Source organism: Protobothrops mucrosquamatus, unplaced genomic scaffold, assembly GCF_001527695.2.
Source record: "Protobothrops mucrosquamatus isolate PMUCROS unplaced genomic scaffold, P.Mucros_1.0 scaffold1114, whole genome shotgun sequence".
Taxonomy (NCBI): Eukaryota; Metazoa; Chordata; class Lepidosauria; order Squamata; family Viperidae; genus Protobothrops; species Protobothrops mucrosquamatus.
The window spans coordinates 53,990-175,127 of NW_015387333.1; the positions used below are offsets into that span (position 1 = coordinate 53,990).

A 121,138-nucleotide genomic window follows, 5' to 3' on the forward strand; every position below is an offset into this window, starting at 1 on the left:
TTCCTTCCTTCCTTCCTTCCTTCCTTCCTTCCTTCCTTCCTTCCTTCCTTCCTTCCTTCCTTCCTTCTTTCTTTCTTTCTTCTTTCTTTCTTTCTTTCTTTTCTTTCTTTCTTCTTATAAAAATTCTTACTAAACAAAGCTTTTCAGTCATTGCAACCAGGTACCTGGGCTGCAAAATCCAGAAGCATCTCAAGTGCCACAGAATATAATAGGAAAACCTGCCTGGTGGCCGCCATCTAGTGGCTCTCTGCTCATTTGCCACCTGGCCTGGCCAGTCTATTTCTGGTGCAACTTGGGAAAACATACTTGTGTCGTGGCTGACCTAAGCCAGTCCCAGGTTTCACAACCCTAAACACCTTGAGGCTTGTGTGCCTCAAAATACTACAAGAATTATTTGGGTCAGAGGCTCTGATGGATGTTTTTAATATATCTCCCTTGGCAAGGTTCATCCAAGCTCAGGTTTTGCAACACTTAGCATTAATCCTTGGTGGCACAGGGACAGAATGTTAATTTCAGCCCCCACCCCACTGCACCCTTTCTTTCTTACACTACCTGGTGTGTTTTTTGGGGGGAGGGTTTCTTTTTCCATTTTGGGTCAGCTGAATGACAACGCACCAATAAGTAGGAAAAAGCAAAGCAGATAAAAAGTTTGGGAGTACATTTGCATTGATACAGTTTCCTGCTTTGAATGTTACCTTGCCATCCATTGGATCATTTATCACGCTCAATTATACTCTGAATGGGATCCTTGGGCTTTGATATGGGGGTCTGGATAGAGGGGCTATCCACACACACACCCCAGGTCCCCCCGTTGAGGTCCTTTTCCTGTGGCTTTTTTTTTTTAAAAAAAAAAGTCTTGATCAGTGTTTTAACATTTAACAATGCTTGAAATTTGATGTCTGCGCTTTAAGGATTAGCGCACCCTGTTCTGGAGAACTTTCACAATGTAAAAGATTTGCAAAGCCTTATTATAAACATTCTGCTGGCTTCTTGCATTTTTATCAGCAGATGACACGCAGAGTTCTTCGTGCCTCCACAGGATATGATTTGGTGTTGGAACCTCAGAGTTAGTTTTGCTTCGACATTACTATGCAATGTATTCAATAAACAGTAAGATTTTCAGAAATGGAATGAACCTGGAGTTTTATTTCGATTCCCGAGCTGGATATTGAACAGAACAGAACAGAACAGAATAGAATAGAATAGAACAGAACAGAACAGAACAGAACAGAACAGAATAGAATAGAATAGAATAGAATAGAATAGAATAGAATAGAACTGGAAGGGACCTTGGAGATCTTCTAGTCCAACCTCTATGCAATCTATACCAACCTATAACATCTCAGACAAGTGACTGTCTAGTCTCTTCTTAAAAACCTCCAGTGATTTCTGGAGGCAAGCTGTTCCACTGGTTAATTGTCCTCACTGTTAGGAAGTTTCTCCTTAATTCCAGGTTGCTTTTCTCTTTGGTCAGTTTCCATCCATTGTTTCTCATCCTGCCCTCTGATTCTTTGGAGAATAACGTGACCCCCTGTTCTTTGTGGCAGCCCTTCAGATACTGAAACACTGCTATCATGTCACCTCTATTTTTTCTTTTCTTTAGACTAGCCAAACCCAAGTCCTGCAGCCGTTCTTCGTATATTTTAGCCTTGGATCATCTTAGTTGCTCTTCTCTGAACTTTTTCCAAGGTCTCAACGTCTTTTTTGTAGCATGGTGGCCAAAATTGGCTGCAGTATTCCAGGTGTGGTCTTACTCGGGTTTTATAAAGCGCCTTACTAGGGTTTTATAAAGTTTTATAAAGTTTTTTGTATTGACAGTGGGTAGTCCTCAACTTACAGCCATTGGTTTAGCAACTTTTCAAAAGTTATAACGGTACTGAAAAAAGTGTCCTTCAACCAGTCCCCGCATTTATGCCTATTACAACCTCCCCATAGTCATGATCAAAATTCAGGCGCAACCAGCAACCAGCATATTTTTACGACGGTTGCAGCAACCTGGAATCACATCGTTGCCATTTGTGACCTTCCCAACTGCCTCTGACGAGCAAAGTCAGCTGGGAAAGCTGGATCCACCTAACGCAGTGGTGGCGAACCTATGGCACGCGGGCCAGAGGCGGCACTCAGAGCCCTCTCTGTGGGCACGCGTGCCATGCCCCAGAGATGGCAACTGTCCCTCTTCAACCACCCACCCACTAACTTGCTGAGGTTCCATGTGGCCGGGTGTGTCCCAGCACAGCTGGTTTCCCTCCCTCCCCCCCCATCCCATCCCTCCTGGCCTCGCATGCTCTCCTTTTCCCGGGCACGACCCACTGCATTGCCTCCTCAGGTGTCGGCCGTCCGTCCAGCTCAGAGGCGGCTTCTCTGAACTTCTGGCAGCAGGCTGCGGAGCCCCAGAGTGTGCGTCCGAGGGGCCGGCAGGCTGTGGCTGCTGATGGACACTGTCATACCCCATGTGCTCGCTGGCCTCTGTGTGCGGGGGCCGATGGTGTCAGGCAGCAGCCGCCCCGGCCCCTGCCTCGCCTTGCCCTGCGACAATGGCACCCCTGCCTCGCCTTGCCTCATCTCACCTCACTACGCAGGACGAGCCTCCTGCCCACCGCCCCACCTGCCAGAGACCCCCTGGATCTCCCCCAACCCTGCCCGGCCCTCACAGGTGTCCCTCCCCACGAACAACATCAAGGTGACCATGCCCACCTTGGCCATGCCCACCCGGTCTGCCATGCCAACCTTGGCCATGCCCACCCAATGGGTTACGCCCATCTGGCACCTGGCGATAAATAAGTGGGTTTTGGGTTGCAGTTTGGGCACTCGGTCTCTAAAAGGTTCGCCATCACTGACCTAATGGCTGCAGTAATTCACTCAACAACCACCAAAAAAAAAAAAGTGAAATCGGGTGTGATTCTCTTAACATCTACCTTGCTCAGTCATGGAAATCCTGGTGCCAATTATTGTTGTAAGTTACGGATTACAGGTAGTCCTCGATTTACAACTGTTCATTTAGTGACTGTTCAAAGTTACAACCGCACTGGAAAAAGCGACTGATGACCGTTTTTCACACTTAACGACTGTCGCAGCATCCCCAGGGTCACACAATCCAAATTCCGACGCTTGGCAACTGACTCACATTTATGACAGTCGCAGTGTCCCGTGGTCCAGTGATCCCCTTTTGCGACCTTCTGACAAGCAAAGTCAATGGAGAATCCAGGTTTACTCAACCACCGTGTTACCAAGTTAACAACTCCAAAGATTCACTTAACAACTGTGGCAAGAAAGGTCGTAAAATGGAGCAAAATCCATTTAAGAAACATCTCGCTTAAGAATATAGGTTTTGGGCTCGATTTTGGTCGTAAGTCGAGGACTACCTATATATATATAGGTACTATGTACTAGAAAGAGTATAGAGAAGAGCAGCAAAGATGATCAGGGGCCTGGAGGCTAAAACATATAAGGAACGGCTGCTGGAATTGGGTATGTCTAGTTTAACGAAGAGAAGGACGAGGGGGGACATGATAGCTGCCTTCCAGTATCTCAGGGGCTGCCCCAAAGAAGAGGGAGTCAAGCTATTCTCCAAAGCGCCTGAAGAAGGCAGGACAGGAAGCAACAGATGGAAACTCATCAAGGAGAGAAGCAACCTAGAACTAAGGAGAAACTTCCTGACAGTCAGAACAATTAACCTGCCTCCAGAAGCTGTGAATTCTCCAACACTGGAAGTTTTTAAGAAGAGACTAGATGGCCATTTGTCTGAAATGGGATAGGGTTTCCTTCCTGAGCAGGGGGTTGGACCAGATGATCTCCAAGGTCCCTTCCAACTTTATTATTATTATTATTACTATTATTACTATTATTACTATTATTAGTGTTGTTGTTGTTGTTATTATTATTATTATTATTATTATTATTATTATTATTATTATTATTATTATTATTATTATTATTATTACGAAATGGGGAGAAGAAGCCTGCATCTGGAGAAGGTTGCACCAGGAGAACTTCTGCCTTCCACCCCACCTGACTCTCTGCAAGCCGGCTCTCCTGCAACTGGTCCAGACTTGTCTCTCTGAATGCCTTTGTGCTCTGGCTGATGAAAGAGGTTCCCATGGCGGAGATCTTAACTGCAAAAGCCCAAACGAAGCATCAATGGCGTATCATTTTCTTTGAGTAGCCCCTACTGGGAAAGACTTGATGAGGCAAGAAAGCTGGGTTGCTGAGTGCAGGAGAAGCAGCTTAAAAGTCATCTCCTGCTGGCCCTGCCAGATCTGCAAGGAGGAGAGGCACCCTGGAGTCATTCTGGGTCCCAGCAAACTCTCACAAATGGTTTGAAGAACCAGAGTGAGAACAGGCTCCTGCAGTCTTTCTCAATCTTGGTAATAGCACTTAGCAATAGCACTTAGACTTATGTACCGCTTCACGGTGCTTTTAACAGCCCTCTCCAAGCGGTTTTACAGAGTCAGCCTCTTGCCCCCAACAATCTGGGTCCTCGTTTTACCCACCTCGGAAGGATGGAAGGCTGAGTCAACCTTGAGCAGGTGAGACTCGCACTGCCTAACTGCAGGCAGCTGGCAGTCAGCAGAAATAGTCTTATAATAATAATAATAATAATAATAATAATAATAATAATAATAATAATAATAACAACAACAACAACAACAACAACAATATTAATAATAATAATAATAATAATAATAATAATAATAATAATAATAATAATAATAATAATAATAATAATAATAATAATAATAATAATAATAATGTTGGAAGGGACCTTGAAGGTCATCTAGTCCAACCCCCTGCTCAGGCAGGAAACCCTATAACACTTCCAGTGTTGGAGCATTCACCGCTTCTGGAGGCAGGTTGTTCCACTGGTTAATTGTTCTAACTGTCAGGAAGTTTCTCCTTAGTTCTAGGTTGCTTCTCTCCTTGATTAGTTTCCATCCATTGCTTCTTGTCCTGCCCTCAGGCATTTTGGAGAATAGCTTGACTCCCTCTTTTTTGTGGCAACCCTTGAGATATTGGAACACTGCTATCATGTCCCCCCTCGTCCTTCTCTTCATTAAACTAGACATACCCAATTCCAGCAACCGTTCCTTATATGTTTTAGTCTCCAGTCCCCTGATAATCTTTGTTGCTCTTCTCTGTACTCTTTCTAGAGGCTCAACATCTTTTTTACATCGTGGTGACCAAAACTGGATGCCGTATTCCAAGTGTGGCCTTACCAAGGCATTGTAAAGTGGTATTAACACTTCACGTGATCTTGATTCTATCCCTCTGTTAATGCAGCCTAGCACTGTGTTGGCCTTTTTGGCAGCTGCAGCACACAGCTGGCTCATATCTAAGGGATTGTCCACTTGGACTCCGAGATCCCTCTCACAGTTACTACTATTGAGCAAGGTACCCCCTATACTATACCTGTACCTTTGGTTTTTCTTGCTTAAATGTAGAACTTTACTTTTTTCACCGCTGAATTTCATTTTGTTCGATAGCGCCCAGTGTTCCAGTTTGTACAGTGCAGTACTGCATTCTAACCACTGTGCATTCTAACCACCGACTAACAGAATGCTCCAGCCAGCTTGCTGACTGGAGAATTCTGGGAGTTCTAAGTCCACACATCTTCAAGTTGCCAAGATTGAGAAACATTGGGCAAGTGTGTAAGAGCAGCCTTGCCAGGACGGGCAACCTGGACTTTCAGGGCTGGGGAAGCTTGGCTCTTTTATGACTTGAAGTCCACAAGTCTTAAAGTTGCCAAGGTTGGAGACCCCTGGCCTAGAGCACAAATTGGAAATGTTGCCCCCCATCCCTGTTTCAGGATGCCCATGAATGCATTTTATCTTATATTTATTTGTTCCACATGGGCTACAGAGGACCTGGCAGGTTCCGAAGCATTCTTGTCAGTAAACATGACAAAGAAAGTCTCTGTCAGACGGATACTCTTTTGCTAGTCTGATACAAGTAGTCCTCAACTTACAACGGTTCACTTAGTGACCATTCGAAGTTACGACGGCACTGACAAAAGTGACTTATGACTGCTTTTCACCCTTACAACTGTTGCAGCATCCCCATGGCCATGTGATCAAAATTCAGAGGCCTGACAACTGACTCATATTTATGACGGTGGCAGTGATAAGCTTTTGCGAATATCTGACAAGCCAAATTAATGGGGAAGCCAGATTCATTTAACAACTGTGTTACTACGAAACTGCTATAGTAATAAGGTTAGGTTTTAACACTCCTGTACTATGTTTGAAAACTGCCTGGAGTTGTATACAATCATTTCAGGGTTGTATACAGTCATTTCAATTGCAAATAAATATTTTAGAAGAGGAACAGAAAAGAAGAAACCGGTTGCGGTTCTTTGATCCAATAGTCTGCTTCTATTGTATCTCCATATAAGGTAATAGGTTTTGCATCATTTCTCTAGAATAGAAACTGGAGCCCTGTAGTCTGAGCAGAGAATGTAAAATTAACGTAAAATGTAAAAATAGGTCTGATTCCTTGTATGAATTTTAAGTGGTCATCTGTGAATTCACTTGCAGAGAGGCCCATTTGGAACTCTGTAGGGCAGCGTTTCTCATTTCTTAGCAAATGTAAAATGATTGATGATTGTATCTTATGGTTTTCAATTTATGATTTATTGCTTTGTTGCTTGTATGTGTACTGAGAGCTTATGCACCAGAGACAAATTCCTTGTGTGTCCAATCACACTTAGCCAATAAAGAATAGAATAGAATAGAATAGAATAGAATAGAATAGAATAGAATATAGACTAAACTATAGAATAGAATAGAATAGAATAGAATAGAATAGAATAGAATAGAATAGAATAGAATAGAATAGAATATAGAATATAGAATAGAATATAGAATAGAATATAGAATAGAATAGAATATAGACTAAACTAGAGAATAGGAACAAAACAGAACAGAGCAGAATAGAGACTAGACTAGACTAGACTAGACTAGAATAGAATAGAAATTCTAGAATGTATTCTATTCTAGAAATCCAGTCTAAATAATTGAATGAATATAGACTAGTCATCCCACATGCCATTATTGGTGCTAGTGAGGACTGGACTTTGGCCAGCTCATAGTGAAGCTTGCTACTATTCACTTGGACAGACACTAGGAGATGGCTTCTTTGTAATGTCAGAATGGTCAGACTAAACTGTTCCTACCACCCTCCCTTGTTCCTAGAGAACCTTTCTCAATCCCCACTTTTGTAGAAGGAGAGGAACACTGTGATGTGACCTAGGGGATACCCAGTGATTTGGTGTGGGTAAGCGAGAATGATGGTAACCCTATAAAACAATCAATAGACTCGCCGTAAGAAACTCATGTGCTTCAAGATGCAGCTTCAAGAATGGTGCTGATGGCTCTGTTATGCTGGCTGTGTAACAGTACGTTCTTTCTGTTTCTATCTGAAACACTGGCAGCCTTTGATCAAGATCTGAGTGGCACCACTATTGTACACACTATTGTATGAAGCTTTGAACCCCATCCAGGACGTCATCAATTTTATTCAACCATATTGATGGAAAAGTCCTCAGTTCTAGCCTTCCCCTCCAGGGCCTGTCTAATGGAGCCAAGCCAGGCGTGGTGATAAAAAGCAGTAGAAGGCAAAGTCACATTGACGTTAACTTAAGCATATGATGAGACCTAATTGTTGCTTGCCTGGGAAAATCTGCTGCTTCCTTTTGAAAAAAAAGATCTGCCTTTTATAATGATAGGAATTATGATATCTTCTCCTGCAAAAAAATAAAAATAAATCATGGTGTTTTGCCATGGGGCTAACACAGTGTTCTATCCCAGCCTATTGCCGTCCTTGTTAGAGGCACAAGGACCAAACCCCTGCTGATACAATAGGCTGGAGACTTTAAAACAAAACAAAATCCCTTTTATTTGGGTGACAATCCTGTCAATAAGTCCAAAACATAAACAGCAAAACTCAAGTCCAAAGGAAGGAAATAGTCCACAGGAACACATTGCAAACAAGACGAACAGACCAGGATTCCAAGAAGCACTTTGCAAACGGCTGCCTTCAGCAACCAGCAACCCCCACACCTCCCCTTTTTATACAGCAGTCCCAGGGCGTTGCCTCTCATTGCCTTTTCCTTTTACTTTGGAGTAGTCGCATAGACTGTTGTTGTTTTTCTCTTGCTAATTGACGATGCCTGTGAGCATCAATTAGCACATCCAGGTGTGAGCCTTCCGAATCTGACTCCTGCTCCTCACACAGCTGAGCTTCATCAGAAACACGACTGGAGGGGCCAGGCTCTTCATCAAGCCGTGAGTCCTGTAATTCATCAGAGCCTCCCTCTGACCCTGACGGCCCCTCAAAGGCCTCCTCCACCTCCTCCTCAGATTCCTCAGACTCAGCTGTTGGGAACACAGGCTGGCACGGAATCACAACACACAGAGGAAGAGAACTCCTGACACTTGCAGCTTCTTAACAGGATCAGAAACCAGCTGATGAGGTTAGGGCCCCAGGAGCAAACGTTAATCTGAGTAGACAATAAAAGGTTGGACTGAAATAGCACTGGGAGATGCCAAGATTTGAATCTGAGTCTTCTGCAAGTAGAAGAAGGAAAGCAAATGCCTACGAAACCTAGAATTTAGGAGTCCCTGTGGATTTTACTCCGCTAGTCCTTGCTGACTATACAGGGTGGTGCTCTGCTTCAAGGCCATTGAGCCAGCGCTGTCTGAAGACATTTCCATGGTCATTTGGCCAACATGATGTCAGGTGTTAGCTTCCCACCCAAGTGGTACCTATTTATCTCACTAGTGAGACCTGGACAGTGTACAGGAGGCACGTCAGGCAACTGAATTACTTCCACATGACTTACCTTCGCAGAATTCTGATGATCCAGTGGCAGGATAAGATACCAGATACAGATGTCCTCTCCAGAGCAGGCCTATCATCAGTTTACACTCTGTTGATGAAAGCCCAGATGCGCTGGGCAGGCCACGTTGTAAGGATGCCAGACCATCGCATCCCTAAACAGCTCTTCTATGGTGAGCTGTCTCAAGGAAAGCGATCGCACGGGGGACAAAAGAAGCGANACATATGAACACAGAAGGACAATCTTGGCACAAGAGAAGCGAGCACTCCGTAAAGCCAGAGCTGCAAATGCTGAAGCAATAGTGTCCACATTTCTCTGTTCAGTATGTGGCAGAACATTCTGTGCTAACATCGGTCTCATCAGCCATCTACGGACACACCGCTGATGGCCCACAATCCACAAGATGTTATTCGATGGACGAATAACAACCTATTTATCTACTCGCATTTGCATGCTTTTGAATTGATGGGTTGGCAGGAGCTGGGGCGAGGACGGGCGCTCATCCCGTCACGTGGTACTCGGGTCTGGAACCCGGGCCCCTGGCTTTCCTGCCAACAAGCCCAGCATCTTAACAGCTGAGCCACTGCACCGCCCTCCAGGATCAGTAGGTGAAATAAACTAAGTAAATAATAATAGTTTGGGGAATTTATTACTTAGTTTTGTTATATGCTGCCCGGAATAGCTTATTAGGTGACATGGATGGTTACATAAATTGGGAGAAGTAAACCAACTTTTGCTGCCCCGATTAACATCCTCAGCAGTCCACACAGAAAGCATCCTTTGCTGCTGATCCTGATCTGTTTTATTCCCAAACTATGATTCAACCTCTTCTTTGGCTAAATTAGATCGCTACTAAATCTAGCTTAATCTTAAGTAGACCAGCCTTTCTAATCCTGAGTGCTCTCCTAGTGTGAGGTCTCTACGCCTGAACATCACCACCCAGCCAGCATGGCCATTGCTAAGAATTCTGGGAGTTGAAGTCCACATATCTGGGAACTTTCCTGAGCTGAGAAACATTGAGCTGACTTGAGCAGCAGAGGTTGTTGTTCCAACTTATGCCTTATTTAATGTATGCATACAATTTTATACAGGCACTCATAGAATCAACGTATATCAGCTCAGATTATTCCACCCCAAATAATGCACACGCCAGAAATATACAAAATAGGCAACTGAAATACTAATACTAAAAACAATAAGACAATGCTCAAGGTTTAAAGAAGGCGCTGTAACACTGAGCTGTATCCTCTTCACAACTGTTGTTGTTAGTTGCGAAGTCGTGTCCGACCCATCGTGACCCCATGGACAACGTTCCTCCAGGTAGGCCTTCCTGTCCTCTACCATCTTCTGGAGTCCATTGAAGCTCCCGCCTCCTGCTTCAGTGACTCCATCCAGCCACCTCCTTCTCTGTCGTCCCCTTCTTCTCTTGCCCTCCATCTTTCCCAGCATCAAGCTCTTCTCCAGCGAGTCCTTCCTTCTCATTAGGTGGCCAGAGTACTTGAGTTTCAACTTCAGGATCTGGCCTTCTAAAGGGCAGTCGGGGTTGATCTCCTCTAGGACTGACCAGTTTGATTGCCTTGCAGTCCAGGGGACTCACAGGAGTCTTCACAACTGTAGCATCCACATTAAGGAAGACAGTGAGGACTGACACCTACAGGACAAAAGCTTTAATGTTTTAACACCCATCGCATTGTCTGGTCCCTTAGATGCTCCATTGACATTTAAGAAAAATCTCCATGTTTTACAAGTAATTATTAGTCACTGCACACACACACAAACAAACATGTTGGAAACCGTATTCATTCTCACAAATCTAAGCATCTCTCAAGAAAACAGCCAAGAGCATCATTAAGTGAAAAATATATTTTATTTTTTTAAAACAATAGCTGCCAGCAGTTTGCCAGTATATCTTTAAAAGGATATTCCAGAAAAAGTGAAAAGAAGCATCTTACAATATGTCATATGGATTACCAGGTCTCTCTCAAAAGCCAAATAAATATCTTGCCCATTCCGTGAAGTTTAAAATGTGGAATCCCCCCCCCAATATACTTTCTTAATTTGGATACTAATCTTTTCAGATATAGTCAAAAGATAAGAAATTTGGCTTTAACTAGGAAACTGGCTTCCTAAGAGATAAATCTTCCTCCTTTAATCACAGTTCAAAGAAACAAGATATTAGTGTTCAGCGTTAACAGTTGATTTAGCACTGCAAACAAAATATATATATATATTTAAACGGAAGCCAGATTTTAAGAGAAAGGCAGAATGTCTGTGTACAAAGCTAATTTTAACTACTACATGGCCCCCAGTACATATATAACCGTATACATGTGGCATCAAGGCATAAAGCATTGGTTTTTAAAAAGGAATAGCAACAGCTCAATTCCTTTGGTGACCTATTTGCAATATTCCGTATTTCCTTCCATGCAAACCACCTATTTATTTTTTTTCAATGTCTTCCACATAACCAGAACACACATAAACAAACCGCACTCCACTCCAATTTAAGCTCTCACAGAAACGGCGAGATTAAGGGGTGTGTCTGGAGGACATACTGGTTTCTTTTCTAAATAAAAAAAATGAAATATTGCAAGGGCTTCACAACTTTGGCAAGGAAATTCAACACGTCCCTGTTATATAAAATGCTACTTGCTGAACTGACAATATATTTTTTTTTTAGAAAGCACACAACTTAGGCATGTTGAAAGTTTTTGCTGCAACTTTAGTGACGTTTGAGTAGATCAGCAATACTTTCTCAGCCAGCAGAATGTCGCTGTCACGTTCAAGACAACAGTTCCCAGTAGTAGCTCAGGGACAACTTTAGGTGAGGGTCCTACGTGCAACTGTTGTGAGGATAAAGAGGGGGGGGACCCCTTAAAAATGGCTAAAATATTGCAAGATTGGCCTTCTTGCTCGAAATCCTGTAAGTCTTAAGGTGAATTACACAACATCCCACAAAACGTTTAGGCAGGAACAACTAAATCGTGTGAAATTTGGCAGCTAGTAACATTTCAGCCTTTTGAATTCCAGAGTCCTACTGACAGCTTAGGGCAGGGGTAGGCAACCTTGGCTCTTTTATGACTCGTGGACTTCAACTCCCAGAATTCCTGAGCCAGCTGGCTCAGGAATTCTGGGAGTTGAAGTCCACGAGTCATAAAAGAGCCAAGGTTGCCTATCCCTGGCCTAGGGGAGTTGGAGAGCCTTGGTACCCATAGACGCCATATTGCTAACTCTTGACGTACGTGGTTCATCTTCAAGAAAAGAGTGATGGTGTCGCTCTTTCCTTGCACACTGGAAATCTTCGCTGCAACCCCTAGAGTGACTTCTGGGTAAACCATCTTTTCAGGAGTTGGAAGCACACAGGATTGTATGGGGAAATTCCCAAAGCATTGTGCCTCATTGGCTACAGCCAGGAGCTGCCATTACCAGTCTTTTTATGGTACCCAAATGTGTACCAGCTTCATCTACTTTCTGTTGGGTGTTTTTACCTTTAATCCACATTCGTGCACTGAGCTCTATAAAATGCACATTTGCAGGCTTCAGAATGAAGTGTAAAGGCTGGTCCAAAAACATGCTTGGGGCACCTTCTTTGGGCCTTAGATGAAGTAGAGATGGTCACATCAAGCAAAGCGGAAAACGGATACAGGTTTACATATGGACTGTAGTAACGGCTCCTCCCTACCCCTCTAGGTACGAAGCTGCTCCAATCCACCAGGGGCTGTTCTAGCTTTCATTGTTTAATTTTGTGCAGAATGTCAATAGGTTTCTCTTCCATGGTGCCTGGGAGTGGAAGTCCAGGCATCTTCAAGCTGCCAAGGCTGAGAAACACCGACCGAGTACCTGAAAACTACAGGTAGTCCCTCGACTTACAACAGTTCATTTAGTGACCATTCAGTGTCGCAACGGCACTGAAAAATGTGACTTATGGCCTTTTTTCACAGTTATGACCTCTGCAGCATCCCCACGACCACGTGATCAAAATTCAGACGCTTGGCAACTGGTTCCTATTTATGACCGTTGCTGTGTCCCCTTTTGCGACCTTCTGACAAGCAAAGTCAACGGGGGGGAGGGAGATTTACTTTACAACCGGGTTACTAACTTATCATCTGCAGTGATTCACTTAATAAGTGTGGCAAGGAAGGTTGTAAAATGAGGCAAAACTCAACAAATGCCTCACTCAACGACAGAAATGTTTAGCTCAGTTGTGGTCATATGGCAAGGACTACCTGTATTCCAGAATTAAAGGCAATTGGGCAATTCTATGAATTCCTACAGCCTCACCTCACCTAAAACAGGCCCAAGGGAAATGCTCTTTAACAGATTCATCGCAACATCACTTGGAGTAACAGTCAGGTCAACCCCAGGGTCTTCTTACCTCGTCTCAGATTAAGGCTGCTTATCTGGAAAAACTATGCCAGTCCATTTCTGCTATTGTATTTAAATGGAGCTCCTTTCTCTGGTCTATTTTCTACTCCACTCTACCCCATGCCATTCTCAATTTATTTAGGGAAAAAATTGCTCTGCTCCACGGGGGCCCTCACCCAAAACATCACACGTGCGCCCTGATCTGTGGGGGCCACAGACCTATCTACACACAGCAGATGCATCACTGTTTGTGGGAATTGCTTTGTTCTGGTTTACCAAATCAGGCCAAGGACAGACTCTGGCTTGCACCAACAGCTTGGGAAAGGGTCCCATGAATGCCTCAGTTCAGGCTGAGGAAAACATTCCTGTTCAGGGGTAGCAAAGAATGAGGAGAAAAGGGGCTACTGGTCCCACTGTGCAACCTCTTCAAAATACAAGCAGGATTCTCTTCCGGTGTACAGGTGCATTGAAATACATTCGGTCTCAAGAGATTCTTCTATGCCAGTGAATTTTCAATTCACCAAGGAAGAGAAACAGGGGCAAGTATTGTTCCTTCTGCATTGGCCGCCGTGACCACTTAAGAATCCAGGCCAGACTATATGATGCAGTCCTATACTTTTTTGCTCTCTTTTTATGGAATGTGAAGAAGGCCGTAGAAGTCAACTGAATCCAAGGCCAGTGTCTTTGCCTTAGCCAGTGTCCCTGAAATTTAAGTGGGAAAGTTAAAAATGATAACTCTTTTCCTTTAGGATTTCTGCCACACTGCACAATTATTTGTGGGGGGGACACATTCTGTGAGCTTGTTAGCTCCAAACAGGTTTCGGCAATACTGGACATTTTAGGACAGGGGTCTTCAAACTTGGCCCTTTTATGACTTGTGGACTTCAACTCCCAGAATTCCTCAGCCAGGCACACGTGCCTGGCTGAGGAATTCTGGGAGTTGAAGTCCACAAGTCATAAAAGGGCCAGGTTTGAAGACTCCTGTTTTAGGAGGTGTCAGAAGACCCAGCAATATAGAAAACATATGACGCATATAAAGCTATTCATGACTAAATCGTTTCATTAATATAAAAAATGCCAGGTGACATAAGACTTGCTGCCTAGGGAACAAACAATCTTTGAAAAATCTCTTATGGTCAAGTGCCTTACACAAGAGGTGCTCTGTTTCTCTTCTATGTGCCCAAGTTACACAAAATAAATTAAAATGTTTTCCTATATTTCTGTGCAAGGTTCCTCAAAGGTAAATCATAATAAATTCAGTGGGGCTTGTGCTCTGCAAATTGGTCAGAAAACGCTTAAAATGCACACAATAAGATAATTTGCATTTCAAGGAAAAAGATACACACATCAATGTAAAAAATTACCATTTTTTAAAAAAAATGAATCCCACATAAGCAAGACTGTTTTGGAGCGTCTTATTCATGGCATTTAAAGAAAACGGAAAAGTCATTCCGTGCCTCAAGCACTGGCCTTTTACGTGGAAGAAAATCAAATTTATTGGGCTTTTTTGGTCTTTTGAAATTAAATTACAGCATGATTCCTTGATGCTGATATAAGTGAAAAATACACAACTGACCTTTTTATATATTGTGATTGCAGCACGAAAAATTATGGATCAGGTAAAGAGGTAAGGAGTTGCTCTCTTCTCTTTTTTTTCTCTTATTTTCCTAACTTTTTTTCCCTATATTTTTTAATCTTATAACGAAACTTAATAGCATTTATGAAAAAAAAATATACAGAGGTAGGAGACAGATAAATCCCAATGCTTAATAAAAGGGCGGGAAAAGGCACTTGGCTTGCTTCACAGGAAGAATCACAGTGAGGGAGCTACGCAGGCAAATAAACTGATTTTTTAAAGAACACTTGCCTGAAAATTAAAAACAGTAGAACTTAGCAAGATTCTGACCTTCGCAAAGCATGAAGGATGCACCTCAGCCATTAAGCTACTGTATTTTTGTGGAGATCTGCCCAAGGGAATCTGTTCAAGGGAATCAAGATAGCTACCACAATCAAACAATCAAAGCCTTACCCTTTGTTAATCTGCATCAGAATACATTTATAAAAGGGAGTGGTTTGAATCAGGTTTGTGGCCGCCACCTTGATTTTTATGATCACCCTTCCTATGGACACCCCTATGTACTTCTAGTCAGCCTAGCTTTGACTGTTACTTAAGAAATGAAGTCTGCATTCTGGCAAGTTCCTAGTCGCCCTAAAAAGAAATCACTTGCTATTAAAGCTTGGGAATTTGTTTCATTATTCATAGGGATACCAAGCTTCTAAAGAAGACTACCAGATTCTAAGCTGATCATCCAGAGCAGAGTTTTTCAAACTTGGCAACTTTTAAGACAGGTAGACTTCAACTCCCAGAATGCTGGGAGTTGAAGTCCACCCATCTTAAAAGTTGCCATGTTTGAGAAACAACTCATCCGGAATCAAAACAAAACACTGGCCTTCTGTGAGAATGTCTACGGTGAACATGCATTTCCCATTCACCTTCCTCTTCCTCACCAGATCCACTTTGAGTAGGCATCAGCCCTGGTGTTCGACCTTGTTCCAAAATGTTGTCAAGCTGATGGACAAATGTACTAACCCTAATCTTAACCCCAAACCTGCCCAAGAGTTCTGCAAGCAACTTTGGAAGAGCTTTTGGTGCAGGCAGACCAACAGTATAGCTTTAAAAAAAAAAGAAAATTAAGCTTCTTTTCCAAATACAACAAGATGCCCATCTCCTTAAACCAACTTAAGAAACCCAGGTTCAATCTGAGATCCAAAGGAGAGTTTATGAAGATAATATGATCAAGGCATCAAGCCTTCCCTAGACAGGATCGCCATAGCTATGGGTGGGGAGTTGTAAGTCCCTGCACATAAAATGCTACTTTAGAAAAGGGCAGATAGGGCCAGCTTCCCCATTAAGACGGTGTGCGTACGTGTGTGGGTTTAACGTGGAAATAGTGTTCAATTATGTATACACCCCTGTTGGGGGAACTCCAGGACAAAACTTGATTACCTCGTTCTTCTGTCCATATGAACCGGCTCTGGTCCTAACCTGAATCCAGAACCTATTTAATAAGATAAAAAATCCTGGACCACTTAACTTTGGGAAGAAGAGGGGGGCAGATTCCAGAATGGCTATACACAGTCCTATTAATAGCTGCAGTTGCCCTTTTACAGGAGGCAAAACGAATAAGCCGTGTAATATAAATTTGCATTTAACAAAAGAGAGAAAGACAAATGAGACAGTACCTGGTTTGCCCAGTGTAGCACTTGAATTAACTGCAAGATACATGCAAAGTAAATGGCTATCTTAAAAGACCAAAAAAAAAAAAAGAGAGAGAGAGAGAGAGAGCAGTCTGTTAAAAAAAGCTTTTTCTTATACACGTGAAACAACGCTTTTTTTTTGTTTGTTTAAGTGAGTCTTTTAGCTACGTCGCTGTAGGCGATTTCAATCTCTTTGTCTCCAGGACAGGTGTTGGTGAATTCATCGCGGCTGTAGGCGTTCTTCAGGTATCTCCAGATGCCCGTCATAGACTTGGGAATATCAAAGTTGCGATACTTTTTGGCCACAATCTAGGAGCAAAGAAAGAACTGGGTTTCAGAAGAGTATTTTGGAGAAACTTGAAGCCTGAGAAAGAACTGTCTAAATCAGGGGTAGTCAACCTTGGCTCTTTTATGACTCGTGGACTTCAATTCCCAGAATTCCTGAGCCAGGAATTCTGGGAGTTGAAGTCCACGAGTCATAAAAGAGCCAAGGTTGACTACCCCTGGTCTAAATGGAGCTTCTCCGAAACCAACTGACACAGCATTTAATTCACCAGATTTCCTTCAGAAAGCCTCCCAAAAACATACCGATGCGCACCTTAGCAACTTTAAGATGGATGGACTTCAACTCCCAGAATTCTCCAGCCAGGGAAAAATTCTGGGAGTTGAAGTCCTCATATACCTAAAGTTACCAAGTTTGAAAAATGCCGATTTAAACAAATACGATGCTATCAGGAACCTCTTTTAACTTCCACCCGATTCAGTATTCATCCTGCAAATTCTAAATTAGCCCACAACACAAAGGTTTCAGAAAACAGGGACAGTTTAAACTGGTTTTCAGCTTCATACATTTAGCTGAAAGTCCAGCATTAAATCCCAAAGGTGCTTTTCAAAGGGCCACTGTGTAGAGATAGGGGCCAGGTAGAGGTCGGGAGCAGCAAACTGCCCCCCTCCAAAGCCTGCATGCCTCTTCTCTCTACATCAGTGGTTCTCAACCTTTTTAATGCTGCGACCCCCAACCGGTCGTAAGTCGAGGACTAAACCAGTCCTAAGTCGAGGATTAAACCGGTCGTAAGTCGAGGACTACCCAACCAGTCGTAAGTCGAGGACTTTCCCTGCCCGGGAGCGCCACGTATGCGTGGTTCCGCCCCCTGCGCCGGCCGAGGCGTAGCTGGCAAGCGGCAGAGACGGAGCAGGCCGACCACCAGCTGGCCCAGCCCAAGGGAGGTAAGGCACCCGCCGGAAAAGGGAAAAAAAATGGCGGACAGCCTTGCTTGGCGACCCCCATGAAATGGTCGATCGACCCCAAATGGGGTCGCGACCCATAGGTTGAGAACCGCTGCTCTACATGATCTCATCCCTTCACATCACCATGGCAATGTGGGAAACTACCCCAGGCTGGTACAATGACCTCACCTGCCTGATATCAGCTAGGTTACACCAACAGGATGTAGCAGCAAACTGCTCCCTGTTTGGGGCCTCCTGGCTGATATCTTCTTAAGGATTGGTAAGGAGTTTAACCAATAAAATGCTATTGCTACGCTATTGCCATGTTAAACTTTTGCTGCTTGGAAAACTGTATAAAAGAATAAACTGTATAAAAGAATAAACACTGCGAAGGTGGTCAGCCATATTTGCACCCTGCAATGACTGAGCACTGATTACTACACCACTGGGCTTCCTTGCTTATTTTCCATGAAAACATTTCGCTTCTCATCCAAGAAGCTTCTTCAGTTCCGAACTGAGCTTTTGAATGTTGCTTCGGTTTTGAACATTTTCAAGGAAAATTACCAAGAAGGTCCAGCTGCCTTTTGAAAAGCACCGTTGGGACAACCATGACTTGGATAATTGGGAATCTCCATGGATATTTAGTCGAGCATTAAATCTGTAGGTAGGCTTGTTTCAGTTCTTGGGTCAAAATTCCACCTACTTTGACAATATGTAGCTTGGGTAACAGGTTGCAGTCTGCCAGCGTCATCTCGTTCCCATCCAGGAATTTGCGCGTAGAGGCAGGGATGTCTTCCATGCTGTTCTCGTCAATCTCATCGGGGAGGGGACTAAGTAAGTACTCATCCAGCTTCTGCAGAGTCTTCAAAAGACCCCTCTCTAAGACTGTAGGGTAAAAAGCAGCAGGGGAAGGGGAAAACAAGAGTGCAGAATTAGATCATCCCTCTGACTTCTCTCTAGAGCAGTGTTTTTCAGCCTTGGCAGCTTTAAGATGTGTGGACTTCAACTCCCAGAATTCCCCAGCCAGCATGGTAGCCAACAGATGGAGAAAGAGCCTCTTGGGAAGAGTTCAAAGTTCACTTTAATGACTTCTACTGCCTTCTATCCTGCTCTATGGAGTAGAGAGTCGGTCTCTGATAGAAGGCCACCTGAAGAGACTAGAAGCATTTGAAATGTGGATTTACAGGCGGCCGTTACGTATAAGCTGGGTTGACAAGATCAGAAATGAGGAGGGGATAAGCCGCCTGGGAAAGCCAAGGGAAATCATCAAAACAATTAAAAAATGAAAATTAGAATATTTTGGACATGTGATGCGACACCCAGAAAAGTACGGCATACTCCATTTAATCCTCCAGGGAAAGGTTGAAGGCAAACAAGGTCCAGGCAGAAGAAGAACATCGTGGCTTCAAAATCTAAGGGACTGGTTTGGACAAAACTCAGCAGCACTTTTTCGTGCAGCTGCTAAAAACAGGATCGCCAACATGATCACCAACATCCAATAACGGATATGACACAAGAAGAAGACTGCCTTTTACCACTGCTGTTTACTGGGTTGTTTCTTCTGACATTTATTTTAATTATTTCTTTTGGTGTTTTTGTTTATTTGTATTCATTTATTGTATTTCCATGCTGCTCATCTAATAGAGGTAGTTCTCGGCTTCCAACAGTTCCTTTAGTGACGATTCGAAGTTACAACAGCACTGAAAAAAAGTACTTTGTGACAGTTTTTCACACTTCTGACCCTGTAGACCAAAATCAATGGGGAAAGACAGGTTCACTTTACAACTGTGTCACTAACTTAACAACTGCAGTGATTCACTTGACAACTGTGGCAAGAAAGGTCATAAAATGGGGCAAAACTCACTTAACAAATGTCTCACTTAGCAGCAGAAATTCTACTCAGCGAATCTGAGCAGCTTACAATATAATAAAAAGTTAAAAAGGGCAAAAAAACCCCAATTAAAATAGAGTAAAAGGTTAAAGATTAAAATTAAAAACCAAGATGATGGGCAGCCCAGGGAGCGAATCTTCTCTATCCCATCAGCCACTCCAAAAGTAGCAGGCTCCTGCTAGACCAGGGGTAGGCAACCTTGGCTCTTTTATGACTGGTGGACTTCAACTCCCAGAATTCCTCAGCCAGCATGGGGGAACTATGGCCCCTTCATGACTGGTGGACTTCAACTCCCAGAATTCCTCAGCCAGCATGGGGGAACTATGGCCCCTTCATGAGTTGTGGACTTCAACTCCCAGAATTCCTCAGCCAGCATGGCTCAGCTTGGAAACCTCTCCCTTTCCCCTCAGCATGGCTGGCTCAGGAATTCTGGGAGTTGAAGTCCACCAGTCATAAAAGAGTCCAAGGTTGCCTACCCTTGTGCTAGATCATAGGTATGAAATTGATCGTGTCACATAACATATTGTGACGTATCACACCGTTTTTTGCCTTTGCAGAGACAGGGTGGGTGTGGCCTGCGTGTGATGTGTCCGGCCCGCGGGCCGCCAGTTTGACACCCCTGTGCTAGATGGTCTACGTAGGAGATGGCCAGGCTGAGCCCGAGGGCAGGGTCAAATACACCATTAGTATGGAATCCTTATGTCCTCATAACAGACCTAAATCCAGCCCCCTTTGAAGTCCATTGACTCTTATCGCCAACTCGCCTTGACCATTAGCTCAGATTCTTTTGTACAGATAGCATGAGACAAACTTGTAGTACTTTTGAACTCTGTCCTGGCTCCTGATTTCTTGCACCGGACAGTCAAGCTCCCTTTACAAGGCATTTCAGCCTTGAACAAAATAAAGGTGAGATATTAATCGAATAATAAATATATTTCAAAAGCTTAAAACATAATCAGAAGCTCTCTTCATCTGTAAACTGTACTAAGTTTTGGAAGGAACAAGGTCTCTTCAGAGTAAGAATTAGGCTATTAAGTCTCTTGGCTTGTGGGGTTTGTTTTTTTTTTTTTGCCAAAATCTCCACCACAGCTCTGGATGGGTTCTTCCCGCAGAACACCACCAGGGGGCGCTCTTCTTCAACCCAACTTGTCTTCTTGCAGAAACCTGGGCTAAAAACAGAGGTTCCTTCTCCCATTTCAGATAGTGCTGATAGATCCGGAAGCAAAGTGCCTCTAGGAATTCCCAACTGCCGCACTTGGTTTCAGTTTTCTGCTTATTGTTTGGTTTGGTTTTGGGGAGCAGAACCAATTGATTCAGTAGGGCAAATAAATGTGCTCTCTCTAATTTAAGAATTTATGTCCTTCATCCCTACAGAACCTACAATTGTTTACAAGAGGTTCAAAAGACGGCCACAAAGAGTTATTTGCATGGCAAGCAGCAGATACATAATACAGAATAAAAGAGTTGAAAGGGACCTTGGAGGTCTTCTAGTGCAACCCCCTGCTCAAGCAGGAGACCCTATGTCATTCCAGACAAATGGCTGTCCAATCTCTGCAGTGTTGGAGCGCCCACAACTTTTGGAGGGAAGTCTTTGATTAATTGTTTTGTCAGGAAAGTTCTTCTTAATTCTAGGCGGGCTCGGTCTTTGATAAGCTTCCATCTGTTACTTCTTGTCCTGCCTTCAGATGCTTTGGAGAATAGGTTGACCCCTCTTCTTTGTGACAGCCTCTCAAATATTGGAAGACTGCTATCATATGACCCTAGCCCAGGGGTAGGCAACCTTGGCTCTTTGATGACTCGTGGACTTCAACTCCCAGAATTCCTCAGCCAGCCATGCTGAGGGGAAAGGGAGAGGTTTCCAAGCTGAGCCATGCTGGCTCAGGAATTCTGGGAGTTGAAGTCCACGAGTCATAAAAGAGCCAAGGTTGCCTACTCTTGTTCTAGGTCAGGGATCTTCAAACTTGGCAACTTTAAGACTCGTGGACTTCAACTCCCAGAATTCCTCAGCCAGCCACGCTGAGGGGAAAGGGAAAGGTTTCCAAGCTGAGCCATGCTGGCTCAAGAATTCTGGGAGTTGAAGTCCACAAGTCATGAAGGGGCAAAAGTTTCCCTCATGCTGGCTCAGGAATTCTGGGAGTTGAAGTCCACGAGTCATAAAAGAGCCAAGGTTGCCTACCCCTGCCCTAGCCCTTCTCCTTGAAAGACTAGGCATATCCAGGTCCCATAACTGTTCGTTGTATTCTCCTCCAGACCCCTAATCTACCACCTCCTAATAATATCTCCAAGAAAACAATCCCAACAGCTGGCTTCCCATTAATCCTGATGCAAAATTGCTCCTAGTGTTACAGGCCACGTGAAACAATATCTTCCTTTTCCTGGATGTGAAGTATGAGCGATTCTGTACAGAAATTATGTTCAGAGTTCCCCCATCTTATTTGCATGCTGCTTTGCTTACTGCAGCCTTGTTTCGTTTGAGGCAACACCGAAAGGAACTGATGGCAATTCAGAAGTTCCACATGCTTACAGCAGTGGTGGTGAACCTATGGCACGTGTACCAGAGGGGGGGGAACTCGGAGCCCTCTCTGTGGGCACGTGTGCCTCACTCTTTGGCTACGTTTTCGCAGGAAAAAGCCATTTCTCAAGCCCCTTCCTAGCCAAAACAAGCCTCCGGATGGAGCACGCTGTTTTCAGCTTTGAATTATATCCAATCTGACACCAGAAACAGACTAACAGATGACCTGAGTGCTGCATGTGTTGCTCTCAAACTTACAAAGTATAAGCCAAGGTTAGACAAATTATCAGCATGCATACAACAGCAAAAATCACATTAATTGTTCAAAAGCAGGCCAAATGCAAACTTTTACCTTTCAGTAAAAAGTTGTTGGTATCATTGAAAGCTTTGTTATTGTGTTTTTCTTTTTAGACAAAAGATGTTAATGTATGAGTTATTTTTTCTAAACTAAAACCTCAGTATTCAGATTAAATTTCCGTGTTGGCACTTTGCGATAAATAAGTGGGTTTTGGGTTGCAGTTTGGGCACTCGGTCTCTAAAAGGTTCGCCATCACTGGCCAAGAGGTTGCATTTGCCACCAACACACCGTGCATGACTGCTGGTTTGTGGAATGTTCAATAAAGGACTTTGTCTGTGTGCCGGAAAAAGTATTCTCTTCCCAGCTCTTGGCAATTCAGAAGAAAAGCATTAGGGCTTTACAGCACGGTGGAGGGAAAAAATATATTATAATACTAATGTATACAATACGATAGGGGACTGGAGGCTAAAACATATAAGGAACGGCTGCTGGAATTGGGTATGTCTAGTTTAACGAAGAGAAGGACGAGGGGGGACAGGATAGCAGTCTTCCAATATCTCAGGGGCTGCCACAAAGAAGAGGGAGTCAAACTATTCTCCAAAGCGCCTGAAGGCAAGACAAGAAGCATCGGATGGAAACTAATCAAGGAGAGAAGCAACCTAGAACTAAGGAGAAACTTCCTGACGGTTAGAACAATTAACCAGTGGAACAACCTGCCTCCAGAAGCGGTGAATGCACCAACACTGGAAGTTTTTAAGAAGGAACTTGACAGCCATTTGTCCAAAATGGTATAGGGTTTCCTGCCTGAGCAGGGGTTTGGACTAGATGACCTCCAAGGTCCCTTCCAACTTTATCATCATTATTACTACTACTACTACTACTACTACTACTACTATTATTATTATTATTATTATTATTATTATTATTATTATTATTATTATTATTATTATTATTATTATTATTATTATTATTATAGTATTATAATACAATACTAATCAAGGAGAGAACCAACCTGGAACTAAGGAGAAATTTCCTGACAGTTAGAGCAATTAATCAGTGGAACGACTTGCCTCCAGAAGTTGTGGGTGCTCCAACATTGGAGATTTTTAAGAAGAGATGTTATCAGGTTTCTTGCTTGAGCAAGAGGTTGGACTAGGAGACCTCCAAGGTCCCTTCCAACTCTATTGTGTTAAAAAGTTGCGCAATACCCAAATATTGGCAGGATCTTGAAATGTCATCTTCATTGCCATTGCCATTTTAGGAGAGGCGCAATTAAAGTAGAAATTAGAAGGGCAAAGCTTGTTTCTGGCCCCTGCTTACTCTCTGCTAACGGATGCACCCAATTCCAGGTATGTTCTTCTTGTACTGTTGCAAAGATGTATCTGGAAGGCCTTGAGAAGCAGCAGACTGGCAGTCAGAACAGGAAATAATTCATCACTTTTCTGCTCCTGAAAACAGCCGCAACAGAGGCCAGCAGAGTTCATCACAAGCTTGTGTGTAACATGTAGCTTGCCCAGCGCTGGCGAGGGGAGTCGAAATCTCATATATCTGAATATCGCTCATTTGGGGAAAACTCTTTTAAAAAACCTGCTTGCTTGGGACAGGGGAAGAAGTAGACTACAGGTATCCTCGACTTATGACTACAATTGAGCCCAAAATGTCTGTTACTGAGATAGTTGTTAAGTGAGGTTTGCCCCATGTTTTATGACCTTTCTTGCCACAGTTTTTAAGTGAATCACTGCAGTTGATAAATTAGTGACAATGGCCTTCCCCATTGACTTTGCTTGTCAGAAAGTCGCAAAAAGGGATCACGTGACCCTGGGACACTGCAACTGTCGTAAGTACGAGCCAGTTGCCAAGCATCTGAATTTTGATCACGTGACCATGGGGATGCTGTAATGGTCTTTTGTGTGAAAAACAGCCATGTTGCTTTTTTCAATGCCGTTTTAACTGTCATGGTTCCGACAGAGGAAACTCTTCAAAGAACCTTGAGGCATTGTTTACCTTAAAGAATCTTTATTCAGGCAGCATAGCTTCGGCACGTACATGGTCGAAGCCAAAAACAGGATTCCCCTCCCCTGAACACATAGTATCAAAGCACAATTCCCTCCTCTAATTTACAGTCATAAATCACATTCTCCAATTAGTTTGAAATGCAGGCTTTCCCTCCATTACTCCATCCCGCCATTTCTTATGATCTCTTATTTCAAAAGTCCTGAGTTCACACACTATTACAATATTGTTATGTCGAACTAACTCCCCTCACATTCCTCCTCCTCCCCCCAGTATCATCTAATTCTAAGAGTGAAGCATAAGAAAGAAGAAGGCTGCATCTCCAGATGTTGTCAAAGCAAGAACATCCGATGTTAGCAGCGTTGACAGTAACTTTGAACGGTCACTAAATGAACTGTTGAAAGTCGAGGACTACCTACCTGTATGTTTATAAAGAAAAAGCTTCCTTCATCACTGCAGACTAATTAGAGCAGACAGGTCAAACACAAGGCCCAGGGGCCGGATGCGGCCCGCGAAGTGGTTTCATGTGGCCCGCGAAGCCATCCTGGAAACAGTGAGGGAACGGCCCCCGCTGCCTTGGCCCTGGCCCAGGCCGGCCGGGAGCCAAGGTACAATTTTGTGGTGGCCATCTATGCTGAAACACATTCAGTCTTAGCTCCACAAGGCCGTCTGGAAACAGCGAGGAACCAGCCCCTGCCACGTCGGCCCCGTCCCCTGGGTTCATGCTGGGGAGGTGTCACCCTTTGTGAGGAATGAAGAAATGGACCATCACCTGGAAGTGGCCAGCAAATGGCCCTCGCCTGCTTCACATATGGGCTTTGCCCTGGTCCCACCCCCTTCTGCCAGAGACCCTCGGATCTGTCCCACTCCTGCCCAGGCCCCCACAGGCACCCTTGACGCGAATGATGTAGAGCTGGCCACACCCACCCAGTAGGCCACACCCATTCCATCCACGCCCACCCAGTAGGCCATACCCACCCTGGCCACACCTACCTGCCCCCCCAAGGGCAACCGCAATGCTGATGCGGCCCTCAATGAAATTGAATTTGACACCTCTGAATTAGAGGAAGCAGCCCGAATGCTACACAGCACTCCAAGAACACAGCATGGACTTCCTACCTTCATTGGCTTCAGGTCTGGAATTCTTGATGAATGCTGAAAATTTAGCAAAGATGTCCATCCCAGCAGTGTTGGATTCTGGGTGTTTTACTGAAAGCTTTACATACCTGAAAGAGATTAAGTGACAGACAGCATGAGCTGGGACACAGGATTAGACTTCTCGGCTTATTCCTTGTAGCCCTCATTGTTAGTAACATCCCTTTCAATACGGATTTGTGACATTCCGACACTTGAATTTTGATTTTCGTCCAATATCCCCTTAAGAAGTCCATAAAGTGATGCTTCAGGTTGAAATATCCAGTAAGTCCTCAACTTGCAACCATTTGTTTAGTGACCGTTTGAAGTTACAATGGCACTGAAAAAAAATAACTTATGATCATTTTTCAAACTTACGACTGCTGCAGCCTCCCTGTAGTCACGTGATCAAAATTCGGGAGCTTGGCAACTGGCATGTACTTTTGACAGTTGCAGTCTCCTGGGGTCACGTGATCCCCTTTTGCAACCTTCTGACAAGCAAAGTCCATGGGGAAGCCAGATTCACAACAACCGCGTTACTAACTTAGCAACTGCAGTGATTCACTCAACAACTGTGGCAAGAAAAGTCGTTAAATGGGGCAGAACTCACTTAGCAACTGTCTCGCTTAGCAACAGAAATGGGCTCAATTGTGATCGTAAGTCGAGGACCACCTGTACTCCAATTCTGTATCAATCGGTCACTTGAATTTTAACTGCTCTTTGCAGACTCCGCTCAAATCTGGCCAGGGCCTAAAAGTATGAAAGGCGGGGACACGACTTCGCAACTAACAACAATGAAAAGATTGTGAAATGAGCTTATTCAAGACTGAAACTGGGGGCAGGGGAGGAAGAGAGGGCTCTTCGTGCAAATGTTTCGGTCCCAGAGGTCCTAAAATAAATCCCAACAGCAGCTCACAGGTGCCACGCTAGCCTGCAAGCCATTGTTCTGCTTGCTTTGTTCCACAGTTTTTACCGACAGGAAATTCTTCCTGATATTGTCTGAATCTCCTTTCTTTTAATTTGAAGTTGCCGGTCTTTGTCGGATTCTGAATTTCAATGAAGAATAGAGCTACAGCAACCTCTTGCAAGCGACAACTTTTTAGACCAGTGGTTCTCAACCTGTGGGTCGGGACCCCATTTGGGGTCGATCGACCATTTCATGGGGGTCGCCAAGCAAGGCTGTCCGCCATTTTTTTTGTCCATTTTTTTTGTCCGCCATTTTTTCCCCCTTTTCTGGCGGGTGCCTTACCTCCCTTGGGCTGGGCCAGCTGGTGGTCGGCCTGCTCCGTCTCTGCCGCTTGCCAGCTACGCCTCGGCCGGCGCAGGGGGCGGAACCACGCATGCGCGGCGCTCCCGGGCAGGGAAAGTCCTCGACTTATGACCGGTTGGGTAGTCCTTGACTTACAACTGGTTTAGTCCTCAACTTACGACCGGTTTAGTCCTTGACTTACAACCGGTTTAGTCCTCGACTTACGACCGGTTGAGGTCGCGGCATTAAAAAGGTTGAGAACCACTGTTTTAGACGGTGCTAGAACACTACTTCTTTTTCTTTTTTAACCCACCTTTTTTTTTTAAATAAGGTGGACAGCGTAGCCTCTACTCCTTCCTCCTCCTCTTTCCCCGCCCCTGCTCAAAAAACTCTGGGAAGTGAGGTGAAGTGGGCTGAGAAAGAGTGACTGGCCCAAAGTCACTCAGTCAGCTTTCATGCTTAAGATAGGACTAGAACTCACCAACTCCTGGTGTCTTCAACCACTACACCAAACTGGTTCTCTATGAGATCAGCTTCAGATCTTTTAATGATTCCTTGGTGTGTTTGGTGTTCAGTAACCCTTGTGTCTCCTAGAGGAGATCAACCCTGACTGCTCTTTAGAAGGCCAGATCCTGAAGTTGAAACTCAAGTACTTTGGCCACCTAATGAGAAGGAAGGACTCACTGGAGAAGAGCCTAATGCTGGGAAAGATGGAGGGCAATAGAAGAAGGGGACGACAGAGAAGGAGGTGGCTGGATGGAGTCACTGAAGCAGGAGGCGTGAGCTTCAATGGACTCCAGAAGATGGCAGAGGACAGGAAGGCCTGGAGGAACGTTGTCCATGGGGTCGCGATGGGTCGGACACGACTTCGCAACTAACAACAACAATCCCTTGTGTCTCTTCTCTGGGCCTGTCCTAATTTATCCATATCCCTTTCAAACCGGATTGTCCAGAATTGAACATAATATTCCAAATCTAACCACGACAAAGTATAACAGTTGTTAAGTGCGAGGACCAGTTGTAAGTCACTTTCCATAAATATCAGCCGCCTGCCAAAATTTTGATCATGCAACCGTGGGGATACTGCAACAGTCGTTAAGTGTGAGGACCAGAGTTGTAAGTCATCTTTTTCACTGCAGCTGTTGTGATTCCTCACCAGCCCAGGGGATCCAGCAGCTGAGTCTCAGATGAGGAGGAGGGGCCTGGAGTGACATTGGAGTCACTTTGAGGAGCACCAAGACTCACAGTCAGACGAGGAGGCCGGCCCTTCTACTCACGATCCGGCAGAAACACAGCTGTTTTGGGAGCCTGAGTTGGGTGACGAAGAGGAACAGCTGGGGACAATCCCGGATGCGCGGATGCGCAGAGCAGAGAGACGAGCAAGACAGAGGAAGGCAGTGGGGCAGCTCAAGAGGCAAAGGAAAAGCCATTAAGAAGCCATGCCCCGGCTGGATTATAAAGGGGGAAGGTGTGGGAGGTGCTGGTTGCCAAACGGAACCATTCGAGCTGAGGATTGGGTTTTTGTGGATTGTGTTGCTTGCCTCTGAAGTGTTGGACATTGAGTCGGGTGTGTAAAAATAAAAGGGGTGTCAGAATCCAGTTATATTTCCTTTTATCTATCTTCTCTGATCTAAAACCAATTCTTACCCTTCCCTGGATCCTGCCATACTCCCAAGGGGGAGGGGGGGATATGCATGCAGGTTTATTACTTTCACTTCCTCTATTCACTACAAAGTAACCTTTTGTTTATTCGCTTTCGTGTTTGCTAACCATTACAATGTAACAATTTGCTTCTTATCCTATGCCCCCTCTCAACTTCTCCTCCTTACCAGGCAGGTAGGAAAAGGGGGGCGAAAAAATACAGACCTCCGGGATCTGGTTTATTTCTCCGTCATCAAAATAAGGTGTGAAGAGCTGCTGAATGATCATGCACAAGGAAGCCGGATTGATGTTATCTTTCCTGGATTTAACACCTAGAAATTTGCCGGTCTGAATCGCCTGGAAGAACTGTGGGGTGGGTGTTGCTTAGGGACACTTTAAAACATCGATCTGTAAGGGAATCCCTCAGATCCTGTGTATTATGCCTGCTATCAATTACTCTTAATAAAAGTTCCTGTTGGAAGAGATTGTTTCCAAGAGTTCTGCTTTCTTAAGATGTGGACTGAAGTGGTTCCTTACAAGGGGTTTGTTTTTTCTTGTGGGTCCTGCCTGGTTCCATGAAGAGGGGTTTCTTCTCGTGAGTAAAGCAGTTGAGCAAGTACTCGTGTAGGCTGGGACAGAACAGGAACTTCAAAAGATCGCTGAAGAAATAGATGCAAGTTGCAGAATACTTGTACTAGATCAGGGGTGCCAAACTGCCAGCCCGCAGGCCAGATGCGTCATAGTGAAACGGGCACCCACCCCTTTGCCGGCAATGAGAAAAAAGTCATGACACGCCACATGAGGTTGCGAGTTTGACACCCCTGGTCTAGATTGTGCAGTCCAAACAGCTTTGGATTCAGTGAGCTAAGCACACTTTGAGAACCAACGAGGGCAACGATGGAAAATAACTACAGGAATCTCGCCCTTCCCTTCTATCCGACCATCCCAGTGACACCTACTTGGGTGGGCAGAGAACTTCTTCAAGGAACTCTTCAATCTTGTTCACATCAGTTTTCACTTCGTTATTATAGGTGATGAAAGGCGGGTGTGTTCCGGGAGCCAAATTCTGAAGGTCTGCAGGCTTCCTGAGGGAGAGAGAGATGTGATATTGCACACATTACAAACAGTTCAAGGAATGCTCCCAATCCTAGCGCACATCATCATTTGCAACATAACATGCCCGTAGTTAGGACCCTGGGAATCATTATACATTAGAGGACTGAGACAGGAGCAAAAAGGGACCCCAACCCAGCAGCATATCCTGATTTCTAAAAATTTGACAAACTGGACTAAGAAATCAAAAATGTGATAACCAAGGCAGTGCTGTTTTGCTTCCAGGACTGAGAATAAAAATGAGTTTATTCTATACAAGCTCTGTGTGCTTATATTTTTATGGATTATTCAAATTGCATTCATACATTCTCTTTACATTATGTCCAACACCCACCCCTTCTCAATCCCCAACAAATGCCACATTTATTTCGTTTTGGGGAGGCAGCTTCATCTGACCAGGCCTTTGCCCCAGCCACCCACAACATAAACTCCAGTAACACTGAGTTCTCCATCCAACGAGGGGATATGAAGACCCCTTTTTGACTTGCAGAAACAGTCACCATTTTGATAAAGGAGAATATTTGTAGCTCAGGGCTGAAATGATGCTCTACTCAGCTTGGTGATTTTCTTGCGGACGTTTCATTATCCAAACTAGGTAACATCATCACTTACCCTTAGTTTGGGTAATGAAACGTCTGCAAGAAAATCACCAAGCTCAGACAGCATCAAGGATCCCTCATTCACCCTTCCTTCCTCACCCGTTTTGCACGCATTGGGAGAAAAGCTCAGGGGTGAAATACTTCCAAACAGATTCAGTATTTTTTTTTTTAAAAAAAAAAGGTGGGAAAAACATACTATCTCATCAAAGCTGGAAATTAGAGATACCCTTTAACCTTCTTTGATAAAATCAAAAAAAGGAAATAGCATGCTTCAGCATTTACTCTCATTTTAATAGAAATAGGTGGAGCACTTTGTGTCTCCAAATAATATTTCCAAATAAGGCAAGGGTGGATGGGTAGGCTATAAATCTCTTTGGGGAAAAAAAAACCCGATAGCAGTAGATCTGCAGGGAAAAGCATGGAAATTCCCCCCCGAGTGCTATAGATGCCTGCCTGTCTTCAAGTCTGCTTCCTCTTAGAACAGGGCTGGCTTCACAAGTTCATCACAAGACATTACCTAAAACCTGCTTCTCCAACCCCACCCGTTTCGGAGATTCTTAACAGAGAAAAGTATGTCTGTTTGTTAGCCTTCTTTTCTTGGAGGAGGATGACAAACAGATCAGCTATTTTGAGAGAATGCATCTGTTTACAGGAAATTGAGGATGAAGCATTATTGTTTGTTTGTTTGTTTTAAAAAAATGAGAATGATAACGATGGGCTCTCATTACTAAGAACAAGGTGGTTTCTCTTAGATGTCAGGAAGTGGAAGCAGGTATTTTTTTAAAAAAATGGGTCCAGATTTTGAGTATCGTCCTTGAATTAATTTCTAGATGTTGCTTTAAGCAAGGAAGGCACAGATTTGACCGGGGCAGAAACAGAGGAAGTTACTTTGAGCCACCAAGAAATAGGACAGATTATGTAGTTTTAGTTGATGTTCTGCACCTTTGCTTTTGAAGCACGACTAAAAAAATAGCTTGGCTTTTCCGAGATCTTTTTCATATTTACTAATGGATGTAATAACTGCCCCTCTGCCAGCTATTTCCCCTAGCAGTAATGTGGGAGAGATGTAGGTGTCTGCATATTTTGCGATGCTTGTGCATATAATCTGGAGAAACTCAAGCAACCTCAGTTTTCAAGTTCCACATTGGCAAAGTGGCTTCGCCCTGCAGTTTGTTTGGGTGCCACTGCAGTGTGCTGCCGATACCGACCTACCGATGCAAATGGAGCTACTACTTCGGCCGACTGGTTTCCAGTCACTCCAGATTGCAAATGTGCAGTGAGCAGTGGGGCTGGAATGGGGAGGTGAAGGGAATACAGGTTTCCAGGGATTCTACTCTCGCCTTCAGTTTCGGATTCAGTAAGTAAATTATTGCATGCCTGTCCTGTCAAATATGTTGCTTGTCATTTAGACAAGAGACACTGAATGATACCAATCAGGGCGTGGGGCTGGTGACATCAGTACATTGCTGACACCGAGCTCTAGGGTTTTTTTTCCCCGTTAAAATCAGGTAAGGTCTTGTCAAACCAGGAGTAGGCAACCTTGGCTCTTTTATGACTGGTGGACTTCAACTCCCAGAATTCCTGAGCCAGCCGTGCTGAGGGGAAAGGGAGAGGTTTCCAAGCTGAGCCATGCTGGCTCAGGAATTCTGGGAGCTGAAGACCACGGGTCATGAAGGGGCCAAAGTTTCCCTCATGCTGGCTCAGGAATTCTGGGAGCTGAAGTCCACAAGTCATGAAGGGGCCATAGTTCCCCCATGCTGGCTCAGGAATTCTGGGAGTTGAAATCCACAAGTCATGAAGGGGCCATAGTTCCCCCATGCTGGCTCAGGAATTCTGGGAGTTGAAGTCCACCAGTCATAAAGGGGCCATAGTTCCCCCATGCTGGCTGAGGAATTCTGGGAGTTGAAGTCCACAAGTCATGAAGGGGCCAAAGTTTCCCTCATGCTGGCTCAGGAATTCTGGGAGCTGAAGTCCACAAGTCATAAACGGGCCAAGGTTGCCTACCCCTGGTCTAGACAATGTAGCAGAGTGGATGTGGGGCAATAAAATGAAATTAAATCCTGACAAAGAAGAGCCACTGGACTGGCAACTCACAGGTCTGGGAAGGAGGTATGCCTCTCTCTTCAGAGGAAGCTGCACTTCCCTTAAAAGATGCAAATTCCAGATTTAGCATGTTCCTGGATTCTGCTACCACTCAAGGCACAGGTTGTATTAGTGACCTTACTGTGCTCAGCTCTAAACATCAAAATGCACACGTGGAGATTATTATTATTTGCATAAATACAAAAAAAATACCTATATCTAACCATTTACATATTGAAAACATTAAGAATTATATTTTGTTTAAGGTTGAAGGAGAATATAAATGGGAGAAGGGAAGATCAAAGAAATCTGTCATTAATTAATATACTAATTATGGAATTGTCAAACTTAAAACATTATTGATTGTTAATTGATTATCGTCTTTTTTTTTCCTTGTTAAAATATAAACCAAGACAACACGCTGTACACCAGGCACTGGGGATCGTTATAGTTAAAAACCAATAAAATATTTATATATTAAAAAAAGCACACGTGAACAACCTGGAGAGGGTAAAAGACTTCATAGGTGTATGTCATCTAAGGGAGGTGACTCATATTCCACCTCGTCCCAAAGCCAATATTTCCTGCCTCAGCGCTTCCAGATCCCTCTCCCTCGTTCAACCCCAACACAATAGCCGGCTTTGTAAACCTGTTGCAAACTCTGTAGGTGGTTTGAATGTCCCAGTGGGTCCTTTTCCAGAAGACGCCGAGGAACGTGAGTCAGTTTCATGCCTGAAGCAGCTGAAGCTTCAATTACAACATTGCTGTGTACACCCATCGTAATTACAGGAAATCACTGGAGTGGCTTTCCCCCCCTGGCTGGAAGAAGAATCCTTTTAAGAGAGTGGCGAGATGGACGACTTTAATCCAAAATGGTAAGGTGTACTTAAATGGATGGCGTACGCTGCATTTTGTTCTTGGAGTAGGCGAGACCAACTCTAACTTGCTGGCAAAAAAAAAAGTCATTTTGAAAGCAGGTAAAGGGAGAAAAGGGGGCACGATGGCCCAGTAGTGAAAACCCTGGGCTTGTCAACTGAAAAGTCAGCGCTTTGAGACCCAAGAACCACATGACGGGCTGAGCACCTCTTCCTGCCGCAGCTCCGCCAACCTAGCAGTTCGAAAGCATGCAAATGGAAGTAGATAAACGGGTACCACTTTGGTAGAAAAGTAACGGCACTCGGCGTATAGTGCTCCTGGCCACATGACCATGGAAGCGGCTAGGAAACAGAGATGAGCCCCCAAGAGTTGGACCTGACTGGTCAGAAAAACCTTTCCCTTCCTAAAGAGAGAAAAAAGGAATTCTGGCATCGTTTTCCTTGGAATTTAAATCCAGTTGAGAAGAGAAGAGAAGAGAAGAGAAGAGAAGAGAAGAGAAGAGAAGAGAAGAGAAGAGAAGAGAAGAGAAGAGAAGAGAAGAGAAGAGAAGAGAAGAGAAGAGAAGAGAAGATGATAAGTTGATGAGATGAGATGAGATGAGAAGAGATGAGAAGATGATAAGATGAGATGAGAAGAGAAGAGAAGAGAAGATGGTAAGTTAAGATAAGATAAGATGAGATGAGATGAGATGAGATGAGAAGAGATGATAAGATGAGAAGAGAAGAGAAGAGAAGAGAAGAGAAGAGAAGAGAAGAGAAGAGAAGAGAAGAGAAGAGAAGAGAAGAGAAGATGGTAAGATAAGATAAGATAAGATAAGATAAGATAAGATAAGATAAGATAAGATAAGATAAGGTGAGATGAAATGAGATGAGATGAGATGAGATGAGATGAGATGAGAAGATGATGAGATGAGATGAGATGAGATGAGATGAGGTGATGTGATGAGATAACCTTTGTCATTTTTTTTTACTGTGGGCACAACGGCACACATCGAAAATGAAATTTAGTTGCCCGCTAAGTGTCCCTTTATCCATATCAAACATTACTGGGTTCTGTGTAAACTTCCTTTTTCTCCTGACGTCTTGCTAGTTACTCTCAAGCTAGTTACATATTTCTACTAATCCAAACACAGGAAATGAAATTCTAGACGAGTGTCTTCTCTAGAGTTCTCTAGAAATCTGATGTTCTCCAGATATGCTGAACTGTGACTTCTCAACCAGCACAGTTAAATTATGGAAGTTGAGTTCAAGTGGAAGAGCCAAGGTCTGGGAAAGCTACACCAGAGTAGAGGAAGCCAACAAGCTATGTTCCAGTTGTTCTGAACGACAGCATCCTTAGGCAGCAGAGCCCGTGACGGGGGATGCTGGGAGCTGAAATCCAGCATTATTGGTACTGCCACTGGTTGCCTCTCCCTGTTCTAGAGGAATCAAGTTAAAGCTTACTGAGACCAAACTAAAGGAAATACAGCACTTGTTCGCTGATAGATTTTTTTTAAAAAAAATAGTTCCTTATTTTAAAGGAACAAATGGTATCCAACAATAAAAAGGGGAAAGCAAGGATCACTTTTCCAATTAAATCTTGGCTTGTTGGATTAAAATTGAACTGAGCCAGATAGCAAACGGGCCAGTTACAGATTCCAAGGTGCAAAGTCATCATTGGTTTCCAACTTCATACAAGAAGTTCAGACTATGCGTAATTCTCAACTTTTACCAATTATGTACAAGCACAGCAAGGCCCCTCCCACAAAACTCAGAGCCTGGCCCTTTAGTAGTGACAGCAAACACTTAGGAGAAGAAATGGTAAACACACTGATAACAGTTCCCTTCCTCACTCAAGATAATGCAAGGAAAGGATCCGAGAGCTTTCCAAAAACAGGAAATAATCTCTGCGCTTGGGAATACAGCCCAAACTAGTTGACATTTGTACCAGCCTGCCTAAAAATGCTAATGTGTTATTTTGGCAGAGACTTGGAGAGCCAAGCTCCACTCAATTACTAGGCAATTTTTTTATTTTTTTTAAAATCACCCTTCCCTGCCTGGAAGGGAGTCTTACTCACATTAGCAAGTGCTACGGAATCCTTTCCATAGATCTCCCCATGCTCACCCACCCACTCAAAGGTGCAGCTGAAATGAGGAACGCAGGCAGAAACAGGGAGTGGATTCCTGTGTGGAAGGATTATTACAGAACAGTGATGGCGAACCTTTTAGAGACCGAGTGCCCAAACCACAAACCAAAACCCACTTATTTATTGCAAAGTGCCAGGGACGCATCAGCATTGTGGTGCCCTGGGGGGGCAGGGAGGCACCTCTGACACGCAAAAACTGGGGGCACAAAAATGGGCCACCGTGCTGCAAGGTGCAAAAACGGCCACCGCCACGCCGTGGGGTGCACATACAAGGCGCTGCACCACGAAAGAACAGGGCAGGGCTAGTGAGTATCACACAGGCACTAGCTCCGCCCCATTTGCAGCAGGTGCTTGCTCGCAGCCCCGTGCGCACATGCACGCATGTAAAATGCTTCCCCCTCCCTTTTCTTCCAGTCCACCAATCGACAATGGTTGGTGACCTCTGCTCTACCACCTCTACTCGAGCTTGCTAGTCGGCCACTTCGCCTCCTTTGTGCTGGGCGGGGCTTCTGCTCCGGGTGGCGGTGGCGGCCTGATGGACCTGCTGCTGGTGGCGGTGGCGCGCGTGCCAACAGAGAGGGCTCTGAGTGCCGCCTCTGGCACGCGTGCCATAGGTTCGCCACCACTGTTATAGAAGCACAGTCCCGTTCTAGTCGTTGGGTCAAATATTCAGCATTTCTGAACCCCACTGCCTGTCTTCTAGACAAGTCTTCCTTCAAAAGAAAACAGCATTTTTGTGAGGGGCGTGCAAACGTCTGCAATGGAAATGGCCACTCCACATGCTCCAAACTTAGAACAAAACAACACCCTTTATTCTTCTATCCCAAGCTTGAAATGAAATGGGTGTGGGGTTTTTTTTTCCACGGTGTTTGGAGCTTTTCAACACCACCCCGTTGGTTTAAAAAAAAAAACAAAACCTTCCAAACCACAGAGACACACGGAACTCAATAACCGAAAAAAGCAGTTTTTATCCGTGCCGCCACGGGCTGTGGCCAAACGGAGGAGGGAGGATCAGCGCAGAGAATATTTTCAACCCCTGCTTCTTGTTAAGAAAGCCAGAAACATCAACAAAGCACGACATCTTCATATCCTCTTGCGGCTTCTGAACTCCCGACCGTTTTTGAGGCGTAAAATGGAAAAGAATTTATGGCATATGGGGGGGGGGGGCAGAGGCGCACGAACCGGCACATCCTCCCAAGCAGCTCAAAGCAGCATCTGTTAATCCTATTTATATTCCAAGAGTCTAGCGAAAGAAATTCAACCAAGAGAGACCAACTTAGAATCATAGGGCTGGAAGGGACCTTGGGAGGTTTTCTAGTCCAGGGGTCTGCAACCTTGACAACTTTTAAGACTTGTGGACTTCAGCTCCCAGCTATGCTGGCTGAGGAATTAAAGTTTGTCAAGGTTGCAGACGCCTGTTCTAGTCCAACACCCTACCCAAGACAGGAGTCCCTATATCATCCTGGAGAATCTTTTCTTAAAAACCTCCAGCAATGGAGCATTTACAACTCTGGAAGGTAGTCTACTCCACTGATTAATCGTTCTCAATGTCAGGAAATTCCTCCTTAATTCCAGTTTGGATTTCCCTCTGACCAGGTTCCATCTCTTACTTCTTGTCCTGTCTTCAGGTGTGGCGGAGAGTAGGTCAACCACCTTTTCTCCGTGATGGCCCCTTAAATCTCCAAAGACTGCTATCAGGTCTCCCCTAAGCCTTTGTTAGGGAAACATAGTGAATGCTCTTCCTAAGGCCTCAGCATCTTTTTTTTATCTTGGTAGTATGTAGCGTGGTGGCCAGCTGTGGAGCCCCAAGCAACCAGATCCCCAAACATGGAATCCACAGCGTCTATCAGGTCACTCAAGCTCTCCTGGGATTCTTCCCAGCTCTCAGAAAGCTCTAAATGTACACATAGTCCAAGGAAGACCTGCTTGGGGCAGGGGTGGCTTGGCCCTAAATAACTTTAGCAGCGACCCCGGCTATGAAGGCTAGATTAAAAAGAAAAGTATGTTCTAGTTTCCAATCTGACAAAGAGCTGGTAGTGCAAGATATGGGTCATTTTAGCATGTGCTATTTAACTACGGGTAGTCCTCGACTTACAATAAAGACCAAAGTTACAACAGCATTGAAAAAAGTGACTTAGGACCATTTTTTTAAAAATTTTTACCACTGTTGCAGCATCCCCAGGGTCACGTGATCCAAATTCTGACACTTGGCAAGCTGACTCATATTTACGACTGTCACCGCGTCCTGGGATCACGTGATCCCAGATTCACTTAACGACTGTGTGACTAACTTAACAACTGCAGTGATTCACTTAACAAACTGGGGCAAGGAAGGTCGTAAAGCGGAGCAAAACTGACTTGACAAAGGTCTCGCTTAGTAACGTAAATTTTGGACTCAATCAGGGGTCGTAACGTTGAGGACTGCCTGTATATCTTTTTTCCCCATTAAAGGTTTGTGTGAATGGATACCAAGACAAACAACTGGCTAGAACAGGGGTGGGCAACCTTGGCCCTTTTATGACTTGTGGACTTCAACTCCCAGAATTCCTGAGCCAGCATGGCTCAGCTTGGAAACCTCTCCCTTTCCCCTCAGCATGGCTGGCTCAGGAATTCTGGGAGTTGAAGTCCACGAGTCATAAAAGAGCCAAGGTTCCCCACCCCGGGCTAGAAGGTTGAATGGCATTCCGGGTGTGTCTGTCTGCTGGCTGGGGAATTCTGGAAATTGAAGTCCACCCATCTTAAAAGTTGCCAAGATTGAGAAACACTGGTCTACACATTTTGTCCTCTGGAAAATCCTGTTATGTTTGCCGCAGAACGCTACCGCCTTAGAGAAAGAAATGATAGGGCTCAGCCAAGATTTATTTATTTATAGTTTATTGCGCATACACACACACCCCATATTACCATATGGTAACTCTGGGCAGCTTACAGACATAAAAACAATATATCTACGTTAAAGCATGAATAAAATTAAAGCCAAAGATTAAAATCAAGGATACGTGGGGAGGGCGGGGGCGGAATGTGTTGAGGTGGGATCTGTGGTTACTTGATCAACCACCTCCACTGTGCTGTTCCCTATTGGGTCCTCAAACCTTTACCATCTTTAGGCCCTTATGAAAGGATAGAAGGGTTGAGGCCAAGCTCACATGGTGGGGAGGGGGGGAGAAGATGTTCCAGAGGCCAGAAGCAAAGATGGAGGCATCGCTCAGCCCACTGATCTTCATTTCTGCTCTCCATAAACTACCTGGAGCCTAATGCACAGTCTGCAATCTAGCACAGCTTCGTCAAAAAGCAGCCTCTAGTATTAGCTCTCTTCCCCCCCCTCCTAATGAGCCATTCTTTGAAGCTTTTAAGAACCTCCTTCTTCTTCTTGTGCCATATCCGTTATCAGACGTTGGCGATCATGTTGGCGATCCTGTTTTTATCAGCAGCCGCACGAAAAACTGCTGCTGAATTTTGTCCAAACCAGTCCCTTAGATTTTGAAGCCATGATGTTCTTCTTCTGCCTGGACCTCGTTTGCCTTCCATCTTTCCCTGGAGGGTTAAATGGAGTATGCCGTATTTTTCTGGGTGTTGCATCACATGTCCGAAATATTCTAATTTTCGTTTTTTAATTGTTTTGATGATTTCTCTTGGCTTTCCCAGGCGGCTTATCCCCTCCTCATTTCTGATTTTGTCAACCCAGCTTATACGTAACAGCCGCCTGTAAATCCACATTTCAAATGCTTCTAGTCTCTTCAGGTGGCCTTCTGTCAGAGACCGACTCTCTACTCCATAGAGCAGGATAGGAAAAAATATAGCATCTGACAAGCCTGATTTTCAGTCTTAGGCTTATGTCGTGACTGCAGAAGACCTTTTTCATTTTGAAGAATGCTGTTCGGGCTTTTTCTATCCTTGTCTTTACTCCAGACTTCTCAAAAAGAACGTCTGAAAACCACTGGCTCAGTTCCTCCATCCGCCTTTTAGCCAAGAATCCTTCCGAGTCCAAAAATCGGGCTTTATATTCCCAAACATGCTAGATGCTGCAGCCTTACTCGGTCCAATAAAGGCCGTCCAATTCCCGCATATAGACTCAAGCTGCATTCCTGAAGATGGAAAAAGAATGAAACCTCTGTCTTTAGCAGTTGCGGAAAAAATATGAGCCCTTGGCAAAGGGCTCGTACGTCCCCATTTAGCCTGCATGCAGTTTTGCTTGTGTCCTTAACAGAGCTGCAAGCATCCTCTTGTTAGCCCAGAATAATATATAAAAAGAGGGTAACGCAGGAAAATGGAGGTCGCGGAAGAGTATGTAAATTGATAACATTTTTCCTGTGTTTCACAATTCCTTAGCTGTGAACTTTTCAACTGGTAGGAGCTGTGTATATGCTACAGTAATTCACCCGGGTCTCTGCAAATATGTAATAGAGGAACTTGCATATTATTGCCATGTTCTATGGCGACATGGGTGAGGAAGATGCACTGCTGACCTATAGTGGCTATGTTAAAACTCCACTTTTATGCCCTAACAGAAGGGGGGAAATCAATTTTCCCTTTTAAGGAAATGGGAATAATTATTATACCGACTAAGATCCAAGTGGTGGTGGTGGTGGTGGTGATGATGATGATGATGATGATGATGATGATGATGATGATGATGGAAGGGACCCTGGAAGTCATCTAGTCCAACCCCCTGCTCAGGCAGGAAACCCAATATGATTTCAGACAAAATGACTGTCCAATCTCTTCTTAAAAATTTCCAGGGTTGGAGAATTCACAGCTTCTGGAGGCAGGTCGTTCCACTGGTTAATTGTTCTCACTGTCAAAAAATTTCTCCTTAGTTCCAGGTTGCTTCTCTCCTTGATTAGTTTCCATCCGTTGCTTCTTGTCCTGCCTTCAGGCACCTTGGAGAATAGCTTGACTCCCTCTTCTTTGGGGCAGCCCCTGAGATATTGGAAGACTGCTATCATGTCCCCCCTCATCCTTCTCTTCATTAAACTAGACATACCCAATTCCAGCAGCCGTTCCTTATATGTTTTAGCCTCCAGTCCCCTAATCATCTTTGTTGCTCTTCTCTGTACTCTTTCTAGAGTCTCAACATCTTTTTTACATTGTGGTGACCATTAAACTAGACATACCCAATTCCAGCAACCATTCCTTATATGTTTTAGCTCCATCATCAGCCCCAAAGAAGGATGAAAGAAAAACCTGTATCTCCTCCACCTCTTTTCTCATTCCATGAAAAGGGAGAGAAACAGCACTGCGGATATGCTGGGTTCATGTCCATTTAGTGGGTGGCATTTTTTAAATCTTTTTGATGGAGTTCATGGTATCAGCAGTGCAGTAATTGGACAGACCGCCTCCATCGATTAAGAGTCTTTCCCTTTACTCTCGGCTTCCTGGGAAAATTCTATGTGGCATAAACGGACCTGCTATCAAAAGAGTAATGGCCCCACGGATGGAACCATTGTCCAACACTACATTTATTAATCTGCTCCTTTCATGCTTCAGTGTGCGAGATGAATTAGCGAACCCCAGTATCCGTTCGGCAGGGGAGAAGAGGAAGAACTGGCTTGCTTTTGGGACAATCTGCTTTGAAAGTGACCTGGTAGAAGAAAAAGAAGAGACGAAGGCTGCCCAAACTCCTTTTGGATACCACAGTAGGTACTGCATAGATTGGGGAGGCTCGGGGAGGGAACGGGAATCCTGCCAAGCTGCAAACTTCAAAATAAGCAACACAGCAGACAACGTGAGAGTGGCGTCTACTGAAACCACTTACACCCTGCTAAGAAACTACTGAGGTAGAGCTTGGGAGTGACATTAACCTGGAGTAGTTAATTGAGGTGCCATTAAGATTGCCCTAGCCCAGGGGTCTTCAAACTTGGCCCTTTTATGACTTGTGGACTTCAACTCCCAGAATTCCTCAGCCAGGCACGCGTGCCTGGCTGAGGAATTCTGGGAGTTGAAGTCTACAAGTCATAAAAGGGCCAGGTTTGAAGACCCCTGCCCTAGCCTATAAGCCTCAGTGGGATCCACTGGTGATTGCTATGCCCTTTGTAAAAAAAGAGTGCCTCTTTTTTTTATATAATATTTTATTGGTTTTCCAGTTTTGCATTTGAGTATTTGGAAGGCAACGTGGTGATTAGGTTAATCAATAGTTCAATAACAAAATCTTTAGTACATATCTCAGGTTACATCATCAAATGTTTCTTCTCTGTTTCCCTTAACATTTGCTACATCGTATTTAAGCTAGTAAATTTCTAATTGTATCAAACTCAGTGAAAACTTCATTATCACCTTTATCAATACATTTTTGCTTATATATATATTAATAGATCTTCATAAACAATCCATATCCTGTTATTAAGTTTTACCTAATTTTTAGTTTTTGATTACAGTACTCCAATTTAACCTTTAATATCCATAGTATTTGACTTTCGGGTAACCCAAATTTCCTTTGTCTCACTTCATAAAAATTATAATGTCTAAAATGGGCATATGACTTACTTAAATATATTCTTATTCTATTTCGTAAACGTTTTCTATTTCTCACCCTAGTACAGTGATGGCGAACCTTTTAGAGACCGAGTGCCCAAACTGCAACCCAAAACCCACTTATGTATCGTCGGGTGCCGGGTGGGCGTGGCCATTGGGTGGGTGTGGCCAGTTGGATGGGCATGGCCCATTGGGTGGGCGTGGCTGTGGTGGTAATGGCAAACTGGGTGGGACTAAAAAGTTCAATCAATCAATTCCAACTTTGCAAAATCTTTTTTTCCCCGCGAGAAGTTGAAATTGATTGAACCTTTTTTTTTTTTTTGCACACGGCGGCAGACCCCTAAAGTGAAAAGGTTTTATAAAACCCAGATGAAGGCCTAGGACTGGGGCGACGGTGCCCATGCCCATAGAGAGGGCTCTGCGTGCCACAGGTTCGCCACCACGGCCCTTGTGCATCACCACCTTAATAATAGAGTATCCTTTGTTAGCTCAAGTCCATCATCTCTATTATCTGGGCTAATCAATAGTGCCTCTTAATGGGGAACTGCACTTAGGTCTTTCAGCAAGCAGGCAGCGTTGGTGACGGTTTGCAGCATCCCGCAATCATGTCACCACATATTACAACTCAAGGAAATACTTAAAACTGTCACAGGCCACCAGACACAACCTTGACTTACAACCATTCATTTAGTGATGGTTCAAAATTACAATGGCACTGAAAAAAGGGACTTACGACTGCTTTTCATACTTGCAACTGTTGTAGCATCCCCATGGTCACGTGATCAAAATTTGGATGCTTGGAAACCGGTTCATATTTATGACGGTTGCCGTGCCCTGGGGTCACGTGATCCCCTTTTGCGACCTTCGGACAAGCAAAGTCAACGGGGAAGCCAGGTTCATTCAACAACCGTGTTACTAAACTTAACTGCAGTGGTTCACTTGACAACTGTGGCAAGAAAAAAAATATGGGGCAAAACCCGCCGAACAACTGTTAGCAACAGACATTTTGGGCTCAACTGTGGTCATAATCAAGGACTACCTGCATAGTAAGAGGTTCCTAAGAAGAGCAAGTTCCTTACCTTTTCAAGTCAACCGTTGTGACGCTGAATACTACTCCTTTGAGCCAGAGTATCATGAAGAGCCTCTGAGAGAAGGGGCAGTTGCCTATGCTTTCGCCGTCACTGCCAGCCTGTGGAAAAAGGGGAAAAAGACATTAGTAAAAAATGGACAAGCCATGCCAAACTGTTCCCTTTCATTGGACTAGATCAGGGCTTTTCAACCTTTTCACCCATTGTGCCACTTTCAGGTTATGGCAATATCCGGGTACCACCAGTTGCCTAGCAAGGTGTCAAAAACTTGATGACCCCCCCCCCAAAAAAGGAAAAAAGTGATAAAATACAGGTAATCCTCGACTTACAACAGTTCACTTAATGACTGTTTGAAGTTACAATGGCACTGAAAAAAGTGCCCCCCAAGCCACAGCCGAGCAAGACACCTGCCTGCCCGCCCGGCCGCACTCTTTCTCCTATCCGAGGTTTTCATTGTTGTGAGCATTTCTGTTGAGGATTGGCAGTGGGGGGTGGAGTGGGGTGTGTGTTTGGTTTCTATTCCCCCCGTTCTGCTGGGTGGTTGAAGCAGGTTTTGTTCACTTCATATGACCCTGGGACACTGTGACCGTCATAAATATGAATCAGTTGCCAAGCATCTGAATGTAAATCACAAGACCCTGGAGATGCTGCAACATTCCAGCTGATCGGCGCTTCTTCAGGGCTCAGCAGAAGCACCAGGATCAGTGCTGAGCTCCAGCTGAAGCCTGGCGCTGATCCTGGCGCTTCCACTGAGCCCTGACAGCCCCGAAGAAGCGCTGAATCTGGCGTTTCCGCTGAGCCCTGACAGCCCTGCAGCTCCAGCCATCTCTCGCTCAGGCTTGTGCGGTGCTGCCACCGGTTCAGCTCATTCCCCTCCCCTGCTATCACTTTTCTAGGATGGTCACATACCAGGTGCCAATGTACCACAGGTGGTTGAAAAGCCCTGGACTAGACAGCCAGCTGAACAAGAAGCAGAGCCCTCTCACTTTTGCCTCAAGCATCACAAAATGAGAAGGACCCGGTGCCCATGTGTAGGAGAAGAGGAAGAGCATGGGGGCAGAGTCAAAACAGGAATCAGCCTAGAACTTCTACATAGCCACAAATGAACTAAGTTCAATCTTTCTTGAATTCTGTTGATTCTCAGCCAAGATAGCACTAACCATTAATAGATTGTGGTGCACTGGCATGATTAGTTTAATTGGAATTTAATATGTGGTCCTGATGTTCACTCCTGGCACCGTGCGTGATACAATATTAGTTTGCGAGATCGACTTTTTGGCTGGTCACCGACACCAGGGATCTCTGGTCCCGGTGATCGACCCATAATTTGATCTCGCATCATTATTCTGGGACACATATATTTGCCTTCATTCGTAACACTAGTTTGATTTATGTACAGTTTTTCCATCAAGAACTTGAGGTAGCACACACCTCATGTTCCCTCTTCTAATCATCCCCCAAATAACCAAACGGGATAAGTTAAGCTGAGAAAGGTAACAGCTTGGGACTACCCATAAAAGAATAAGTAGCTGAGCTTGAGGAAAATGTAAGAAACACAAAATAACTTCACCTTAAGGGAAAAGCAGAAGTAACCTGGCCTGGCTTTTGAAACTGATTCCAGGAATGCTGCTTTATTGTTCTGAACAGATTCTTGAAAGGCTATCAGAAATTCTTTCCGCCCCATCATTGACCAAACAAAATCAAAACAGGGCTATTTTAAGTCCTTCCTCATGCTCCTTTCACTCTCTGTCCAGCGTTACTCAACCTTGGCAACTTTAAGACCTGTGGACTTCAACTCCCAGAAATCCCCAGCCAGCATGCTGACTGGGGAATTCTGGGAGTTGAAGTCCAGACATCTTAAAAGTTTCCTAAGGTTGAGAAACACTGCTATAATATTTCCACTGTTTCCCTTCCTCATTGGTGTGTGGCTTGACTTCTTTCTTTGACACTTCTAAACTAGCGTACAGAATTTGTCAAGCAAACACATCTAACTGCTTCATTTTTCCTGTAAACGGTCACTTTAGAGCAGGGGTCTTCAAACTTGGCCCTTTTAGGACTGGTGGACTTCAACTCCCAGAATTCCTCAGCCAGCGTGCCAAGACCAGTTCTACAATCCTTTACAGCACCTGACAAGTTATAAATACACAGTAAAGAGTCTTGAGTTTGGTAGAAATTCTTTACCCTGTTACACAATGGCAGCAACCGCTACCACAAATTTCCCATAAAAGTGTTTACAAACATGCTGCAATGTCTGAGCATCCCATGGTACAGGCATATGCTTCTGAAACAAGAGTTTTTAAACAATGGCTCTGACATTATATGGCTATATATTTGAATGGGAGACACTTATTGCTTTAATCAGGCAAACCAGATTCCCCCTCTTATGTTCACATAGGAAATGATCAAAAACTTCAGGCACAGCTTTCCACCTTACAATGACATAGCAGTTTGTTGTACAAAATATATAAAACTCTAAAGCAGGGCTCTTCAAACTTGGCCCTTTTAGGACTTGTGGACTTCAACTCCCAGAATTCCTCAGCCAGGCACACTGGCTGAGGAATTCTGGGAGTTGAAGTCCACAAGTCCTAAAAGGGCCAAGTTTGAAGACCCCTGTCTTAAATCTAACAAACAAAATGGAGGCTGGCTGAGGAATTCTGGGAGTTGAAGTCCACCAGTCCCAAAAGGGCCAAGTTTGAAGACCCCTGCTCTAAAGTGACCGTTTACAGGAAAAATGAAGCAGTTAGATGTGTTTGCTTGACAAATTCTGTACGATTGTTTAGAAGTGTCAAAGAAAGAAGTCAAGCCACACACCAATGAGGAAGGGAAACAGTGGAAATATTATAGGTGACCTAGTCGGAAGACTACAGTACACTACTCTTTTCCCTGAAATAATACATTGTTGATTAAATAATTATTAAACCACATAAACAAATTTTAGTGCTAGCTCAGCTGCTGGTAGAAAGACTATTATCCAGGACTTAACCCTCTATAAAAGCATTGACTTGGCACGTATCACAGAGATTTGAATAACAGGAGAGTCAATTTTTCTGTACGCCAGTTCAGAAACCACAAGCTCCATCCAATAGTCTGCCAATATTTAGTGTCTGCTTCTGTATTTATATGGCTGGGATAATAAAAGGATAATATTAGTGTACCATCACGCTACAGTCTCTCTTCCTGCGCTAGCCAGGGTAATTTCTGATGGACTATTTTAAAATCTATATGCTTGATACTCTCCTCTTCGCTACTCAACCTTTATGCAAGATCTACATTAAGATAAGCTGGGTAGAAACAGGATGAGCATGGTTTTAAAACTGGAGGCAGAAACATCAATAACCTGTATTATGTGGATGACGCTAATGGAAAGGATCTGCAAGCTCTAGCAATAAATTCAATCAAGCAGCTTAGTGAAAATATGGGACTAACAGTAAATATATTATAAATTGATTTATATGTTATAAATGTAAAGAAGACCAAATTCATGACAACAGGTAGAACAACAGCCTTAGACCTGACAATGAAGAAGCTGAAGTGGTGGATAGCTTCTGCCTTTTAGGATCAACCATCAACAGTAAAGGAACAAGCAATCAAGAAAAACACCACTGCCTAGCAATTTGTAGAACAATCAAGCAAGGCCTTGGAAAAAAACATTCAGGTGCTGTCTGAATGTGGATATTGTGCTGGTCAGAGTACATAGCTAGCTTAGGAATTAAGAACTGTCCCCTTAAGGGATAGCCTTCTGGGTAATGTAGTTTGTTACCTGGTTATATCTGTGTTAGGATTGGCCACTGGGAGGGTCTTGTGTTTTTATTACAGGATATCCTGTTTACGTGCCAATCTACAATCTCTCCATGAATCCTAGCCACGAGGGTTGGGAGCTCTGTTAGAATGGAGAAATCTATGGGTCCAGATTACAATCTGCATTTCAGAAGAACCTCTACAATAACTGTGAGTTAATATCTTGAGCAGACATGTCAAACACAAGGCCCGGGGGCCGGATGCGGCCCGCGAAGTGGTTTCATGCGGCCCGCGAAGCCATCCTGGAAACAATGAGGGAACAGCCCCACTGCCTTGGCCCTGGTCCAGGCTGGCCGGGAGCCAATGTACAATTTTGTGGTGGCCATCTATGCTGAAACATATTCAGTCTTAGCTCTACAAGGCCGTCTGGAAACAGCGAGGAACCAGCCCCTCCTGTGTCAGCCCCGCCGCCTGGGTGCATGCTGGGGAGGTGTCACCCTTTGTGAGGAATGAAGAAATGGACCATCGCCTGGAAGTGGCCACCAAATGGCCTTTGCCTGCTTCACATATCCAGCTTGATGGGCTGCGGTGGAGGGGTTCAGCAGGCAGTGAGGCTCCTCCAGTGGACCATGTCATGGCACTTGCCCCGGTCCCACCCCCTTCTGCCAGAGACCTTTAAATCTGTCCCACTCCTGCCCAGGCCCCCACAGGCATCCTTGATGCGAACGATGTAGAACTGGCCATGCCCACCCAATAGGCCACAACCACTCCGTCCACATCCACCCAGTAGGCCACACCCACCCGGCCCCCCAAGGGCAACCACAATGCTGATGCGGCCCTCAATGAAATTGAGTTTGACACCCCTGATCTTGAGGATACCTGATAATAAAGTAATTTTGCATGATTCGTCTGTGGAGTTAATTCTGCCAGTGACAAGTAGATATGGCTGTGTCCATACCTACAAAGATCGGAAAAAACAAGCTATGGTATTCCCTGTGATACTTTATGGAAGTAAAAGTTGGATTTTGGGGGGGGGAGGGAAAGAATATTGACATTTTTGAACTATGGTGTTGAAGAAGACTCCTGACTCATAACAAATGGGTCACGAACAAATCACCACACAGACTTACAACTCGGAGTTCTCACTTGAGGCACAAATAACGAGGCTCAAATGATCCAGATACATTATACAAAGACCTAGCTCTCTGGAAAAAGCTCTAGTGCTGGGAAAGAAGGAAGAGAGAAGGGTGTCCAACAGCAAGGTGGATGAAATCCATCACAGCAGTTTATGGGTGCGCCACTGGAAGACCGAAAGGCTCTGATTAGTAAGAGATCATCATGAAAAAAAAATCTACAGTAGTGGCCATAATTGTGGAAACCTTTTGGGAAAAGTGTATTTTTGAGGTTTGATGGCTAATAACACCACTTTTTGGGGGGGAGTAGTACCATAAAATTATATATCAATGGAAAGATAATTTAATCAAGAATGTAATGCAACATAGTTTGTTCAATTATCTGTACTGTATTCTATGAAAAGTTATAGCCAAATAACCAGAAAAAGGAAGCACAACTTGCTTAGGTTGATATCAGGTAGCTTTCCTTCATCTGATTGTAGCCCATGAGCATGAGTGTTTAGAGAGCCAATCAGGTGTCATCTTGTTTTGGCCATGAGCCAATCAGATCACAGTAGGATTCAGTGATTGATGTCATGTATTGAAGCTGAGAGGAGGACATTTGTCAGTGTGTTATGTGATCGCTATCAAGTTGGTTGGGGGTTTTTTTTGTGTTCTTTCACTTAGTGAGCTTGTAAAACGTAATAAAATTAAAGCAATGGTGCAAAGAGTTGACTGGTTGCCCAGAAAGCGATGCAAAATAGTATTATTAAGTGAACAAGGCTACAGTTATAAAGAAATTAGAAGAAAAATTGGTGGAAAGTTAACCAAAGGTGGCATTTCTAATGTACACTTTCCCCAAAAGATTTCCACAATTTTGCCCACTACTGTAGATGGTCACATATAATCAACTCTAAACAACTTGCTTGTGAGATGGGCAGTTATATAATAATAATAATAATAATAATAATAATAATAATAATAATAATAATAATAATAATAATAATAATAATAATAATAATAATAATAATAATATAAACTGCATAGAGACAGACAGACATAGACAAACTTTCAATGTTCAGGCTGACATGTCCAGTAGGAATAAGAGAATAACCATGTAACAGAATAACAAAATAACAGACTAACAGAATAACTGCCTCCGAATTTCATATCCAGCCATGACAATGAACTAGTCCCAAAGAGTAACTGATCCCAGTTACATGCAACACAAAAATGCATTGCAAGTCGTATTTTGTTTGGCTGGAATTACTGATCTGAAAGTAAAGGTGCTTTTTGTAAGTCAATTTTGTGAGCAGATCGCACTCTGATAGGTTTTAGATTAGCAGAGGCTATAAACTTCTAGAGGGGTAAGGACTGATTAAAATAATTTGGCCTAAATGCCTGATGCATCCCATCTTTGATGCTGTCAAAGCCTTGGCTATTGTGAGGTTGATTGTACTGAGATACAGGTCCAAAAACATTTAAGGCAGGGGTCCCCAACCTTAGCAACTTTAAGACCTGTGGACTTCAACTCCCAGAATTCCCCAGCCAGCATAGCTGGCTGAGGAATTCTGGGAGTTGAAGCCCACAAGTCTTAAAGTTGCCAAAGTTGGGGACCCCTGATCTAAGGAGTTGCTCAGCCGAGAGGAGACTTAAATGTGAATATCCTAGTTCTCATGTCATACGTTATTACACAACACTGGCCTTTCCGCACTGACTTTTGAAAACCAGGATTACACATAATGGGCAGAAGTGATTAACACCAATGTAAAACGTTCTGAAGAATCCAAAACGTGTGGGAAGCAAACACAAATTAAGGAGCGAATTTTCTAAGTAGTTTTGAAGCAATGCAAACACCGACCGAGAAACATACCCTCCGCTCTGCTTCCAGTCTGACGTAAGCAGAACCACCAAGAGAAGTTTGTAGGCAGCACAACATTTCAGCCACACAGCTTCAAAACGAAAATAGGCTGTTCCACCCCACCCTGAGAATTAAGAAAAAACATGAACGCTCAAAGAAGCAGGGGTGGCTGAAACTCCATAATGAAATGAGTCATCCAATGGTGGTTTTTGCTCATTAACCAAGGACTTTTCTTACCGATAGATCTAGTTCAAGACAGGGCAACAGCTGGTATCCAAGCACACAGGATAGAGAGGAGAGTCAGAAGGAGAAGAAAATGACAACAACAGAGGAGATTTATAGAGTTGGGGCAAGTAATATCCCTCCATAGTAAGCAATCAATGTAGCACAATGGATAAGAACTAAAAATGGAGAGACCCGAATTTCAGTCTCAACTTGACTACAAAGCTCACTGGGGGACTAAACTAAGGCCTGAACAGACTTGAACAATGGGCGCTATCTAACAAAATGAAATTCAATGGTGGAAAAAAGTAAGGTTCTACATTTAGGCAAGAAAAACCAAATGTACAGGTATAGTATAGAGGGTACCTTGCTCAATAGTAGTAACTGTGAGAGGGACCTCGGAGTCCTAGTGGACAATCCCTTAGAAATGAGCCAGCCGTGTGCTGCAGCTGCCAAAAAAGCCAACACAGTGCTAGGCTGCATTAACAGAGGGATAGAATCAAGATCACGTGAAGTATTAATACCACTTTACAATGCCTTGCTAAGGCCACACTTGGAATACAGCATCCAGTTTTGGTCACCACGATGTAAAAAAGATGTTGAGACTCTAGAAAGAGTGCAGAGAAGAGCAAAAAAGATGATCAGGGGACTGGAGACTAAAACATATAAGGAATGGTTTCTGGAATTGGGTATGTCTAGTTTAATGAAGAGAAGGACGAGGGGGGACATGATAGCAGTCTTCCAGTATCTCAGGGGCTGCCCCAAAGAAGAGGGAGTCAAGCTGTTCTCCAAAGCGCCTGAAGGCAGGACAAGAAGCAACGGATGGAAACTAACCAAGGAGAGAAGCAACCTAGAACTAAGGAGAAACTTCCTGACAGTGAGAACAATTAACCAGTGGAACAACCTGCCTCCAGAAGCGGTGAAGGCTCCAACACTGGAAGTTTTTAAGAAGAGACTGNTTATTATTATTATTATTATTATTATTATTATTATTATTATTATTATTATTATTATTATTATTATTATTATTATTATTATTATTACGACGACAGAGTACAGAATAGAACATTGAACAGAATATTCTTTATTGGCCAAGTGTGACTGGATACACAAGGAATTTGTCTCCAGTGCATAAACTCTCCTAAAATCTCTCACTCCAACCTAGGGATTTTGGTGGGGGGGGTCATGGGGGGAGGGAAGGGGTGGTAAAATGAAGGGAGATACCTGTGCACTCTTAAGCTCTCAGAGAAAAGAGGACACAAAATGCAGTATCTATTTAGGATTAATCCTCTAAGGAAGAAAAGCAGAGTTTAGTGCTGTAATTGGACTGGCCTACGTTGTTTATACTCCATACTCTCGCACTAAAAACAGTTTTCAAGAACAAAAATAAATCAACGCAGGCATCTGCTTTTTATTTAACTTACAAGGCAATGTTTCAGAAGGAAGTGGAAATGCCACTTTACCAAAACAATTGCCTGAATCCAAAATACAACCCAATCTAATTCCGGATACGATGTCTCCAGGAAGCCACTGTAGTGCTATACACAATGTCTGAAAAACCCATTTTTCCCTAATTTGTATTCTTTGCTTTAAACTGGTCTTTTACGTTATTCTGAGCGGACCCTGCGTGAAGGAGGCTACAAGAATGACAACAAAAATTAGCTTCAATGCTCAAAAAAGGACTCAGCCCTGCAACTTCTTGACTTCAATTTGTAAAGCTAATTATCTTTTTCCTTAGTACGATTCGATTCGATTTGATTAAACAAAACCATGCCACCGTCTTAGGCAGCCTGAGAAGTATTGAAGGCAGTTACTGAAAGATCTTAAAGAGGACTGACTGGATTTTGTAAGAGAAAAGAAACACTGGATGCAAATACAACAAAAATTAGGGCGCAAGTATAAAGAGTGAATGAAAACTCTAAGTTGTTTATACAACACTGGGCAAATCTGCAGTTGCCAATTAAATAGGACAGGGGTAGGCAACCTTGGCTCTTTTATGACTCGTGGACTTCAACTCCCAGAATTCCTCAGCCAGCATGGGGGAACTATGGCCCCTTCATGACTGGTGGACTTCAACTCCCAGAATTCCTGAGCCAGCACAGCTAGCTCAGGAATTCTGGGAGTTGAAGTCCACGAGTCATAAAAGAGCCAAGGTTGCCTACCCCTGAAATAGGAGAACTCAAATCATGTCTGAAGAGCTCTCTTTTGCATAATCCAGCTCAACAAAGATTTATTTTTTTTTAATGCGAGGCTTAAATTCAGCATGAATAAACCAGGGTGTGTTCCAAGGCATTTGATAAGAGGGTGGAAAGTATTTCTCAAGAGCTGAGTATCATCCCTGCTGAAGCATAGAAATTCTTGCAGATTTAATTAACACTTGTCATTGCATCGTTGACCGATTTGACCTTAAAGCAAGTTAAGTTAGAAGTAGGATTTGGTTAAGAACATTTTTTAAATACACACTCTACACAAATATGTGTTGTGATATCAGATTATAATACTGACGGGAGATAGGCAGACAGAACATGTTAAAATGCCAAAACATTAAACCAATACAGGTAGTTCTTGCCTTACAACCACAATTGAGCCCCAAGTTTCTGTCGCAAGGTGAGACATTTGTTAAGTGAGTTTTGCCCCATTTTATGACCTTGCTTGCCACAGTTGTTAAGTGAATCTCTGCAATTGTTAAGCTAGTAAAATGGTTGTTAAGTGAATCTGGCTTCCCCATTGACTTTGCTTGTCAGAAGGCCGCACAAGGTGATCGCATGACCCTGGGACGTTGTGTGACTGTCAAAAATGGGAGCCAGTTGCCCACTGTCTCAATTTCTATCATGGGTATGTCGCAACGGTCGTAAGTGTGAAAAATGGTCATAAGTCACTTTTTTCAGTGCTGTTGTAACTTTGAACAGTCACTAAATGAACTGTTGTAAATCGAGGACTACCTGTATTGCAAATCAAACTAGCACTTCAGATGGGCAAATCTACAAATCTCTGTAGCCAAAAGGGCTATTCAAGAGCCTAAAATTTCTAACCAGTGAGATTATTATCAAAATTCTTTCTCTACCAGCAGAACCACCACTCACATAACTTGTGAACTCTTAGTCCTCACCTGGTCCACATTGACTCCAGATTCTATTTAACCCTTCAGGTTCCTCACCTGAATTAACTAACAAGAGGAATAAAGACCTAAATATCATCATCAATAGCGATCAGTACTTGTCTAAATTACCTTCCTAAGCACCTTTACTGTACATAAAAGTTCACTGGAGAAGAGCCTGATGCTGGGAAAGATGGAGGGCAAGAGAAGAAGGGGACGACAGAGGATGAGGTGGCTGGATGGAGTCACTGAAGCAGCAGGCGTGATCTTAAAGATGGTAGAGGACAGGAAGGCCTGGAGGAACGTTGTCCATCGGGTTGCGACAGGTTGGACACGACTTCGCAACTAACAACAACAACAACTTGTCTAAATTATCTTCCTAAGCAGCTTTACTGTACATAAAAATAAATACCATCAGAAATAGTATCAACTACCTCCGAATCTTAACAGAAATAATTCCACACCTTCATACCACTGTACTTTGCAAAGGACCAATTCTACAGAGTAATGGGTTTTTCCTCTGTCTGGGTCCTGTAGCCAGAAAAGAGACAAGGGCAGTGAAATTTTATTGCATCAGATCAAAGCATCTTTTATTGTAATCGATTGTAATCCAAAGCCGGTGGCTCTTTTAGAAATATAATTATAGGCACCAACTCAGACTACAGACTTGGATTTCAAACAAATCTGACTCTGCCAATTTAAACTTTTTATTTCTACAGCCAGTTCTTTGAAAATGCTGCTCTTTCCTTTGCTTCTTCCAATGAAGTCAGTAGATCTTTTAAAGGACAAAAGTAGAAATCCTTGGTGGATTAGGTCAATGCTGTTGAATCTCAAAGAAGTTTGTTGCAAAACTGTAGGATGGAAGAAGGTGGAGTAAGAGTGAGTCAGTCCTTGGAGAGAAACAGTTGGCCAGACCCAGGGAGACTTACAAATGTTAGAAAAAAATGCTTGCCAAGTTTCAGCTTTCTGAAAATCTGATTTACCGTAGGGTTCTTATTCATTCCTCTTAGTTTCCAAAGTTGAAGTTAATACTTAATGCAGTCAGAAAAACAGCTTTTATGTTCAAGATACTGTTTAACCACATATTAGGGCCTAAATGGAGCTTGCATGCCAGCAGACACAATGCCACAAAGGCAGCTGTTTTGAAAAAGGAAATTTAACTACTGGGATTTGAAATTGTAAGATCGCAAAAAGCCATTCAAGGGGGTGGGTAAGCTAAAAGTGATCTGGAACAAAGTAAAACAAAAAAATCAAGTAAAGGGTGAATTCACATACATCAATCACATCTGGAGGAGGAGGAGGAGGAGGAGGAGGCAAACACCTCAAATTTAATCCAAGCAATGTGGAAATATTCTTGTGGCACCTCAATGACCAGATTGTGGATCTTTGCTATTATATACAGGCTGTTTTCCCCTTAAAAAGCAACTTGCCTGCATCTTGGGAGGTACTGCTGAAAAAGCATTTTTACAGTTCTTTGGAAACAGTGACCACTAATGTCTTCCATGAACTTTTTCTGGGAAAGCCAAGCATGCTCAAGTTGCATTCAAATTAGACTACCGCTGGTCTTTGTGACTTACAACAGTTTGTTTTAGTTACCGTTCGCAGTTACAACAGCATTGAAAAAACTGGCTCATAATTGTTTTTCACACTTACGACCATTGCAGCACTCCAGGATCAAAATCCAGAGGCTTGGCTACTGACTCATATTCATGACCGTTGCAGTGTCCTCGGGTCATGTGATCCCCTTTTGTGACTTTCTGACAAGCATAGACAATGCGAGAGCCAGATTCACTTAACAACGGTGTTACTAACTTAACAACCGCAGCGATTCACTTAACAACCGCGACAGGAAAGGTCGTAAAATGGGGCAAAATTCACTTAGCAATTGTCTCGCTTAGCAATGGATATTTTGGGCTCAATTTTGGTTGTAAGTCGAGGGGTACCTGTTGTTATTGTTAGTTGCGAAGTCGTGTCCGACCCATTGCGGCCCCATGGACCCCAATGTTTCTCCAGGCCTTCCTGTCCTCTACCATCTTCTGGAGTCCATTTAAGCTCACACCTCCTGCTTCAGTGACTCCATCCAGCCACCTCCTTCTCTGTCGTCCCCTTCTTCTCTTGCCCTCCATCTTTCCCAGCATCAGGCTCTTCTCCAGTGAGTCCTCCCTTCTCATTAGGTGGCCAAAGTACTTGAGTTTCAGCGTCAGGATCTGGCCTTCTAAAGAGCAGGCGGGGTTGATCTCCTCTAGGACTGACCGGTTGGATCGCCTTGCAGTCCAGGGGAGTACCTGTATGATACTGCATTTTATGCAGGTCTCTTTGTGAAACCAACTGAAACACTTACATGAGCGTAGAACCCGGGTCTTCAAACTTGGCCCTTTTAGGACTTGTGGACTTCAACTCCCAGGGTTCCTCAGCCAGCGTGCCTGGCTGAGGAATTCTGGGAGTTGAAGTCCACAAGTCATAAAAGGGCCATGTTTGAAGAGCCCTGGTGTAGACTAATCTTTAACCATTTTTTTATCTTTGATATTGATTTTACTATCAGATGGGACCTTTTTTGTCACTGAAAATAAGTTGCCTTTAATATATTTTTACACTGACAGGGTAAGATGTACATCAGCGAAAGCAAATTGTCTGAGATGTAGGGGCTACATCTAATCAAAGGTGAATGGTAGTCCTCAAATTATGATGGCAACGGGGACCAGAAGTTCCATTGCTAAACCATGTAGTCATAAAGTACATCACGTGATTGCATCGCATAGTGACAGCAATCATGCCAATCCCAGTTGCTGTCATAATTTCAGGGCTGTGTGGATCATAAAGCAAGGAGAGGCCACAAGCAATTACTTGGGAATGTGGGCATGTGTGGGATGCAGTGGGGCTCCTGAGGGAAAAAAGTGACAGGAGCTGCTTGTGATATTCCCTGTCGGCTTAATAAGAATAAGAATAAGAATAATGTTGGAAGGGACCTTGGAGGTCATCTAGTCCAACCCCCTGCTCAGGCAGGAAACCCTATACCATTTCGGACAAATGGCTGTCCAGTCTCTTCTTAAAAACTTCCAGTGTTGGAGCATTCACCACTTCTGGAGGCAGGTTGTTCTACTGGTTAATTGTTCTAACTGTCAGGAAGTTTCTCCTTAGTTCTAGGTTGCTTCTCTCCTTGATTAGTTTCCATCTGTTGCTTCTTGTCCTGCCTTCAGGCGCCTTGGAAAATAGCTTGACTCCCTCTTCTTTGGGGCAGCCCCTGAGATATTGGAATACTGCAGCAGCCGTTCCTTATATGTTTTAGCCTCCAGTCTCCTAATCATTTTTGTTGCTCTTCTCTGTACTCTTTCTAGGGTCTCAACATCTTTTTTACATCGTGGTGACCAAAACTGGATGCAGTATTCCAAGTGTGGCCTTACCAAGGCGTTGTAAAGCGGTATTAATACTTCACATGGCGATCACATGATCACAGGGTGCTCAACAACCCACCCTAAATGTGAAGCGATTGCCAGGCACCCCAATCACAATCACATGACCAAGGGGGTGCTGGGACAGTGAGAACGTCAAGGGCTGGTTGTAACTTCAAACAGTTGCTGAACGTTAAGTCATAAGTCAAGGAATACCTGTACAACCACATTGGATGGCTGTGAGGAAACTCTCCCATAAGCCTAATTTACTTCGAGGCTTACCTGCATCAGGAAACTAACCAATGCTCGCCACTGCTGCAGAGTCCATCAGCACCCAACATACAATGCAACAATTGGGCCAGACTCCTTTGGTGCTACTGGACTCACAATGAAACTCTCCAGGGCTGAAGTAAAATGGATTCTAAAACTGCAAAACTGCTTGCCTGCCGTCAAGTTTGCTTTAAAAACAGCTTTGGAGTCGATATTACACATTAGCAAGGGCCCTGAAGAGCTCTTGTTCAAGAACTTTGCTCTCCTACGCTGGTACAGCATGTGCCTTGGCAGTGACACAAAATGCCCTTTCCACCCCAAGTTTCCATATGGCTTCACTGCAAAGAGAGCAGAAGCTTGCAAACTGCTGTTAGAAAGGGATTCTCCCATTCTAACCCAGCCAACTGGCTTCCTTAAAAAAAAAAAAGCCACAGAATTAATTGGCACCCTGACACTTCAATTATTCACAAGCGCTGCAACTCTTCAAAGGCTGAAACGTATTTAGGGGGGAAACTATTTATTATGATTCTTAAGGGAACTCAAGATGCACAACACACCCACACTGGGCTGAATAAGGCTATTGGACGGAATCAAAGTGATACACAGCTTTGGGGGAGATTGTTTAGATCAGTAGTTCTCGACCTGTGGTTTGAGGATCTCGGGGGGGGGGGGCGATGTCATCACAGGGGGTCCGCAAAAGCTTGAAGAAATGCTATGATTAAATCTTGAGTTAACTCTTAGGGGTCCATGGGCATGGTTCATGGCCACAAAAGGTATTTAAAGGGGGTCTGTGGTGAAGAAAAAGTTGAGAACCACTGGTTTAGATAAAGCTAAATATCCAATTGCCACCAGTCCAACTGCTTGCACTGTGTCTATATGGCTCCTAAGAAGACAGCTGGCCTTTTATAGGAAAAGGGAAGAACGGAAAAAATCCACTGCCCTGTTACTTCTGGGAAGTCTCCCTCAAATCAAGCTTGGTTCTCAAACCAAGTGTGACTTCATGGATATGTCCTTGCAGTTTTCTTGGCAGATGCAGAGAGAAGCAGTTTAGCCTATTAGCAGTGATGGCGAACCTTTTAGAGACCGAGTGCCCAAACTGCAACCCCAAACCCACTTATTTATCAAAAAGTGCCAACATGGCAATTTAATCTGAATACAGAGGTTTTAGTTTAGAAAAAACAACTCATACATTAACATCTTTTGTCTTAAAAGAAAAACAGAATAACACAGCTTTCAATGATACCAACAACTTTTTACTGAACGGTAAAAGTTTGCATTTGGCCTGCTTTTGAACAATTAATGTGATTTTTGCTGTTGTATGCATGCTGATAATTTGTCTAACCTTGGCTTATACTTTGTAAGTTTGAGAGCAACACATGCAGCACTCAGGTCATCTGTTAGTCTGTTTCTGGTGTCAGATTTGATATAATTCAAAGCTGAAAACAGTGCGCTCGCTCCGGAGGCTTGTTTTGGCTAGGAAGGGACTTGAGAAATGGCTTTTTTCTGCGAAAACGTAGCCAAAGAGTGAGGCACATGTGCCCACAGAGAGGGCTCTGAGGGCTCCCACTGGCACGCGTGCCATAGGTTCGCCACCACTGGCCTATAGCCTGGTACCGATATTTCCTAATCTTCCATTAAGACCCTAACCCAGGGGTAGGCAACCTTGGCTCTTTTATGACTCGTGGACTTCAACTCCCAGAATTCCTGAGCCAGCCACGCTGAGGGGAAAGAGCGAGGTTTCCAAGCTGAGCCATGCTGGCTCAGGAATTCTGGGAGTTGAAGTCCACGAGTCATAAAAGAGCCAAGGTTGCCTATCTCTGCCCTAACTAGACCTGATTTTGCTCAGCTTCTGAGCCCAGACAAGGCCAGGAAGAGCCTGGTAGCTGGTGAAGGTCTTCACTTCCTCGCCTCCTACAGACTATCGCTTTCGGCCAATCTTGCGATCAAGTTAGAAAATGTCTTTGTGTAAAAGAGTGCAAGATACAATTGAAGGGGGTTTCCACTGCATAGGATTTTCACCACTGCCTATTTCAATGTAAACAGGATGAACTCATGGAGAAAACATATGGCTGTTGGGCCCCTAAACAAATACGTTAATCTGTTGAGTCAGCATGCTATATTTATCTGTGTTTTAGTAAAACTAGGGCAAAATGTATTTATTTTGATTGATATCCTTGTTCTGACTTGAGAATTTAGAGTGATGTACGCAAAAGTTCCAGCTGCAATATGGTATCCAGCTGAAACAGTTGAACATTTTTTTGGCCTTCCATGAAGCCTTTACCATAAAAAATGTCTTAAGCAACACCACTAAAAGAGATATATACACCGCCCTGAGTCCTGCGGGAGAAGGGCGGTATAGAAATTAAATTAATAATAAATTAATAAATTAATAATATACTGGGATGACCACCACACAGTGGTGGGATTCAGCCAGTTCGCACCACTTCGGCAGAACCGGTAGCTAATTTTTTGTTGCCCAGGCCCAGAATGGACTTCCTGGAGCGGCATCCACACAGAGAACCGGTTGTTCAACTATTTGAATCCCACCACTGCCACCACAAATAGTATTCCTACAGGATAATTCTTCCAGCCCCAATGACAACAACGCTTTTGGAATGTTTTTATGATTAACTAATTAATAAAATGTTACTAGATAAACCATGAGTTGTTGGGTCATTGTTTTAGAGATATTTCTTTATCAGATGCCTCAAAGCCTTCTACAAGGGCAGAGCTTCTAATGTACTTGAAAAATTCTTAAAAATTCAGGGAGATATTGAGAAAAGCATCTGCCTTGAAAGCAGCCCTTGTTGAACTGTATAGCACAGTCAAACATCAGCAGCAGCTGACCACAGAAAATGTTTTATCACACTTTGTATTCTGTCATGGCTCTCGGATTTGGGATGCATGCTCAATTGGAAGTACCTTGGTTGAAAAATTCTCATTTTATGATGCACTGTTTCACCTAGTTAAATGTTACAGACACGAGAGTACCAATATATATAGATTAGTAAGATATACTGATCAAAAAAATCCAACTCTGAACAATTCTTACTAGTTAATATATCGCAAAAGATATAGAACTGCTGTCATTTTTGACTGCCAACTGTCTATGGAATTTTCCCCATATATCCCTACGGCTTATGAAATGCTTGGCTAAAACTGAAAAGTTCAAATAGTTTCAATTTCAATGTCCTTGATAACCAGTTGCTTAAAGGCAAATGATAAAAAAAAAAGCTTTATGACATTACAGCGGTAAGATAAATAACGGATAGTAGAAAGTCTGTAAAACCCACGTTTAATCTCTAGACAATTACAGGTAGTCCCCGGCTTACGACCACAGATGAGCCCAACATTTCTGTTGTCAAGTGAGACATTTGACAAGTGGGTTTTGCCCATTTTATGATCTTTCTTGCCACAGTTGTTAAGTGAATCACTGCAGTTGATAAGTTAGTAACCTGGTGGTTAAGTGAATCTGGCTTCCCCACTGAGACTTTGCTTGTCAGACGGTCGCAAAAGGGGATCACGTGACCCTGAGACACAGCAATGGTCGTAAGTATGAGTCAGTTGCCAAACGTCTGAATTTTGATCAGGTGACCACGAGGATGCTACAAAGATAACTGTGAAAAATGGTCATAAGTCACTTCTTTCAGTGCCATTGTAACTTTGAACGGTCACTAAATGAACGGTTGTAAGTCGAGGACTTCCTGTATAAGGCATACTGGATAACCCTGGTAAATCAGCACACCATCTTATAAGGCAAGGACTCCAAAGCTTTGCATACCGGAGAGACATTTATAATTCAGGCATGCTTCAGTTTTATTTCGGGCAAGCTGTTTTCCTAAAACACACTTACTTTTGTTTTTTAAAACCACAAAGAATGGAACAAATTCTGGATCTTAAAATGGTAAAATGGGACCCATTAAAGAATAAAAAGAGGGAAAGTCTGAAAGTCATCCAGCGGCAACAGCAAATGTGACTTCACTCCTGGATTATATTTCTATATTTAGTTTATGCCTAATATGGATTCAACTGCAGGCTACAGCAACTTCCTCTCAGAGAGAGAGAAAAAAAAAGCTCCTTGCTTTGTTTAGCCAACAATGCAAGGATTAAATAATGGCTTCGGGGAGAAACACTGCACAGCCTTGTAATTAACCTGATTTACTCTTAGGCTAACAAAAGCAAGCTTTAGTAGTGAAATTCGATAGCGCCGGATTTTATTCACTTCTCCAAGGTTTAAGGCATGAGCTAAGTGACACTAAAACCATTATTTCCCCATAACGGTAATTACAGATAATCCCTGACTTACAGTCCTCACATTTATGACTGTCAAAACATCCCCATGGTCACATGATCAAAATTCAGGCAATAGGCAACCAGCATTTATCTATAACAGTTGCAGCATCTTGGGGTTGAGAGATTGTCATTTGCAACCTTCCAAGCCGGCTTCTGAAAAGCAAAGTCAATGGGGGAAAACTGGATTCATTTAATGACCTTGTGATTCACTTAACAACTGCAATGATTCGCTAGCCACTGAGCAAATTAGGTCGTACAATCAAGCAAGACTCACTTAACCACCTTATTTTGCAATGGAAATGTTAAGTCCATTCAATTGTACAATTCAACTGTAGACAGAAATCAAGGTCTACCTGCGTCTGAATGATTTAATTTGTCACTAACATAACATAATGGAAGGAGGGAGGCCAATAGAATATTGTAGCTCCTTCCCAAAATGACGTTATCAGAGACTATGTTTTTGGCTACGCTTTTGGTGCTTAAGTGTTTTTAGTTTTTAGTATTTTAACTATTGATCTTGTGGTTATGTTTTTTTCTTTCTTCTCTTACAACTGTTTTTCCTTTTTGCGGTAGATCTCTTTCGATAAAAGAGATTTGGTGGGACAGAAATGAAATTAGTAAAAGTAATAATTACCATAAAAATTGTAAGCAAAGGCTATACTGGTTTTAAACTCATAAATCAAGCACAAAACATAATGTGTAAAAGAAACACTGTTCCACAAAAAATTCTAAAAGAGGGATACAATTTAGCATATAGTGCACAAGGGTAACAATTTTTTTATATCTGTTTATTCCAGTGGAAAATATGTCCTTGATCACAAGATTGGTTTTTCTTTAAATTGGAATACAGTGTAAAGATACTAAGCAGATTTGCTTCCACCCAAAGCAATGGGATTTAGAAGGATTTAGATCCTTCAGTTTGAATCACTGGGACCACTAAATGCTGCATCTGGCAGCAATGCCTGTGTTGTTCATGATCTATCTAGCACTGTCGCACTAGATCATCACTATTCAACACGACTTATACTAGTGGCATTTGGCTGCAAGTCATATTGGGGTATGTTTGTTTGGCTTAGTGCAATGGTGGCGAACCTACGGCACGCGTGCCAGAGGCGGCACTCGGAGCCCTCTCTGTGGGCACACGTGCCGTTGCCCCAGCCTTGTCTCCCCCCACGACCCCCTCTCGGCAGCAGCCCCCCTGGAGGAGAGTTGCCCCTGAGCGTGGCCCACGCGGAGCAGCACAACCAAGGACATGGCAGCCAGGCAGCGTAGACAAGATTCTGCCCTCACGCCCCATCGCGCACAGTTGATACTGCGGGGCGCAGGCAGAGGGCATGGCCATGGCACTGCTGGGCTGCCTGGGCGATTTGCGGCGGGCCCTGGAGGCGGTGAGTGGCCCTGCGGGCAGGCAGGGTGGGAGCGGGGCAGGGGGTGGAGCGGGGCGGGGCCAGTTTTTGGGCACTCGGTCTCTAAAAGGTTCGCCATCACTGGCTTAGTGTATTGTATGAAACTAACCATTTGCAATTTATCAAACAAATCATGGTAAACATGGCCAAGTATAATGTAGATATCGTTGTAAGCAGCTTGGACAGAATATTTGGATGCTATTTTTTTTTCCCCATTCAACAGGGTTCAATTCTTGAACACATCCCTGCTGTTTTCTTGGCAAGGTTTTGCAAAAGTGGTTTGAAATTGCCTCCTTCCTAGGGCTGAATAATAGAGACTGGTCCATAGTCACTTAGCTGGTTTTGTGCCAAAGGTGGGACTATAACTCACGGACTCCTGGTTTCTAGCCCAATGACTTAACCATTACCTCAAACTGGCTCTCTTTTTTGACTACTATAGCTGGGCTAAAATGCTGAATATTTCAGAGCTGCAGAGGGAAACTGCTTTCATATTCCCCCCAAAATGCATTGCTAACAAGTACATTTCTAGTATTTTGGACTTTAATGTCTTCTGTGGAATCCTTAGTGTGATTATTTGAAGGGATATCTCTGCATACATGTGAAGAGTCCAACTTTGAAACCCATCTGCCAAGTAGCAGTTAAAGTAACAGAGATCAAATAATGCTTTCTAGCTTTGTCTGGAAAAGTTGTTAAAGCTTTGGTTGAATCTCTGGTCATTTTATACGATTTTGCAATTTAATTATGCCTTGCTTTGTTTCTCAGTTTGTTATACAATCATCAAGACACTTCAGGGACAAATGTTTTGACCAAACTACATAGCGCAAACTCTTTCTGTAAAAATAGCACAAACTCTTTCTGTAAAAATAGCACAAACTCTTTCTGTAAAAATATTGTCTCCGTCTTCAAAGCAGTGCAAAAACAATTAGTTAGGACAGAATCTGCAGCTAGAGTTACACTACTATAAATAGGAATGCTTAAAGCGGATATAGGAAGAGCACAGCAACTCCATTCAACATTTCAAGTTCTTTGAAATGCTTCATGCTACCACTCTCCGCTCAAATTCAGCAGTGTGTTTTCCTTAATATCTGAAACCCGTTTTTTCCATTACTTCATTTAGCCATGTTGCATTTTCATGAAACTAGGAAACCGAGAATTCAGTTGCATCACTGCAAAACGACAAATATAACACGATCTGGTAATGGGTCCTCCTAATCCGTGACAACTCCAACATTCATATTTAATTTTGAGCCCAAAATTTCAATGGTTAAGCAAGGCACTTGCTAAGTGAGTTTTGCCGCATCTTAGAGGAGATCAACCCTGACTGCTCCTTAGAAGGCCAGATCCTGAAGTTGAAACTCAAGTACTTTGGCCACCTAATGAGAAGGAAGGACTCACTGGAGAAGAGCCTAATGCTGGGAAAGATGGAGGGCAATAGAAGAAGGGGACAACAGAGAATGAGGTGGCTGGATGGAGTCATTGAAGCAGTAGGCATGAGCTTAAATAAATTCCAGAAGATGGTGGAGGACAGGAAGGCCCGGAGGAACATTGTACATGGGGTCGCGATGGGTCGGACACGACTTCACAACTAACAACAACAACAATGATCTTTCTTGCCACAGTTGTTAAGTAAATCATTGCAGTTGTTAAGTTAGTAACACGGTTATTAAGGGAATCTGGCTCCTGTATTGACTTTGCTTGTCAGAAAGTCACAATTGCCCGGGGACACGGCAACCATCATAAATGTATGCCAGTTGCCAGGTGTCTGAATTTTGATCATGTGACCGTGGAGATGCTACAATGGTCTTAAATGTCAAAAATGGTCATGTCATTTTTTTTCAGTGCCATTATAACTTCGAACAATCATTAATCAAATGGTTGTAAGTCAAGGATTATTTATAACTCTTCCCAGCACAACCATATCTGTGAAATTTTTGAGAGCCCATTCCAGACATTTTCAGAAGTGCAACATCATGGCTCAATTAAACCACGTTACACATGTTACCTCTGAGTAAGATTGCTCCCTGAAAAGCAGTTACCCCAAAGTCAGAAAATGTTATGCACACTAGCCTTGAGGTAAGCGAGGGAGGGAGAAATTCTTGAAACTGAATTGGAGAGCAAGTTAAGTTCTATATCAGGAACTCGGCCCCTGAATGGCAAGCTGAGATCTAAAAAAGCCCAAGGTCTAAATAAGCAGGATAAAAGATAAATTTTAATGCAAATCCAATCAAGTTCAATCGAAGTCAAATATAGCTATTATTCCCCTTGCCTGCAATAGCTTCTCTTTCGTTCAGACTTGATGGCCTTGAAAGCAGCCTAATTCTAATCAAGAGAGATGCATCTTGACAATCAACTCCAAAGCTAGACAGGGTCCCAAGAAAACATTAAAGCAGAGATATCCAAACACTGCTGTTTGGGGAATTCTGGGAGTTGAAGTCCACAGGTCTTAAAGTGGCCAAAGTTGGACAGCCGTGCGTTTAAAGCTGGTGTGCTTAAAACTGAACCCGATATGACTTTTCTCTTTCAACTGGTAATTTTCTCAATGACTGAGATTAGGGCAAAACATTAGACAATGAGAACATCGTCAAAGCACAGATGTCGCCTCCAGGCACTTTCTTTATGCTGCTTCAACATGCATCAACAACTGTAAGCGTGGATTCGGGTTTTATAAAATCAAAGTCAAAGAAAGCAGAGACGCTTGCAGATTCAAAGAGGAAAAACGAAGCAACATCTGAGAATGACTAATAGAGAACCTACAGATGAACAAAGTGACTTGGCCTCTTTCAGCCACAGTTGAAAAATTATGATCCAGCCCTTAAAAGCCTGGCTTTCTTCCTGCAGAAACCATAGCTACAGTCCTGATACCACTGTGAGGTTCTGCAGATAACTGGTTTAACTGCTTAATATACTAATTTTGCCTCCATGAGCTAATCTCTAAAAAGGTTTAGCTGCTACAGTGGTTTCCCTCTGCTTATTTCATTTCAAAGAAGCGTCAGTAAGTTTATGCAATTCTTCTATTTTTCCCTGATAAACAGCCAAGTTCTGCTTTCAACATGGTCCAAATGCTTCCATTGCCATTTTTCATGTATATCCACTAAGAGTTGTTACCTATTCCTTTCCAGCTGCAGTCAAAGCAAGAGCATTATGGTATCCTTGGATGACCACCCTCTGCCAAAACCTATAGAGAGAGTTAGCCCTTAAAGCACAGAGGTTTAACACAACAGCAATTTATGTCCACCTAAAATATGAGAAGCGGAAGCAGGATGAAGATGTTTGAAACTCACTTAGCAGATCCTCCTGCAGAGCAGACACCAAGAAAATCTTTAGGACTCAACAAAGTCACTACAGGCAGTCAACATACAACCACAATGGAGTCCAAAATTTCCATTGTTCTATCAGACATGGAGATGACCATGAAGATTTTTTTCAGGGAAATATAAGGCAGATTCAAGGACAGGGTATCTGTTGCCCCCAGAATCCAAGGCTACCTACCTTAAAACAGTGTTTCTCAACCGTGACCACTTTAATGTATGGACTTCAATTCTCAGAATACTCCAGCCAATATGCTGATTGCAGACTTTTGGGAACTGAAGTGCACAAATCTTAAAGTTGCCATGGTAGAGAAATACCACCTTAAAATCTCCAGCTGTTAATAGCCCAAAATTGGAAGAGCCCAATTCTGCCTACGATGGGAGACTGGAGATTGAAAGTTTCGTATCTTGCTGAAATGGCAAAGATTTCGGCTTACTTGAAGAACCATTCGAATGAACAATTTTTATCAATATGGAGAAGATGGATTGTTTATATTCAAAAGAAACATAGAGTGGTAGAATATAATTTAGGTTTCTAGATTTTCTTAAGTTTGTTTACTTCTATCTTTTCTTGTAGATTAAGATAATTTGTGGAGTTAGAGATATTAGTATTTGTTTACTTTTATATGAATATTATCCTGGGATTAGGTTTGGGAAGTTCTGGGGGGGGTGGGGGGTTATTGATTGTTTATTGTGTTTACTTAAGATTGTTTTTTTTATGATGGAAAAAATAAATAAAATTTTCAAAAAAAAAAAAAAAATCTCCAGCTGTTAGGAAACAGACGAATAGCATTGGCCAGGCCATCTTCTTCTTATATCCAGAACCAGATAATGATAGCAATAGCACTTAGACTTATACACTTTATACCACTTTATACTTTATATGGCTGATTTCCCTATCCTTGTGAGCTTCTTGGATTCATCTGATTGACCATTTATGTGACTTATGTGAAATGTTGGGCTCAATTGTTGTCGTAAATCAAGGACTACCTGCACTGCAAGATTAGCCAGCCTTTGTTCTTACCTCTTTTTCTGGAAGATATACGGTTGCTATCTTGGCAAACTCATTTGGAGAAAGACCCAGAAAGAACATGAGAAGTCAAGATTCTTTTGACAAGAATGTGTGTTGCAGGCAACTAAAGGCAATCTGCCATATTTGTTGCAATAAAGAGATTTGAGACAGGCTTCTGAATTCACGGTTTACTTTCATCCTCCCAATTCAACTAACCCCAGTAATTGCCTCTCTTCCATCCTTAAGTCCCAAAGCAAGTAAGGTCATTTTTCTAGCAATAAGGCAAACAGATGTTTTACCAGCAAGCATAGGAAGTTCGGATCAGCACCTTTCTTAACTGCACCAGGTCCAAACTATCATTTAGTTTGTCAAATTACTATTGCAGCACGTTTAATATGTCTCTTCTTCTGCAACAGTTGTTTATGTATACTGAATTTATTTCCAAAGCCTACAAATTATTGAGTTATTTGCAACTGTGTACATTAAGGTCTCAAATCCTATCTAAATAATTTCCCGTTGGTCTAATTAGCCATTAGAAAGTGACTCGTATGCTCATTGTCCCCCCAAAAAAGTTGGCAAGTCTTTATTTTTTCCAAGTTCACAGAAGGGGAGGGAGAATCATGCGCATATAACGGTACCGACCCATCACAATTAACCCTCTTCTCAAATTAGCCATTATTCGGTCACAATATTTGAGTGCCTTGGACACAGATCTAAATTGAATGAACCTTATAAATCTTTGCAATCCTATTCTTAAGCTAAGCCTTTTCTTCATTTTGTCTATGGAGATTCTCAGTCATCCAGGTCCTGGTTGTCCCCAAAGAGCTTTTTCAAGAGGCAACAGGACTTTTATTTTTCCTTGAAGATGTTTCACTTCTCATCCAAGAAGCTTCTTCAGTTCTGACTCAATGGTGAAGAATGGAAGGAGGTCATCTGGTCGTTAGCACTCTCTCTGAGGGTCGCTTTCTTCATTTTGTACCAAAATGCAAATCAAGGATGCGTGACACAGCAATGACACTGGCAACTACAAATGGGCTTAACTCTTAGGGCCAGGAAAAAAAAAATAGGCTGTGGATTTAGTTAAATAGAAACCCTCATAGAATCACTTTTCTGAAGCAGAATGCAGCTCGTTCCTTAGTTGTTGTTTTTTTAAAAAAAAAAAAAACCCAGAAAAGCGGGACACACAGCAAGCATATTTTTTTTAAAAAAATGTATGGTCTCACACTTTAGCTCTATTTGTATTGTGTGGAGTAACACCATTCACCAGGGTTATTTTGAAATGCCAAATGCTTTGGCTTGTGACCAGTTTTCAAGAAGTGGGCAGCACAGAACAGTTTCAATTCTTTTGCATATCAGCTTTTATAGTTTCAGAATAGCACTTCCAGTCAGCCGTTTCTACACTTTATAAGCAGCAGTACCATAATATGCTTCTCTGTTCATGGTGTCTCCCAGAAAAGGCCAAGAATTATCCAGGCAACCAAGATTTTGAGAAGACAATTTACAGCAGAACTAATACTACGGTAGTACCCGGTTTCTATCTGCCAAAAGGCATATTTTAACTGATCTATGTAAAGGAACAGCATTGGCAAAGCCATCTTCTTATATCCAAAACCAGACAATGATAGCAATAGCACTTAGACTTATACACCTTATACCAGTGGTGGGGAACCTATGGCACGGGTGCCAGAGGCGGCACGCAGAGCCCTCTCTGTGGGCACGCGAGCCATCGCCCCAGTCCTAGGCCTTCAGCTGGGTTTTATAAAACCTTTTCGCTTTAGGCCTCTGCCGCCGTGTGCAAAAAAAAAAAAAGGTTCAATCAGTCAATGTCAACTTCTCGCGGGGAAAAAAAAGATCTTGCAAAGTTGGAATTGATTGATTGAACTTTTTAGTCCCACCCAGTCTGCCGTTACCACCGCAGCCACGCTCACCCAACTGGCCACACCCAGCCAATGGGCCACACCCACCCGACACTCGACGATGCATAAGTGGGGTTTGGGTTGCAGTTTGGGCACTCGGTCTCTTAAAGGTTCGCCATCACTGCCTTATACACTTATACACTTATTCTTAGTGCTTTATGGCCCTAGTCAGCATATTGATTCCAAACAATCTGGGTGTTCATTTTACCAGCCTTGGAGGAATGGGAGGCTGAGTCAACCTTGAGTCGGTCAGGATCAAACTCCTGGCAGGGGGCAGAGCTAGCCTGCAATACTGCATTCTAACTGATTGTCACACCCTGCACACAAAATATGCCAGATGGATTGAAGAAGCCTACAGTTTGTAAATTGTTATCTTGATCTTAATAAAGGAAAAGACCAGAAAAAACACGGGACAGCATAATAACAAATCTTCTTCATAGTTCAAAACCAAACGTAAATGGGTACATATTAGCGTGTAAGGCCTCTCACACAAACCTTTTCTTCTCTTTAATATGTAAAACCTTGTAAGATATTGTGAAATGTTAAAACTTAGCAATTTTATATAACAATACATAGATTTTTTTATCAAACATAACATGATGAATTTCAGGGTGCCAATTCATCTAAGAGACAGCCCCCCCCCATTTAAAGAATCAGGCCTCCTGTATAAGAGACAGCCCCCCCCCATTTAAAGAATCAGCCCCCCCCATTTAAAGAATCAGCCCCCCCATTTAAAGAATCAGGCCTCCTGTATAATCAGGCCTCCTGTATAACTCCTGTTTAAAGAATCAGGCCTCCCCCCAAAAATAATTTCAATACAGACAATATTTTACATACACAGTGCACATTAAGAATAATGAATAACATGCTAATTATGCCACATGAATTATATCCCAATCTTCGTGAGACTAAGATAGAATGTCATTACCATTTCTACAGTGCTAGATACAGGAAATGAGCTTCCTTTATTAAGTATTTATACTGAACCTGTTAGTGAATGAGATATTAGCTGATTCTGCTTGATCAGCATTACGACAGCAAATATTTGCATTGAAGGTTAACTTAGACAGTAGGAAGACCAACACGCTTGATGGCAGGCACAGATGTAAGTTACTCATTACCACAGACCATCAGGAAAAAGCACTACAAGCAAATTATATTTTACCTCTGCATCAAGGTTTGCTTTGAAAATATCCTCTAGCAGGAATAGACCATGAATAGACCGTAGCTCAGCATATTTTTATTTCATGGGAATTAGTAAAGTTGTAGTAAAGTTAAGTGTACTTAACACTTAATTAAGTGTACTTAACACTTAATTTCCATCTTTTTCTTTTTTTTTTTTTTTGCAAATGTCAGTTTGTAAAAATCACTTTGTGAGGAGACAAGTTCTGTGGACAGGGAGGGGGGGAAACCCTAGAAATAATCTCAACTTTTAACTTTGAGAGCACATCACTTCCCCCCTTTAACAATATAGCCTACTTGTTTTTGAACACTGATAGCATAGATATCAAAACAGAAATCAACTTATTACCGAGACTGGGGAAAGGGTAATTTTATGGTTGAAGGATGCACACTAATAAAGGGAAACTATTTTTTCCCTATCTAATCTTCCTTTCAGTTAAATATAATAATCATTTTCCTCAAAGACTCAAAATCAAAGTCTCTACACAAAGTAGCCCAGGTTAGGTGGCATAACTTCAGATAAACCAATATCTTACGAACGTTATAATATTAACTTCTATCATTTCCATCAGCATTTAGAAATGACCACCTAATACAGGCGTGTTCAACCCATGGCCTTGGCTCTTTTATGACTCGTGGACTTCAACTCCCAGAATTCCTGAGCCAGCCATGCTGAGGGGAAAGGGAGAGGTTTCCATGCTGAGCCATGCTGGCTCAGGGATTCTGGGAGTTGAAGTCCACGAGTCATAAAAGAGCCAAGGTTGCCTACCCCTGGCCTATGGGCTGCACGCGACTCTGGACAGTTAATAATACAGCTGCACAAGATAGTAAACTTTTAACATGATGTGATTTACATCCATTAACTATATATTTTATATGCGGCCCAAGATAATTCCTCTTCACTCACTGCGGCCCAGGCAAGCCAAAAGGTTGGACATCCATGACCTAACATAAATAACATGCAACCACTTGTTTATGGTCGCTAAACAAATGGTTTTAAGTCAAGGACTACCTGTCTTTATAGACCATTTGAAGCTAAAATGGCACTGAAAAAAGTAACATTATCATTTTTCCGTGGCAAGAAATGCCGTAAAAGGTGGCAAAACCCGCTGTCTTGCTTAGCAATGGAAATTTTGGGCTCAACAGTCACTCCCCTGCTTGAAAGGAGAAATCTTTAATATATGCAACTCACATCAGCAAAAAGTTGCATCATAACCAGTAAAGCAAGCGATGAGAACAGGGATGGAACGCAGGCATGTGTACACCGCATGCCGGACATAAATATACACATTTATGCACGTTTAATAAAATATGTAATACAGATTTGTTTTTATTACGGCTCCTTATAATTCCCCAAAGCCCATTTTTTGCAGAAGTGGAACTCAAGCCAAGTCTTCTGATACTACTTCCAAGAGCAAGTAATGAGTAATGGACTATTCATGGACTGCATGAAGTAATGACTTCTGGAGAACATGACTTCATGCAGACTCCATCAGTTCCCCACCCTTTATTTCCAGCTAAGGATTTCTGCTCTCAACTGAGCCTGCGTCATGCCAGAGCGAAGGGGGGGGGGGGCTGGAATGGGTGTATCCATGTGCTACGGCAAAGAATTATGGATGCATGGGAAAATGCAAAGAGGAAGATTTTATTAACACAGCACTAGAGAACAGAGCTTGTTCCTGAAGGCGAGGCCATTCTGAACTTATATAAAAACTAAAGAATGGTTATGATCAAACAAAGCAAAGGTTAGGCTATGGCAATACAAACATATGATTTCCCCAAACAGCGGTGTTATATATTCCTTGATGTAACTTCTGCTTTACTAAGGACTAGAAATATAAATGCTCGATAAAAAATATTTCAGGTAAAAAAATAGAACTTATATGTCACAAAAAATCATGCCAATATTAATCAGCACTATATATATGTGTACTCCAAAATTGGAGATGAGGAGAGGAAATAAAATAGAAAGTGTTTAAGCTCTCAATGAATCAACATAGCTCATGGAAATAGCCTCCTAATGAATATATAATTGGGAAGAAAACAACTCACATTCTCATGACAAAGCTGAGACAAGTTAAATACTTGGAAAAGCAACTATAAATCTATCGTGGGTAGGCAAGATCTATAGATGCTGAAGGGCAGAAAAATTCTCTCAACTCCAATAACTTTTCATTTTACAGAACAAGGAATACTGCCTAATCTAGCCTCTCATCACCTTTGCCTTTTTCTAAGCTCCGTGGAAGTCTCGTAGGATCCAAAGCCACTACTGAGAATGCTCCTGAACTAATACCACTGTGTAGGATTAAGCATATTGACTAGTGAAACAAAAAGGCAAAGTTAACAACTGTATAAACTTAAGATGCATTTCCATTTGACAGTACACACACAGCATTAGTCAGTTCAATCATAGCTGTAAGAATGATAGCTCAAACCTCCAGGAAACCTCAGGGATATCAAAAAGCCAGGCTAAGTTTTAGATCAGGGGTATCCAATCTTAGCAACTTTAAGATCTAGACCAGGGGTAGGCAACTTTGACTCTTTTATGACTCGTGGACTTCAACTCCCAGAATTCCTGAGCCAGCTATGCTGGATCAGGAATTCTGGGAATTGAAGTCCACGAGTCATAAAAGAGCCAAGGTTTGCCTACCCCTGGTCTAGAGTAGACCAAGAGAAGACATGATAGCAGTGTTCCAATATTTGAAGGGCTGCCATAAAGAAGAGGGAGTCAATGTATTTTCCGAACCATCAGAAGAAGACAGATGGAAACTAATCAGAGAGAGATCTAACCTAGAACTAAGGAGAAATTTCCAGACAGTGGGAACCATCAATCAGTGGAACAGCTGGGCTTCAGAAGTTGTGGGTGCTCCATCACTGGAGGCTTTTAAGGAGACCAGACAGCCATCTGTCTAACATGGCATGAGGTCTCCTGCTTGAGCAGGGAGTTGGACTAGAAGACCTTCAAGGTAACCCTTCCAACTCTGGTATTCAGCACGGCTGGCTGGGGAATTCTGGGAATTGGCATCCACAAGATTGGACACCCCTAGTCTATATAGTTTCTTCTTCATCCCCAACCAGAAAGCCCCAACCCCACCCAGACTGGAAAAGGTCCAGAAGGAAATCAACAAGGGTGTTCCAGAGTCTTCCGGCTTTTGGGATGAAGAATGTCTTTCTAATGTCTTTCTCGGAAGACTCAACTACTCGCCCACCCACCCAAGACCCCTCCCAGGATTTCTTGCGCTGTTGCTTCCCTTTTAAGAAAGAAATTGGCTTTTCATTCATTTTATGGCTTGTTTATGTTTTATGTTCAGCCGTCCAGGGTCACGTTTGTTGAGATGAGCGGGGAAATGAATAGGATGCATAAATCAATTGGTGGATAAATGCACTCAAGCCTTCACAGTTTAGGGGGCTTCCAAGGAGTCATCGAAGCCCACCTGGACCGCTCTCTGGGCTCCTCCGGGACAAGGAGAAAGCCCAGACCCGGAGGAGGGAAGCGGGCGGCGGGACCCTTTCCTCGCCCCCCGCCCCCCCCCCAGTCTTAAGGGCGCCCCCACTTCTTGCGAGCCCTTGCGAGGGCGATCGGGGGCGGGAAGGGGGGCCCGAGGGTGGGGCCATCCATCCATCCCACCCACCCACCGCCCGGGCGTAGGACTACAACGCCCACCCGCCACCGCGGGGAGAGTCAGGAGGGCGACACCCCCCCCCAGGCGGGAAAGCGGAACAAGCTGATGCCCTCAATGAGGAGCCTCTTTACCTTGACGAAGAGTTCAATGAGGGGCTCCTTGCCGCTGCCGCCGCCCACCTCCTTCATGCCGTTGACCGGCACCGAGAGCGCCATGCCGACCACCCGCACAGGAACGCCGCCCCTCACCAGCCTTGGCTCGGCTCCCTCACTCAGGATGACGGCGGGGGGGGGGGGAAACCAGAGGCGCTCGCTCGCTCGCTCGCTCGCTCTCCCTCTCTCCCGCCCTCCCGCACCTCACCAACCCCGCAAGCGCGACTGACGGGACGCTTTCAAGACGCCGACTATTTATACTAAAGGGGCGGGGCCCCAAGAAGGGGCGGGACTCGGAGGAAATGTCGAGAATTAAAAAAACGGGAAAGATGCAGCCCAGAGCGGAGCCCACCGTGGAGGGGAGGGGTTTAAGCGGGAGACGAGGGCGGGTCAACAGTACCAACCAGCCGGGCGCCGCTGAGAGGAAAGGAACCTCGCGCGCTCGATGCAGCCTGAAACGGGCGTGGTTGGAGGCGGGGAGGGCGGGGCTATATAGACTCCCGCCTCTTTTGCTTTTCTTAATTAGATGAGGGAGCGGTGGCTCTGATTGGTTGAACCGAAGACACGTCTCTCGAGTTTGGGTGGCTAAGTGATGCGGAGGGCGGGAAAAGGGCAAGTAGTGTAAGTTCTGAGCAAGAGGCTAGTCCCTGGCGAGTTTCAGTTGTTTAATACTTGATTATATTTTCAATTTTCAGTTTTACAAGGTGCCTTAAATTCAATATCGAGTGTTTTCAAAGTATCCAATAAAAGAAATCATAATGCACTGCAAACTATAATAAGTGCATCAATCTAGAACGACTATTTTTGGGTGAATTTTGACAAAATTACTGGATTCAGATTTTGAGAAATATAGAATATACTACTTAATGATCTAGGAATACAGTTACTCTGTATTTGGAGGTTAATATTGGACCTTCAAAACAGAGATTGGGCTGAAGTGCACATTTTGCATTCCTTGCTGACAGATCAATCTATGGACCAGATCAATCAGTGTTTACTAAAGTTGCTAAATTCTGCGCAGTCACGACTGGATTTCAAAAACTCAATTTACATAATTCCCATCAATCCTGGGAATTGAAATCAATACATTTCATTGAAATGTATGAAATTGATAAATGCCAAGTTTGAGAAACACTGGCTTAGATGGTACGTGGATAAATGATTGCCACTAACTTCATCTCCCTAATGTGCTAACTTCTCATTTTGTTTACAGCTGCATATTGTGTTAGTGTTCTCCTTTAGGCTAAAGCAGTGGTTCTCAACCTGTGGGTCGGGACCCCATTTGGGGTCGATCGACCATTTCATGGGGGTCGCCAAGCAAGGCTGTCCGCCATTTTTTTGTCNGTTGGGGTCGCGGCATTAAAAAGGTTGAGAACCACTGGGCTAAAGGAACACTGCTGGAACATAGTAGGGTTTATTTCTTAGTAAACCTCCTAAAATCCAGAATCTGGTAGCACCATTTCCGACTAACACATTTTTTAAAAAGGCATCAGTTTTCACAAGTTGCAGTTCAATTCATTAAATGTGAAGTTTCATCACAAAGCTTGTACTTTTTCCTAAAATGGGTTAGTTGGAAAAGAATTCCAGATTCTTTGCCATTATAGACTAATGCCATTTTCCTCCTACAAAGTAAACATACAGAACTGTGAAACTTGCTGAAATGGTTACGTGAGGTGCTTGATTAGGGAAAGAACAATAAATATTTTTATAAGAGACTGGAAACTCTTTCTGGACTATTTGCTGAAAATGGGCAAAAATGAATTGGTGATTTCAGGGTTTACTGATTAAAAGGATTATTTATGCAAAGAACGGAACCATAGTATGTAATTTGGGAGGGCAGAAACTGTTAATCATGTTTGTAATTGCTGCAAAGATCAAAAGTCATTTCTTTAAATATTTCTTTCCTCCATTTTTTTTTATATCTTTGACTTTTACGTTTCTCACTTTTTCTCTTTTCTTTTTTTAAAAATAATTTTTATTATCATTTTACTTTTTACAACTCTAATACATATTCAGACTGTGTCATTTTTATATACTTCGGATCAACATTCTATACAATATATACACTATATACATTCAATATCTAACTCACAATAGCCTTATTGTATGTATATTTCCAATTTTTGTTTCTATTATCTATCCATGTATACCATTTTTCTCTTTTCATATCTTTCTCTTTGCTACTTTTTAAACATTTCAGTAGTTTTTAATCATGTATGAACTTTTTCTTCAATATGTGTGTGTACACACACACACACACACACACACACACACACACACACACACAAGGGACTGTTCCCAAGTACTTCCAAATAAGCTTATAATTGGTGACATTTTGAGCTTATCAAAAAAGTTGGACCTCATCCAGACAGTAGCCACATCATAATCACTCAGCAGTCCACCACTAATCTATTTTAACTCTCTGCAAGGTACTGACTCCTGATTGCTATTTCTAGCCAAATACATCAGCAACTTCCAATTCCCCAGACACTTGATTTCCTGATGCCAGAATCAAACCAGGCATGAATCAGCTCCCTGAGGTCTTTGTTTAAAAGTGTTTGTGCACTGCAGTCTGGATGAAAGTTCTGCTGTTGGAAAGGGAATTAATTTAGTTCCTGGTTCTATACACATTAAAAAAAATAATTAATGTTAACTTTAAATTATTTTAATTGTAATTTTTAATTAATCAAATTAATAACTAAGTAAAATTAATAACTAAATCAAACATGTCCAACCTGTGACCCACTGGTTGCATGTAGCCCTGGACAGCTAGTAATTAATGCAGCTCCACAGTTACAATAAAAAATATTATAAAGGAAGGCGGTTGTTTATGTACATTAACTTTATTACATTTTTCATATGTGGCCCAAGACAATTCTTCTTCACTCAATGCAGCCCAGGCAGACCAAAATGTTGGACACCCATGAACTAAATAATAAAATTAATGTAATTAATTTATATTGGTCAAATTAATTTTAATTTTATTTAAATTAATCCCTAAATAATAAAAATAATAAATAAAATTGATATTAGTCGATATTGATGATGATGATGATGATGATGATGATGATGATGATGATGATGGAAGAGACCTTGGAGGTCATCTAGTCCAACCCCCTGCTCAGGCAGGAGACCCTATACTATTTCAGACAAATGGCTGTCCAGTCTCTTCTTAAAAGTGTCCAGTGTTGGAGCATTCACAGCTTCATACAGTAGTCAAATTAATTACAGTGGTCAAATTAATTAATTTTATTAATACAATTAATACATTCATGTACAGTATATGTGTGGAAATGTGATTTTAGGCTGAAGTGTAGAGCCCAGATTAAAAGGGATCAATATTCTGCTCTGTTCTGTATTGGTCCAACCACACCCAGAATTATTACATCCTTTTAAGTGGGACATTAACTAACTGGAGACATGTCAAGATTTTAAAAGGCACGGACGGAAAAACTGACTACTGTGTATTTAGCCTGAGAAGAAAAGACTGTGGGGAGACATGTTTTTAAGTAGCTGAAGGCTTGTCATGTGCAAGACAAGGCAGAATGGTTCATTGTTCCAGCGAACAGGACAAGAAACAATAGGGCTAAATTATAAAGAAACAGATTTCCTCAGAATATCAAGAAAAGTGTAGGGATTCCTCAGCATTGTTTTAACTCTCTTAGACACTCTTAACACAGGAGTCTTCAAACTCGGCCCTTTTTTGACTTGTGGACTTCAACTCCCAGAATTCCTCAGATGGGCAAGCTGGCTGAGGATTTCTGGGTGTTGAAGTCCACAAGTCATAAAAGGGCCAGGTTTGAAGACCCCCTGATCTAACAGATAGAACTGTTCAGAAAAACACTGTAATAGTATATTCTTGCATTAACCAACTGGGTTGGACTAATCCAGGGGTAGGCAACCTTGGCTCTTTTATGACTCGTGCTCAGGAATTCTGGGAGTTGAAGTCGACGAGTCATAAAAGAGCCAAGGTTGCCTACCCCTGGACTAATCAGTGTTTCTCAACCTTGACAACTTTAAGATGGGTGGACCAACTCACAGAATTACTTAGCCAGTATGCAAAAGGAATGGAAGGCCATGCTGGCTGGGGAATTCTGGGAGTTGAACTCCACCCATTTTAAAGTTGCCCAGGTTGAGAAACCTCTACTAGAGGGTTTCAGTGATATACAGTAGGCTTATATTGTTCTGCAATTTTACGTGAGGCTAAAACTTTTTGATTTTCCACGGAACTTCAGAGAGATGCAATTGTCAGCTCAGCAACCGTTGGTGCCCAAGGCTAGTGTAAAGACACAAAAGAGAGCATTATCTCACCTCTTTTTTGTTTGAGGCGAACTCCAGCATCCGTAGCTGAACTCATAGAAGTATTGAGGGAGGCTTCCAAAAGCAAACCCAATGCTGTTCTTTAAAATATCGCTAGGAAAATCTTTGCATTAAAACTGCAACTGTCAAATAAGGATGGTTCATATTAAGGGTTGTCCCATTATAATAAGCATCTGGCTGGACCTTGAACGTTGCAAAAACACCTCTACGTAGAAAGCTTCTATGGCAGTGATGGCGAACCTTTTAGAGACCGAGTACCCAAACCGCAACCCAAAACCCACTTATTTATCCCAAAGTGCCAGGGCTGCATTAGCATTGTGGTGTCCTGGGGGGGGCAGCAGGGGGGGGATGGCTGCAGTAGTCATGGCAGACTGGGTGGGCATGGCTGGGGTGGGCGTGGCCACCTCGATGTTGCTCGTGGGGGGTGCCTATGGGGGCTGGGCAGGATTGGGGGAGATCCAGGGGGTCTCTGGTGGGTGGGGCGGTGGGCAGGAGGCTTTTCCTGCAGGGTGTGGCAGGGGATAGGCAAGGTAAGGCGAGGGGCGGCTGCTGCCTGACACCATCGGCCCCTGCACACAGAGACCAGCGAGCTCATGGGGGCATGCTCTATCACCTCTACTCAGCTGCGCAAGATGCTGGCAGCATTGGCAGGCGTGCCCACAGAGAGGGCTCTGAGTGCCGCCTCTGGCACGCGTGCCATAGGTTCGCCACCACTGTCCTATGGAGTAGGAACAGAGCCTGTTTTTATACTTCACCTCAGTAAAAGTATCGTGTAGACTGCCCCATGTTGCCCTTTGTGATAAATTGGCAATAACTTCTTTCTCTCTTTTTTTTTAAAATACGCACGTGCGTCGGTGTGATAAAAATCCATCACTTAATGAGAAAGCAAATGATTTTGTTAAGTAAAACAAGCTATTTTTTTTCACCTAGAATAGCAGAAATGCTTGAAATGGCTGCGCGCAGCTTCTTGGGAACCAAACCTTTGGAGTACCTTGGAAGAATCAAATGTGCGCATGGCTGTGTAGGTAGTCCTCAACTTACAACCTTGCATTGAGTGACCGTTTGAAGTTACAACTTCACAGGAAAAAAGTAACTTGCAGTTGCTCTTCGTACTTACAACTGTGGTGTCCCCATGGTCACATGATAAAAATTTGGGTACTTGGCAACTGGCATGTATGTATGACAGTTGCAGTGTCCCGTGAGCGTGTGAACTCCCTTTACCACTTCCCAGCGTCTGACAAGCAGCCATTGGGGGAAGCCAGAGTCAGGGCCATGTGATCCACTTAACAACTGCAGTGATTTGCTTAACAATTGTGCCAAAAAGGGTAATAGAATTGGGTGCAACTCACTTAAAGCACCACCTTGCTAAGCAACAGAAATTCTGGGTCCCAGTTGTGGTCATAAGTTCAAGAGCTTATATATGCGAACATAGCACTTCCAGCTAAACTTCTGTCTTGTCTGCGTTCAATGACCCTCTTTCAAACGTGAATGGACCAGTGTTCCACTGAAACGTCCTTACGAGTGTGCCAAACATGTAGTGTGTGCGCGAAGGGTGAGCTGGCCTGAGGTCAGCCTACGACAGATGCTTTCCGGGGCCACTTGGACGCCTCCTCCCTCGGAACAGATCTGCCATTTCCAGCTGCAGCTTTCCTTGCCAAGCCTCCGCGACTGAGCGCACAATACCAGAATTCAAAAACTGATCACCCAAAAATACAGATGATATCGAGGGCAGGCTTGGCCTATTTTTTCCTCCAGGGTCTGCACTGCGATGGTCGTGATGTGGATTAAAATTTGCTTTTTTGTTAATTTACTTTTTCCTGTTCCCTGCCGGCTTCCTTTTTTTTTTTTTTCTTCTCAGGGGGCTAAAATTTATGCTTTCCCCCTCCTTTTTCCATTTCATTCTTTTCATTTGCTTTCCCTTCTGATTGGATCGTCTCTTGCTTCTCAGGTTCATGAATCGTGGGTTAGCTTCTCTCTGTACGTCGTTACGTGCAAGCCAATTATGTTTCCCATTTCACAATATGCATCTGTGCTTCTGTATTTATGTGTGTACACCCACACAGAGGCAGTCCTCGACTTACCAACCATTCGCTCAGCAATTGCTCAGTTACAGCACTGAAAAAAGGGACTTACAACTGATCTTTGCGCTTACCACCACTGCAGCATCCCCACGGTCATGTGATCAAAATTCAAGCACTTGGCAATCTGGCCGTGTATTTACAAAGGTTGCGACATACCGGAGTCACGTGACTGCCATTTGCAACCTTCCCCACCAATTTCCAACAAGCAGCCAATGGGAGAAACTGGATTTGTGTCACATGATCCACTTAACAACTGCAGTGACTGGTTCAATATCCCTGGCAATAAAGGTCATAAAATCAGGCGCAGCTCCCTTAACAAATGCCTTGCTTAGCAGTGGACGTCCTGTCCCAACGGTGGTCATATGTCAAGGACCATCTGCATCCAAGTGAGAAAATGCAGCTTCTGTCACTTGAGCCAATCCACCCTCTAGTGATCATCAGCTGTCACTGCTTAACACAAGAGCGTTAAGAATGAGCATAAAAATGACAACTTAGGCAAACTTCTGAAACTTAAGTACTCTCAAGAAACGCTGGATGTTATCAGCATACTGATAAATTTTGGGAATTGACATCCCAAAGAACTGGAACACAATATTGAACAGGACTCGCTAAAATAGCCCCATCTCAATCTGATTTTGTCTATTGAGTTAGTTGTTTCTCACCAGTAAAGGCGAACATTTGTAACTCAGAGTTGAAAGGATAAGTTGTTGTTTCTCAGCACCAGAATAGTTTCTTCCAGCCTAGGACCAAATACGTTTTAGAATATTTGATTGCCAAGCCTAGCTTTTAAGAGGTTGACATGCATACGTATTTCTTATGTCAAGAAAAGGCATACAAATATTCAAACGATCCCTAAGCCCACCCACAAAACGTGTGTGTGTGTGTGTGTGTGTGTGTGTGTGTAAGAGAGCTTATTTAGCATTCAAAATCAGCAACACTGGCTTCTCTCTCTGAACAAGCCATTAATGAGAGCAAATCAGGGCTTAAGTTCATGGTTCGGGACACAGTTCCAAGTTGTTTAGCCACTTTTAACTTAGAAAGGACACGTGGAAACGATCCAGCAGCATACAGACAACAAAATCCAGTAACTGAAGGATTTTAGATTGACGTAACCCAGACATGTCAAACACAAGGCCCAGGGCCGGATGCGGCCCGCGAAGTGGTTTCATGTGGCCCACGAAGCCATCCTGGAAACAGTGAGGGAACGGCCCCCGCTGCCTTGGCCCTGGCCCAGGCCGGCCGGGAGCCAATGTACAATTTTGCGGTGGCCATCTATGCTGAAACGCATTCAGTCTTAGCTCCACAAGGCCGTCCGGAAACAGCGAGAAACCAGCCCCTGCCGTGTCGGCCCCGCCCTCTGGGTGCGTGGTGGGGAGGTGTCACCCTTTGTGAGGATTGAAGAAATGCACCATCGCCTGGAAGTGGCCAGCAAATGGCCCTCGCCTACTTCACATATCCGGCTTGATGGGCTCTGCCCTGGTCCCACCCCTTTCTGCCAGAGACCCTCAGATCTGTCCCACTCCTGCCCAGGCCCCCACAGGCACTCTTGACGCGAATGATGTAGAGCTGGCCACACCCACTCCATCCACACCCACTCAGTAGGCCCCCCCGCCTCCCCCCCGAGGGCAACCGCAGTGCTGATGCGGCCCTCAATGAAATTGAGTTTGACACCCCTGACGTAACCAAATAGCCATTTTTGAGCAAAGCCAGATAGAAGATGTGAAGAGGGGACTGGCACTTGATTATAGAGATAAGAAAGATAAATGAGATAAGAAAGCCACTACTGGGACTATTTTCCCTTTTCCATTAAAGCAGTCATCTCATTCATCCACTGCCTTTTTTATATTTATACATAAATCAGGTTTAATGAGAGGAGGATGAGGATCAGGGAGATTCAGAACTTCCTCCAGTAACTCTTTCTCACCTATGAAACAGGTGAACTGAATGTGTAGAGGAACCTGAATGTAAATGCCCTTGTTCTTTGCATTGGGCAAGAATGGGAAGGTCAATTTTATAACAAGGAAAAGGTATGCTTGGGAAATAGCATCTCTTGGAAATGCATGGTGCTACAGAAGCTTCCAATATGCAGAGTCTACAGCGAGTGCTAGATGAGGGGCACCACCTTTAAAAGTTCCTCTTGGAAGAGAAAAGATTTCTGACACTCTTTGAAGCCCCCTTCAATGAACAGGATTGAACCCCTCAACAGCTCTACAAAACGAATATTGTTTTCTTAAAAATGAGAAAGGGAGGAGGAAAGATTGATACAGAAAGCTGAGGTCCTTTAAATTTAGAAATTTATTTTGTTTAATACACAAGCTTTGTAATAGCTTTAGTTTAAAAAAACAGAAACAAAACAAAACCCCCAATGTGAACATGACAATATCCAAAGTTCAGGTCCTCCAGGTTTTCAGAAACCACAACTCTGAAACGTACATACTATTCCAAAGGACTTTAACAAGAAGAAAGGAACCTATGAATGGGGCAACAACATTCCACAAAACAAAAATTTATGCCAAATTTGGCTGAGACTGCTGATCACAGGAACTGTTATTTTTTTAAAAGGAGAAGGTGAAAGGGATAATAAGAGGGGGAAAAAGGTACAAATTAAAAATCCAGTATACCAAATAGGTCTATCATATTATAATGAACTCACTGCCTTCTGCCAAGCAAGTTTATAAAGTAGATATGTTATTCCAATTTTAAACATAAATAGGAAACACTGAGAAACCTGGGTGTTTGGCAAGTGTTCCCACATAATTCTTTGCCAAGAGTGGCCTTCTCATGCCTACAAACCACAAACGTTCTGGAGTAAGAATTTACAATAGAAATGTTGTAAGCATTATGAGCTTTTAGAGCAGGGGTGGGCAACTGTGGCCCTTTATGTCCTGTGGAATTCAGCTGGCTCAGGACACCTGGGAGTTTGAAGTCCACGGGTCATGAAAGGCCCATAGTTGCCCAGCCCTGTTTTAGAGAAAATGTGAAGTTTGCTAGGCCCTTTTTTTAAACCATTGAACAGGAAAAGAGATAGGATGGGGAAGAGATCCTTGCTGCTCAAGAAAAGTCTAGCAAAATCATGTCAACTGTCAAAGGAGGTCACTAGTACACTGTAAATGATTTGTTTGTAATGAAAATCCATGCCCTTTTTTTTTTTTAATAAACATAGTGAACTTTAACCTAGCAATTATTACAACCAATGTTAAAGTCTAAAGCTCAAACACATTTTAGCAATTTGAAATTGAAATCTTTGAGTATAAACCAAATAAAATTTACACAAATCAAATGCTGCTTCGTCCTAAGACGGTGGAGATGGCTGCGCCTTCCTCATTGACATAGACCTCAGAGCTTTCTCGCGCAGGTGCTTTTCCAAGTCATCCAGGTTATCCTCCGCTTCGCTCTCAGTCTCCTTAACGCAATGGAAAGTCAGCAATTACTTCTATAGTTACAGAACATGAGCCTGGGTTAGATTTGGTCAGAGAGTAGAAACTTACATGAAACAAGCAGCCTAAAGAGTGAGGAGTCTTGCTATTGATTTCAACATTGAATGCTCTAGAGCAGGGGTCCTCAACCGTGGCAACTTTAAGACTTGTGGACTTCAACTCCCAGAATTCCTCAGCTGGCTGAGTTGCCAAGGTTGAGGACCCCTGCTCTAGAGCAGGGCTTTTCAACCATTCTACCACTTTTAGGATATGGCAACATCTGAGTACCACCAGTCGCCTAGCAAGGGGTCAAAAACCTGATGACCAAAAAAAAAAAAAAGGAAAAAAGTGATAAAGTACAGGTAGTCCTCGACTTACAACAGTTTGCTTAGTGACTGTTTGAAGTTACAATGGCACTGAAAAAAGTGCCCTCCAAGCCACAGCCGAGCAAGACACCTGCCTGCCCGCCTGGCGGCGCTCTTCCTCCTGTCCGAGGTTTTCATTGTTGTGAGCATTTCTGTTGAGGATTGGCAGTGGGGGTGGGGTGGGGGGGTTGTTTAATTTTTATTCCCCCCGTCTGCTGGGTGGTTGCAGCAGGTTTTGGTCACTTCACATGACCCTGGGACACTGTGACCATCATAAATATGAATCAGTTACCAAGCATCTGAATGTAAATCACAAGACCCTGGAGAGGCTGCAACATTCCAGCTGATTGGCGCTTCTTCTGGGCTCAGCAGAAGTGCCAGGATCAGTGCTGCTTTCCAGCTGATTGGCGCTTCTTCAGGGCTCAGCGGAAGCACCAGGATCAGCGCCGAGCTCCACCTGGAGCCCGGTGCTGATCCTGGTGCTTCCGCTGAGCCCTGACAGCCCTGCAGCTCCAGCCATCTCTCGCTCAGGCTTGTGCGGTGCTGCCACCGGTTCAGCTCATTCCCCTCCCCCGCTACCACTTTTCTAGGATGGTCGCGTACCACCTGCCAGGTGCCAATGTACCACAGGGGGTACACGTACCACTGGTTGAAAAGCCCTGCTCTAGAGTAGGACATAATCTCACATGCATATTGGTTTTAAGGTTAAGCCACCTACCGATGCCCAAATCATATAGCAGAGATTCCAAAACTAAACACAAACTTTGTTCCAAGAAAAAGAATATTCTTAAAAACTCTGTAAGAGGACTAGCATAATAGAATTTTAATATGATCCCCGAATCCTTAATTTAGTCATATCAATGTTCAATCTTAAAGATGAAAAAAAAAGCATTTAAGTTTATTTAAACAGAAACTTAAATATTCACCTTTTTGGGCTCCACATTTTTTTCTTGATCTTCCTCTGCAGATGTTGTCAAAGCAGCCATTGCAGCAGCTACAGCAGCCTTTTCTTTCTTATGCTTTTTGTGTTTCTTGTGCTTCTTGTCCTTTTTATGCTTCTTATCCTTCTTTTTCTTCTTCTTTTTACCACCTCCTTCCTGATCAGAAACCTGTGAGATCAAGCCATCATTTAAAACAACACATCTTAAAATTACATCTCTGCCCCATGCATTGCAAGTAGCAATTCCAAGCTGAGTCTTGACAGACATCTCTTGTTTAAGAACGGTCCACTATTTTCACCTTGAAAATAGGTTTGTCCATCAAATGCACATAAGAGATCCAGTTACAGATCTTTCCTCGTCCACATCCACAGAATTTGGTCTGTCACACTAGTCATACAGCAGTTGGAATAGGTTCACACATTCCCTGAACTGAACTCAACTATCCTTGCGTTATGGCATAAAAGTGATGTATAATCTCAGCCACTGTTCCAACCAATTAAAAAGACAGTGGATCAAATGAAGCCTCCCACGTTTACAACCAAAATTACTCACTCGTACTGGTGAGGGGCTTGGTGTTGGACTTTTAGCCTTCTTTGCAGGTGCTACTGGTGACCAGTGAGCAGAAGGGGATGCTGATCGAGCAGGTGATGGAGGTGCTGGATGCTTCTTGGGGGATGGTTCAGGGGATGCTGAAGCTGACCTGGATGAGGATCCCCTTCTCACAGAATGGGGACTTGGTGGAGAAGCCCTTAGAAAGAAGAGGCAGAACATATTATACTTTCTAGAAAAGGCAGAAAAATCAATGTTGAATAATCAAATCAGCTGTGAATTTTATAGTGCTTGATTCCAAAGTGGGGGGGGGACTTGTTTTTACTCATGGTACCTATGATACTGGAATGCCATGCATCTTGACTGGAGGAACTATTACAGCAATAGCAATAGCACTTAGAGCAGGGATAGGCAACCTTGGCTCTTTTATGACTCATGGATTTCAACTCCCAGAATTCCTGAGCCAGCATGGCTGGCTCAGGAATTCTGGGAGTTGAAGTCCATGAGTCATAAAAGAGCCAAGGTTGCCTACCCCTTAGACCAGTGGTGGCGAACCTATGGCATGGGTGCCAGAGGCGGCACTCAGAGTCCTCTCTGTGGGCACCTGTGCCGTCGCCCCAGTCCTAGTCCTTCAGCTCGGTTTTATAAAACCTTTTCACTTTAGGCCTCCGCCACCGTGTACAAAAAAAAAAGGTTCAATCAATCAGTCAATTTCAACTTCTCGTAGGAAAAAAAAAGATCTTGCAAAGTTGGAATTGATTGAACTTTTTAGTCCCACCCAGTCTGCTGTTACCGCTGCAGCCACACCCACCCAATGGGCCACACCCACCCGGCACCCGACGATGCATAAGTGGGTTTTGGGTTGCAGTTTGGGCACTCGGTCTCTAAAAGGTTTGCCATCACTGCCTTAGACTTATATACCACTTCACAGTGCTTTACAGCTCTCTCTAAGTGGCTTACAAATTCAGCAGACTGCCCCCAACAATCTGGGTCCTCATTTTGCCGACCTTGGAAGGATGGAAGGCTGAGTCAACCTTGAGCTGGTCAGGATTGAACTACTGACAGTGGGAATGCAGAGTCAGCCTGCAATACTGCATTCTAACCACTGCACCGCCACAACTCTTACAGGTATAGCCCAATAATCTAAATCAGGGGTAGGCAACCTCGGCTCTTGTATGACTCATGGACTTCAACTCCCAGAATTCCTGACTCAGGAATTCTGGGAGTTGAAGTCCATGAGTCATACAAGAGCCGAGGTTGCCTACTCCTGATCTAGATCCATGCTTTTTAAACTTGGCAACTTTTGAGATGCGTGGGCTTCAGCTCACCGTGTCCCCCAGCTACACATCTTAAAAGACGAAGACGGCTGCCCCTTTAGCCCCATGTGTATCACTTACTTCTTTGACTTCTTGGGCTCTGGAGTCCTTGAGACTCTTCTGATGGGCCTAGAGCTTGGAGACGGCGACTGCCTTCGCTGGGGTGATGAAGAAGGACCCCTGCGCAACAATGGGGGGCTGGCAGAGGTCCGTAAAGGCCTAGGCTGTGGGGAAGGTGAATGCCGCTTGTTCTGCAGTGGGGAGCGGGGTTCCCGGTTGGACCTGCTAGGAGGGGAGCTTTTCCTGTGCTTAGAAGATGCAGAGGGTGAGCGTCTCTTTGCGGGTGGAGAACTTCTCTGTTTTGGCGGTGGAGAGCGAGAGACTCTGAGCTTAGGCTGCGGAGAAGGAGAAGCCCTTCTTTTCGGGGGAGGAGATGCTGTTCGCCTCTTTGGAGGAGGGGAAGGAGAATACCTCCTCTGTATGGGAGGCGAGTATCTTCTGGGTGTAGGCGAATGCCGGCGAGGGGGTGGCGAAGGAGACCTAAGAGGTAAGAAGGCACACAAACACAGTGATCAAATTACTAAGTTGCAAGGGTTGCCTAGGCAAATCACAAGATGAGAGAACAAAAATATTGCACAAGTAAAATAGAGGAGTGGGTGATTTTTACTTCTCTGCAATTAGGTATCGCAGCAAAAACGTATCAGGAATCACCTGTTAAAATCTAAATGTTCTAATATATATTTTTTAATCTTGTTAATAGTAATAAAGTTGGAAGGGACCTTGGAGGTCATCTAGTCCAACTCTCTGCTCAGGCAGAAAACCCTGTATCATTTCAGACAAATGGCTGTCCAGTCTCTTCTTAAAAACTTCCAGTGTTGGTGCATTCATCACTTCTGGAGGCAGGTTGTTCCACTGGTTAATTGTTCTGTCAGGAAGTTTCTCCTTAGTTCTAGGTTGCTTCTCTCCTTGATTAGTTTCCACCCGTTACTTCTTGTCCTGCCTTCAGGCGCTTTGGAGAACAGCTTGACTCCCTCTTCTTTGGGGCAGCCCCTGAGATACTGGAACGCTGCTATCCTGTCCCCCCTCGTCCTTCTCTTCATTAAACTAGACATACCCAATTTCAGCAACTGTTCTTCATATGTTTTAGCCTCTAGTCCCCTGATCATCTTTGCTGCTCTTCTCTGTACTCTTTCTAGAGTCTCAACATCTTTTTTACATCGTGGTGACCAAAACTGGATGCAGTATTCCAAGTGTGGCCTTACCAAGGCCTTGTAAAGTGGTATTAATACTTCACGTGATCTTGATTCTATCCCTCTGTTAATGCAGCCTGGAACTGTGTTGGCTTTTTTGGCAGCTGCAGCACACGGCTGGCTCATTTCTAAGGGATTGTCCACTAGGACTCCGAGATCCCTCTCACAGTTACTACTATTGAGCAAGGTACCCCCTATACTATACCTGTACATTTGGTTTTTCTTTCCTAAATGTAGAACCTTACTTTTTTCACCATTGAATTTCATTTTGTTAGATAGCGTCCAGTGTTCAAGCCTGTCCACATCCTCCTGTATCTTAAGCCTGTCTTCTGGAGTGTTGGCTATTCCTCCCAGCTTGGTGTCGTCTGCAAATTTGATGAGTTCCCCATCTATCCCCTCGTCCAAATCGTTGGTAAAGATGTTGAAAAGCACTGGGCCCAGAACAGAGCCCTGGGGCACCCCACTACACACTTCCCTCCATGTAGATGCGGTTCCATTGTTGTATTATAAAGGTCAAGGCTTTTTCTGCTCTTAGTTGTTTTGTATGCGTTTTAATATATTTCTGTAAATCATCCTGAAGGGATTGGCTATTAGCAGCATAAAATGTTTTACACTTATTAAATGAATAAAGTTCCTTCCCCCCCCCCCCCAAAAAAAATACTACAATGCATGCTATGGAGTGGGACATACTGGTTTCCACATCAGGGACCAGCATTTTCTACAAGCATGCAAGACTGCAACAGCATTACCTTCGCCGTGGGGGCGACGGTGACCTGCGACGCCTTGGAGGGGGGGCAGGAGAAGGAGACCGTCGTCTTCTGGCTGGTGGTGGGGAGGGACTTCGCCTCCTTCTACTATAAGGAAAGAGGACAGTAAGTTTGAAAAAAACAAGGAGATGCTTACAGTATTATCAAGCTTTAGGTCAGGTTCCACAAGCCCCAATCCAGTGGTCAGGAATTATATCTGCAGCCAAAGACATCTGGAAACCACCATATTGCCTGCCCCTGCTTTAGGAAGTGCCTGGTTTCTACGATAGGAAACCTTACCCTTGATGATAAAGCTGAATTGTCTTGTGCATAATTGCCTGAATAGGCAACTAGTGTATAATTGAAACTTGGGAGATATATATTTGGCAATTAAGGTGGTATATAAAGTCTTCTCTTGCACAAGCGCTTCCATGTTTTTGTTTTTAAAAATTATGTTTTTGAACTTCTGCCCAGTGATCAAATAAATTATGGAAGCAATGAAGGCTGGAAGTTTAAGGGATATATTTAAATCACTTCTGCAATTTAGTAAACATTAAGTAGATCAATTAATGGGTTGCCTATTTCTTCCATTATTCTACTTCCATTATTCTAGCTTTTTTCTCCCTCACAGCTATAGTTACAAAAAAAGAAGCAGATAGCAAACACCCACTTTTACTCCACCATTTATGTTATTTACTTATTTTACTGTATTTTCTAGAAGTGGTTGTGATTAAATCAGCAGTAAATGCTCCATTCCCAAAACACATTAAATTTTAACAGAGTGACCTGCTGACCAACCTTTTAACGATTGGTGACTGCCACCTCTTTCCCATCTGCATCCTGACAGCAGTGGAGGGAGGAAAAAATTGAGAGGTCAAGGATCCCAGATTTATTTGTGAGGATGAATTATCAGGCAAAAACTGATCAAAGTTACAATATACATTGTATTGCAGTGCATAATGGCCCATATCTGCACACAACAAATCCCTTACTCATCAGGTAAATATCTACCCTTTGTGTTGCTATCAAAACTATGTAATAATGGATGAAACTGAGAAGAATGGAACAGAACCACAAAATTGTCACGGATAAAATGAAAGCAACTACTGGATACGATAGCTGGGTTCATACTGTATTTATGGAATGGTTCATTAGGGTATGAACTCAGCCATTAGGGTTTATAAACCATGGCTTTATGGCTTAATATGATGTCAAGACAGGTTCTTATTTTTTAAAAACTAGCCGTGAACAGAGAAACCATAGGTTAAGAGTGATCTGTGAATTTAGCCAGATGCTTTTAGAATATTCACTGCTACCAATTCAGAAATTCCAGTAGCTTTTATGAGATGGTCAAGAAACCATCAGTAACAAAGAAAATCAGCCTGGATACACAACAGTAATTTACCGAGGAGAAGATTCTTTCTGCCACTTTCGTGGAGAAGGAGATGGGCTGCGGGAATGTGAGTGCCGCCTCCGTCTACCCACTTCACCGTTTTTCACATTTGATTTTTTTGGTCGCTCTTCTTCAGATGATGATGATGAACCAGAATCTGAACCACAATAAATAATTATTAAAATGTGGTATAATTTTGCAGTGCAGTAACATCAATTAAAACTTTTACTCATCACTAATAAAATCAAATCTTGTTTTTTACAAATGCTTTAATATATTCATACATATTTGGGTTTCATGGGCAACAAACAAAGCTTTATTACTAGATTTTCCTCCAATTTCTTTCTCTATGCACCACTATCTCTTGCTTCTAAAAGCAAACTTTTGCTCACATTTAAGACTTCGTGTCTTAAATTGCCATCAGGACACAAGAATTCCCAGTCTATGTCAAATTACAACTTTTTCAATGGGAAAAATGTTGTTTTAAATCACTATACCAGAGAAGAAATCCCAATAAATAATAATCAACTTATTTCAAGTATACATATATAAGAATATAAAATACTATACCAGATGAAGATTGCTGGTTCTGCCTTCTGTACTGTCGTCTTTGCTGCACGGAGTCTGCAGTTGCCATTTTACCACCTTTGTCTTCTTCTAAATATTAGGCAGAAAAGAATTATATTTCACATTAACAAAGTACTTTGAGACTTAATATATACCAACTATGATCCTCCTTTGTATACATTTAAAAAAATAAGTTTTAGTTCCTTTAGGCTTTTTGGCTATGCAAATCAAATGATGACTGAGATCCGATTGCAACTTTTCCTTTCATTATCACAGACATTAGAAAATACAGGCCAATTCTGAAACGTACCCGATTCTGACAATTCAACTTTTCTTGGTTTTGGTGCAGGCGAGGGAGATTCTCTCTTTTCAATACTTTTGTGTTTAGGTGCTGAGAAGAAAAAAGTAAACAACATTTAAAACTCATTTATATCATATTCATGTGAAAGTATTTATGATTCTTATGCAAGTCATCTTATTAAAAATAATGTCAATATTTAAGAGGTCTACTTATTTCATCAACTTCAGAAAAATGTGCTAGCTATTATCATTCATATAGGAATTACTATATTGTTTCAGAGTGTATAATTTCACAATTATAACCAGCACCTAACGATCCTTTAAATGAAAAATAGTAAAGAGTTAGAGGCTGGAAAGTTCTACCTAAAAGGAGGGCATTTCTTTCAGTATTTTACATAGAAGACTGTTGATTACGACGACACACAAAACAAGTAACTGAACTGTTCAAAAATGCAGAAAAGGACTGGTCAATTCCACACAGTACGCTACAGCCCAGAAAACAGATCTTACTAGAAAGATTGCAGTTTTTCTTTTAAAGTTAGGTATTGCTAGTTAAGCACTTTAATACAGAAGTATTTGAAGCTAAAAATATTCTCAGAATGGCTTGGAGTATTTTCAAAAAATACTTCCATTTACCTGAAGTCCTATTGGGAGAAACAGAGCTACGGGCTTTTCTTGTACGATTAGATTGCTGTGGTGTTGGTGACCTACGGGGTTTGGGGGGAGGACTGGGAGGTGGGGAGGGCCGGTGTCTTCGTCTTGGGGGGCTGGCAGAAGGAGAAAGCCTTCTTGTTTTCCGAGGAGGGCTAGAGACAACTCTCTTAGGTGGCTTCTTTGGTGGCGATCGAGAACGTGAAGATGACGAGGATGAACTACTTCCTGATAATGACGCTGATGATCTCCTCCTCCTGAAAGATTAAAGGTGATATCAAGTATGCTCTAAAAATAGTCTTAAGATTGTTTTGCCGTTTCACAAACATTTTACTAACTCCTAATACAATACTTCCAATAACAGAACGTTCATTTTCTACATTATGCAGAACTATTGGTTGCATCACCTTATAGTTAGACACCATTTAGTGATGGTGAAAGTTTCTGGATTAAGAACTGGATAGTCTGAACGTTTAACATATTACACAGTGTTTTTATTCTTGGTCAAAAATCACTCAAAATAAGGGAACTGAAAAATAGTTGATCTTTTCCAAACATAAAACATCCAGATAAGCATATACGGAGTCAGCAACTAAGCTGAATTTATCACATTACATTTAAAGGAGGGCCCACAGAATTCTGACCACAATGGTAGTCAGTTCTTTTGCTCTCATCTAGTTGATGACCCCACCTTTGGTTGTAGAATTCCCAAGAACCTGGGGGAGCAACACTCATTAGAAGTAGGGCCATATGACTAAGAAACTAGACTTCTTATAAGTCTACTAAGCAAACTCAACTGCTGGTTTGTCTGCCTCAACTTTACAAATGTCAATATCAGCAGCAGTAGAAAAGGGTCCCACAGTAAATCAGAGAAGCGGTTTTAAACAACATTGCAAACAATCATCGTGTTCTACCTTGAAAGTCCTCTTGCCCAATGCATAGCCACAAATATATTTCCAACTAAGGGGCCAACTAAACTGATATATAAGTCAGTTTAAAATGCGAATAACGAAGGGAAAAAAGGTCTTAATTTGTAAGATAACAATTTTTCAAAATAAGTGGCATAAAAGTTTAATAATAAATAAGTACAAGGTTTCATAGCCTTGTTTCCCTGACAGATTTGTGTTGCAAAGCAGACCTATTCCTACCAGCCAACCTGAAACCTATTGTCTACTATCTTCTCCCCGACACCCAGAGAGCAACAAAAAGGTAATCTTCTTCCTATTTGGGGTGTGCCCTGAAGTACAATTGCTGGAACTGCAGCTAAGCTCTAACAAAGATTTGGAGGGCACCAGGATGGGACGGTCCCAAAAGATTTCAGTGTTAGTGATTGTTGCCTCTAAACTCCACAATTCTCACCGCCTCACAGGAGATCTGCTCCTTCTATGCCTGGGTGGAGGTGGAATACGTCTCGGTGGAGTTCTTCTCCTAGGAGATGGGCGTCTTCTTGGGCTAGGCCGCCTTCTTGGTGAATAAGACCTAATGGTATAAATGACAAAAAATCAGATACTGAACCCATTTGCAGAACTGAATGTTTGCAAAGTTTCCAAGGGAAGGGAGAGCAATAGCACCTGCCTACATGCCACAATGACAAACTGGTCTAGATGTCTTCTTTGTGTAGCACAGGAAAGGGGACTGTTTTATGATAATATGCATCAAGAAAGGCAAGGCTAGTATAAGTATGAAGATAGATAAAAAAAAACACCAAGAGAGGCTCATTTGCGAATAATGGATAAATATAAGCATTTTTATGGAAAACTAATTTATAAGGCTTCATATATTTAATATTCTCAATTATCATTATTAACAAGGTAAGACACACTTGCAATGGTTAACAAGGCTAGGTATAACTTGAGCTATTCTCAGAAAGAATTTGAACTATCTAACCTGGATCGTGATCTATGACGTCTTCTTGGTCTCGAATGAGATGGGGAACGTGATCGAGACTTTGATCTTGACCTAGATCGAGATGGAGATCTTGGACGAGCCTTCTCCTTTTCTTTTTCCCTTTCTTTTTTTGAAACTCTTTCTGGAGATATTTCTTTAGTATCTGGCGTAGGTTCAATTTTACCGACTTTCAAGATATCACTGTTAAAATAAAAAAGTCAAGGCTATATTATAACAACACTTATTGTATCGCTATTTTAGGACACACTATGTTATATAACAGGATATTTAGCAACTAGTATTGCTAAACAGTGCACGACATCTAATTTATAATAATAATAATAATAATAATAATAATAATAATAATAATAATAATNATGTTGGAAGGGACCTTGGAGGTCATCTAGTCCAACCCCCTGCTCAGGCAGGAAACCCTATACCATTTCAGACAAATGGCTGTCCAGTCTCTTCTTAAAAACTTCCAGTGTTGGAGCATTCACCGCTTCTGGAGGCAGGTTGTTCCACTGGTTAATTGTTCTCACTGTCAGGAAATTCCTCCTTAGTTCTTGGTTGCTTCTCTCCTTGATTAGTTTCCATCCGTTGCTTCTTGTCCAGCCTTCAGGCGCTTTGGAGAATAGCTTGACTCCCTCTTCTTTGGGGCAGCCCCTGAGATCCTGGAACACTGCTATCATGTCCCCGTCCCCCCCCCGTCTTTCTCTTCATTAGACTAGACAACCGTTCCTTCATTAGACTAGCAACCGTTCCTTATATGTTTTAGCCTCCAGTCCCCTAATCATCTTTGTTGCTCTTCTCTGTACTGTTTCTAGAGTCTCAGCACCTTTTTTACATTGTGGTGACCAAAACTGGATGCAGTATTCCAAGTGTGGCCTTACCAAGGCATTATAAAGTGGTATTAATACTTCACGTGATCTTGATTCAACAAAACCAGGAGGAAAAGAATTAATAATCTGTGGTGTTACCTGGTAGATGTGGCCTCCTGGATCAACGTTTCTTTTACTTTGATGGAAGGTTCTGGTTCTGGTGTCTCTTCTTTCTTTACTGGTGGAGGTGTAACACTGCGACTTTTGGCTGCGTGGTGGGGTGATCGAGAATGGCTAGGTTTCCTCTCTTTCCTAACAGGAGATGAGCGTCTTCTGGGGGAAGGAGATCTTGATTTGCGTCTAGACAAATGTAGATTTAGTTTAGGATGGATCTTAAAAAAAAATATGCTCAGCACAAAATCCATTTCGATTAAGAACCTTTATAACATGGACACCCCGAACCTTCTAATTTGATTGCTGACTGAACAGGTATAATTACTGCCTTCTGTAACCTTCTGGAGAAGGTCCTTGTAACTGTAAGGACGAAAAATGTGATGGGGTGATGCCATGTAGGCAGGCCCTTTCCTTCCCATCTGCCTGTTCTGAGTACTGTATCTGGGGAAGCTTGAAAGTACTTGAGCTGAAGGCACTTAAAGTCCATCAAAGAGTTGGACTTGGCCTTATCAGAAGCCTCAGTACAGAAGTTTTGTGTTCAATATGCTTAGTTAGCATAAAGGAACTGGGTGGCTGGATGCAATATATATGGGCAAACCCTTGGTTCTTTCATGTGTTCAGCTAAATACCTGCAGCAAGCAAAGCAAGGCAAGAGTGCACTTCAACCACAACATCGAGACAGCAAGTGTTAAGATCGCATATTAAAACGTTTTCATGCATAACTGGTCTATCAAAATCTCCAAGACATGACAAGAGTCAACATGCAAATAAATGCCACCTTCTAGGGCTCCGAGAGCGGTCCCGCTTTTCTCTGTTCTCTTTATCTTCTTTGTCTCGCTTATCCTTGTCTTCGTCTTGTTTCTTCATTGAAGCCAATTTTTCCTGTTCAATCTGAAAACAGCAAATGCCAACATTTTCTTAATTAAAAAGCACACACAAAAAGCTGAAACCTATTCTACTCAATTACTGACAATGCCCTAGGCATTCATGTATACCACTTTTAAAGAATGAAACTCTCTAGGCTGGTCTTGCCAGCTGAGGCTTTGGGGAATTGTAATTCAGCAACTTTTAGAGTGATTTGGAAAGTCCGCATTCCTTCCCCTTTGGTTATCCATGTAATGACCTTGTGTCAGGAGTTTCCTGATTTACTGCAGAATCCAGCCTGGGAGGCTGGAATGGGCAATCTTTTTATTACCAGGCATCACACACCTTTGTTGAAATTAAGTTTTTATACTGTTGTAATTCCAGCAGGAACATAATAAATGCATTCAACTCCAGAAGACATGAAAAAAGACTGGAAGTTCTGCATCTGTCCCTGACAACAACATTTTGTGGTTGTTTTACTCCGTGCTAATATAAACAAATTTATATTGAATTTCCTGCTGCAAATCAGTGGAAAATCATGCCACAAATTTGCCTATGATTTTTGACAGTCCAACCTTGAGAGGGCCAAGTCATACTATTTGCCACTGAATATACCTGCCACCTTCTCTATATCAAGTTACTTACAAGAATATGATAGATTTCATACCAATCTAAAGTCTCAACTTTTACTCCATCAGGATAAATAGATGCTTCTGTTACCAAATCAGATTACTTATCATAACACATCCCCCCGAACATGTAAAGAAGTGCCTTTGTTTTCTGTCAGAAGATTGGTGGGAATAATTAAAATTGACTGGAAGAGATAGTAAACTGTAATAAACTGGAAATAAATACCAGAGCATTTTGTTGTACTCCTAACAACCTATTAGTGTCTCCAAAAGTTTAAAGACAAATAATAAAAGGAAATTTGCTCTATCGGACACATTTTACTTGGCAAATTTGTAATGTTTAATTAAAACAAAATATTATCATACAATTGAGATAGTTAAGCACCTTGGCTTCAAACACTCATGACTAAAAACTGGGGAAAACCAAATTCCATTCTTGACAGCAGAAATGAACACTGTTCAGCAGGCAATCAGACTATCTTTTTATAGATGTTATGCATACAATAAGAACTAATTGTTCATGTCTTCAAATGTTTCTAGTGCTCACATCTTTAAAAAAATCTTTTTGGCAGTCAGTGTTTAGTAACTGAAAAATTCTAAGATACTGCACTCAATTATTAGTGTCTGAAGTTAATACTTTCTATCCACTTTGTTCTCTTATATTTTCACCAAAGTGATTATTACAGATATTCAGATCATATACTAATTTTTCAAATAATTCTCCAGTGCTATTCTATTAATCAATCATTATTTGGCCTTAGATTTAAACCCATAACCCACCCTTAACATAACCCCACCTGTCTTTGTTTTATTTCTTCTTTCTTCAGCTCCAGAAAAGCAGATGGAATACCAGCAATGTTTTCTTGTGCACTTAACAGCAGTGGCCACAGTTCTCCCATGAATTCTCTCGCATTTTTCCCATTCAAAAATCCAGTCAAGTTGATTTGCATCATTTTGGAATCTGGATTCTGTAAAGAGATATGACAGGAAGAAATACAGGTTATTTGAAAAACCAAACCCACACAAATTATTCTTTATTTTGATTTAATCTTCTACCATGGACAAGAGCATATTACACTCATTTTATTAGTGTATTTAAAAAAAAACTTTGCTTAAAAGTTGTTCAGTAACTGTCCTAACAAATAACCAACATTGTCTTGCCTTACCATTACATTCAGAGTGGCCTGTTAATCCTTTGTGGATTTCATAAGAAGGTGTGATCTGTACAGCCACTGAAACAGAGGGCCATGAGTTTGCCATAGCAGCATAATAGATGGTGTATGATTCTTCTAATTAACTTTCTAAACATTTTCCCTAGCATTCTTTGGTGCTGCTCCTTGAAAAGCCATTTTAGTTTATCCGTACAATGGACAGAAGCTGTACACTTAACATTACAGAATCATCATCTACAATATCACTGAAATCCTGCTAAGAAAACTGAAAAAAGAATTTATGCATGCATTTTCTTACTTCCATCAGTAAACTAAACTAAACCTCCACTAACTATTTAATGGAATGAAAGCTGCCACCATTTCCTTAACGACAATTATGTGACGGCCACAAAGGATTAAGAGGTCAGGTGTGGTTCACAGTACAGGTGGGCAATTTAGTTCTAAAATTGTTGGTCAAAGCAACAAGGTCCATGTAACAAGCACAGCTCAACAGCACAAAGCAAGTACAGATTCCAGGTGTCTTCTTTTTCTTCTTGGAACTTTGGGGGGTTTGGAATCGCCAAGTCCCCTGTAGAGAAAGATGTTCCCTTGGCTTGCTTCCGACTCCCTACTGCAACTCAATCACCTTGAGTTTAATGTTATACCATTTATCTAAATTGCAAAAGACGAACAAGCAATAATGAGTACACAACCACAGAAAGAAAGAAAAAGATTTTTTTTTTAAAGTTCTAAACTTCAAATCATGCTTTCTATGAAGGGGAATTAAAACTGCACACTTAGGTTTTATTTTATTAACACATATTAGTAAGCTACTTCCTACCACAATTTCATACTTCATCTGATTCCCCTAAAACCTGCTCCCCCCAACAGAATTTCTATTAAAGTACATTAAGGGATTACAAATATGGATACTTCAAAACCTATATTCAAATTACAGTGTCTTTTTAAAAAAAAACCAGCAATACCTTTCTCAATTGAAATTTCAACTGTTCAGTCAAAATCAAAGATGAATTCTTTGGAAGAAAGATTGAGCATAGAGAATATTAGACAAGAACATTTTGCCAATGGTTCAGAGAAACACTTTACTATCTCTTGGAATGCAGCGGCAGACTGTGTAAAATAAAAAGACTGTGTTTATCATGAACGCAAGTTCGTTTACGCAGTTCATGCTATACAGTATATGTCTCGCTATCGATTAGCTGTATTCCAGTGGTGCAGTCCAGCTCCACTGATATCAGAGGGGTGCCTTGCCACTGATTTCAGTGAAAAACAGCTTGAACCTTTAAGCCTTCCCAATTAAACTGAAGTGTACATTTATAATTATAAAACCCGCCATCCCAACTGAACATAGTTCTAAACAGAGTAGGTCTCCACTGAACGCCTCTTACCAATTTAGAACTGCACTTCATTCTTTATATTTAATGTGATTTAATTCAAAACAATTTCAAGAGCAGTGTAAAGCTTTGCCCAATTTCTTTCTGTTGGATGCTTTCTCTGTCTTTGGTTCGGCCACTTTACACAACTCACCTCCAAACACACACTGCATCATCAAGGGAGTTGGTCAGAGCGACATTGGACACTCACTCTGCTGTGACCTAATAAGGTGATGGTGCTATACTTCAGACGCAAGGAATAACTTCCATTTTGGTTCAGGCCTTTTAAATCATAAATCACATCATCATTAGAAAATTGCTGTCAAAGTAGCTTAACACGTAACAGCAAAATCAACACATTAAGTCTGATTTTTCACCTGAGCAGTTTTGCATACTATGCACCTTCACTAAAACTGTCAACCTTAACAAATGTTTTACAAAGTGAATTATTCACAATATGCATTGCAACAAAAACCCTCCTAATTTCAACTGGTTTTTTGACAGAAAAATTCAGTTTGCACAGAATAATTATGCAATACATTTACGGATATGGAAAAACAACCACAGCAAAATTATTACCTTCACTTCCAACTGATTGAATATAAATTCAATTACTACATCATCTTCAAATCCAAGGATTTCTGTTACTCTCTTTGTTATCCATGGCTTGATTACTTCCAGGTTTACCTTGCTCATGTCAACCTACAGAGTGAGATAAAGAATTTTAAAACATGCCTTGCTTGATACTGCAATTACTACTGCAAAATCTTGGCATCCTACAATATAGCAACAAGCACCACAGGTCAACCTGCTGCATGGTCATATTCACCCCCATTAATTCTCACTCATGTTGAAGTCTAGCAGTTTTGGAAGATATTAAGGAGGCTTTCACTAATAAACAGTACATAGTAGGTAAACTGTAATCTATTGCTGTGCAACAATACACAGGAGATAGACATGTATAGTGTTTATGCACAAATCAATCAATGTGGTTTGTGATCCTTCTTAGTAGCTTTCTTACCGGTTACTGGAAGCCATTTTATTAAAACTTATTTTTTAATATCATCTAACTATCTATAGCGATTAGAATTTTCTTAAACAGAAACAATTCTTCCAAAGAGTATTATCTGCACATTTCTGTATAGGGAATCGACATACTGCCCATAGACATGACTGTAGTGCAATTGCTTCCTTACTATTTTTAAAAAATTAAAAATGTTTTACTCTTTTTGTCCTGAAATGAGATGCTGTTATTCAGATGGTGGGATATTAAAACTCCATGCTCTCATTTGAAGTGCCCCCAGCCATTTTTTTTTCTGCTTATCACCAGTTTATATGAGAAATGATATTTTGGTTGGGAAGGGACTTCCCTTCTGCTCTATTCTTAGCTTCTCGGTAGTTATGTGTCTCTGAGGTACATCAATCTGCCTTCTGTTATAGGGAATTTGGATTAGAGTAGATTCTAAACAGAAAACTGTTCCAAAGGAAATGGATGCATACAATGGAACTTGAACCCTAATCCGTCTTTTGTATGTAGTTGTTCTGTTACATTGTGACTCTCAAAATTCCAAATAAGTCTACTGACTTGAACTGCAGCAACTGTAAGCTGTCCTTACAAAGTTAAATATCTATTAAAATAAAATTAAATATAACTTAAACATACTTTCTTTTCAAGGCATTCTGCAAATTTCAGTTGTTTTAGTAGCTTCTTCTGTTTGTTGCTGAAGCGATTATCCTGTTCTGCACTTGTACCCTGTAAGAATAAAATAATTCAGTTACAGATAGTCCTTGATTTAGTGATTGTTCAAAGTTACAATGGCACTGAAAAAAGTGATTTATGACTGTTTTTCACATTAAGACTGTTGCAGCACCCTTATGATCAAGTGATTAAAATTCAGGCACTTGACAATTGACATGCATTTATGACAATTGCACTGTCCAGGGGTCATGTGATCATGAGATCACTATTTGTAACTTTCCTAGCTGGCTTATGACAAGCAAAGTCAATAGGGGAAGCCAGATTCATCTTAACCACCACATGATTCACTTAACTGCAATGATTCACTTAACAGTGGCAAAAAGGACATAAAATGAGGCATAATTCACTTAACAATTGTCTGCTTAGCAACAGAAACTTTGAACTCCATTGTGGTCCTAGATTGAGGACATTCAAAATCTTGTTCTCAACTTCATTAATATTTCCAAAAACACTTTGCATAAACCTTCTGGCTTGTCAACTATAAGCTATGTTTTAAAGAAAATCAGAACACCATACAACCTCCCAGAAATCAAACAATTCTGAATTAATGTATCTTACAAGTAAGTATACACGTACACAATGAATTGCTTGCTTGCTTGTAGTGTCATTACCTTAATTTATTGTATTCATAATTACAACAATCAAAAGACTAAAGTACTATTGCGTGTTTTTTTTTTGTGCCTTCAAGCCAATTTTGGCCTCTGGGTGACTGCCTAACAACTTGCTGCAGTTTTCTTGGTAAGATTTGAGGTGATTTGCCATTGCCTCCTTCCTAGACTGAGAGAGAATGACTGGCAATCACCCAGGTGGTTCATGCCTCACGCAGGACTAGAATTGGGTTTCCTGGTTTCCAGCCTGATGCCTTAACCTCTAAACTGGTGCTCCAAAATATTAAAATATGAAGACAAAAACAATTCCACTGAAGAGTAACAACATGCTATTAAAATGAGAGAAATAATATAAAGAATTAGAGGTTCAATGTTCTGTTCAACTGAGATTTACTTTCAATAATTTGCAAAGTAAGGAAAATATTTGCCTATATGAAAGAATGAGGAGATACGTATTGTAGAAACCAATGTACTACTTAGATAAGTTACATGATTTAATGTAAGTAATTGGTTTTTCATAGAATCAATTTCAGAGTTCAGATTTTATTTTTGGGGACTACAATTTATTGTAGTTGTTACTGTTCTTGCTTCAAAATTATTTAACCAAACATTATCAGGCTTATATGCCATGTTTAACTCATTCTTTCTCCTAAACTTATTTTGCTCTGAAAATGACAGCACCAATATGGTTTGGGCAGAGTTGTAGGACAGGAAATGTGCAGTTCAGCATGAAGGGATTCCAGCAGTACTAAGCATGGGTCAACAATCCTGCCATTCCAACTGCCACTTACATAACATGAAGTATAGAGTTATATAATCCATTGTGGTCAAATCTGACCAGTGACCTGCTGATATCCAGCTCCAGTACACATGGAAGAAAGGCTGCTTTTAGTACGCATGCCACAGATCAACCAGTGTATCAATGTCTGTAAAAATACAAACTATAATCCCAACATTTGGGGATTATTTTTATCTGTAAGCCTAGAGATCTAGAAAGTAAGCAGCAGTGCACTTTAGTACTACAGTATGCCAGTTTCACAGTCATAAACCCCAAACTGACTCTCATCTACTCACAACCATTTTTTCACTGTGCTCAAGGCAATCTATATAGGCATGCTTCCTAACTTTATGCCTACAAAACCAACCAAGTGTAGTAGGATTAATTTGAGCGCATGTCTGGCCTAAAGTTTATTCACAAACTAGATGTTATCAGTCCAGATTCAGTAATATTAACTGTTGTAGTACAGCTTTGTTTGGTAAGTGGGTTGACACCAGCTTTCTCCAAACCAAAACATTCTAAGACATTTTGTGGACATCTAGCCGGAGAAAAGTTGATCAAGCCCAATTTTTTCACATTTGCTTTAGTGGATTTTCACCGAATTGATACATTGATTTTCAACCTCTCACTTTGATTTCAGGACTGTGAAATTTAGGACCCTGAACGAAGTTACTGTTTCCCTTCCCCAACAAGGTTAGTAACTTTCTGCAGCACTTACAAAAGAGAACTAGCAACATTTCCACTGTAAACAAGCTGACCTTAGAAGAACCCTTCGAATTAAAAAAAAACCTGCAGATTCTGTCACACAATTTTCTCCACCAAAGAAATTAGAAACCGTTCCACAATCCCCACCCCACCCACAAATTACTGAGGCTTTGGAGTCAGTCAGGATAGTCTTATTACAAAAAGGCATACTGTCTTGATGTATGAGCAAGCCGAATCTCTCACTCAAATCACACAATGGCATTTTGTAACAATAAATTGTACGGAATTCGGGAATGTCTGTGTATAGTGGAGGTAAATAAAAAAAAAAGGCGCTAAAAAGGAAGCTCTCTCAATCTAATGCGTCTCTGGGCCGTGAATAATGGACGCCGTAGTCCGTCCCGGCAGAAGGGCGCCAGGTTGAAGAAGGCTGCGGCTGGCGGTGGAGGAAAACCCCGACAGGCCTCTCCGCTTAGGCCTCAAAATAACTCGGGCCGAAAGATGGCAGACGGCGGAAGAAAATGCGCGGACCGACCCAAAGGGGAGGGCGTTAAGCGTGCGGGAGGAGAACCCAGTCCCTTTCTCCTCAGTTTCTACCGCGCGCTGACGAGAGTCGCCGCCTCCGCCGCCATTTTCTTTACTCGGCTCCTGGCAGGATGGCGGGGGAGGAAAACAGCGACGCAGCTTCGCCCGGCCACCCTGAGGAGGCGGAGGCCTCACTTCGGATCGTTTGGAGCGCCTTCGGCTCCCCGCTTCAGCTGTCCCCGGCGCACCCGGCCCAGCCGGCCTCATCCCTCCTCAGCACTTACGCGAAAAAAGCCTGCGTCCATCTTGACTCCTCCAGCCTGGCCTTAGAGAGCGCGGCTCCGTATCCCGGCGTGCACCGCGGCAAGGGCAGGCGCGCGCAGGCGCCTAAACGGCAGACACTCCGGCTTTTCTCCCTCCTCTCGGCTTTTAAGGGGCCGCCCTCTTCCTTCCGCGCGGGAAGCGCGGGGGGGGGGAAAGCTTACGTGACGCTCAACAATAATTGGGGCGGGGCCCGAAGAGAAAGCGAAAGAGGCGAGAGGGAAAACAAGAGGAGGAAAATCCAGCCAACGGTGGCTCGCGGGCTTTGTTTCCCGACCAATCCTGCGAAGGGGGGAGGATGGAGTCGAGTGGCTCAGCCAATCCAGAGTCAGTAGGGGAGGGGTAGCCCGAAGAGCGTTCGCGCGAGCGTGCGTCACAGCCCGCAGTTGCTGTGAGAAGCCGGGCAGAAGGTGACTTGTTGCTATGACTACCTGTAAGGCTGGGGCGCTATGGAACAAGGAGACTCGTGTCGGTGCGGAATGGGCTGCAGAGGAGTCCTCGACTTACAACAGTTTAGCGACCGTTCAAAGTTACAACGGCGCTGAAAAACGTGACATGTCCGTTTTGCGCAGTTCGGACCTTTGCAGCTTCCCCATGGTCACGTGATCAAAATTCAGATGCTTGGCAACTGACAAGTATTTATGACCGTTTGCAGTGTCCTGTGGTCATGTGATCACCTTTTACCACCTTCTTACAAGCAAAGTCAATGGGGGAAGTGTTTCACTTAACTGTGGCAAGAAAGATTGCAAAATGGAGCAGAACTCAACATATCTCTCACTTAACAACAGAAATTTTGGACTCAATTGTGGGTTGCATGTCGAGGACTACCTGTACTTATCATCCTGGAGAGATGCAACTGAACTTCCAGAGGGAAACAGGCAAACCTATGAATTGTGATTAGTAACCCTGGATTGTGAATTTCTCAAACTTGGCAACTTCAAGACTGAAATTCCCAGAATTCCCCAGCCAGCATCGGGTGGTCCTGATGACCAAAAATAACCTGAGCTTTGCATTGGCATCATTGGGGGAGCTTCACACTGGATTAATTAAAACATAGTCCCACTTCTCCATCTGCTCCCTCCTTTGCCCACTTTTGTTAATTATTTCGTGTGCTGTGATACTATTCAACATGTACATTAAACTAGTTATGAAAATGCACATTTGGAGGAATTTACCATTGGGGTTAAAAGCAGTGGTAGGAATATCAACAGCCTGCGATATGCAGATGCTATAACATTCCTCGCGGAAAGCAAGGAGGATCTGGAAGGAGAGTCAAAGATGAAAGTGAAGAAGTTGGACTGCACCTTAACATCAAGAAAGCAAAAATAACGACAACCGCAGAGAACACCATAGGTTGGAGGGCATATTGGCAATGAGACTATCAAAATGATAAAGGAGTTCACCTTCCTGGGCTCTAAAATTAACCAAAGTAGTGACTGCAGTCCTAAGATCAGAAGGCGTATATCCCTTGGAAGAACTGCAATGTCTGGCATGAATAACATCTGGAAGAGTAAAGACATCAGCCTCACAACCAAATGCATGTTAGTTAACGCAATAATTCTTCCAATTGTTACTTATGGCTGTGAAAATTGGACTCTGAAAAAAGCAGATAGAAGAAAGGTGGACGCCTTTGAATTGAGGTGCTGGAGGTGACTATTAAGCATCCGTGGACTGCAAAAGTAACAAAGAAGTTGTAGACCGAACCTCACAAAATCACCAAACAGAGGCTGTCATACTTTGGTCATGTCATGAGAGCTGACTCAGTTGAAAAATCAGTCATGCTGGGCTTGATGAGCAGAAAAAGGAGAAAGGGCCACCCTAGTACCGGCTGGCTGGACACTATAAATGATGACACTGAGATGATTGTGGCAGATCTGAAGGAGATGGTGCAAGACATATGTATGAAGAGTGCTGATCCGTAGTAGCCGAGGGTCAGAATGACTGAATGGCTGACTACGATGATGATTTTGATGGTTTTATGTTGTAAGCCGTCCAGAGTCATTGGACAAGAGATGGGCGCAAATACATTTCATGATAAATAAATAATAAAATGTACTAACCTACAAGATAATCAAACATCCATGTCCTTTTCTTGAGTGTTTAATACAGGTAGTCCTCCGTATTTAGTGACGGTTCAAAGTTACAATGGCACTGAAAAATATGACATGACTGTTTTTCACAGTTATGACTGTTGCAGCATCCCCATGGTCATGTGATCAAAATTCAGATGCTTGGCAGCGGGTTCATATTTGTGACAGTTGCTATGTGCCAAGGTCACGGTGATCACCTTTTGTGACCTCACAAGCAAAGACAATGGGACTCAACCGGGTTCCTAACTTACCAACTGCAGTGATTCACTTAACAACTGTGGCAGGAAAAGTCATAAAACGGGGCAAAACTCAAAAAATGTTTCCCTTAACAGAACGTTTGGGCTCAGCTGTGGTTGTAAGTTGAGGACCACCTGTATTTCACTTTTGCATCATTAGAGACCTTTCCAGTAAAATGAAGGGGGAGCTAATTGCTCAGATTAAAACAAAACAGCCAAATGTCTGGAATACTGCACAGTGAAAGTTCTTAATGGGTGAATGCAGTAGAACTAAAAAAAAGCCACATTCAAAAAAAGGAAGCATTTGGGGGGGGGGGGGAACCAAAAGGAAACAACCTTCCACAGTCCCAACCCTATTATTCTTTATATTCTGTGTTCTTTCTTTTTCCATGTATATGGCAGTGAGAGTACTCCGTGGCCCACACGGAGCAGTGCAGCCAAGGACATGGCAGCCAGGCAGCGTAGACAAGACTGCTCTTACACCCCATCATGCAGTTGATGCTGCAGGGCACGGGCAAAGGGTGTGACCGCCATGGCACTGCTGGGCTGCCTGGGCGATCTGTGACGGGCCCTGGAGGCGGTGAGTGGTCCTGTGAGCAGGCGGGGTGGTGGATGGGGGGCAGAGCGGGGGGCCGGGCAGGTGGGTGGAGCGGGGGCAGGGCCAGTTTTTGGGCACTCGGTCTCTAAAAAATTCACCATCACTGTCCTAGAAGTTTGATATTCCAGCATAAAAGGGGCAGATATTCATTCCCTCCAACAACCAATGCCAAAATGGCAACAGAAGAGTGGTACAGTTTACTATCCCTGACTTTGTCATCCTCGGGTCTTTCCCAAGAAACCCTCAATTATCTGAATAAGAACATTGGAGTTGAGAGAGAAGGAAGACAAATGGGGACAACTAAATGTAGCTCAAGGCTACCTCAGCAGTGAATAACAGAGTTGGAAGGGACCTTGGAGCAGCAGAACCTGTCCTATACCATTTCAGATAAATGGTCGTCCAATCTCTTAAAAACCTCCAGTGTTGGCGCAACCACAGCTTCTGGAGGCAAGTCATTCTAAACTGTTTTAATTGTTCTGTCAGGAAATTTCTCCTTAGTTCTAGTTTGCTTCTGTTTTGGATTGGTTTCCATCCATTGCTTCTTGTTCTGTTATTGAAGTTGAGATGGGGAAGCATCCTGAGGACACATCCATCAAAAGAAAGTTGATGAAGTGCCTCTGTGCAGTAGCCAGCAGGATGTGGGGATGAGCCTACAATAAAATAATAGCTGTGCAGAATTAAATTTGTAAATTAACAGTAGAGAGAGCAAAATAGGTGTCCGGCTGAAAAACCTGTGGTTAGTGCCTTGAATGCATATAACTACTGTATGTGTGCAGACACTCACACATACAAATCCAAATGGAGTTACAACAGTGGACTACATATGCAGCTCAGAGTTGAATTACAGAATTCTTGGTGTTCCCTGCAAACATTTCTTGTAAACAATTCATTCCCAAACTAGATAAAATCTCAGTAGTCGTACATGGATTGTTGGCTGGCTAGATTGGGATGGATGGGTGTGTGGGTGGATGAATGGAGTTTGTTCTACCAGCCTTGTGTAGGTTTGGACAGAATATTTGGATGGGGGGTACTGTCTGGAACTTATGGTGGTGATCAGTGGTGTTTTTGCTCATGTGGGGCCTTTGGTTGTTGCTTCTGCATACTTCATAAATAAATTTCTATATGTCCGCTGATGGTTAAATTTGGCCAAGTAACAAACTTCTAGAAATTCTCTTGCGTTCTTAGATTAAAATCTCTGGTGACTGAAATCAACGAAGACCTATGCAGAAGACAGAGTCTACCTTTTTTTCTTTTGGCTCACTGTGCTACACATAAAATCCTTGCTGTGCCCAAACACAAAAAAAGGCAAAACTGCAAAATGCTTTTTGCTAGTTTAATTCATTTTGGAAACCAAGATTCTCAAAAAAAAAAAAAAAAACAACCCTCAACAAGAGGATTAGGTTTGTTCGGCAGAATGATTTTTCAGATTTTATTATGGAAAACATAAAGCAAGAGAAAAACTGGAATAGTTCTCTGTTCCATTCTCTGTTTTGACAATGCAACTTTGCAGACATTTTTAACTTAGGAGAATAACCAGTTTCTTTGAGTTATTCTCCTGGCAGGAGAAGGAAATGAAACCAACCACATAATGTATTAAAGAAAGAACTGGGTCCAAAAAGATCTGAAGTCTTCCTATTTCCTCAGCATATCCCAGTGGAACGTCTCTAGGGAGTATCTATTCAACAAATAAATGGGAAACTTAAAAAAATAAAGAGGGGAGGGCAGGGAAGCTACCATTTGCATATTCCGTCTGCCTTACTGGTAAAAACCTTTGGGATCAAGAAGTCTCTGGGCATCTATGGCAGACATGTCAAACACAAGGCCAGATGCGGCCCGCGAAGTGGTTTCATGTGGCCCGCGAAGCCATCCTGGAAACAGTGAGAGAACGGCCCCCGCTGCCTTGGCCCTGGCCCAGGCCGGCCTGCCGGGAGCCAATGTACAATTTTGTGGTGGCCATCTATGCTGAAACGCATTCAGTCTTAGCTCCACAAGACCGTCTGGAAACAGCGAGGAACTAGCCCGTGTTGTGTCGCCCCCGCCCCCTGGGTGCATGCTGGGGAGGGTCACCCTTTGTGAGGAATGAAGAAATGCACCATGCCTTGGCACTTGCCCCGGTCCCCCTCCCTTCTGCCAGAGACCCTCAGAAGTGTCCCACTCCTGCCCAGACCCCCACAGGCCCCCTTGACGCGAATGATGTAGAGCTGGCCATTCCCACCCAGTAGGCCACACCCACTCCATCCACGCCCACTCAGTAGGTTGCACCCACCCTGGCCACACCCACCTGCCCCCCCCCGAGGGCAACCGCAATGCTGATGCGGCCCTCAGTGAAATTGAGTTTGACACCCCTGATCTAAGGTATATTTATAATTGTTTTTTAATTGCACTCGGATGCCTTTGCAAACTGCCCTGGATATTTGGTTGAAAGACCGGGTTGGGTTCTGGGTGTTATGCAAGGCTTTTTTTTTGTCATAGAATGCCTAGAACGGAATTCCGGCACCTTTTTTGGATGGAACCTTGTAGGGTAGGCAAGGCGGATTATATGACATGTGTGAGTTCCGGCACCTTTTTTTTTTTTTTTTTACAAAAAAACCCACTGGTGTTATGATCAAAACCATTTACCACGTCTTGAAATTTGGGTCCCACAATTCCCCCATGTGAGCTCCTGAGTCTAAATAAGAACAATTAATGGCACAACACAAGGGACAATGCCACCACTGTGCACTTTGTGAAAAGAATTGAGTTGGATGATTGCACACCCACTCCTGTAATACCAAACATGTGTAGTCCGTCAACATAGTTCCTGTTTTCTGAGTTTATGTGCAAAGAAGAGCTTTTTTAATGAGCTATTTTTTTTCTAAGAGCAATGAACGTAGTTGTGAATAGTCATGAAAATCACTTTTCAGCTCTACCAGCTGGTTTGGACACATTCCACCATCTGCAATATGTTGAGAGAGCCTGAAGATGGAAGTGGGTTTTGCCTTGAGATTTACAAATTACTTTATCCCATACCACTTTTCCTGCCCAGGAGAAATGATTTTGTGCTGCGTTTTTACTCATTTCTTCTCCATTCTAGGTTTTTTTTTTTTCATCAAAGGCTGCTTCAAAGGAGTGAGAAGAGCAGAGCACGTAACATTTTTTTCATTGGATATCAATTGAAAGTGTCTGAAGCATCAGGAAACTTCATCAGAGCAGTTAAAACCCCAGGGGTGGAGAAATTCCTAAGGGGAAATTAAGTTGGTAATTAAATCCTCTTGTTCAATTCAGACTGTCATCGTAAACCTGCTTATCAGGTAGTGAATTCCATTGAATTTGAATAGGACTGCGATACATGCACAAATAAGACTGTGATTGAGCGGTGAGGTGGGGCAATGCTTTAGTGTGCGTTTGTGTGGCTTTTTTTAGATAAAAAAAATTTGTGCTGCTAGAAAAATAGGTAGCTTCCCTAAGTTTATCTGGTATTTCAGTTCTGACATTTCAACGGCCGCCCCATCCTTCTCCATCGTGTAACTGTATTTTGGGCCCTCAGAAACTGGCTCGCATTTACACAACCGTGTAAACAATTATTGTGTTTTACATTTTTGCCCAAACCCAGCGCAGAGGTGGCTACTGGACTAACCACCTTCCCCTTGTGCTTCATGCTCCTCCTCTGCCTATCTTTTAATTCATATTACAGTATTGAACTTTTATTATTTTCACTGCTTCATTGCTTTGTTATTATTACGTTTACATTTTATCATTTTTTCCTGTTTTGCAATTGTAAGCCACCCAGGATGAGATGGGCAGCAAATAAATTTAACAAATCTATATAAATAAAAATGTAAATGTTCGTTTGTTCAAAATCTTAAATCTCCTAAAGTTCTTCACCGATTGCTTTGAAATTTTGACACAACGTTGCTTTTGAATACGCGCGTGTTTTTATATACCTACTATTATATAGATGTCACACCTGTGACAGGTAAAAACATGCTTATGATTCCAACGGATATGCCATTTCAATTTAAGAGATTGCAATTCGATTGGCGTTTGCAATCACCATCAACAAAGCTCAGGGCCAATCTTTAGAATTGTGCGGTTTAGATCTAGACACGGATTGCTTCTCACATGGACAATTATATGTTGTGTGTTCTAGAGTCGGCAAACCAGACAATCTCTATATCTGCACAGACAATGGAACAACAAAAAATATTGTATACCCACAAGCATTGTGAAATTAAACATATTACAAACGTGCGCTTTCTCTTTTCTTTCTTTTCCATTTAACCAGACTGAGCCACAGCAACGCGTGGCCGGGTACAGCTAGTAAATAAATAAATTTACTTCCAGTTTTCAGGAAAACTGGCCCATAATGAACAATTGGCTCGCTTAATGAACACTTTAAAAAAAGGTCATAAAATCGGGTCTGTATGACTTTCATGACTTACAACATTAAAGAGCAGGCTTCATTACGTTCACACGTCTAGGGCTACTTATATTAAATACTACTATTAACATATTTTATTTATTTATTTGTTTGAATTTTTATCCCGCCCTTCTCCTTACGGACTCAGGGCGGCTGACAGCCTGGTAAAACAGATACAAAGATAAAAATACCCACTTTAAAACCTAATTAAAATGAAATATTTGATGTGGCCTGTGTCAATTTAAAATTATTCTTAAAACCCCACTAAAAATTCCCCTAGGCCAATCCCGNACCACATTAAGAACAAGACATTCTCTCCCTGCTGGTTTACAGTTTAAAACCCCATAAGACAAACATAATGGGGAAGGTAGAGGGAAAAGAACGAGCTCAAATACTGTGTTCTTATTACAACCAGCTGGAATGGGGACCAGTTAGATTCCAAGAGCAGCTGAATTCTTACACCTCTTTGGCTTCAGACCAGAGAAGGAGCAGCTAAAAAGAAAAATGGTACTCTTGAAGCAAAATCTGAGCTTCCAAGGATAGCGAGGAGAAAGGTGGCTTCATGTAATAATAATAATAAAGTTGGAAGGGACCTTGGAGGTCATCAAGTCCAACCCCCTGCTCAGGCAGAAAACCCTACACCATTTTGGACAAATGGCTGTCCAGTCTCTTCTTTAAAACTTCCAGTGTTGGAGCATTCACCGCTTCTGGAGGCAGGTTGTTCCACTGGTTAATTGTTCTGTCAGGAGTTTCTCCTTAGTTCTAGGTTGCTTCTCTCCTTGATTCATTTCCATCCATTGCTTCTTCTCCTGCCTTCAGGTGCTTTGGAGAATAGCTTGACTCCCTCTTCTTTGTGGCAACCCCTGAGATATTGGAACACTGCTATCGTGTCCCCCCTCGTCCTTCTCTTCGTTAAACTAGACCTACCCAATTCCAGCAACCGTTCCTTGTATGTTTTAGCCTCCAGTCCCCTAATCATCTTTGTTGCTCTTCTCTGTACTCTTTCTAGAGTCTCAACATCTTTTTTACATCGTGGTGACCAAAACTGGATGCAGTATTCCAAGTGTGGCCTTACCAAGGCATTGTAAAGTGGTATTAACACTTCACATGATCTTGACTCTATCCCTCTGTTAATGCAGTCCAGCACTGTGTTGGCTTTTTTGGCAGCTGCAGCACACTGCTGGCTCATATCTAAGGGATTGTCCACTAGGACTACGAGGTCCCTGTTCCTTGGCTCTTATTTCTCCCTGGCAGTTGACAACACAGCAAGGGCCCCACTGGATCAGACCAATTAGCCCTCTGAGGCCCCCCAAATCCAAAATGTGCACCCTTCTAGCCAGAAAGCTAATCAATGCTTCAATGTACCCTCCTGTTCCAGTGAATTCACTGTCAGGTATTAGGGAACCTTTTCATTCTGTGCTGAGAAGTTTTAACAATTGGGGCAAACAATCTCCAGGAATTGGCTATGAAATTTTAGTAATCCTGGCATGGGAATTTTTTTTAAAAAAAATCCACTATCACTATAGAAAAATCCATCGGACACCCCCCCCCAAACTAGATCTAGTCATACCCCACATTTTACTTTTTAAAAATATCATTTCTCCATTCAGTTTATTTAAAAGGAAAAAAGAGAAGAAATAAATACAGATACTTCAGCGACAAGATTCTAAAATCTTGTCTAAAGTCTTCTAAAATCTCCCAAAACTACCGTATTACTGTGCTGCAAGGTTTCAGTTAAATGAATGGGAACGTGAATTTAGCATACTAAATTGACTACAGGATTGTATTACTATTTACTGGGGCCTCACAAAAGGATCACAACTTTCCCCATGAAATCCCACTTCGGATTCACTTCGTGGTTTCTTGTGCTTGAGAGTCTAAGCGAGAACAGTACACTTTTACCAGGATAAGCCAGAACCACTTTATACATTCATAAGGTGACCAACTTTTTTAAAATGAGGAGGAGGACACAAATAAATTGAAGAAAAAAAAGTGAGTCTAATGCGTGCGTCTGTGCCGTGTCGTGTTTCGGTAAGAAGTAAACAAAGCCACTTGCGTGCGGCGTACTCTCTCAAAACAATTCTCCTGGGTGGAGCGCATGCGTCTCATAATCGTGTCTCGCCGAGCCTTGACAAATCGTCATGTCAAATACAAATACGTCACATCACACGCAACGGATCAGCTCGGCATCAATCGAATACGGAGATTTACAGATTACTCTTCAAATATCGAAAAGGAGGACATGTAGGAGGACACTTTTCGAGAGAGGACAGAACTTACAAAAGGAGGACGATTGGTCACCTTAACATTCAGTACAATCCATCTGTTGATTTTCTTTTTCCTGTAGCATTTAGGGAAGCCATTAAAGACACACATGTTCCCATATGAAAAGGAGAGCAAAACAACATCTCACAGCTTTGTATATACAAATATCTAGCATCTTCACCTAGAGGTCTCCATCTATCTTCTGCCCTGACAATGCAGCCCCAAAATTCGAGCTTTGCTCCACTGAATGTTATCAACTCACTAGTCAGTTAGGTGAAGATTGGACTTGGAGAAGAAACCCTCATTCTCAAGAAAATTTGAGACTGGCTAAAATCAGCCTCACAAAACATGATTGTTGAAATCAAGTTCTTTGCTTGCCTTGCTAAACCAGCGTTTCTCCACTTGAGCAAGTTTAAGATGTGTGGACCTCAACCCCCAGAATTCCCCAGCCAGCACGTCTTAAAAGAGCCAATGTTGAAAAATACTGGCCTGCCAACAAACAAGGAACTCCTAATGGAAAGTTGACCATGGAGGAAGAGGTTTGGCAACTGGTGGTAAGAATATTGATCCTATATTATCTGCTAAAAACCAAGATGAAGAGTAAGCCCTCTGATGTTTTCACAGCCTCCATCCAGGAGGTCACTTTCACTTACAGGACAATGGGAGCGGAGCCTAAATTAACAGAGCGAGGAAATATGAAGGAAATCATTGGTTCTGAGAATTATGGTGGCTGTGCTTCTCACCATCCCTTCCAACAAGTAGCTGGAAAGTTTATACAAGTTGTTGCCCCTGGAGGTCATCTTTTGCCTCCTAGAAGGAAAAAAACATGGACCATAGGAGCCACTCCATTCCTCAACCGTCTGCAGAATTCACTTCTTGCTGGTTATTCCTCCACTTTTTGCCTCTTCAAAGTCTTCGCTTTGGCAGGTGAATGTCAGGGGCAAATGTCACTGCACTGTTCCTGGCAGAGGTGCTACTGTCCTGTCCTAAAACTGAGGGAATGGCGGTCTTCGCGTTCTTTGGCTCCAGCTCTCGTTTGGTCCTCATGTGCCTACAAAGAACAAAGCAGACTTTGTGTTAGTGTGCTGGTTGTGCAGCAGAAAAGACAAGAAGCTGTGGCCCCTGAAAGCTAAACACCCCTGTCGTAGATCAGCTTTTGCAAACCACAGTCCTGATGCACAGGCTGTTCTTCTGAGAACGTATCCAGAAGATGAGGCCATTCAGCAGAATATTCCTGAAATTCTTTTTTCTTTTTTTGAATAAACTTTACAGGGCAATTTTTTAAAAAATCAAATTAAATGAGAAAGAATAGAATAGAATAGAATAGAATAGAACAGAATAGAACAGTGGTTCTCAACCTTTTTAATGCCGCCACCCCAACCGGTCGTAAGTCGAGGACTAAACCGGTCGTAAGTCGAGGACTACCCAACCGGTCGTAAGTCGAGGACTTTCCCTGCCCGGGAACGCCGCGCATGTGTGGTTCCACCCCCTGCACCGGCCGAGGCGGAGCTGGCAAGCGGCAGAGACGGAGCAGGCCGACCACCAGCTGGCCCAGCCCAAGGGAGGTAAGGCACCCGCCAGAAAAGGGGGAAAAAAATGGCGGACAGCCTTGCTTGGCGACCCCCGTGAAATGGTCGATCGACCCCAAATGGGGTCGCGACCCATAGGTTGAGAATTGCTGGAATAGAAGGAAGTGACCTTGGAGGTCATCTAGTCCAACCTCCTGCTCAGGCAGGAAACCTTATACCAGGGGTAGGCAACCTTGGCTCTTTTATGACTCGTGGACTTCAACTCCCAGAATTCCTGAGCCAGAATGGCTCAGCTTGGAAACCTCTCCCTTTCCCGTCAGCATGGCTGGCTCAGGAATTCTGGGAGTTGAAGTCCACGAATCATAAAAGAATCAAGGTTGCCTACCCCTGCCTTATACCATTTCAGACAAATGGTTGTCCAGTATCTTCTTAAAAACCTCCAGTGTTGTAGCACTGGTAGGGTGTAGGGGGATTATAGATTTTCTTTCTCTTATACCCATTCTTCCCGAATTCTTTGCAGCTCTAAAAATATACAGGCACTTCTCAACTTACAATCATAATTGGGATCAGAATTTCTGTTGCTAAGCAAGATGGTTGTTAAGTACATTACACTGAATTGTATACCCTTTTTTTGCTACGATTGTTAAGCAAATCACTGTGGTCATGTGCATCGTGCGGTGGTTAAGAAATTTGGCTTCTCCCGTTGACTTTGCTCGTTGGAAGCCAGCTGGGAAGGTTGCAAATGGCGATCACGTGACCCCAGGATGCTGCAACCATTGCAAATACATGATGGTTGCCAAGCGCCTGAATTCTGATCACGTGACCATGGGGATGCTGTGAGGACCAGTCGTAAGTCACTTTTTATGGTACCAATATAACTTGAAATGGTCATTGAATGAACGATTGCAAATTGATGGCCTACCTGTACACTATACATTAAGAATGCCCAGCAGGTCCTGATGTGGCTACTTTAATTTATTAGATTTGTAAGGCTGTCCAGCTCAAAAAAACTTGGGGTGATGTATAATATTAAAAACAGATCACAAATAGCCATGAACAAAAGAGATTCATTGTCTTTATCGTCTCAATCCATCTTCTATATTATAATTCAAAACTATTATTCTAATAACTAGTTTTTAGTTCCCTTATAAGACGATAAAGGTTATTCTATAAGTAAGTGATGATATTAGGATGAGAAATAGAATACGATTGTGAAATAAAGTAAGAATTTATTTGAGTAAATAATAAGTGTATCTTAGATACGATAACTATTTTGTAATGAACTAAGGGGACCGTGGATTATCCGAAACCTAATTATTATGGACACTAAGCTAACTGGAATACTGTAACTGAAATTAGATAAAAGTTAGAAACAGGACATGGAGGCGTATAAGTCAAAAGATATTGATAAATGTTTTAACCGATTGAGTTATAACTAGCAATGTATTAATTTGAATGTGATATAATAACCAAAGGAAACAGAGAGGGAATTTTTGATGATGTAACCTGATATATACAGTATATGAAAGAACTTGTTATGGGATTATGGATTACCCAATCACCATGTTGCTTCCTTAATACCTGGAGTTTTATAAAATTGGAAAATTAATAAAACTTGTTTTTAAAAAAAGAGATTCATTGTTGCTAGAAGTGCTCATTGTTTATTAAATCAATCAATCTGATTTATTTACCAGGCTTTTGGTTGCTTTAGTCCAGTGTTTCTCAACCTTGACAATTTTAAGGCATGTGGACTTCAACTCCCAGAATTCCACAGCCAGCAATGCTGGCTGTGGAATTCTGGGAGTTGAAGTCCACATGCTTTAAAATTGTCAAGGTTGAGAAACACTGCTTTAGTCAGAAGCAGCTCTTGGCCATCTCCTCTTTCTATTTGTGTTTTTGACAAACAAAAATGGCACGTTAGCTTGCAACATCTCACAGAAAGGAAAATGGCAGAGTCCCTGAATGTAAAAATGTGACGACAGCAGGATTTATGAGGTAAAAATGCCCAGAGAACACATAATCAGAATACAGGTAGTCCTCGACTTACCACAACTGAACCCAACATTTCCGTTGCTGAGCAAAACATTTGTGAAGTGAATTTTGCCCCATTTTGTGACCTTTCTTGCCACAGTTATTAAGGGAATCTCTGCAGTTGTTAAGTTAGTGGCACGGTTGTTAAGTGAATCTGGCTTCCCCATTGATTTTGCTTGTCAAAAGGTCAAAAAAGCTGGACACTGCAAACGTCATGAGTTGGCTGCTAAGCATCTGAATTTTGATCACATGATGATGGGGATGCTGTAATGGTCATAAGTGTGATAAACGGTCATAAGTCACTTTTTTCAGAGCCATTGTAACATAAATGGTCACTAAATGAACTGTTGTAAGTCGAGGACTACTTGTAATAGCTTTCCTCGGACACAGTGGCATAAAAATAAGCGCATGCACATCACAATATCATCACATATGCAATGTCATATCGTTACATATGCAATGTCATTGCCTCCTCCCACTCCAGATATCTATGAACAGAGTGATTGCATCTAGTCAGTAAATTGTTCTCCTAAAGAATGAAAAGAACTGGAGGGGAAAAAAAAATCAAATGACTACTAACCTGTTATACATTTTAAGGATGAGCAGAACTGTTGTAAATATTACTACGACACCCACAACAATAGCTGCTACTATTGCTCCAGAACCTAATGAGGAGAAAGAAAAATAGCAACCTGATAAAGCAGATCTGTATGTATGTGCAGACTTTTTAAATACAGCTCAGTTGCCAGCTTATCATAAAATATAATTCCCATGTTCTAGGACAGGGGTAGGCAACCTTGGCTCTTTTATGACTCGTGGACTTCAACTCCCAGAATTCCTCAGCCAGCCATGCTGAGGAGAAAGGGAGAGGTTTCCATGCTGAGCCATGCCGGCTCAGGAATTCTGGGAGTTGAAGTCCACGAGTCATAAAAGAGCCAAGGTTCCCTACCCCTGTCCCAGGATATGTACAAAAATATCCCAAAATGTTATCTTATTTTTGACTGTTTTGTCAGGAACATTACTTTTATTTACTATAAGTTTAATTTACCCTTGAGAGAAAATTGAGGTACAAGTAACCCTCAGCTTACTCAGTGTGTTCATTTAATTTGTGTAATTAAGGCAGTGATGGCCTTATAGGTTTTTTGGGGGGAGAGGGGCTCGGTGAGAATGTCCTTACATCCCCCATGGAACACCACCTTTTACAAATTTTTACTAATTTCATTTATTTGTGCCTTTGAGTCAGCATCAGATTAGTTCTTGCAAATATCTGGCAATATTTTGAAAGTAGTTTGCCATTGACAGAGAGGAATTGGCTCAAGATTGCCCAGCTGGCTTTGTGCCTAAGACAGGATTAGAACTCTTGATCTCCTGATTTGTAGCTTGAATCTTAACCACTACACCAAACTGGCTTTCTTTGGTAAATCAGCAACTTACCAGTTCGGACATACCTGATTTTATTTTCTTAATGCATGGCCTAACATGACAATTAATGGATTATGATAACTGTATTTTCGGGTTTATGTTATGGATTGAAAATGAAAGCAAACAAAAAGGGTTAAATTTTATACCTCACTATATCTCTTCATTCCATCTTTATATACCACCATCTGACATCATAGATTAAAACTTATGTCTATAGTTTACTGAAATGAAACATTTAACTCCTTTAGGATCAAAAATATATTATGTTGTTGTTGTTAGTTGCGAAGTTGTGTCCGACCCATCGTGACCCCATGGACAACGTTCCTCCAGGCCTTCCTGTCCTCTACCATCTTCTGAAGTCCATTTAAGCTCACGCCTCCTGCTTCAGTGACTCCATCCAGCCACCTCCTTCTCTGTCGTCCCCTTCTTCTCTTGCCCTCCATCTTTCCCAGCATCAGGCTCTTCTCCAGTGAGTCCTTCCTTCTCATTAGGTGGCCAAAGTACTTGAGTTTCAACTTCAGGATCTGGCCTTCTAAAGAGCAGTCGGGGTTGATCTCCTCTAGGACTGACCGGTTGGATCGCCTTGCAATCCAGGGGACTCGCAGGAGTCTTCTCCAGCACCAGAGTTCAAAGGCCTCCATTCTTTGGCGCTCAGCCTTTCTTATGGTCCAACTTTCACAGCCATATATTGCAACTGGGAAAACCATGGCCTTGACTATGCGCACTTTTGTTGGCAGGGTGATGTCTCTGCTTTTTAGTATGCTGTCTAGATTTGCCATAGCTTTCCTCCACAGGAGCAAGCATCTTTTAATTAATATTATAACACCCACCAATACTCGCATCAACACTGATAGGGCAAGCCACTTGTACATAAACAGAGATAATGACACCCCATTCCCCTCTAGCACTGATGGTGTTACTTAGTTGGGTAATGAAACGTCTGCAAGAAAACAACCAAGCTCAGAGAGCACCAAGGACCCCACCTACACATTTCCAATTCAGTTTCCAGTTGAAAGAATTATTAATTGTCACCTCTGCAGCAACTGGGACCTTGTCAGAGCAAGTACAGAGCTGTTTCATTCAGATCCTGAAGATGTTTCTTTTACTCCTATTCACACATTAGTGGTGAAAAACCCACAGTCCATAAAATCTCCCAATGGCACCCTTGCCCTTTCTTACTCTGATAAAGGATTTGCTCTCGAGACTTTGTAGTCACATTCTTCCAAGGCAGGGAATAATCAGACGTTGGGGCAGCTGAGGTCATCTTGATTCTAGCTAGGCAGAACAACGAAACAACATTACAATGATCGCAAAATCAACCAGTAGGAGAATCATAAGAGAGGCACCAACATCAGGCAAATGAAACAGCATTTGTTGCAACTGATACAGCACACAAACTTTCTGGTGTCACAAACCACATCCATTTAGTACAGATGATCACACTTCACATCGGGATGGTTATAAATAACCAATTAAAACCACATTATGTTCATGGTCAGCCTCCTAAGGATCTCAGGGTGAGTTGCAATCCATTTTTAAAAAATGATGTAAAAGAGTGCTGGCTAGGGAATTCTGGGAGTTGAAGTCCGCACATCTTAACATTGCCAAGTTTGAGAAACCCTGATCTAAAGTGATTATATGCAAAAGGAAATAGAGCATTGTTCCATTCTTGTCTTGGTCTTTAAGAACTTGTTCACTTTGAAATTTTTGTAATGGCTGCATGACGGTGCTTCATCTTCCATGCTCAGCTAAATGCTGCCACTTAATTAGACATAAACATGAAGCACAAACCCACATACAGCTAGTCCTTGACTTGTCACCATAATAATTGAGTCCAGAATTACGATTGTAAGTCATGCCAATTGTCATCACGTGTCCTCAGGTGGTCATACATGTCATACACTTTACTTCTTTTGTGCACCGATTGTTAAGTGAACCCAGCAGTCATTAAGGAAATCCATTGTCCTCAATGGATGTTTTTTGCCAAAAACTGGAAGTAAACACCGGTTTCTGGCAATCATGGTTGTGTGAATGTGGGATGCTGCAAGTGGCTGTTATACAGGCAGAATGCTGAGCACTTAAAATGTGATCACTGGAATGGGAGCATCCATCAGAATTTTGAATCGAGGTCATAAATAAAATGGTATCATCTTTAAAAAGCACAATCTGTTGATAAAGATCTTAAAATAAGGGAAGTGAGCATTAATAACAACAGTCATGAATGATAATGCAATAACTCCAGCATCCTGAATTTAGCACCTTGACGCAATATAGGTAGTCTCCAGTTATGACCACTCCTTTAAAAATGGTTCAGAGTTATGACAATGCTGAAAAAAGTGACTTATCCCCTGTCTTCGAGGTTACGACCATCACATCATACCCACAGTCGTGTGATTGTTATTCGGGTGCTTGGCAACCTGCTCACATTTATGAGGGCTGCAATGTCTTGCCATCTTCCAACAAGCAACGTCAATGGGGAAAGCCAGATTTTCTTAACAACTCTGTGTATCACTTAAATCAGGGCTTTTCAATCAGTGGTACGGGTACCACCTGTGGTACATTGGCACCTGGCAGGTGGTACGTGACCATCCTAGAAAAGTGGTAGTGGTGGGTGGGGAATGAGCTGAACCGGTGGCAGCACCGCACAAGCCTGAGCGAGAGATGGCTGCAGCTGCAGGGCTGTCAGGGCTCAGCGGAAGCGCCAGGATCAGCGCCAGGCTCCAGCTGGAGCTCGGAGCTGATCCTGGCGCTTCTGCTGAGCCCTGAAGAAGCGCCGATCAGCTGGAATGTTGCAGCATCTCCAGGGTCTTGTGATTTACATTCAGATGCTTGGCAACTGATTCATATTTATGACGGTCACAGTGTCCCAGAGTCATGTGAAGTGACCAAAACCTGCTACAACTACCCAACAGATGGGGGAATAAAAAACAAACACCCCCCCCACCCCACCCCCGCTGCCAATCCTCAACAGAAATGCTCACAACAATGAAAACCTTGGACAGGAGGAAGAGTGCCGCCGGGTGGGCAGGCAGGTGTCTTGCTCGGCTGTGGCTTGGGAAGGGGCACTTTTTTCAGTGCCATTGTAACTTCGAACAGTCAGTAAGCAAACTGTTGTAAGTCGAGGACTACCTGTACTTCGTCACTTTTTTTCCTTTTTTTTTGTCATCAAGTTTTTGACGCCTTGCTAGGCCACTGGTGGTACTCGGATGTTGCCATATCCTAAAAGTGGTACAATGGGTGAAAAGGTTGAAAAGCCCTGACTTAAATGACTACATGGTTCACATAATGACTGTGTGGTTCGTTTAAAGACCACAGTAAAAAAGATGGTAAAATTGGGTCTGGTCATATGATCCCTGGCTTAACCATCCCATCATTTAGCAACTCAAATTGAGGTCCCAGCTGTGGTTCTACACCTACAGAAACTTTTGCCAAGGTTTACCAGTGGCAAAAATGGGATAAGTGTACGTGATAATAAACAGCCGGTGCTTTTTCAAACATGTTAATGATCTGAAAACAACTTTATTGTCTATTTCTGGCCTCTGTGTTCGGTTGCAGATGTAATTGCAGGAAATGCACCCCGGTTAGCAAATGTTTTCAAATTTTCTACCTTGAATAGACAGGAGGGGTCTTTTTTAAAGCTTGAAAGTAAAATCAGCGGTCATGTGGCCATCCCCATGGCGGAAGAAATGGTTAGGAAAAAAAAA

The 121,138-nt window shown here is 42.7% G+C and overlaps 3 protein-coding genes across 4 annotated transcripts in view; all 3 read right to left on the reverse strand.

Annotated features, from left to right (window-relative positions):
- Positions 1–16,303: 16,303 nt before the first annotated feature.
- CLIC4 (chloride intracellular channel 4) lies at positions 16,304–73,419 on the reverse strand. The gene is made up of 6 exons (XM_015820297.1): positions 73,336–73,419; positions 42,767–42,876; positions 29,381–29,506; positions 25,517–25,623; positions 18,387–18,568; positions 16,304–16,765 (listed from the first exon to the last, which is right to left on the reverse strand). Exons 1-6 carry the CDS (start codon positions 73,417–73,419, stop codon positions 16,604–16,606), a joined length of 771 nt encoding a protein of 256 aa, XP_015675783.1. The 3' UTR covers positions 16,304–16,603.
- Positions 73,420–82,053: 8,634 nt separating this feature from the next.
- SRRM1 (serine and arginine repetitive matrix 1) lies at positions 82,054–102,913 on the reverse strand. Of its 2 annotated transcripts, XM_029284911.1 has the most exons (19): positions 102,828–102,913; positions 99,835–99,924; positions 98,751–98,873; positions 96,424–96,594; positions 94,912–95,024; positions 94,119–94,319; positions 93,139–93,339; positions 92,611–92,730; positions 91,237–91,508; positions 90,611–90,691; positions 90,304–90,390; positions 89,746–89,890; positions 89,139–89,180; positions 89,007–89,009; positions 88,344–88,448; positions 86,426–86,884; positions 85,032–85,227; positions 84,465–84,647; positions 82,054–83,160 (listed from the first exon to the last, which is right to left on the reverse strand). In XM_029284911.1, the coding sequence occupies exons 1-19, from the start codon at positions 102,846–102,848 to the stop codon at positions 83,050–83,052; spliced, it is 2,724 nt and encodes a 907-aa protein (XP_029140744.1). In that variant the 5' UTR covers positions 102,849–102,913; the 3' UTR covers positions 82,054–83,049. The 2 variants fall into 2 exon arrangements, with proteins under 2 accessions (XP_029140744.1, XP_015675776.1); XM_015820290.1 differs by lacking the exons at positions 89,007–89,009; positions 89,139–89,180.
- A 10,002-nt stretch (positions 102,914–112,915) lies between these two features.
- NCMAP (non-compact myelin associated protein) overlaps positions 112,916–121,138 on the reverse strand; it is a 25,884-nt gene continuing 17,661 nt past the window's right edge. Inside the window, exons 3-5 of the mRNA XM_015820298.2 lie at positions 118,614–118,709; positions 116,593–116,677; positions 112,916–113,503 (exon numbers count right to left, since the gene is read on the reverse strand). Of these exons, the coding sequence (XP_015675784.2) occupies positions 113,359–113,503; positions 116,593–116,677; positions 118,614–118,709 (326 nt within the window). The 3' untranslated portion in view covers positions 112,916–113,358. The remainder of the gene's footprint in view (positions 113,504–116,592; positions 116,678–118,613; positions 118,710–121,138) is intronic.

Coding starts and splice junctions, on each gene's coding strand:
- CLIC4 (XM_015820297.1), bottom strand. CDS start 73,419: ATGGCGCTCTCGGTGCCGGTCAACGGCATGAAGGAGGTGGGCGGCGGC. Junction 42,877..73,335: donor TCATTGAACTCTTCGTCAAG/GTAAAGAGGCTC, acceptor CTTTTTCCACAG/GCTGGCAGTGACGGCGAAAG. Junction 25,624..29,380: donor GAAGTTCTCTGCCCACCCAA/GTAGGTGTCACT, acceptor AATCTCTTTCAG/GTATGTAAAGCTTTCAGTAA.
- SRRM1 (XM_029284911.1), bottom strand. CDS start 102,848: ATGGACGCAGGCTTTTTTCGC. Junction 98,874..99,834: donor CAGAATGCCTTGAAAAGAAA/GTATGTTTAAGT, acceptor CTCACTCTGTAG/GTTGACATGAGCAAGGTAAA. Junction 92,731..93,138: donor CGTCATAGATCACGATCCAG/GTTAGATAGTTC, acceptor TTATACCATTAG/GTCTTATTCACCAAGAAGGC.